The following is a 109398-nucleotide window of genomic DNA, read 5'->3' as shown; positions in this document are numbered from 1 at the left end:
TTAAAGCTGAAGTGCAACAAATGGCAATTTGGGTTTTCCATGGATTGCAGAATTGTAGAATTGGAAGGGACCCCTAGGCATTGGCGGAGGAAGAGGAGGGTGGGGGCAGCGTGATCCCGGTGGGGTGCCTGCACTGGGCGCCACACCCCTGCAGGCGGCGTACCCCACCCCTAGGACGCGTGCCAGCCCCACCCCCGCCTGCTCTCCGTCCCCCGGTGCCGGAACATGAAGCTCCGCCACTGCCCCAAGGGTCATCTAGTCCAACCCCCTGCAGTACAGGAATCTTTTGCCCAACGTAGAGCTTGAACCCACAACCCAGAGATTCAGAGTCTCATGCTCTACCAACTGAGCTATCTCCTATTGGGTGATAAAGAGCGGGTTTTCACAGGGAAAGCTGTGGAACAAAGAAAATAGGGCTCAGACATGAAGCTATAAAGTGCGGACTACTGTGCCTGGAATGTGCAGAGGAAAAGTCAGTGTGAATGAGCCTTGACTGGCAGGGGCTCTCTAGGCAGGGATCCCTCCCAGCCTTACCTGGGATTGAGCCTGGGACCTTCTGGATGCAAAGCAGGTGCTCTACCACTTAGCTATGGCCCTTCCCACAAACCTGCTGCTTCCCAGGAAGATTCCCACCCAGGCAAGTAATTAGAGGCAGGTAACCACCTGGAATGGCAGGCAACAATGCAGGCAGGAGGGGAAGGAGCATTAGGCTTGGTGCTTGCTAGTCTGAGGCTACCTACTCAACAACGGAAATAAATAGTACCAACTGTTCATCTTCACTTGCAAAGCTAGCAGTGTTGACCTGATTATGGGCTTTGGTGGCATTAGGGGAGCTTGTGTGTGTGTGCACTCATGCCCATGAAAATGTACACCATTAGTGTCTCTTCAACAAACAGTGTGCACATGAGTGATTGTGATCGAATCCATGCATTTAGTTGTATCGCCAGACATGACACGGGATGGACCATACAGTCAAATGGAGCATCAAACAATGCAACACGCTCCAAATTAAATTTAAATGCAAGGTACTAAAAGTTTAACAAATGGAGGAGGAGGGAATGCCTTAGACCTGGGCCAGGTCTGTATTCAAGGGAGCCCAGAGAAGCAGTGCAGATCGACTGCAACGGCAGCTGAGAGCTGGCGTATTAATTTTAAACTTATTTCTTGTGTGAATTTATAACCCACCCTTGATCAAAAGGTCCCAGGGCAGGGTGCATACAATTACTCACACTTCCTCAGAGCGACACAACAGCAGAGGCATTGTGGGAAATGGAATGACACCTAGACCCACCTTCCAGGTGCTGCTTAGAACACTAGGCAAGGTGAAGAACAGATAGAGAGGCTTGCGGCACTTCCAGACAGTTACTGTTTTGGGGGGTGAGATTCAATCACATGCCTAGTCAATTCAGGTAGTGAAATTGGAGTGGATTTAGTGCTCTTCTGCTCCAAAGAAACCTGCTTCCCCCACCCCACAAGACATTGAACTTTTCATTATAGGGAAAGTGCAATGGAAAGTGTGGGATAACAATAGCTTTGACCCAACATCATATAACCTCCCTGCAACCAGACCAAAATGAGGGCTTACTAACTAGCCAGCAGCATCTCGCTTCTCTGCAAACAAATCAGGGATGACTGCTCAATAAATAAGTCCTCTGGAAGCAACCACAGCACAGATCTCGGCAGCAGGCCCTGCCAGGGTGATGGGCGGTGGGCAGCCACTGCCCAAGCATGGCAGGTGCCAACTTCTGCCCTGTTGAAGATGCAACTTCCCTGCTTCCCACTTTCTGGCTTGTAACTGAGCACAAAACCACCTACAACAGAAGAAGAAGCCTTCTGGATGCATGCATCATACAGAAAAGAAGTTAGTACAGTGGTACCTCGGGTTACAGACGTTTCAGGTTACAGACTCCACTAACCCAGAAATAGTATGGACCTCCGGAACGAATTAAGTGCGTAACCAGAGGTACCACTGTATTTTAATATGAAAGTTGCCAAGTCCAGGCCCACAGAAGGCTCTTGTATCTCTTAAGCCTTTCACAGAAGGGGAAATTCTGCCAGACACAGCTTTGCCCATCTGATACAAAACATAGCCACACTCGACAACTTTGCAGTTATCAAAGATACAGAAGAAGATACAGAAGGTCAGGATGTGTAACAAACCTACCCTGGGAATGACCAGCTCACTCTGGGTGAAGAGGTGTGGCAAGAAAAAGGACCCCAGGTGACAGCACCAAAAGGATTAAGGGCCAGGTCAGGTGCCAAAGAAAGATGAGCAGAGCACTTTGGGAATTAGCCACCCACACAACCCAGAACAGAGAAAGGGTGGAGCTGTAAGGCAGCTTTGCAAAAGGAGAGCAGGTTCTTTCTAAGAGAGGCTCAAAGCAAGGGCAGCAAAGACCAGAGACAAACAGGCAGTGCTTATAACTAGCATGCCAGCATTTCCCAGCCTGCTCTGGGGTTGTTATTCATTCGTTCATTCAGTTTATGAATGTTTAATGTTAAAAAAAGGAATCCATAAGCATAAGCAGTCTACCACACTATAATGCGGGGCAGGGGCCTTATGGCAGTGTCAGTTCAACAACAAAATAAAAAAATTCCTTCCAGTAGCACCTTAAAGACCAACTAAGTTAGTTGGTCTTTAAGGTGCTACTGGAAGGAATTTTTTATTTTGTTTTGACTATGGCAGACCAACACAGCTACCTATCTGTAACAAGTTCAACAACAGTTCAATTACAGAGCATTACTTGGAGCCAACTTGCCGATCGAAAGGTCGGCGGTTCGAATCCCTGCGGCGGGGTGCGCTCCCGCTGCTTGGTCCCAGCGCCTGCCAACCTAGCAGTTCGAAAGCTCCTCTGGGTGCAAGTAGATAAATAGGGACCGCTTACCAGCGGGAAGGTAAACGGCGTTTCCGTGTGCGGCTCTGGCTCGCCAGAGCAGCGATGTCACGCTGGCCACGTGACCCGGAAGTGTCTCCGGACAGCGCTGGCCCCTGGCCTCTTAAGTGAGATGGGCGCACAACCCCAGAGTCTGTCAAGACTGGCCCGTACGGGCAGGGGTACCTTTACCTTTACCTTTTACTTGGAGCCAACTAGATACCTTTGCCAGTAGCATTTGTTTAATGTGCGCTCTCTCTCACACCCCCACCCCCACCCACACAGTGTGAGAGCTATTCACCCCTCTGGGTTTTATTCATTTCCTCCAAGCCCCAGAATCTAACAACTCTTGAGGACTGGTACCACACTGCTCTCATAGCTATAAAATTGCTTGTTTCCTGAATCCTCGTCCTCCCTTGCTTCATTGCTTCTACCCTGTTCTTCATTGGACTCCCAGTCTTCCTCCTGACATGCCGTCCTCCCCTTTCTCCTCCTTTACAGGGTTTTTCTTTTTTTTTTACTCCTAAGCATAAAAATGGCATGATATAGTCCAGAGCAGAGCAAATATTCTCCCAGGTGTAGCAAGAAATGACACCCCAAGTGATATGCTGGGTGGAAGGTATGGTTGCCCTTTGAGGTTGGAGGTGAGTGGGGGTTTACCAGTAAAAACAGGATGCTCAAAATGCATACAAAGGCACACACAGAAAGCCATTGTAACCTGGATTTAATTTGCACCAGAGAGGGTCTCAGATTTTGTGAACTGGACTCCACCTTCTAAACTTAAGCTACTTTCCAGCTACCTTCAGGCAGCTGCACACGGACCTGAAATCCCCCAAATTTGCGTTGCAGGCGCTGGGAGAACTTGCACCAGCGCCCATTTGACAATTGGCTGTGCATGTGAGGGGTTGTGATCAGGCCCACAAATGTGAGTGCACTGTTGGGGGAATTGGGGGAACTGTGCATGCAAATTCATGCATCAGACTTGTAAAGTGAATGGCAAAAAGCAATCGAAGAAAAACAAGGTGCTCAGCAGTTGGAACAAAGGAATTGGGGAGTAGCAGGCAGGGAAGCCTCCAAGAAAGACGCCATACACGTGGTGCCATTTGGTCAGAAGTGTATAAGGGATAAATTGGCACTCATAGAATTTTATCACAAACACTCGGGCTGAGCCTGAATGGGGAGGAAACGATTAAAAAATCAGAATGAAAGGAGGTGAGTCAGCCACGCAGTGGCCCTGGCCACTCTCAAGAGGGGCTCCTGAGACCACCTCTTTCTTGATGGGCTGCTTGTCACTGAGGGCCAACGCTGCCAGCAGAGCAAGACTTGCCCTCCCCTAGGGATCAGCGACGGTGCGGGGTGGATTCAATTCAGGTTATATTTTGAAATAAACTACCTACTTTGAAGGTCATATCTGAGACCAAAATAATGTTACTTCACCCAGCAATGTCCGCGTCTTGTGGGACATTGCCCACATGAAACGGATATCGACAACAAGCAAAATAGCTTCCCAATCAGATTATTAAAATTTGCTGTCTGCCAGGCAGATAGCGGCTGGCCTGGCCATTAAGGATAGAAACTTATTACCAAGTTCCAGGCGTCCGTCTGTTTATTGTCATTGCACAAGGGGCGGGGGGAAGCGCTTGCCTTTACAGTCACCGCCTAACCTCAAAGAAGAGAAAACAAGGCAACAAATAAGATTCAGAACTGCTGAACCAATCCCAAAGTCCCTGCTGGTGCCATGGTGAGACAGGAAGGGAGGAGATGGGTCTCATCATGGAGCCGGGTCTCAAGTTCAAGATCGTCCAGAGTTCACCCTTAAAAATAGGCCGTTTCTGGCAAACTGTTTACAGAGGATTTTGCAGAACATTCTGGTTGCATAGTTCTCAGCACATATTTCTAAATCTGCCCCAAAGAATCCCATGGCTCTTTGCCCTGTTGTCTTCATTAATGCAGTCACATCTGGAGTCATGTGATTTTGTTTGGTTGTTTCGTCCAGCTGGAATAGCAAACTGCTCCACAACAGGAGAAGGGCAGCCAAGCTCACACCGAATCAACTTTGCTCAACCCAACGGTTGTTTGTTTATTGGTGGCTTTTGGAAAACCACGCTTGATCCCTCCTGACGCTGCAGGAAATTTCAGGAAATATTCCACACTGATTTGCAACATCTATGCCAGGGATGGGGAAACAGTGGCCTTGCACGGGACTGATGGGAATTGTTGAATAGCACCAGCAGCACCACAACAAGTTCCCCACCTTTTCTTTAGACCAATTGTTTTCAAGTCTTCCATTCAACTTGCCTGATTCAGAGGCTTTCTGGATGGCTCTGTGCATTGCAAAGGATTCCACAGCATCTTGGTTCATACAAGGTCTTGGCTGTTGAGCCTATGAGGTACCCTTAGGTCGTGACCTTGCATAGCCTAAGGGTTTCTCATAGAAGAATCCCAGGATCCAGAGTTCCCTGGCAGGGAGACTACGCTAGCTAATTCTGGTTTTGTCCTCCTCCCTGCTGAATTCAACAAAAGCAACACAAGCAGTGTACACACCATATATTTAAAGTGCATGACTTTTCCCAAAGATTCCTGAAAACTGTAGTTTACCCCTCATGGGGCGACAATTCCCAGCACCTTTACCTAGCTACAGTTCCCATTATTCTTTCTCTCTCTCTGTGTGTGCTTTAAATACAAGATGTGCACATAGCTGGAGACTGATGAGGCTGACAGGCAGTGCTGACCCTAAGCTGATTGTGAGGAAGCAGCCAGGCAGGTGGAGGCTGGCTGAGAGCAAAGCTTTGTGGGACACTGCCCCATGTGCCCTAATGCGCCAGTCTCCACTGATGTGCATGTGCAAAGTCTGGGCATGGGTGTGTCTGATTCTGCAAACAGGGAGCAGTGAATTTATTGCTCCCTGATCTGCAGAATCTGCAGCCAGCAGCCTTTCAGAGAGCAGCACTTCAGGGCCGCAACACAGACGAATCCTTCCTTCCTTCCCCACAGGAAACTCTCTGTCTCTATATAAGCAAGTAGGTTCCAGTTGCTGATTTTGGCTGCTCTCCGGGGTCTCTGAGAAGCAGAAAAGCAGGCGAGGGCATGGGAAGGAAAACTGGGGCCACAGGTTTGTCTCCTCGCTGGGATTCATGCCGACAAGGAGCCACAGAGCCAGCCTTGTGGCCTTCGCTGCCGCGCGGAAGGGAGCAAGCCAGCCTGTTTGCTGCTCACGGGGAGCCTCTGTGGAGGCCCTGCAATGGCCGTCAGACCTCCCTCTCAGTCCCAGTTCTCCCTTGCTTTGCAGAATGCAGCTTCACACAAGGGGTAGCAGGAGAAGGGCATACGGGAAGCCCAGCAGGCAGGAAGGCCCAGCTGGCAGAAATTTTCCTTTCAGGATGCACAAAAGGCTTCAAACGCAAGAGACTTTCTTTGTTTGGGTTTGCTTTTTTAGCCAGCTAGATACTCCACCTTTGGCGTCAAGCCATTCAACAAGCCTAAACCCCCCCAAAAATCCTTTGTGTGTGCGTTTTGACTAGTACAGGAAGACTGAGACACAATAAAGAGTAGGGTTGCCAACTGACCCAAAGGCAGATTGTTCTTGTGCCCTTCATTGCAGCAAGAACTGCACCAGTCAGCTGGTGGGTCTTTCTCAGGGTGTCTAACCTTTGGCCCTTCATATGTTGCTGGTCTACAGTTCCCATCATCCCTGAGGCTGGTCCAACACCATATGCAGGGAGGCAGGTAGCCCCCGCTGCTGTAAAGTCAAGTTTGAGTTAGTGTTATTTTCACCCTTGCATAATAATAGATGCCAGGTGTTGAGACGGGGTGTGTGTGTGTCTTAAGACAGAGGTGGCTCACCTCTCTGGCCCTTCAGATGCTCTGTCACCAGTCCCAGCCTGCATGATCACTGCTCAGCGATGATGACAGCTGTAGTCTAGCAACATCTGGGATGGCCTCACTGCTGCTTTGCAGCCACCACCCTGCCAGGGCAGAGATAGAGGAGGGCTGTTCTCTCCCTTCCCATTAAGCATTTTGACCAGAGTGTGGATTTGCAACGTCAATGGAAAATTCATTTGACTTGATTAATTTCCAGGACAACGCATTGTAATAGTCTAACAACATACCCAGTGCTATTGTGCCAACTTCCCTGGGCCAAAGGTTTTGGCAGGTAGCTGTAGAGGAGTAAGAGCACAGGAATCCAGGCCCTGAGCCCATAAAAGCTGGCAGAAGAGGGGTGGGAGGGGTCATCTGAAGGGAAACATAGGTTGGGAGTGCCTGGCTGTCAAGCCCAGGCAGAAACTTCAGGAAGTAGAGAAAGATTAGCCGGAGTGGCGGTTGAGTATTGCACGAAAAAAGTCAGGTTAAGGGGGCACAGCAGTGAAGGGCTGTCACATAGATGGATGGAGCAAATTTGTTTTCTCTTGCTCCAGAGGGTAAGACCCAAACCAAAGGCTTCAAATTACAAGGCTTTAGACTAAACATTAGGAAGAACTTCCTGACAGTGTGGACGCTTCCAGGCTGTCACTGCTTTTGAGTGTGATTGAACTGCATACCAACAAGCTCAGGTTGTGCAATGGCAGTGGACTTTTTGCAGTGAAGAAACTGATAGGACAGTGCACTAGAAAGTATAGGATGACCCTTGCCTAACTTCCCTGAAAACAAATCAGGATGGATGCTCAAAAAGCAGGTTGTCGGGTTGCAAGTGGAACAGACGGCTTTGGAGTCTCCTGTCTTAGAGCTCCTAAAGCAGAAGCTGGATGGACACCTATCAGGGATGCTGTACTACTAAGCAGAATTAACTAGGCCGTGGTTGAGATCCCTTTCCTGTTCTATGATTCTATGGGCACCTCCCCAACTGTCAGTATTGTTACTGGCCACCCCAATCCCTGCCAACTTGCCAAGCCTTGCATGGGGTTCCAGGGCTCTTGGCCTTCAACCAGAGTCTGTGCTCCCTTGGAGAACTGAATGCACGGCGGTGCTGCCATGGCATAAAGAAATATGATTCATTCACATATTTACACCTGAGTTTAGATGGAGGAAGTCCAGCTCTTAAAGCATGGTCATCTCAAGAGGGGTTTGTTCCCAATAGCAGTGCAGTGCTGGAGTCCAAGGCATCTCTCCCAGCCTGCTTTCAGCCAGTCTGCCCAAGATGGATCCCTGTCTCTCCCCCCCCTTCCCAGTACACCTTGCTAAACACACTGCTTTCCTGTCATCTCTCTCACACACCCCATCCATGTCCCCCACACAGGGCACCAAGCTGAAGGGGCACAAATTAATATATATATATTTAAAAATAAACGATATTTATATGGGTACCTACTGAGAAGATCCCTAAAAACAACTGTACCAAAGGGAATCATTATGAAAATATTTTTTTGGGGGGTGTCAACTTTTGCCATATTACCAAAGTCCACCCCTGGTTGCACACACACAGTAATGTCAGGGGCTCAGGAGCAGAGGCACAGGGAAGAGAGGAGATGGAGAGCGAAGGGGAAGAATCCGAGGGGAGCATAGGAGAAGAGGACAGTGGACCGAGGGATTCCATGAGCCTCTCCAGCGAATCGGAAGATTCACAGAAGGGGGCGCCAGTGGCCAGGGGTAGGGGGTTCCCAAGGGGAACGCCCCAGGAGCAAGGGGGCAGCAGGGACTCCCAGAGCAGTAGTTGGAAATCAGGACCAGCTTCCCCACCAGAGCAGAGTGGGGGGGGGAAGAGTCCCAAGGATCGGGGCCAGTGCATTCCCCACCAGGGAGAGAAGATAAGGCAGGGCTGACCACACCTCCATCGGAGAGTCAGACAACGGAGGGGAGGTCAGATCCGGCCAGTATCCCGGAAGAGGAAAGCAGTGACAGAAGTAGTGTAACGGTCAGGAGGAAGGTCACTGGGTTGGCGCGAGAGGCAAGTTCAAATGTACAGGAGCGTGGGACAGCAGAGAATGAGGATTGGGAACCGGGTCCTAAAGCCCGCAGGAGGCAGGGGGAGGAGTTAAGCGACTCAGCGTCAGAAGAGTCCAGAAAGGGGGATGCCCCAGCGGGCAGGAGGACCCAGAGGAGGAGAAAGCAGCGGAAAAGGTGGAGCAGGGCTAGGATCTTAAACTGGTGTCAGAGGGGAGGAGATTCAGACGGGACTTCGCCGGTCTAGGGTTTAAGACGTAGAGCTGCGCACTGCGGCTTTGAAATGGAAACTGAACCTCAATAAAGACTTTTGTACATAACGACAGCCTCGCGTTGGTCCTCTGTGAGCTGGGACCTAGGGGCAGCTCTGACAGGTACCTACTGAGAAGATCCCTAAAAACAACTGTACCAAAGGGAATCATTATGAAAATATTTTTTTGGGGGTGTCAACTTTTGCCATATTACCAAAGTCCACCCCTGGTTGCACACACACAGTAATCTCCAGTATGGAGAAGTCCAAGGGTGTATCTGCTTGTTTCTCAGTAGCAGTCCACATTTTGTGGTGTACCTTCCAAAGAGGGATCCAGTAACAATGCTTGGCCCCCTTTATCCCCCCCCCCATTTTTTTTATTGATTTTCACATTTATCACATAGGGGAAAAAACAAGAAAAAAGAAAAACACTACAATACACAAAAACAACTTAGAAAAAACACACAAAAAAGATTTTTTACTTCCAAATCCTAATTTCATTTCATTGATAACCGACTTCCTCAAATCTCTTCTGAATTTCATTAAATCTCCTCTTTAGCAGTTCTCCAAATTCATATTTCTAATAATATTAACTTATTTCATTTACTAACTTCTTCTCCTTTATTAATATTTTAATTCTTAATGTTAATTAACAACGTATTCTTATTCTACCCCTAAGCCTAATTATTACTTCCAAGAAATTTCTGTTTATCTTATATTAGAATATTTAGCCAAATATTCTTTAAAATTCTGGCCCCCTTTAGAGGGACAATTAATTGTTCTAATCGTCAGACCTCCCACAGCCTCCTTCCTCTCTCTGCTACTGCCAGGCAAATGAAATCTGAACCTCCCTATGTCCATCCCTGTGTGTGTGTGTGTGTGTGTGTGTGTGTTACTTGTTCTCCAGGTACCTGGAAGAGTCCAAGTGCCCATTTAAATTAGATTGCCTCCCATCCATAGCTGCCAACGTTTCCCTTTTTTTTAAGGGAAATTCCCTTATTCCGAACAGGATTCCTTGCAATAAAAGGGAAAAGTTGACAGTTTTGCTCCCATCACTGGGCAAGGTTTTGCCAAGCCGATGGAGAGATGTTTCTGTGTGTAAGACAACAGCATGACTCACAGCAACACAGTAAGAGTTTCACCCCTGCTGGCTCAGCCCTACCTTCTAAGAGCCAGAATAAATAAGATAGGGCTTGCAAAGGAAGATGTCGAAAGGTTTTTTGCAATGGTGGGTTAGCGCCAAGGCCACCTCCGTGTGACCTCGCTGCCCAAGACAGGGCAGATCACTGTAATTGCAAGGTCGTTCTCAGTTATCCCAGGGTTGCCATCTTAAGCAAGAATGTACAGCCTTTCAAGCTGTATAAGTACCTTACATTTAAAGCACATGCCTTCTTGCAAAGAAAATGGAGAATTGTAGTTGTTGTAGGCTGTGAGCCAGTGTGGTGTAGTGGTTAAGAGCGGCAGTCTCGTAATCTGGGGAACCGAGTTCGCCTCTCCGCTCCTCCACATGCAGCTGCTGGGTGCCCTTGGGCCAGTCACACTTCTCTGAAGTCTCTCAGCCCCACTCACCTCACAGAGTGTTTGTTGTGGGGGAGGAAGGGAAAGGAGAATGTTAGCCGCTTTGAGACTCCTTAAGGGGAGTGAAAGGCGAGATATCAAATCCAAACTACTACTACTACTACTACTCCTCCTCTTCTTCTTCTTCTTCTTCTTCTTCTTCTTCTTCTTCTTCTTCTTCTTCTTCTTGTGACAACGGCTGCAAGAGTTCTAATAGCACAAGGGTGGAAGACTGAGGAAACCCCAACTAAAGAATCATGGCAAGAAAAATTGATGGACTATGCAGAACTGGCAAAATTGACATATAAGCTAAGGGACAAGGATAACTGTGACTTTAAAGATGAATGGGAACCCTTTATAAAATATTTGAAGACGTAACAAAGCGAACTGGACTCCTTGGCTGGCTTTGAATAAACATCCACAAACTTTTTTATTGATGATAATCAGCTAGTTTGAGGATCTATACAACTGTGTAACATGCAGAAAACAGCATTCTTAGAGAAATCAATGACTGGAACTGAAGGAAGCTGGGGGTGGGGGTGGGTGGGTTTTGTGTGAGAGGGTGGAGGGAGGGAGGAAAAATGGGGGGGGGGATAAGGATGATATGTTTCTGGATAATATGTGTTGTTTTAATTTTGAATAAAAAAAAGTTTAAAAAAGAAAATAAAAAGAAAATAGAGAATTGTAGTTCTGGGAATTATAGTTTCATGCAGGGAAAACTACAGTTCCCAGTATTGTTTTGCTTTAAATGTGTGGTGTGTACACAGCAGGTCAGTCCATTGATTCACCTAGTTCAGTTACTGTCTACATTCTCTCTTCAGATCACCACACTGTCACACTCCTCTTTCTCTTTCTCACACACCCCCCCCCCGCCAATCTAAGGAGGCTGAATGGGGCACTGCCCCACTAGCATCACTGTGCCTTCAACTAGCGCCCCCCACCTGCATTCTTTCTCAGGACCAGTCCAGGGGGTGCTTCTGCCAGCCTGCCATTAGCTCTGGAGCCACCTACTGTTGGCCTCCCTGCCTTCCACCCCAGCAGTCCCAACGGGCACCAAGGAGCATCCATTACATACACACAAACACACCAATTCCAAAAAGGTTTAAAAGAAGAAGAGACAAAGAAACCCTGCAGGCATTTCACTCATCTGCAAAGCCTCTGGTAGCCACTGTTGGAAACATCTTTGATCTGATCCAGCAGTTCTCTTGATATTAGGACCCTCTCCCTCTCTTGCCTCATTTTCACCCAGGGTGGGCTTTGCACACAACCAGAGGCACCATAACCTTTACAGCTATGTTTATGAAAGGTTTCGAAACCCCCGGCTGCAGTAAATAAAAGCTGCTGGAAACTCTTCCTCCTCTTTGGAAGTGGTTTTGACTAGTGGAGGTGGGGAGGGAGACAATGTCCAGCCTTTGAAAGGGTCTTAACGGAGAAAATCTGGTGCCGATTACTGCCCAGCAAGGATGACGGAAATACGTGTGACTCAGCTCTGCAGGGGGGTTGTGGGTGGGGGAGCTACCTCCAGCCCACTGGCTGCTCTGGTCCCAGGGGAAAGGAGTGGGTAGGGTGTGTGTAAAGCCAAGCTCTCCTAACTGGGGGCTGTGCACCTCCCTGCCCTTGGAAGCCCTAGGATCAGAGGGGGAAGATGCCTCTGAAAACCGACCAGTGGAGACGAACAGCAACCGAGAGAAACCGCCTTCCTGACCTCCTGATGAGGCTTCTCAGGAACATCTGCTTGGCCACTGTGAGACCAGAAGGGCCTTTGGTCTAATCAGGAGGGCCAGAGGAGCCAACTCCTAGGGGGTCAAGGTCCCTTTGGACCCGACAATAAAATATTTGAGGAGGCGGAGACTCCCCCAAAGTTGAAGGCCATTGCCATTCAAATGACGTGGGTGCACCTTGTTACGTCCCACCCCCATATTTTATTCTATTTGGCACCTCTGAGCTGGCTCTTCTTTCTTCCCTGAGAATGCAGACCACTGGTCTTGTAATGGGCTTACTGAGCATTCATCCTTTTCCTCTTTAGCTCTGGCTCATTTTTGTTTCTGCTCAGTGATGCATGCGCAGGAGATTAAGGATGAAGGAGAGGGGAAGGGTGTGGTTGGATTTCCTCCCCCCAGCTCCAAAATAATCTTGGGTCACCCTCCAGATTACTAGCAGAGAGAGGAGGTGCCCATACTGCACAAAGCCTTGCTGCTCTGATGGACATGAGTGGTGGAAGCAGCCAACAGCCAGGGACTCCCTGCACTGTAAGGCGGAATCCAATTGCTTGGGGTTCCAGTGAGTTGAAGTAAGGTAAGTTCCATGCCTGGAAGCCAGCCTGGACTTCACAAGGCACTTGGGACATTTATCAAGTGCAGGAGGTGGTGGTATACCAGATGCTGTCTCAATGACTATCTGTCTTCAGATGCCTTATGTGGGGAGGATGCACAATGAAAAGGGCACTGTGTTCTCCTGCTGTTTATAAAACCAAGCCTTGATCACACCCCCTGCTTCTTTGGCAGGAGGGAGGGAACTGGAATTGGCTAAAGCTACCAATCCAAGCGCAGGGAAGCAGGCACAGAGACGCAATTGTGCAAGCGAAGAAAGATAATTTTTATTTCAGAAATAGACGGAATAGAACCAAGGCTCAGTTCCTCTCCCCCTCCCCAGCCCTCCTGTCAAATAAGTGAACAAGTCAATTGCTTTTAGTCCAAACCAAAGAACTTGGGAAGCCAGAGAACTTGAATCTTGACAGATCCAGTTTTCTGTAGCCAGAAATGTGGGCAGCAATTAGATCTCAACAGGGGCCACTTTTCAGGGTTGCAGGGATCACAGGCCTAGGCTTCACTCACCCTTCCCAAATTATTTGTATTGTATTTATGAAAAGATATAGCCTACCCTCTAGAGATCTTACAAGGAGAATCAGTGACATAACTTATGAAATCTACAATTACATCTCTTTGCATCAGCAAGTCTCTGGGTTGTGTCAAATCCTGTGTGTGCAGACAGAATGTACTACCAGCCTTCAGTGGGGCTTTGCTCCCCTGAATGCTACAGAAGATTGAGGGGTCCTCCAGAGCAAATTCTGGGGGCACGTTGGTGTCCACCATTTTGAATCAAGATGACACTTCCTACTAGTTCTATATATTTGAGAGCAACATCCATGTCCTGATGGAGAAGAGACACCACTGGCAAAGTAATCTAGTGCTGAAGCATTATTTTAAAGATTAGTTTTATTTGGAGAAAAACAAAAAACCAAGAAGGGGGGAGGAGGGAAAATTTTACATAATAAAAGACATCTCCCAGTAAGTCCACACAGATTACAAATCATTTTCATAGAAGATATTTTGTACAAATTTTACATGTCTTCAGAATGTGTAAAATGCACCTCAATCCATTCATGAACCTGTCCTGATAGCGCAGAGAGAGATAAAGAGAGAGAAAAGGAGAGAGAGAGAGAAGGGAGGGTAGAAAATGCTTCTGGGGTATGCAAATTAGCACTTTACCTCAAATATAGCCCCTCCCCCCCAGCATTTCACACAGTCAAAGCAATATTGCATTTCAAATCAATTATCTGCACTCAGCAGGGTCTCCCCTCCCATTCCTTTATATCCTGCCCACAGGATGTGCCACTACTCTGTATATTTCAAAGGACTGGTTTAAATTGTAGCTAAAATTTACTGAAACAAGACACCAACCACGGCAGGCTTTACAACACGCCAAATCCTGTATTTGACTCAGCCAGAATTGCTTCAAGAGGAAAATCACACAGTTCTCCTCCCCAACTAGGTAAAAACTGGCAGCTCCCTGGTGAGCATGTGCACACCTCCCAAAAGCTAGCCAGATCCTCCTCTGCAGCCACCATGTAAACCAGGCTGCTGAGAGCTGGCTAGTAAAACCTTGTGCTGCTTCAGTTCCACTGTGTGGATTGAATTCCCACTTGCCCAACCCATTAATTAGTTCAAGGAAGAAGAATGAAAGGACCAAGACTACTGGAAGAAGAAATGGAAGAGATTGCTTGTCTCGGTGTCTGATGGTGCTGGGTGTTGGCGAAGGAAGCTTTAAAAAGAAATTTAGGGGACTAAAAATAAACCCTTTTTGTAAGGGCTGAAGGAAGTTTGCCAGTCATGTTGTGTACCTACTTGCCCAAAAGTGAGGAAGGAACTTGGAACAGTCACATGATGCTCAGTCAAACTTTCAATGACTCTTGCTACCTTTAAACAGTGCCCAAGTTTAAAACAGGTGCTATTTAAATTTGTGAGAGTGGTAGTGGTGGAACCTCCGTGATTAAAAAGGGGCAGAAGAGGAAGGGATAGGAAGGGGGGAATTCAAGAAAACTTTATAGTCTCCAGAAATTGCTCTTCCAACTAATGATTCCCATAAATCCAATGGCTCCTTCATATATATTGCAACCTCCTTCATGGAGGTTACCAAAAACTGATTCCATATGGTGGAGCACCTTGACATACAAAAAGTTACTTTCTGCATGGTTCATATGCAAGGCGCACTTTCCACATCAGCACTGCATGGTCCTGGTGACCACTAACACAGAGAGTCTTTGCACCATTTGACCAAACTATGTGGAAAGTGGCTTTCAACATAGAAGCCAACTGTCAGCAGCCTTTATTGTTGGGGACAGGCAAGGGTACAACCCCAGGATCAGCTCTGAGGCTTCTGAGAAGATTCCTTCGGTAGCAAAGGTTTGCTACTCAGCCTTAGTGTTGCCTGGGGCTTCCCCAAACCTGATGGATTTCAGAGGGGGACACCACCACCACCACCACCAGGGCGAGGGTCCTAACTTAAACCTCAGGGATTACTTGTGTAGAGATGCCAACTCTCTGCCTTGAAAAGCCATCTCATCTCTTCCCCTAGCCATCAAGGCAAGACTGCTCTCCTCCTTTTCCCAATGCACTAAAATGCTTTCAAGTTCGTTTGAAGCTTACACTGCAGAAGTCAACTAACCTGGCAAAAGGAGGAGACAGATCTTAGCTGTCCATGTCCCCACAGTACTCAACTAATACGCACCTGGCCTGCTCAAGTGCTAGCCTCTCTTTTAATGGGAAGGACCTGGGGCTCTGGACGTGATTGGAAGCTGCATGAAGTCACACTCAAGACACACACTGGGCCTATTCCTTTTTTTAAAAAGACACCTGCCATTTTCTCTCTTGCTATACTTTTTTTTGCAGGGATTTCTCCAGTTAGTTCAATACTTTAAAGGCTGCAGCAGCATGCAAGAGAAACTGTATCACTTTTTCATATATTTTTTTAAAGAAAGGTTTAAGAAAGGTCTCTCCAAGGAGATGTTGACTTGTAGGCTTTTATTTTTCTGTCTTGTCTGAATAAAGGTTTGGTTTTGCTTGCCGAATATTCCTGGGTGGCAACCGGTAAGGAGACGGCATGAGGGGCCGGAGAATTTAATCAGCGTACTCATCCCCCTCTGCTTCATCGTCACCATCCACTGACAAAGCAGCATACTTGCTAGCACAGCTAAATTTCTGCAAGAGAGTTAGGGAAGTGGGTGTTAAAACAGCATTCAAAACTGGACACTGAAAGCCATCCTGTGACAAGTTCTATACATAGGGCTGTGGGTATCAGGTGTTCCTGGGATGGTGTAACACAGACATTAGAGAAGGGTGGGATGGCAGCATCCTGGGCAGATAAAAGGCAGAATGCAGGGTGGGAAATCTTTTTGGCCCAGATCTTTATTTCCCCCACCTTGAGAGCCAGCATTTGCAGGTGGATGAGATTGCCCACCTGTCAAAGCTGGGCTGTCAGGGTGGGAGAACACAGTGACCAATCAGGAATGAAATCAGCCAATGCATGAAGAGTTCATTCCTGCTCTCTGCAGGGATCAGGTTGCAGAAGCAGCTGGACCAGCCAGGTGGGTGTGGGTTGAGGAAAACAGCCTGAATGGCTAAATTCAGCCCACAACATAGAGGTGTACCACCCTGGCATGGTGGATAAAAATGGCAGACTGGGGGACCTGAATTTGAAACCACACTGGGCAACCTTTGGGCTGATCACTGTTTCTCAAGGTTGCAATGAAGGAAAAAGGAAAAACAAGCTCCATGCTCCCCTTGTGAATTGGGCTTTGTGGCCAAGATTCTTTGCATGCACTTCCAGGGCAAATTTCTTGATCTGGTCTTTGTTCTGCCTGTGGCAACCTTTATTTTTTTATTATTAGTCCATCCTCTAATTAACAAACAAAAAACCAAGAATTCAATAACCAATGAGCACGGTTTGAGAATATAAACAAAACACAACTATCTGCTTTACAAGAGGACAAAATTGGGATTTTGGCACTTCTACTTCCAGCTGAGGATTCAGAAAACAGATGCTTGGCTTTCTGTGACATTCGTGCGCATCCTGTTCTATCAGCAGAATATCCTCTATCCTCTATCAATTGGTGAAGCCTATATTCCCTTCTCCCCACTTTTCAGAGCCAGTAATAGGAAGTAACTGTGGGTACCAGTGCTGTAAAAGCTTCTCAGCAAAAAGTCTGAATGTAGCACAAGGATATTTTAGTTACAGAATTATAATCAGTTAGTTGAATCCACAATTAACTGAGTAAAGTCCTAAGGGAATCCAGATACATTCTGGCACATTGAATGACAGAGAGCTGCTGCCTAATTACACCAGCATTTGACAATCACTGCTCAAAAATCAACAGATTCAGCACTTACGGGGGTAGGGTTCTCTTCGAATTTCTTTGGCTCAGATGCAGGTCTTGAGTCATGCTCACTACTCTCTTTCCTGAAAAAGAAAACTGCTACCACATTAATAAGGTGACCAAAGTACAAGGTTTACACACATAGAATAATGGCAGTGAGAGCCATTTGCTCCATACTCAACCCATCAGGTGCAACCCACGCTCCAGCCCTATGCAGATGAGTCTGGACAACCCAGAGCTCTGTGTGCCACAGACAGCAAACTGCAGTTGGGTGTTCCAGTCTCCAGCTGTTTTGTATCAGCTTATAGTGGGTCTCCAGCATACCCTTAGCTGCTCACTGCCTGCCCCCCGGCACAAGGTGTCCTTTCCAGAGTCAGAGCACGAGGATGTGAAGACAAGTATACCTATCTGAGTCTTGCCAATGGTCTCTGCTGCCTCCATCTCCAGGACCACACCCAGAATTTCCACTTCGGCCCTTTGGAACACTCTCCTTCCCTTCATCAGGTCGGTTTTCATCACCTAAAGTAAGTTGAGACAAATCTCCTGTTATTCCATCTTGAAATAATTTCAGCAATGAGATGTCAAGTTAGCCCACCCAGGTTACTAGTACCCTAACACTAGGGCTGTGTGATACATCAATAAATAATTTGAAAATGGTTTGAAGAGCTTATTGCGGTAACATTTTTGAGCCTGCCCTAGTGCCAGAGGAAGCCTGATAAGGTGCTGACCTGCCTGCTTGTGCTTTGCTTCCTTTGCAGACAGGCTGCCTCCCTCCTCCCTTCCTCCTGGTTGCTCCACCTGCCCACATCGTCACTCCACAGCCAAGCCTCTGTGAGGGGCGATCGCTGGGAAGGACCTGCCTGCCTGTGATTTTAAAACACTGTGTTGCATGCTCCTCTGCAGAGCCCTCCTTAATTCTCCCCTACCTCCTGCAGCCACCGCCAACCACAAGAGCAGGCGGCTGGCTGGCTAATGCAAATATCACAATCCCTGCAGAACCGTCTCTGCCTCAGCTCCGCTGTGCAAGACAGTCTCTGCTTCAGCTCTTCCCCTAATCCTGTAGCCACAGCCAATCGCAAGAGCAGGCAGCACTGAACAGCCTGCAAAGCAGCAAGCTCCTCAGATGCTATGCGGCTCTTGCTAAAAGTGTGTAATAAAAGGTGCCAGGCTGGTAGATGGCTTCTTGCACTGAGTTCCTTTCTCCCATTAACGGGGGTTATTTACTTCAGAGTGTGGGGGGGGGGGAATCATGCCCTGTTCCATTCCCCACCTCTGTGTGTGTGTGTGTCAAGGTGCATGCGATGATGCCTTCCCTTGCTTTTCTGAGACATGAGGTTCTAGCTCAAGAATTTAAAAAAAGCGCCTAGCCATGCCCTTAAAGCGAGCCCCAGCTCTTTTCTTCCTTCTCTGTCTGTGAGCTACATGTTGCCTGTCGTAGTAGCTCACAGACATGAGGCCTCTGCTGCCTTCCTTATGCTCTCCTATGGGAGAGGATGGCTGGCCCTCAGAGGCCCCTTCCAATTCTGTGATCATCCTACAGGTGATGCAAGTTTTCTGTGTGATGTGTCCTGCCAGGGAAGCTTAAAACTTCACTTTCCCGTATTCTCTGAAACAGCAAAGCCCGGGGGGGGGGGGGGGCTGCTTCGTGTGCATTTTCTCAGATGCCATGAGGTTCTCGGAGGTGGGGGTGGGTGGGGGCTATTGGGGGGCCCTTCTGTGGGAAACAGGGGGGGAAGATTTATCCGTGGCCTCCTTATGCTGAAATGGGAGATTGGGTAGTTGTTGTTTGGGGTGAGAGCGATGGGGAGGGTGTTGTTGGTAAGCAGTGCACGCAAATGTGTGTCTACTTACAAGCAAGCTCTACTGAATTCAATGGGGCTGCCTCCCAGGAAAGGAGGTTTAGCTGAACTCAATGAGGCTTACACATGCCTAGAATTCCACTGGGACATCTGAGTAAGGAATCAGATGATCTACCACTTCCATAAATCTTAAATATGCCCACAAAACTGCAGTAATATAGTCTCCAGAAATCTTAAATGGTTTCATTGAAGCATGCTATCAAGAAGTAAAATTTCATAACTGTTTTAACAATAAGTTAAAGGTAAGTAAAAAATTATCAGTTTCAGAGTAAGACCCTTAAGTATTAGGAATTGCCAGGACATTACCGCGCTTCTCCTCTGCATTAGCTCCAGCCTTATTTCAGACATTGTGATATATCAAAATATTGTGATGTTGAAAACCAGATCTTGCCCAGCCCTACCTAACACTAAGCAAGTTTCATTTCAATGAAATTTACTACTGCTTGCAACCAGCCTTAAGTACCAGCCTTAAGGTTTGTTTTCCACCCTCTTGCTCTTCATTTTTTCTTCTCCTAAAAATGTGGAAGATTGTGTGGATTTCCCTACTTTGTAATTGGGAAAGGTGAGTCCTCTTGACTTGGGTTGCCTCCCTGAATTTTAGGGTCATCATAGTTTTCTGTATTACTCCATTAAGTTGAACTTCCAAGTATACTGTGCCAATTTTCTTATCAACTTATCATCATCCTGACCACAGAACCTACCTTGCCTTCCGCAAGAAGGGAATAAATACACATTTACCTGCATGTAAGCCCCACTGAACACAGCGGGACTTACTTCCAAGTAAACACACCTAAGGACTGTATTACAAGTTTCTATTACATTGGGCAGGAGAAGTCAAGTGGGAAGATGCCGCTTGTCATTCGCCAGTCAAACCATCAACAACTGAACATGTGGCAGATTACTGAAACCAGGATCCAGACAGAGAATTTCCCCAGACTGAATTTAAGGTGTCTCCTCACTGGACTCTGCTGCCCTCTCCTGGCAAGCTAGAAAATAAACCTACGAACTACACCTGCAAGCAATAAGCCATGACACTGGGAACTTTCACAACTTCTTAGTGAACAGGGAGCAGAGATGTCTTTTTCTTGGAATAGCTATGAAGTAGATATTTTGAATTTTGAACCCCGCTCAGTATCTGCAATTATCTGCAATTGTTTTTTGGATATGGATTTTTTTTTTTTTTGGTATTGTGAAACTGTTTTGAGATGATTCCCGGGAAGAGATTAATAAATAAATGAATTTATTAAAAAATAAATGAAATAAAGCAGATAAATAATAATAAACGCAGCTGCCAGCCACAAGAGCCATTTCCTCAAAGCAGCGTACACCCAACATAGAGGAAGTAACAAAGAATGCATGTGTATTGCCAGGCACAATAGCTGCACACAACCAATCCTCAATCCGCAGGGCTCTCTCTCTTTGCCCCAAAGGGCCACAGGTAAGTTTCCGCACCCGAGCCTTACCTTTCCTTGGGGCGTTCTTGGAGGGCACTCCATCTTCTGAAGGCAGGGGTGGCATAGCCTGGCTGCCGCTGCAACAAAGAACAGAGGAAAGCAGCGTTGAAACACTGTACACTCCATGGAAGTTGCTACTGTAACTCCACATCACATTCAGGTGTGTTGAATTTTTCAACTTTCAAATTCCTAAAAATGAGGGGTGCCAAAAAGTTGTAACATGACTTGGGAATTCAAAAGGTATTTTGTTTAAATTAATATAATTTAGTTTTGCTTGGTAAGTAAAATGTGTGTGAAATTGCATAAAAGGTAAAGGTGAAGGTACCCCTGCCCGTACGGGCCAGTCTTGACAGACTCTGGGGTTGTGCGCCCATCTCACTTAAGAGGCCAGGGGCCAGCGCTGTCCGGAGACACTTCCGGGTCACGTGGCCAGCGTGACATCGCTGCTCTGGCGAGCCAGAGCCGCACACGGAAACGCCGTTTACCTTCCCGCTGGTAAGCGGTCCCTATTTATCTACTTGCACCCGGAGGTGCTTTCGAACTGCTAGGTTGGCAGGCGCTGGGACCGAGCAGCGGGAGCGCACCCCGCCGCAGGGATTCGAACCGCCGACCTTTCGATCGGCAAGCCCTAGGCGCTGAGGCTTTAACCCACAGCGCCAAATTGCATAGAAATCATTAAAAATGATTGCCAAGAAGTTGCAACTATATTATTTAGTAATTTTACTTATTTATTTAGCATTGCTGCATTTTAATGTTTCTTATCTATAGTGAAGCTAGCTTTTAAGCTGGGGTGGGGTGGGGGCGTCGTCTGGCTAGAGGACCAGATATTCATCTCCCTTAATCCTGACAGGTGAGTAGGGCCACCCGCTACCCAGCGTTACAGAACCACAGCTCTTTCAACCCCCAGCAACACAATATGAAAGAAAATAAATCCCCACTTCAAAATCATGAGTTCCGAATAAAACCTACCCTAGTGAACCAAAGCTTACTTTGGTTTCCATTGCACCCACCTTGCCCACAATCCCTAACATTTTGCTGTCACGTTTTATGCATTTTAAAACAACATAATTTGGGATTCTATTACGCCTTAGCGTCGTACCATGCAGCCTACATGCTTCCCATCCCTCCTGCAGATTAAGTCCTTGGCTGAAAAGGGCAGCCCTGCCAGAGGCCCTCACCTTGTAGGGGAATGCTGGTCTGAGTCGGAGCTCTGTGAGCGGGCCGGGTGAGAGTTGCTGCTGCGCTTCACCCAGGCATTTTCTTTTGGCGGAGGCGCTGGCATCACCTTCAGAGGAAGCTTCTCTTCCCTGGGAGTCTTGGAAGTGGGAGACAGACCTTCATCCTCTTTGCTGCTGCTTTCATTTTCCAATGATTTTTCACTCTCCCTCCTTCGTGAGGCTGGAAGCGCAGGATACAATACAACATGGGCTAAGAAGATATGCACACGCACCCTGGCTGTATGATGGAAAACACTTTTTTCCTGGACCATTCCCCATTGATTCTGGGCTAGTTGGCATGCTTTACCAATACAAACCACCAATAACACCCAGTGAGTTTACAGAGCAGAAGATCACAGAACAAGCCTAAACTGGGCCATGTGTACATCCACAATACAATCACAGACCTGTGAAAAGGATCTGGGCTGACAATTCCATTGTTTGATGAAGAGACTTTCTGGTTGGTTTGCATGTCAGTCATTTTGTCTTTCCTGGGGTAGAAGTGATCAATTGCTCATAGGAAGCAACAGAAACACCCAGGTTTCTAATGTAACTGATGGGGTGTGTGTGTGGATGTGCTATTGTCCAGTTAAAGGTTTATGCTCTGTCGTGTGTGAGTGCAAGTGGGCATGCATGAGGTGTGTGTGTGAGGCATGACAATCTTGCAATTTAGTCCAGTGTTACTATGTCCAGTCTATATGCAGGCTGGCATGGGTTCTGTGAAGCTGACTGTGGTTGAGGAATCTCTCTCTCTCTCTCTCTCTCTCTCTCTCACACTCACACACACACACACACACACACACCCACCCCACCCCTCCCACCAGCTGAAATCCTACTTGTTTTGCCTGCATGAGAAAGCAAGCAGGGAAGTGATTGATACTATTTCAACTATTTCTGATACTGATTCACTATTTTCTGATAGTGAAAAATGTTTCATGGGAATGAGTTAATCATCTTCCCCCAGTACCACTGCTATGATCGAGCTCACTCTCTCACCCACCCTCCCACCCACGAATGTGCTACCCTTACAAAAAAATGTTTAGTTTGGGCCTCAAGGTTTTAAACATGCAACTCCCCCAATGCTGTCAACACCGTTTGATGGCTGCTTTGGCTAGGAAAACAAACAATTGTTAAAATACATCTCAGTTTACAGCAGCAGAGCCCAATCTAGTCAACTTGGCCCATAGGCTCAGACCAAAGCCAGCATTTGTCAATTGTACATGAAAATAGAAGCACTGTGTTTTCCCTTAGCAAAGAGTTGAATGAAAATTCCCGCCAAATAGGAATCTGGGTAGTGAGCATCTAAGGTTCTTTTTTAAAAACAACAACAAACCAAAACCTAAAAAGATGGCTTCAACAAATCTCTCTGTGCAAAGTGTCGTGCTGCCTTCCAAATGGCATGATAATGATGAGCGTTACTCCCAACTGCAGAGGTGGGCAGGGATTGCTCTCAGTTGTGCAGTGATCCCGACCATCTCCAAAGCTGAGAGGGTGGTTGGGGATTGTTGGCAGCTGTGAAATCCAATGGTCCCCCTGCTGCTCACACTGCTGCCGGCAGGGTGAATGTATGCACAGCTGTGAGAGCATTCCAAGTGCTGCTGCACAGTGGAGCCCAAGCCTGCTTCCTTCCTCCCCCCCCCCCTCCACTGGCCCTTCCCTTGGGAAAATCTGAGGCCAGAGCAGGAGGCAGTGGATGCTGCCCCCGGAGACACAGTCAAGCAGCCGTGTCCAAGCTAGCCCACTCCCTGCCAGCCCCTTCCACCCAGTCATTGTAGACTCTGTTAGGAAGTCTATTGTATAAACTCTACCTACTGGTAACAGGCAATTTACATGACTAGCAACACCAACAAAAATGCAATCCAACTGCTTACCAACAACCAGAGGGACAAACATTTGTCCTAAGAGAGACGACTGTACAGTACTAACTTGTAAATACCATATTGGCCTGAATATAAGCCTCACTTTTCTCCAAATTTTAAGTGTGGCTTAAATTCGCGACCTTACAAAAATAGGCTTTTATGATAGCACTGCTGAAACAGACATATGGTAAAACGGAATGGGTGTGAGTGCCTGCGGAATTTGAAGGGAGTGGCTTATATTGGGGTACTGTCTCCTCCCCCCCCCCAAATTTTGCATGTGTGGCTTATATTCGGGCCAATATGGTACCACCACTGATCACTGATCACTGACCACTGACAGCTACTTAAGCTGCTAGCTTCCCTGCTGGTCGGCTATTTAGTGGATCTGTTGGTAGGTTATGGACAACTTCCATTACGAAGAACTAAGAAACCCCATATTCTCAAATCTATACACATAGGCTTGCCATGTGACTCAACTGAAGCTTCCCAACTGAAATATGTACTATAATCCAGGAAAGTTATGGGGCTTTCCAGAAATAGGACGGTGCACTTCAGGGCTAAGTGAATGATACCCCAAAGACAACTTACTTCTTCCTGTTGGGCCTGTCCCCACAGAAGGAGTTGTACTGCCAGTCTGTGAAGACTCACTCCCTGTCCGTGACCGCTCTTGGTTATCTTCGCTACGCCAGCTGGGGTGTCTAGAACATATACAGAGAAGCAAGGCTTACTAACTGTAAATGTGGGGCACTGGATAAAAAACAAGTAGGCACAACTCTACAATAAATAAATAAAAACAAGGTGGTTAAATCAAACTGAGACAACTGTGCCATTAGCACCTTTCAATCCATAGTACTGCTCAAGTCAGCCCTTTTGTGGAGACCAGGTAGGGTGGGTCTGCTAAGTTTGTCTGGGGTTTGAGTCTTCTTATGTTGAGCTTACTGATTCAGCCACTGGTCAGGGAGCAGCTGACGCTGCAGTACTGCAGAACTTAAGCAAATGTAGAGTTGATCAATGCCCAGATGAAAGACCACAAGAAGGTACCCTCCTCAAGTTTTCCGAGATGGAATACATCACAATTTCAGAGAGATATCCTTTCAGAGGAAGATTCCTAAAGGAACTCATTTTGGGGAGAAGAAAAGGGACTCTTTGGAGAAATAGAGCATTGGATCACACTGTCCACAGGGAAGTGTGATCCTGGAAGTGAAAAGGTTCTGGACAATGGGAATAGGAAGCAACCCTCAACATGATGCATTCCTATGTTCAGGTTTGAAACAAAGCTCAGAAGCAGTTAGAGATGTTTCTTAACTGCTCAAATTATATGTGTTAAACAAAACTTAAGGCCTTTTTTAATTTGCTAGGGGATTATATGTAATGTGATTTGGCCTTGCAGCCACCTGTCACTAGGCTAGTATGGCTGCTTGTCATGCGGCAGTGACACAGTTTGGGATACAGCAGCTCGGGCAAGCCTGGTGCTAGCCTAGCATTCATTCTCTGGGCTTACACAGATAGCTACCTCCAAAAAAGTGCTCTGTAATGCCATGAACCTACCTACCAAGGCCGCTAATGGAATGTCACCGTTGACCATCTTCAGCATGAAGCAACTCTAGGGGTGTTCTGCAGCATCAGAGGAGCTGCAGACATATCTATGGTACCTTTTGCACAGATCACCGGCTTGAGCCTGTGACCCACCAAGTGGTGTTTTGCAGATTAACTCAAGCAGTTTCTCTACTGGACTGTGTGCAGCTCATGCTCCTTCTCTGTCACTTACCGCTCCCGGGGCCGTCGCTCTAGCCTGGGCTTATCATCTTCCAGCTGGCGCTGCAGCTTCTCTTGCTCCTTCTGTAGCCTCTCTTCTACTTCACGCTCTCTTGCAGCTGTGTCCACAGGCTTGGCCCCCCCAAAGATGGAGGCTGCACGGCTAGACTGGGTAGCAGGAGCTACAGATGTATCTTCCTCCTTGGGTGCGCTCCGAGGCTTCAGGTTCAGTTTAGGCCTCTGAGTGGGACCTAAGAGAAAAAGAACAGGAGGTTGAAAAAAGCAGAACAGTTCAGAAAAAGCAAAAGGAAAAAAGCAAAGCCACTGGATTCAGGATTAGGCAAAAGCCAAGAAGCAGGAGAATTGTGAAAAATTCATATGGTTGTCTTATTTAGATAAGGAGGTGGGGATTAAAGGCTGAATGGTATGTGGCATTTAGGCCACATAAGGAGATCTTGGAAACAAGGAAGAGTCAGAAAAGGACCCATGCCCAACAGGGGACAATGAATCATTAGACAAACCTCCTACAAAAGGTGGGTCACCCAGTTCTCAGAAATGGCTAGGCTACATAATAAATCTTTCTTAACCGTGTCTGATGGATCTAGCAACATACCATATACACTGGGTAGGGCAAGAGGCAAACATCGCCATGGTCAAATTCAGGGTCAAATTCAGAATACCACAAGGAATAAGGGAGAACAGAATAATCTGCAGCAATACACAACAAACAATGACAGCAAAGCCAACAGTTCCTCATTTCTTTGCTTCTGAGCAAACACCGAGCATACCTCTATCATCCCGCCGGCTGTCATCCCTGCTATAGTCATCCCGCGAGCTGCTCCACCTATCCATTCGATCATCTCGCCTCTCGTAACGGTCCTCATAGCGGTCACCACCACCCCTATAATCATCGTCCCGACGGTATCCGCTGCCAAAGGCTCTTCTACCACTGCCTGACCTAGAGTCGAAACCTACAGGAAAAGGAAGTTCAGTGGTTTAATCTTGCACAACATGAAGACCATTATTTCTGAGGACAGCACCCCAGAGTGCTCACAGGTGAGTCAGAAAAGAGAGCAGACCTCAGAGTCTGTATGTACATTCACACACCCCTATACCCCTCCAACATGTGCAGCTATTAAAATGTTTCCCTGAGGTTACATATACAGAGGCACACAGTCCCTGATCGAGCAGTATCCAAACATGGCACACAATGTTAGATCAAGCCAGTTTCAGGAAGATTTCACGTACAGTTTCAAGGGTATGCTCTGAAGTCCTATTTGGCATCTGAAGAAAATACCTCCCCACTTCAGTTCAAAACATGGCCAAAAAATGCTTAATTAACACAACTGGAAAATGCTAACTAGTAGGGACTCAAGTCATGCACAATTGTACAAAAGCACCACTCCTAATTACAAGATCACTCAGCCTGGAAGGAAAACAGACCACAGCAGCAAAAGAAACCAGAGAAGAATGACTGGTTGGAAAGGAACCCAAAACTGTAACTTCGCCTCATTTACTACATCTCCACAACTAATATAATAGTTAAAAACTGCACAAATAATAAGAGTGCTGCAGGTATCAAGGTGTGTGCAAGATGCAAGAGGTATTTGTAGACCAAGCAGGGAGGACACTCAAAATGTCTTTCCACTAGAGCAATCACTGAATCTTGAAACACAAAAAATCTTTTTAAGCCTTTGAGAAAAATAACTGCAGGAGTGCTCTATATTCCATATCCCAACTTCCAAGTATTTTCACCTTCAAGAGAGAAAAGCCATTCAGACCACAATGACTATACATAAAATGGATTGTGTGCCTAAAATGTTGCATTGATAGCAGGGGAATGTGGGAGCTGTATTACCTAGCCAATGCTGCAATGTAAGCAAATGTTTATATTAAGTGATGCCTCCTGTAAGCATCTCAAACCCCAGACCCACAATGAAGTCTGTGACCCACATTACCTCCTCTATCGTAGTCTCTACGGTCATCGTAACGATCTCTGCCCCCAAACCGATCCATCTCTCTTCGGGGACCATCACGGTACCGATCCGAATCGTAACGATCACGGTCTCGATACCCTAAAGCAGGGGGGAAAGGCTATAGCATGTGCAAGATAGACACAGAGCAATGACTTTCAGAAAACGTTTGACACAGCTGGGGGAGATTCAGGGGGCAGGCTTTAGGCATCTTCCAGCACGTGACTACCATAGTGCTTGGTCACAGAACTATTTATTATTGAAACATTTTATTGCCGTGTACTGTAAAGAAGTATTTACATATATATTCCACTGCACCCAGAAGGTTCACAGTAGAAAATGAGATGAAAAAGCAGGTATTGAAGTACCCCTAGAAAATTATCACCACCATCATAAAAGTCTTTGTTCTAAGCAAGAGAACAGTAGAGGAAATGTGCTTTTCTCAAAAGGAGGCGGGCAATTCACAGGAAATCATAGAACTGTAGAGCTGGAAAGGAACCCAAGGGTCCTCTAGTCTAACCCCCTGAAATGCAGGAATCTCAACATACATGAACTATGTATCTTCTGAACTATAAGCGAACTGTTTATAAAGCTACCTCCTAGGTATACATGAGGTTAGGCAATAACGCAATTACATATAACTCAAGTTTTTTGCTTCAAAAAAATAGCAGTGAAAACACTGATTGCAATTTCACAGCTGCCATACTCTAATTCTCCAGACTGTTAGACAAGAAGATTTCAGGTGTATTTGTCTTCTGATTAAGGCATTCCTTTCTCAAAAAAGTAGCTTGTAGAATGCATGCTTTACAGTCATGAAGCATAAATGTCTGACATGCCTCCATGTCTTCAGCTCATGATATGAACCTGCTGAGTTCATCCCCATTTCAGACTGAAATGGGTCTTCCGCATTTCAGTCTGAAAGAGAACAAGGAAAACAGGGATTAGCCTTCAATGCACTTGTGCAGCTAGGACTCCATTTTACGGTCTCTGTTATGCTGTAAAAACATGAACAGAAATCATGCAACATTTGGAGCAACAAATCACTGCATTTTGAGTACCAAGCCAGCTTGGTTGACTGACACGAGACATGTACAGTGGTACCTTGGTTCCCAAACGCCAAAAAGCCCGAAGTAAATGTTCCGGTTTTCTTTTTAATAAATAATAATAATAATAATAATAATAATAATAATAATAATAATAATAATAATTTTATTAGTTTTCAATTTTAAAAAAGTCAAATATATAATCTGGTATCAATACCAGATTACCCCACACATTTCTCATTAACATTTAAAAATAATTTTAAAAAACACATTTTTACCCCGCCCCCCAAATCCCCAGACTTTCCTCCACCCCCTCTTCTGGGTCTTCAAATAAACCAAATCATGTTACATTCCAGATTCCTTTACCCAAATTTCCAACTACTAGACAATTAAACTTGTGGTATACAGCACAGATACTTTAAACATTAAAACCACTTTATACATTATACACCTATGCTTTCATGCTATTTCCCCTTTTAAAATTATCCTAACTGTTGCTTTTTGCAAGCATTTAATCAAGGCACAGGCAAACTCCGGCCCTCCAGATGTTTGAGACTACAATTCCCATCATCCCTAGCTAACAAGACCAGTAGTCAGGGATGATGGGAATTGTAGTCCCTAACATCTGGAGGGCCGGAGTTTGCCTATGCCTGATTTAATCCATGCCTGCTGATGTCCCAATTTATTTACAACTGCTGACCCCTAAATAAAAACCATTTTCCAGACTGTTACCCATTCTTTTTTTTCTTACTTTGGCATATTTAAATCTCCTCCGAAAGAGGCTTCCCATTAGGACAATTCCCCATTTCAGCCCTCCTTCCTTCCAAATTTCTCTCTGTCTCCACAGTTGTGATTTCACCCAAATTGCTCTAATTCCTGTCTGTACTCATATTCAAAGCTCCTCAAGAAGCTGCTACCAATTAAGGCCATTTCCAGTTTCAGCTCCTCCTGTCTTAACACTGGTGATTTTACCAATACCGTACTTCCTCAAATATTTTCTGTGTATGCTGCCCTTCATATTCCCGTCTTTCCTTCTGGATTTTCAGTTCTCTCTCTCCCCCCCCCCCTTACAAGTGTTCCCTCCTGTCGTTGCCAGAGCGTCTCCCCTGCATCTATTCTTCTTGTTTCCGTTTCTTCCGCCGTGTTCTTAAAGTGATCCAATCTGGTACTGATGGTCTCCGATATCTTAGCCATACTGTCCATAAATTCTCTTTTCCATTGGTACGAAAATTCCATAATTTCAGCATCTGAGCTCGTCTCTGGCTGCCCTGCCCCCTGTCCTTCCATTGTTTTCAGCACAGCCGGTTTTCTTTGGTGTTCCAGTTTTCAAACATTTTTCGGAAACCAAATGTCTGATGCGGCTGTCGGCTATTGTTTCCGGGGCGCCTGCACCAATCAGAAGCTGCGCCTTGGTTTTCAAACATTTCGGAAGTCAAACGGACTTCCAGAATGGATTAAGTTTGACGCTTTTGTTTTTGCTATTTATTTTGTGTTTTTGTTTTCGAGGCTTTTTTGGTTAATTTGTTTTTGTGACTGTGTGGAACCCAGTTCAGCTACTGACTGACTGACTGACTGATTGATTGATTGTGTGCCTGCAGAAATGGATAAAAGTCCCCCCAATCCAAACAATGACTATCATCAGTGCAGGTAAGAATTTTTTTTTTTTTAAAAAAATGTACAATACTGTCTTATTTATTTTATTGATTATTGCTTTCATTTTATGGATCAATGGTCTCGCTAAGATAGTAAAATTCATGTTAAATTGCTGTTTTAGGGGTTGTTTTTAAAAGTCTGGAACGGATTAATTCGTTATGCATTACGTTCTATGGGAAAGCGTGCCTTGGTTTTGGAACACTTTGGTTTTGAAACAGACTTCCAGAACGGATTGTGTTTGAGAAGCATGGTACCACTGTACAATGAAATAACTGCTAGAAATCTTCCGTTGTGTATTTGGCATCGATGGGAACATAGCGACAGGATACGACACAGGAAGCTGCTTACACTGTCAAACCACTGGTCCATCCAGCTCAGTATTGTCTGCCTGACTGGTGGTGGCTTTCCCAAGGCTTCCGACTCGGGACACAGCCAGCACTACCTAGAGATACAAGGGAGTGAACCTGGGACCTTCTGCGTGGAAAGCAGAGGCTTTGCCCTAGAGCCACAGCCCTTCCTCAGTGTGCGTAATTCCCTAGCTTTTTGTAGTAACTGGCTAGTATTCAATCTAGTATCATGTGTAGGGAGCACAGGGAGGAAAGCTACTCTTGTAAGAACAGAATACAGTGGTGCCCCGCAAGACGAGCGCCTCGGAAGACGAAAAACTCGCTAGACGAAGGAGTTTTTCATTTTCTTAGCCGCTTCGCAAGACACGTCTCCCTATGGGCTTGCTTCGCAAAACGAAGCTTGCCCCGCAAGCTCCGGGGATAGCAGGGAAGCGCAGCGCGTCTTCCCCACTGTCCCCGGACCTCTTTTGAAGCAAGGGGCGGCGGGGAGAAGATCGCTTCTCCCTGTTGCCAGCCCCGCAATCTCCGGGGACAGAGGGGAAGGCGCGCACCTTCCCCTCTGTCCCCGGACGGTCTCCATAGGAACGCATTGATTGATTTTCAATGCATTCCTATGGGAAACCATGCTTCGCAAGACGAAAAACTCGCAAGAAGAAAAAAGTTGCGGAACGAATTAATTTCGTCTTGCGAGGCACCACTGTATAAAGGAAGGGCTTCAGAAACTCAGGAGCATGCAGGAAAATTAGAAGAGGGCAAGGAAAATGGTAGTTAGCACAGCAGGCAACTGGTGATGAACTCACTGTCTCCAAAGCTATCCTCGCCCCTGCGGGGAGGGGGGTCATCAAAGCTATCCGTAGCAGGACGGGCCCTCCAGTCAGTTTCAAATCTCTCTGAATCCCGGTTGCGGTCACGATCTCTACCAAAAGAGCGATCATCCCTATCTGTAAAAGAAAGGAAAAGCAACCCAACAGTTAAATGGCACATCCAGTTTCATGGATTCAGACGTCTGCACAGAGGAAAGTAAAAGCACCTACACTTTGGAACTCCCTTCTTGGTATCAGGAAGGTGCCTTTGCTGTAGTCTTTCCAGCACCTCCTTAAAACATTTTTGCTTAGGCAAGCCTCTCCAGACACCAGACACGTGTTTTAATCTGTTTTTAGTTTATTGTTGATTTAAGTTTTAAAATGTTTAAAATACCTGTTTTTTAACTGTATTTTATGGGTAATTGTAATGAGATTTTTTTGTCAACCACTTTGAGGTTTTATTACAACCAAGTGGCATATAAATTTTGTTAAAGAAAAAAAAGATACACTAATAATTTCTCTGCCGGAGCAATAAACGTGACCTCTGGCAAGATCACAGTGTGTAGGTAAGAGGGAGCAGGATGCTGGTTCAATGCGCTCTGTGGAATCGTGTAGCTCACACCTCCTGTACTGTACTGGGCTGGAGAGGCACTTTTAAGGAAATGGAAACCCACAGTGCTAATTCTGAATTTACTAGGTACCTTTTGCAATTTGCACTGTTGAACCCAACAAGATCAAGTCAAAAGCAGGTAAAGCTCATAAGGCCTTTAGCTCTCCTCGTCAATTTCATCCGTTAACAGAAAAGACTTGCTAGTAAGTGGGGGAAACTTGGTAGTTTCACAGCTTTATTTTCCAGCCTTTGTGTATAAAATTTAACTGGTACAAGATGACCTTTTCACAAAGCCACAGCACTTACCTTTATCCTGAGCTTGATCAGCAATATCCACTCGTATTCTCCTGTTCCCTAGAGACTGAACATACAGTGGAACATTAGCATTTTAAAGCCCATTTTTTTAAGAAGATGTACAGCAAGTTCAAGGTTATATCTGACCAACGCATGTAGAATTGCTTTGTAAATGGATGCACCTATCACTTTAACACACGGAAAAAAGGATGCTAGCAGAATTGTTATTTATTAAACTGACTAAAAGTGATAGCATAAAAAAGAAACTTCTGAGACATTCATATTTTTAAAAGGTAAGATTAAAACACCCCACCCACTAAAAGAGGCCACAGATTACTAAAAGCCAAAGACCTGGCAGAAAAGAAATGTTTTTGCCTGGCATCCCCAGGTATGTAATGATGGAAGCAGGGATGCCTTCCTGGGGAGAGCATTCCACAAAAGGGTAGCAAATAAAAAACCAATGCCCACTGGACTCTTATCACTCAGGTTCCCTCAGTGCCAATGCACTGGGAATCAACATGGAAACAGGGTGCACCTAAGAATAACATTGTTCATGTGTTCTCTCTAATGTGAAGGATCATGGAGTTTTAAGATGCCTGATGGAGTTAAACTCAATCAAACCAAGGCCTGGATCTTTCACTCTGTCTTTCACACGACTAGAGAAGATTATGTTTATGGCCCACGAAAAGTCTCCAGTCTTGCAAATAGGTTGAGACAGGGTATCAAAAGCTTCTTCATCCAAGAGTGTATCTGGTGCTTCTGCTTGTGTACCAGACTTCTGCTTGTACAGTGCAACTTCCTCTTCCTCCCTCCCTCCCCATTGCACCCTCAATATCTGCAGCAACAAATATAACAGCTGTCACAAACACCCTTAACAGTTTACAGATTTACTTTCCTGTACCTATTATAGCTTTGTCCTTTGCAAAAAAAATTGTTGAGGCAGAAAAATGGTTTGGATACCTTCAGGTGATATTGTCTAGACTTCAGAGGCAGGATCACTTGCCAAGTATCTGAGATGGCCAGAATAATCTACTTAAAATAGCTAAGGCAGGAGAACAACCATCTGAAAATGCTTTTTGCTGCACGATAGTTAACACTTTTTATCTGGCTTGTCTGAGAAAACTGAGTCCAGTTTCTTGACCCAAGTTTCTTGAGACTTGAGCCATGCCAATCAGAACAGGACAGATTACTGCTGTACTTCAACAGACTGCCCTGAAGATACAAAATTGGGGGGGGGGGGGGAAACCCAACTTCTAAAACGTGGCTAATTTTATCTGATTTTGCTTCCATTCATTGCACTGTGATCTTTGCCATTTTACTATAGATTGTTTTCATGTCACTAGGAGGAAGATAGAAGGGGGGAAATTACTGAGCCCATTGTTGGAGACTGAGGTTAACAGGCACTGTCCCAGCTTCTAAAAATATGAAAGGTTACTATTCTAAAAGTGCCTAACTTGAACTGCTTGAATCAATGTGTTCAGAATCAATGTGGCTGCATTTGGCTTCATCCAACTTCTCAGAAGCCAATTGGAGATAATAAAAGGCAGTCCATTTCAGATGTACACAATGCATCTTCTGAAGCAGTCAATTTTTACCAAAATAAATATATAATAATACATGAGGTAGGGTAAGGTAAGGTAAAGGACCCATGGATAGTAGAGTCCAGTCAAAGGCTATGGGGTTGTGGCACTCATCTTGCTTCAGGCCAAGGGAGCCAGCATTTGTCCACAGACAGCTTTCTGGATCATGTGGCCAGCATGACTAAACAGCTTCTGGCACAACAGAACACCATGATGGAAGCCAGGGCGCATGGAAATGCCGTTTACCCTTCCCGCCACAGCGGTGCCTATTTATCTACTTGAACTGGTATGCTTTTGAACTGCTAGGTTGGCAGAAGCTGGGACAGAGCAACAGGAGCTCACCACTGTTGTGTGAATTCAAACCACCAACCTTTCAATCGGCAAGCCCAAGGGGCTCAGTGGTTTAGACCACAGGGCCAGCCGTGTCCCTAAGGTACCTCCCTATTAAGATACTTTATTTCCAGCACTGCTTCCAAATAAAGCATGAATTTATCCCCAAAACACGTTGGAATCCTCTGTGCATCCTGCAGAAATCCTGAGTAACTGGGATTTGCCTAAGATGAACAGGTTTCCTGCCCCCCCCTTTTAAATGATATTTATTAAAGTTTTAAATTTTGCACCTAAACAAAACAACAATACAAACACAAACAAAAACAAGTATAATTTCAATCTTTTTCTTGTGACTTACTTTCCCGACCTCCTCATACCTCCCCTTTCTGTATTCCAATTTCTATTTATCAAATCAGCAAATCCTTTCCCTTATTCTTGATTTAATTTTTAACCTTTCTTTTCTTTTTATTTAATCATTACCGCTGAAAACCACTTAACTTCTAAACCCATGTCATTCTAACATTCGTTAATTTTACAGTGTTTCCTAAGATAATCCTTGAATTTCTTCCAATCTTCCTCCACCGTCTCTTTCCCCTGGTCCCAGATTCTGCCAGTCATCTCTGCCAGTCCCATGTAGTCTATCATCTTCATCTGCCATTCTTCCAAGGTGGGTAGATCTTGTGTCTTCCAATGCTTTGCAATAAGTATTCTTGCTGCTGTTGTAGCATACATAAAAAATGTTCTGTCCTTCTTTAACACCCCTTGGCTGACCATACCCAGGAGAAAGGCCTCTGGTTTTTTCAGGAAGGTATATTTAAATACCTTTTTCATTTCATTATATATCATCTCCCAGAAAGCCTTAATCCTTGGGCACGTCCACCAAAGGTGAAAGAATGTACCTTCATTTTCTTTACATTTCCAACATTTATTGTCTGATAAGTGGTAGATCTTTGCAAGCTTGACTGGGGTCATGTACCACCTATAACTCATTTTCATAATATTCTCTCTCAAGGCATTACATGCCGTAAATTTCAAACCGGTGGTCCACAACCTTTCCCAGTCAGCAAACAATAATGTTGTGTCCGATATCTTGTGCCCACTCAGGTTTCCTGCCCTTAAACTTGCAGTCTGCAAACATTATTAGGAAAATAAAATTTCTAGCGAGTGCAACTGTAGAGCCTGTAAGAAACCTTACTCTGGCAATCCAGATCCTTGCCAACTCCTGCAAAGGGTTAATCCCCTAAAACAGTCTTTTAGCACAAATTATTGCATTTAATGATCAAACAACAGCAGAAGACTCTCGGATGGGGACCTCAGTGTCTGGGCTGAGCAATGCAGGTAGAGACGCTCCTTCAGGTATACTGAAGGGCTTTAAAGGTCAGCACCAACACTCTGAATTGTGCTTGGAAACACACTGGAAGCATACTTAATCATATGTGGATAGGTTTGCAAGCAGCAACATGGTTGGGCAGCCTGCATAATCTGCCTTCATCCTCTGGTTATTTTTAGAAACATACTGCCTTTTGTGCCCTGAGAGTTTCACATCAGCTGACAGAAATGCACCAGATCCTGTTACAGGTTATCTCTTTCAATGATTCTTTCCTCTCTAATCCAGACATAGATATACCTGCAAAGTGAAGTACTTTCTATGCATCATTACTTCAATCAAGTTTTCAAGAGTTTTGCTCCTTTTAATTTTCTCTCCACCCCAGAGGCTGGGCTACATCAAGCCAAGGGATATGACTACATTTCTTGGCAGATTTCAACTCACCTCTTCATTGAGGCTCAAAGCACGGAGCATAGAGTCCAGGTCTTCAAACTCAGCATATCCAAATCCTTTCAACCTCTCTGGATTACTAGGCTCCCGTGGTAAACGAACAGCACTTATCTGCAGTTGAGTGACAGGGGGAAATATTTTAAGTAACCATCTTCCTACAAAGAAGATGCAGTGGTTGTCTCCAGGTGCCATGCTCCACCCACTGCACTTATTTAAATACATTTTCATGCCACCCTTCACCCTTAGGGTGGCCTTTATAAAATACAAACTTGCATAACTCGCAAGCAATTGAAATCCAGGATAAATGCCCTTGGGCTTTATTCATTTGTTTGTTAAATGTGTATCCTACCTTTCCACTATATGGTGCTTGTATATACAGAAAAACACAAACAAACAATGTTATTTCATAAAACTTATATACTGCTGATAGTAAGAAACCCCCCTCAAAGCAGTTAGAAAAAAACCTTTAAAAAATTAGTAATAGCAATAAGGGCACTTGAAAAGAGAAAGGCAGGAGTGGACGCAGGTGATACATTTTCACTCCTTAAATCAGACCACATAATATACTCTGGTGTTTCACACCAACAGAACGATTATCCTAACTCTTTGATTCTACACACGCATCACTAACACCAATTATTCTTTCTGCTTCCCTTATAAGATGACATTGAAACACTGGAGGAACACACCTTTTACAGCACACTATTATGCATGCCTACTCAGGCTCCTCCCATCAAGTTAAATGGGCTTTAACCCCAGCTAAGTGTATACAGGGCTGCAGTCTTAACCATCCTGATTTCAATAAAGACTGTTTAAAAAGATGCTAACTTTATTCTAGGTCAGGAGTACTCAGAAGGTAGATTAGAACCAACCAGCAGATCACTTGAAGCTAATACATTTCTATTTACACTGCACATTCATTGCTATCAAAGCTACCAAATATATATTTAGACTAATGGCTACCAGGGAAGAATCTTCTTCAGTTTTTGACCACCACAGGACAGTTAGATCTTTCTTGGAGCTTGACTCAAGACAGGTGTAACAACAAAGAAGATCAATGATGCTTACCTTTATTATACAGGAAGTTCCTTCCAACATCAAATGCAGTTTCATCACACCTGTCTTGTTTCTTTTTAAGCCCCAAGCTATGTACAGCATTTCAAAACAAGAGGCTTGTCTGCTGGGAATTGTGATCTGTCCTTCCAGCATGCTAAATCGCTAGAGGTACAATTCCCAAACCATGAGACAAGAGAAACCCTCATGTGCTGTGTGAAATAGCAGTTCACATGAGTCCTGAGCACATCTCATTAAGAGCTGCCTGTTGCATCTCTTCGCAATTTACTGTTGTGGCCTTGCCTCCTTCCAATCTAATTCTGTTCAAGTGGGGGAGAGAGGAGAACCAGACTCTTGAAGCACAGTGTCACTACTACTCTGGCATCAGGACTGAAAAATAAACACACAAAGTCTAAGTTCCTTGAAGGTAGAGTGGTTCTTGCTGGTACATCCTCAGGTGCACAAATGATATCTATCTCCATATTTTTTTTAAAGGCGGCATTACAGGCATAAAAGGTAAAGGTACCCCTGACCATTAGGTCTAGTCGTGGACGACTCTGGGGTTGCGGTGCTCATCTCGCTCTATAGGCCGAGGGAGCCGCCGTTTGTCTGCAGACAGCTTCCAGGTCATGTGGCCAGCATGACTAAGCCGCTTCTGGGGAACCAGAGCAGCGCTCGGAAATACCGTTTACCTTCCTGCCGGAGCAGTACCTATTTATCTACTTGCACTTTGATGTGCTTTCAAACTGCTAGGTGGGCAGGAGCTGGGACCGAACAACGGGAGCTCACCCCATCACGGGGATTCAAACCGCTAACCTTCTGATCAGCAAGCCCTAGGCTCTGTGGTTTAGACAGGCATGCCTTTGCTTTATTGCACTTTGCAGATATTGCTCCTTACAAGAATGTGGGTGCAGCTACAGGAAGCCTGGCGACTTCCAAGTGAAGGAAACCCCCCCAGTACTGGCGCCACCCCCCCCTCTTCTAGCCATGGGAGTGGAGCAGGCTGGAGACAGATTTTTCTCCTCCTGCCCCTGCAACTGGGGTGGGGTGGCTTAATAGACTACAGTATTAACATAACTTTGATATGTACTGGGTTTCCCAAAATTGTGTGACTTGCTTTATTGCGGTGGCCTGGAACCGAATCCACTATATTTCTAATCTATGCCTGTACCTGCCAGATGTTTGGAAACAAGACCCCTGACTAATCACCCAATCAGCAAACTGCATGAAACACCACTAATTCTAAGGGGTAGCTGCCTGCTTTGGGCTAACCAGAAGTAGAAAACTACTCTTTACAATTGTGAGGTTTATGTAGCATAAAGCTATTTGAAAATAGTAGAGTTGGGTCTGTTGCTGCCTTCCAAACTGTAAGGTATTGAGAAGCTAGAAACAATATAAAAATCCAGATCATTCTTCTCACTTTATAAAGCGCTCTTCACTTCATCAAAGAGGCCTGGGATTTCTACCAGCTGCTAGGGAAACTCCTGTGGAGTTTCATACCAGAAACATCATCTTTAAAGACAAGGCATATGCGGAATTTCTCTTGACATTACCATTTTCACACAGCTTAAGATAATGTTGCTATCCTCTCAAGGTGACACAAAAAACATCTGGATTTTTATTGAATGCTTTCTGCTGGATTCCACGTGGCACTACCAGACCGTGAACCTTAAAGCTAACCATTAAATACTCACATTAAGCCCTCTGAAGAAGTCCTTGATGGACTCTTCTGATACATCATAGGGCAGGTTTCCCAGAAAGGCAGTATAGGGGGGTGACTTTGGGAGACGGCTTCTGTCAATATTGGGCTCCCGAGCTGCCCGAGGTGCAGTAGGCAGGATGGAACGGTCAATTGGAGGGGCTCGGTACACATCGTCATCGTTGCTATGCCAGGTGGTAGAAACTAGGAGGGAAAAGCGTTACACATTAGCAAACACACAGAGCATTTACAATGAACAGCAAAGAATGTTCAGCCTCCATTTGACTTGTGGGCAGCGAGGAAAGTATTGGAGACTTATAGGGACTGGTCACTATTAGACAAGAGCACCACCTCCACAAACCACCCCAAATGGGATTCTTTCTGCAAGCAAACAACAGCCTAATAAAAATGCCATGCTACTTCATAAGCAATTTCCCACATTCTAACTCATAGGAACACAAGGAGTTGGTTCCAAACCATCCACTCAAAGAGAATGTAGGGGAAATGGTTGTTGCTACGAGGGCAAAAAAGCAGCCAACTGTCCTAAAGAACAACTCCATATTAGCAGCACTTGCAATGACTGCTGACAAATGTTCACTTCAAGGTGTGTAGCTGAGGGCTGTGATGACTCTCCAACACCTTGGAGAGGTGATCACAAAGAGGTATTCTAAATGAACTAGTGCCTCCATGTGCAGGGAAAGATGCTGCAGCAACACTTCAGTCTTTTGCAACCTCAGGCTACATAATACAGGGCCCACCCTGAATGCCACTCTCTATGTGACTGAAGCCACGTGACAGTCCTGCATGCTCTTAAAGTTTCCATGGGCTGTATTTCTTAGGAAGATACACTGCTTAATGTCCCTGCATACACACCAAAAGCCCACCAAATTAGAAATGGGGAGGGGCTTGTGATAGCTTCAGAAGGACTCAGTACTGGGGAGGAATATGGTACCTTAGCTCTGAAACTGTATTAGCTTCATTAAGTGCTCCAAGCACCCCCAAAGCTAAGCATGACAGCAGAGATAAGACCCTACCCTTTGGACATAAATTTTGGCTTCTTACCATGGCTGGAGATTTCCATAGCTGTCCTAGTTGACACTTATTTTGTTTTCTCTAATAAAAAAAAACTACTTACCCAAAATTCATTATAAAAATGCAGCAGAGAACAAGAAGCTGCTAGTATTGGCCTTCCCCAATATAGAATCATAGAGTTGGAAGAGACCACAAGGGCCATCGAGTCCAACCCCCTGCCAAGCAGGAAACACCATCAGAGCACTCCTGACATATGGTTATCAAGCCTCTGCTTAAAGATGGTGCCCTTCAGATATAGGACTGCAACCCACCATCATCCTTGACTATTAACAATGCTGACTGGGACTGACTGCAGTCCAACAACAAATGTATGACACCAGTTTGGAGGAAAGAGATAATAGCTGAAAAGTCAAGATTAGAAGAAACTCCAGGATGTTTTCTCACTGACACCTAGAAACTGTTCAGCAGAAGCAAAGCAACCCCCCCCCCGAACCAAACACCATTATTATGTTTTATCTTACCATCTCCTTCCAGATCGTCTGTCTCATCTGCCCAGCTAACTGGTTTTGGAACAAAGGTGGGAGCACCACCGCCATCCTCTGCTAGAAAGTCTGTCAAAGTCAGGGTCTTCCCCTTCTTGTTCTTCTTCTTAGCTGTAAGAAGTAGGAAAAGTGATACAAAAGCCGCTTCAAAATGCTGGAAACTGCTGTCCTTTACCGTTCACTTGCATACAGAATGCCGATCAGTCTACTACTACTGATTTGAACACAAACAACCAAACCAACCGATCTCAAAAGACAGTAGGAACTGCCATTAAGACAGGAAGACATTGTGTTACAAACCCACTTTTCCACAGCAACACCCAATCACACATTTCAGCACAACCAAAACACACACTTGAATTCAAACAGATTCAATTTCAAAATCAGTAGAAAATAAAGTGTTGTACAGCTTCATTCCCCATCATTTTCCTGTTGTGACAGTGTTCTAAGTTATCCCACCCATAGATAGCAGTTTGTAATGAGTTCTTGGTAAGCCAAGAAAATATTGGTATTCTGCATTGTAAAAAATGAAAGTGTTTGCAGAGAGGCATTTCATTAGGAGAGAATTTCATAGGCAGGACACCACTGCTTCCTTTTTGGAGTTCAGAGGAGCAAAATTTAACAAAGGAAAGAAGCTAGCAGCATGGCCCAGAAATGGGATCAGGACAGAGAGAAGTCATCTTGGGTCCAGATGACCTGCTGAGCCAGAAGCTCACTCCCTACTCAGCTTAAGCCAAGTCACACAATGGCTTTACAAATGAGGTAAACATCAGGGAGAACTCTGTATACCCAACAAGCCTCCACGAACCCACAAACCAGAGAAGAGAACTGTTGGCCAGTGATAATACTCAGAGCTCTAATATAAGACTCCTCTTCATAGTTCTCTGTCAATTGTACTTAACTTGTGGGAGGTCTCTTATTCCACACTGGGGGAGCTTCTGCCTCCAGTAAAGCTCAAGAGAACCGCCCTAGTTACTGGGGATCCCCAATGATAAAGAATGCTGCATAACTTACAACAGAAAAACAGTCAACACCAAATGCTAAAATCCTAAACACAAAGAACACAACTGCCACTTTGTTCACCTTAATTGTTATATATTTTGATGGGACAGCAAAAATTACATTGTGGTTTTGCTTACAAGGGAATCTAGCGAAAGTCGTCTACTCAATACACAGAATGCTGGAATTAACATTCAAAGATGCCAACTGAGGGTTTAAAAAACAGTAGGAACCCTTAGAAGCTTGCTATCCAACCTACGCGGTTTAAATGGACCTTAAATGTAGCATTAAGCAAACCCTTCCTGTTAAAGGTAAAGAAGTGTAACACAAGAGTTTTACCATGTACTTTCATAGATGAATAAAAATCTCATTTCTCAGATTGGATGGCCACACCAATTTTTATATGCGGAAAAATCACCATGAGTCAACATCTATCACAGGATCACTATTTGTGTCAAATGTGCTCCACAGAAAATCCCAGTTTTGAAATGTCATGAAGACTAATAAAAACTAAAATTCTACAGAACGCCTTTGGGCTTTTACCATGTCAAAAAGGAATGCAAGAATTCAACCTATTTCTAGATCTTAGGTGGAAACCTTAAAGCCCTGGCAAAGGAACCAGTGCTTCCTAACAATGGTAGAAAACAGCCTACACACAGAGCAGATAACCTTCTATCCTAGAAGCACACAATTCTTTATTCTTGGAAGTCTGCCCTTTATCTTATGTGTCAGACAGACAGAATGGGAGGGTATTTGCTATGAGCTGTCAGAATTTGAAACAGAGAAGAATGCTACCCTAAATGCTTTTAAAAATTATTATTATTAGGGAAGAAAGTCTTGTTTTGAGCTTGATTATCCTATCTGAAACGCTGTTAAATATTACATACCAAAGTTGTTGGCCCATACAGTGTTGCTAGAAAGCACACTTGTAAGCAGAGGAACAGCCTCTAGAAGAAAGGAGGATCTGGAATAACTGATACTATTGAGGCCACAGAAATGTCTTTAGGGAACATCCTTTCCAATGTAAAACGGGCACACAGTGTTTCCCACTTCTCGGAAGAGTAATGCACTTTCTGTTCCTTAGAAACACAAACTCCCCCTTATAACAGGTGACTAACTGGGCCGTAGTAGGATTATGCTGTCCTTGGCTGGAGGATAAAACATACTGAGAGGGGGAAAGAGTAGGGAGCTAAAACTGGGGGAGAGGGAGGAACGGTGGGCAAAGTCAGTTTAATTCTTTATAAGCAAGGATTTGCAAGCTTTAGCTGGCCTTGGTGGCCATGCAACAACCTTTGCTTGCCAGAAGCCTTTCCTACCCACCCCAAAGGGGGGATTCTTGCCTGTGATCTTATGCTCCAAGTACACCTGGAGCTTAGTACTACTGCAACAGCAAGCCCCTACCTGCCTTTCCTAGGTAGGTGGTGATGGTGGAGACAAGGCTCTGCCATATGTTCTCTCTGACCTTGTACACTGCTTCTATTTGTCTCCCAGCACTAGAGAAGGGCAGGGACTCTATTCAGAATAAGGGTAGAATAAGGGTAGACCAGGTTGGCAAGTCCCCTACAGTTTGCAAAAAGAAGTATGGAAAAAGAAACAATCTGCTATGGAGCTGGGTGGGAAGTAAAGTGGGGAAAGACTGCATGGCCCACTCACATGATCTCTGCTCACATCTTCCTACCTCTCCTCCACTGCAGGAAAACTAGAGGGCAATGTCCCATTTATAAACTGCAGTCTTTTCATCAGCTATCAGTAACATTCACACCACAGTTATATACCAAAAAACATGATGTGTGCAACAGCCACAATATTTACTGAGAGGAGTCAAGTTTTGAACTCGGGTCTCTAATAAACAAGCCCAACATTTTGTTTATTACATGGAGCTGACCCACCAGCAAAAGCACTTCTCCAGAGACTGCACTTGTGTTTTGTGGATCATCTAACTTTAGGCCTTTTAAATTTTACTGTTATTGTCTATATACAGGCAGTTCTATATGGAGCTCTTGGGGGGGGGGGGGAGACCTTTAACAGTCCCAGCAAGAACGAATTGAGAAGCTCCAGCAGGCTGTATCGGACCATGCCCCAATAACATTCCCAGGCTGCTAGCAGGAGAGAGAGGGGTTGAATAACAGAAGACTGAAACAATCCTCCTAATATTTACACGCAGCTCTATTTTATCAGCTACTATTGCACCAATGTAAGCAAATTTTGCACAACTCTTGATTCATCAATTTTCGCTGTCCTTTCATTTACTTACATTTATATGCTGTCCAAAAACAAAGTTCTCTGGGTGGCTTACAATAATGAACATATTGTTAAAACTTATCAGCCATAAAAACAAAATAATACTGCATAATTTGAAGAAGAAAAAATTGGTAGGACATAACCTGGCATATGAATTTCCATGACTTATGATGTCTATCCTCGCCCATACTAATGCCAAGTGATGTTCTGAACAGCACTTACTACTCACATCTTGGCAACTTATCACTGACTGCTCTGCATTCCTTAAACCTTTGTCCTGGAGTAAAACAAGTGTGTGTACATAGCACTCATGAACTCCCCCGTCAGGAACAGTCTATCTTGGAAAGAATTATGGAGAATGAAAACAAGCAGCTTCAGCTCTGCATTTATGGTTATGTTAAAGCTGCAGCCATGATGACCAACAAGCTGGATATTTCCACTGCAATTACCAACAGTAATTGGTGAAGAAGCAACATTCAAGCATTATGATTCACTGCTGATAGGGTGATTCATTATATACCACATTCAATGCTGTTTCAAGAAGACTACAGATTCGACTAGGGCTGGATCCTGTCTCCTAAACCACAAGCAAACAGAGAATCCTACTCCCTGTGTGAAGGGCATGGGTATGGGAAATGGACCCAGTGCTATGGACTGGAAACACCTAATGCTTTTGAGCTACGGACACCCATTTAATTTACTTACTTTCTTCTGCAACCTGCATAGTAATTGGCCAATACTTGACCAAAGATAAACGGCATGGTTTTAAAATATTTGCTCCCTCCCCTCTCTTATTAAGAGTGCAAATCCTACAGTAAAGTTACAGGGTCATGTTTATCTGCCTCCACATTGTGATAATTTCAATTATGTCATCACATTGTGACTTCATGGCAAGGTTGTCAGAATATATGAAAAGTACCCTTCAAACATAGGCTGCTTTGCCTACTTACAGTGAGGGAATCACAGTCTCATCATCATTGTGCTTTGGAGAAGTATATTTTTTGAGCTTCCCAAACAGACTTTCCATTTCCCAGTGACTAGAAGAGACTGGTATTCCAATGAGATCAACATGCCTGTGAGTGGAAACCTCATTGTAAAGGGTCCCATTAGAAAGAGGGAAAGCTTCGTGCATCTCTGTGCATATGTGAGGCTCCTGTTTTAATCACAGTCATCAAGTACCACAAACGGCAGGGCTGGGAAAGACTTCACGAGAGCCTGGAAAGTTGCTAACCCTTCCAGTAAGTACTGGACAAGGAGATTATCCGTGTCCAGTATGACAGATTTGTACATCCTATATACTAAAACTGGACTCCAATTTAATACACAATATTTATACACAAATGCATTTAGTGTTCAAATACAGCACATCCTTACAACAATCTTGTAAAGCATGTTCCTATTTTTCCAAAAACTGGTGGGGTAGGGAGGGTCAAAATTAATCGCTTGATCATAGAAAGGCAATATTTGAAATAGGCCATCCTAGTTCATGAGGTAGCCTTGGTCACTTTTCTACACAAACACCACTGTACTGTCAACTGTGTAGCTTAGGAAACCACTTTGTAGCATGCAATAAAAACAGGACTTTCTGCATTGCTGTCCAAAGGCTCCAACATATAGCTCCTCCACACCACCTTTGGGATAGGAATATTCAAAAATACAACTGGTCCTTTCAGTTCACGGTCTTCATAAGAGTATCTTCTCCAGGCTCTTTTGAGACTGGAACCCCAAAGGGCAATGTAAAAGGAATTACATACAGGACCCCAACTTAATCTTGTTGCGGACTGCCGAAACCTGGAAGTACCGGAACGGGTTACTTCTGGGCTTTGGCAGTCGCGCGTGCGCAGAAGCACCGAATTGCAACCCGCGCGTGCGCAGATGCGCCACTGCGGGTTGTGGACATGCATCCCGCACAGATCACGTTCACAACCCGAGCGTCTACTGTACAACTCCCATCATCCCTAGCTAACAGGACCAGTGGTCAGGGATGATGGGAGTTGTAGTCCCAAAACATCTGGAGGGCCGTTTGCCTATGCCTGCTGTAAACTGTCATGATATCAGTACAATAATTTAAAAACATAAATTGAAGTGTAATAATTACCTTCTTACAAACATCAAAAGTTTACTGGGCATAAGATATGAAGCCTTTGTCCTAGACAAATGTCACTACCATCTGTATCAGCAGCTCACTTTGACTTTTGAACATCCAAAATACAACTAAGACATTTGCCCAGTTCATAATGTTTCAAACTGTGGTGTGGTTCCAGTTAATACTATCGGTTAACAATCCATGTTGCACATATTCTGGTTTAAGGTGACTCCTTGCTTTGCAACTCAGAGGACAGATGATGAGGCTGCAACCGTTTTAGTGTTGTATTTTTTTATTGGTATAACTATTTGAAATATAAAATTAGCAGCCTTAGATGCTCAGTCACTTACAAAACTGAATGCAATGAAAATGCCATTTAAAAAAACCAACAACCCACCAATTTCCTTAACAAAATATTACGAGTAAGCCCTTTTGGAGTGTTGAAGTTCAGGCTGGTAAGGACAAACACACACAGAGTACTAAACTATCAATCAGCTTAGGAATTATTTACAAATTTAGTTGGTTAGAAGCAGGCAGCCTACTAACTGCATTTTTAACAAACTAGATACCTTCACATGCAGCCATTTCCACTTTCTTTTGTCCCCCATGGCATGGCACTCTTAAAAGTGGCTATCTGTATCACTTTCTCAGTGACAACAAATGCAATGCTAACAAGCAAGAACTGGACTCAAAACCTGCAGGCTCAGTTTGCATCAAATGGCTGACAACTCAGAGAGAGCAAGCAGTACAGCAAAGTCACACTGCAAAGACACACAGTGTTGCTTGATCATATATCACCAACCCTGTCAAAGATCAAGAAAAATACTGAATAACCCCCACATGGCTGAAAACAGTTCTTCTTGCTGGTATAGGGTATCCATAACCCAACACCAGTCCCTGTCTATATTACAGGCCCCCCGTTTTGCCAAACAAGACCCCATTATGCCCATATTGTTCAAACCTGCAAGGCTGTTTTCGTGGCATCTCTTGTTCTAAAGAACTGGGTCAGAAATTAAGACCTAAAAGCTACTGTCAAGAATAGATACAATTCCTGTAACTTAGCTGAGGCAGCAGCCGCCGCCACAGAGAAACTGCTGTTGAAATACAATCTTCCTGTCCTATCATAACACAGCTTTATGGAACTGCTTATCAAGTTTATCATCTGAGGCACAAAATATATGCTCATAAGGATTCTTTGAGCAAGTCACCATCTCTCAGCCTAACCCAATTTGCAGGTTTGTTTAAAGGCTAACACAAGGATATATAATCAACCCTTATACAAAGGCCTGACAATAAATATAAACTTTTAAAAATCTAATGAATAAATGCACTATGCCAATGCAGTATGACAAAAGAATACCTACCTTTTTTTAAAAAAGAGGAAATGGGTTAGCTCTCTTTTCTATTAAGACTGCAAGTGAAGGAAGCTTGCCAAACTTACTAGATTGAATAATATACACTGCACTGACCTATGAAAAACAAATGCAACCAGGTTTCAAGCTCTGCTGTGTTTTCTTGCACAGCCCACTGTGTCTACGCAAGATGCAAAAGATTCACAGTTGTATAAACAGTAGTTTCCAAACTTTGGCAAGAAGGTAAATTATTTAAAGCCATCATTCCAGCTAAGACTTTAAAAAAAAATGTGTATGTGGTTCAACCCCTTTTAAGTCCCCTAGGTGCTAAAACCCCCAAACAGTTTTACAGTGGACTCAGACTTATGGAGAGAATAGAATTCAATGTCGTGCTCACACAAGCATTTTTGCTTGCCAGGCTGAACAATCTCCCCTCTTTTCCCATCGCATGCTGTTCTGAGAGTTCTCCCAACCCTCCAGCAGATTTGGGGCAAGCGGTGGGGGGGGGGGGAGCTCGTTACACTAGTGCTGGCTTTCACAAGTGCACCAGGTTTGCTGAATCCGGCCCACAGGAAAAAAACCCCTCAAGTATTTAAGATGTGCTTCTCAAAGCATTTGCAATGGTTTGTCCTACCATTAGGAGTCAAACAGCAGAATGCCTGATCTCTGCAAAGACCATCCATTATGACAGAGGTGTTTCATTTCTGGCAGCAAATGTCTCAAAGTAAACTATAGAATTCTAATGGAATTATGTCTGGTTAACTGCAATACTATAGTATCCAGCTAACAAGATACAGAAGGTGTGCCCTCCCATTTTTCACTTTAGTATTTTTAGTGCAGCTATTTGGTGCAGTCTGGTGCATTTCAAAGGCATATGGAAGTCAGCCACCATACTAAACCACTGGGAAAAAGTCATGCCTGGCAGAGATCGACCCACAACATCTAAACAGACACAAAGAACTTATAACCCAAGCAGACAGACACAAAGAACACTTACACAAGAAACATTCACACTTTGTTTTGTATGGAAGATGCTGCAGTGCTCCTCCCTAATTCTTAGGGATCCCTTGTGCTGTTATGCGAACCATATTCAGAGATTAAAAATATGCCACATTATCTTGGCAGGTCAGAAGAAAAGAATGAAATACTAAAATCCTCCTCACCTTGAGCAGTCCTCGAGCTTCCATTTTCAGCAGCGGAAACCACTCCAGGACCTAAGAAAGTGGAATGTTGGAATAAAGTAAACAAGGGATACTCTATGCCCCCCACCAAAGCCAAGCAACTGGGCTGCAAAAAGTGTAGTGTGGGAGGTAAGCTCAACATGTAATGAGAACCTAAACACCAAGGATGGGGAACTGTTGCCCTCTGGATGTTGTCTCCTAGGGAACTCTTGGGACAGGATACTGCGGAATGACTGATGCCCAGAGTCTGTATTACTGAGAGCTACTCTGTTTTTCAAATACCAGTCTGGGGGCAGAACAATCTAATATTCTCAATAATATTTTAAAAGTATGTATCAATTTGTGAACTTCAAAATTTAGAAATAAAATTATATATTTAAAAATCAGCTTCATTGTCATCTTGTAAGGACTTACTAAATGTAACTGAAAACAATCTTTTTTAATGTGCAGATGTAGGGAATATAGTACAGGTGAGAGATTTGCCTGCAGAACACAGTTCCATGGAACACAGCTATCCCTTAGATGGAAGAGTTGGACCTTATGAAAAGCAAACAGCAATCCTGTTACCTGGCAATGGAGGGAACAAAGAGGTGCCTTTCAGAGTCAAATAAATAACCTAACCAAAGCCCATCAACTTCATCCTGAGGTTGATCTTAGGCAGATGTATTTTCCATTATCCAAGACACAAATTGGAAGTGTTACACTAGAGCTTGGCAGACTATTGTGCTATCAACACACAGAAATAAAATTAACTCTCCAACAGGAAGGCACAAGCATCTTCTACACAGATGGCAATGTGCTATGTCCCCATCAAAATAGGGAAGTAGTGTGCAAAGAACAAGAGAAGCCTCATTTTATGTTAAAGCAGAAATGCATACAGAAAGCATGGTTAGTACCCTGTAGACCCAACTCTTCCTATGTTTCTTCCAGCAAAGACAAAGCTATGCAAGCAGCAGGAGTCAGGCCGCAACAGACCCAGCATTCCAGACATTTGATGGATAAATTTTATATTTGAGAAATAGCCTGCAACTCACAGAATACATGCAGGAGAATTAAATGGTAGACTGGGCTGCAACGCTCCAGACTGCAGGCAAGGAAAGCCATTTCTGAATCTTCCCCCCATGTAAGGAAGATACTAGCATATCAGTCGGTGTTTCTAGTCCAGCCTGATTTTGCACTGTGCTCATTTTCATGGGGGTGTTGTTTATAGAGGGGAATTTTATATGATCCCCTTTCCATTATGAAGGTCATTCTACCACCTCATCCTGCTGCACCTATAGACAAAGTCAATCTTTTCAAGACTGGTGGTGTGTGAAGGAAGGGAACTAGGAAACCAAGTGGCAAAATGACTGGCCCAAACCCACACAAAACGTACACAGCCCAATACACCAGGTGTTATAAGAGATATAACAAAGAACAGCCTGGACACTTCCCTAGTATCCTGCAATGGCGTAAATAGGAAGGCCATCTTGGAACAGAGCAAGAACATAGCCTCCAGAGAAGCCAGATTACAGAAAAGTAGGCGGCCAGAAGGCAACCATACTAGGCAAGTGAGATCGGGGGCCGTGAACGTGCATGGAAAACTACTCTCCCTCGTGGAGTGAGTGCAGCCCTTTGCACGTACACAGGAGTCTCAGCAACCGCTCCAGCAGCCCTCCGAGGTGGGCTGGTTTTCTCAGCCCCCTCCCCGTCTTACCAAGCAGGGCCGAGAGTGAGACGACAGTCCTTCCCCCACCCGCCCAGGCCATCCGGTGAGCTCGGGGTCCAGGAGGGCTTCCGGATTGACCTCTCGGCTTTGCTAATTCCTTCCCGGGGTGGGGGAGAGGGCAGGCAGGCAGGCGGCGGGTGCGTGGGGAAGGTGGGCCCCTGAATGCCACCCGCTGCCGGGGGCGGCGGCGAGGGAGGCGGGGCGGAGCGGAGCGGGCAAGGGCCGGCCGACGAGCTCCCCGCAGCCTCCCTCCGCCCGCCCGCCCCGCCCCGCCAGCCCGGGCGGCGGCGAGTCAGCCAAGCAGCACCCACGTGGGCGCCGCCCAGGTCCGCCCTGCCCCACCTCGCCCGCGCCTGCCGCGCGCCTGCGCACTGGGACGCGGCCCAAGAAGGTGCCATCTGCCGCCCCCCGCCCCCGCCCCCTCCCTGACGGAGCTCCGAGTGCCGCCCGCGCCCCCCCCCCACACACACCAAGAGGCCGGAGCGGGAGCCGCGCGAGGCCGCCTCGCTCGAAGCCGCGCGCCTGCTCAGGTCTTGGGGCGGCTGGAGGGCGAGAGCCGCCTTCTCGGGGGACGCGCTCCCGGCTCCCGCCGCCCCGCTCCCGGCTCTGGAGGGAGGCCGAGCCCGGCGCCGCCGCCCGGCCTGCCTGGACCCGGAGGCCCACGCGCCCCGCCACCGCCGCTCACCTGAGGCCGCCATGTTGGGAAGAGGGAGAGAAGGCGAAAGGGCCCGGATGCGGCCGTCACGTGATTATAGCGAGAGAGGCGCCTCCTCCTTCTTCCGAGGGGGGCGGGTCCGAAAAAAAGGGAAGCGGAGGGAGCGGGAAGCCGGCGGAGGGAGCGGGTTGGCGCCGCGGTTCTCGGTCGGGAGAAGCGGCGTGGTGGCGCGGTCGGGCGCAAGCGCGAGGGAAAGCGGAGGCGAGGCGGAAAGGTCGAGCCCCGCCGTCGGCGGCGGCGCCTTGAGTTGGGGGGCGGAGGGCGGCTGGGGTCGGGGCGGCCCGAGTTCGGCCAGTCTAAGAGTTGCTTTACATCCTGGCCCGGCGGGCCACACCTGCGGACCTTCCCTTCTACGCCTCCCGACCATGGCAGGGGTCGGACTCGACCCTCGGGGGCCTCGAGGATCCCCGCATCTAGTTTGCTTTACTTACTGAATTACTATTGTTGTTGTTGTTATTGTTAAATTTGTATCCCGCCTTTCACCGAAAGATCGCAGAGCAGCTCACAACATAAAAACAACAAAGTACATAATACCCCTCCCCTCCCGCAAACACATTTAAAAGGATATGCTTCGTTGGAGCTGGTGACCCCCCCGCAATTTCCACATTCAAGATGACGGAAGTAGCAGTGGCACCCTGCAAGGAGAAAACTAGCATGCGGGGGGGGGGGACTTTCTCGCTGATGATGTGCTGATTTTGTATTCAGTGCCAGTGGGAGGCTTTTAATTTGTTTTAAATGTTCTGTAAAGTTCTCTATTAAGTTTCAGGGCTCTTGCTGAAAACTCAAGTCTCCCCTGCCATATTTGGAAAAGTTATTTTTAAAAGTGGAGGAAATGTTGAATTTTATGTTGTTTTATGTAATCTGTGTTGTCCACTTCATATTTTGTGCCACATAAATTGCATAGAATCCTACGATTGTAGGGTTGAAAGGGACACCAACGGTCATCTAGTCCAAGCCCCTGCAGTGCAGGAACCACAACTATCTCAGTTCTTTCAGCTTTAATCAGCAGCATGAGAACTGCTAAATAGATTAGCTATGTGGTGGGGAAAAGATGGTCGTCCCTATGTTGCTAGTGATAAAAAAAAAACAGAGCAGCCTCCACAGACCTGGAGGGGAAGAGGAGCCTTCTCTCAAGCAGTGTACGGACTGGGGCCAATGAGAATTGTAGTACAGAATATCTGAAAGGCACTAGGTTGGAAAGGATTAATTTGAATGATCTTAAGGTTGGTGTCCAGAAGCAAGAGATAATACTCATGTATTATCAGGGTCCACCCAGATAAACAGTCAGCATGTCAGCCTCTTTCCCCCTGCAAGAGGCTACTGTGCTTCATCTCTGCCTCATCAAGATCCGCTCCAGCTCTCTGCCAGCAAAGTCTTAAGATCTGACAACCTTAGTGAGAGCGGATGGGAATCTGCGTTTTGTACCTGCGTATCTGTCTCTGCATGTGTGTGCAGCTACAGCCAATACAGTATCTCTCGGAACCCACAGGATAAGGGATGGGGAGCCTGTTCTCCTCCAGATGTTGTTGGACAACAACTCCCATCATCAGTGACTCTTGGCTGAGGATTATGGGAATTGGAGTCAACCTCTGGGGTGGCACAGGACTCCCATCCCGGTCCCAGTTATTTCACTTCTAGAAACCTAAAATCTCCCCCAAAAGCAGTAATGGGACAATGTTTTACAGGTGCTAGCTAGAAAAAAGCGAACCCTTCCTGGAAAATGTTGCATTATTTAATTTTTATGCCATCTTTCTACACAGTGGTATTCAAAGTGGTTAAAATACAATATAAAACACAACAGAAAAATGAAATACAACATAAAACAATCCTATAGAATATAACAAAACAGATAACAAAACAGATCAAGGATAAAACAATCCAATATTGACGTTATACTGGGGCTGGAGATACGCCACTGAACAGATGCTGAATTCAGTAAGTGGCTCAGCCTGGGAGAGGTGGGGGGAAACAGTCAGAAAATAAAAATATGCTGTGAAAAGGGCACATACACTCTGCTCTGTGCCTTTGGAAGCACTGCCATAGCCTACCAATCAGGAATTGTGTCAGCAATGACACCCACAGTTCTTGGAGTAGGGTTTATGTACTAACAACGTAACACTAGGCATAAAATTCATAACTAGCACTATCTTAATCACAAGCCAACAACTATAGAAGTCTGTTCAGCCTTCCAGAAAAGCCTCTAAATTGGAGCTGAGCATAATACAAGCCAATTGTCCCTAAATGGGTAGAGCAATCCTATACTCCACTTATGGGGCAGCCGGCAAGGTCTGATGGGAGTCTTCATTATTCTTAAGGAAATTCTTATACATGTGGAGGGGAGAAAAATCATAGTTTAATCAATGCATGAATGAAATGGGCATATGCATATCTGAAAGTGATACATCCATAGAAATCATTGCCTTCTGATGTGATTGTCTGCCCTTAGAGAAAAAAATTGGTACATGGGCTTAGAAAGCAGAGTTCAGGCAAATAGGCAGCTGACATTATTTCAGCAAATAATAACAGAAGAAACAAATACATCTGAAGGAGAAACATCAAAATTACATGAAATATAGATTAGGAGGTGGGCATAATAAATATGTATAAGATTCTGATCTTAAATGTGAACATTGATATGAATACATGAAATATCACATGAAGTATAAAAAACCTCTTAAAGGTGGAAATAATTCAATAAAATTTGTTTCCTGATGATATAACACAGCAGTTAAGTAAATGGAACTCAACCCCCTTTCTTCTGGAGAAGGTGTATAAAGGTGTATAGTAAGGTAAAGGACCCCTGAACAGTTAAGGCGACTATGGGGTCATGTTGCCAGCATGACTAAACTGCTTTTGGTGCAACGGAACATCATGATGGAAGCCAGAGTGCACAGAAACACTGTTTACCTTCCCGTTGTAGCAGTACCTATTTAGCTACTTACACTGGCATGCTTTCAAACTGCTAGGTTGGCAAGAGCTGAGACAGAGCAATGGGAGCTCACCCCGTCACACATATTCGAAGCGATAACCTTCTAACCGGCAAGTCCCAAAGGCTCAGTGGTTTTTGATGGACATATCCAACAGTAATTTTATTTTGGGAAGCAATTTTCAAGAAGTAGCAAAATATGATGCCAAATTAATACAAAAAACAAAACTAAGAACTTAAAAGTAAAGAGCTAATAGGGTTCATACCAAAATTCCTATAACTAAACAATTACCATAACTGGGTTTAAAAGGAGCTAACCTAAAAGATCACACAGAAAAGATCCTCTCACTTCTTATATACTCTACATATCACTATACTCTGCAGGAGACAGTTTACTGAAGATACCAATTGGGCTGTTTGTGTGGTGGTACCTATTCTTTGAAGACAGGTGCTGTCTCAATTGTCTTTTCAGTGCCTATCGAAGACCTTCCTTTTTCAACAAGCCTTTTAAGTGGAGAGTTTTTTCGCAATCTGTAACTGTATTGGATTTGAAGTTGATTTTTATATATGTCTCTGTTGTTAAACCACGTCGGGATTTTCATGAGAATAGATGCAATAAATTAATTAATAAAAGGACAATATAGAAACAACACCTTGGTCACATGGCACAAATTCATTTTGTGTTCAAACAGGAAAAGAAGGCAGGGGTCCATCATCTTACAACTCTAAAATACTTGAGGAATAAGCAGTGTAATACAAATTAGAGACACAAACCCAACCTGTTGAAGGCAGTTTTCTGGACCCAAATAAAGCTGTGAACTCTGTAGCTCTGTCTAGCATTGCATTTGAAAACCATGTATATAATAATGTGTTGAATACCTGGAAAGTAATACAGAAAATATTATGCATGTTTTTAATTTTATTGTGAGCATATTATTATCCATCTAACAAATTAGGAAACAGTAGCATTGAAAAATATCCTGTTTATGTTTGGCCTCCATTGTGTATTGTCTTATTTAGATATTATATTATATTTAATACTGTTTGTTGAATTATATTCCTAGGGAAACTCACTTTGTTTGTTTGTTTTCTGGACTTTCAATGGGTCCTACTCTGAGTAGGAGCAGGATTAGATACAGCCCTTATTCCTGAGTGGACAGCATTTCTAATTTGTTTTATTTATTTAAAGCGGATTGTGCTTTTACATGTCTGTGCTGCTGCTTTTAGATTGTTAGTGTTTTTATGAGATGGGGGGTGGGGCACTATGCTGGAAAATAATAAATAAATAGAGCACATACTTCATGATCCAGCTGCTGCACCCAGAGGCTGCTTATAGCTCTGCAATCTGAGGTCATCCTGTCACTTTGACATTGAAGCAGCGTAAAACAATAGGAACTCTCGGTGCTTCGGTCTCCAGACTATTGTGAAATGGTTCTTTACGGGTCAGGAAGATGTATTGGTCAAACAAACAGAGTGTTAGATTTGGTCATGCTCTGTCTACCCACTGAAGTTTAGAACTACAAATACCTGCAGTGGGTCTTGCAGCTGCTTGGAATTGCACTTCAGATTAATCCTGAGCTGTTCCACAGTTTGGGCATTTCCTACTGAGTCACTCCGGAACTGTCCACAATGCCAAGCATCAGGGGGTGACAGTGACAAAGCTGAAGCAAAGGAGAGGATTGCATTCTCTCTTCCAGAACGTTGCAACACAGGAGTACACAATAGCTGTCATGGTGGAGAAGCCACGATGGCAAAGAGATCCTCCTGCACAGGGCTGGCCCAAGACATTTTGACACCTCAGGTGGACCCCAAAATGGCACCAGGGAAAATCTACATTGAGATCTTCTGCCCCTGCAGATCCTGTCGTTTGAGGCAGTTGCCTCACTTTGCCCTATGGGTGGGTCGGCCCTGTTCCTGCTCCTGTGCCAAAGCTTCCTTCTCCCCACCCTAGGCAATTGTCTAGGGCAGAATATAGTGCTAGCACTGCTGAATCTAGCAGTACTTTTATCACTAAGAGGAGACACAGACAGGTCTCTTTTCCTAACTGGAGAAAGTGACTACAGAGAAGTCTGTGTGCTCACCTGGTTCTGAAATGGCCACTGCAGTGCTTGATCTTAATCTGACACGAGAGGGCAGCAACATGTTGCTGCTCCTGTCTGGTTGCCTTTGCCAGTTTTGCCCTGTTGGAATATATTTGCAGTTCTCGCTCCCATTTTTAAGAACTCCCATCTACATACACACTCTGTAGCTTCTGCAAATGTCAAGCATCTTTAGGAACATAGGAAGATGCCTTATACTAAGCTAGACCATTGGTCCATTAGCTCAGCAAAGTCTGTGACCCTCCAGGGTTTCAGATAGAGACCTTCCTGCAGACGCCAGGGGTTGAACCTGGGACCTTCTGCGTGCAAAGCACATACGCCACCACTGTGCCCTTCCCTGAGCAGAGGGGCGTGATCCTTATTCATCATATTGTTACACGCCAAGATTCCATGAGTCTTTATAGTATATGATTTACTTAAAAGGTAAAGGTACCCCTGACCATTTGGTCCAGTCACGGACGACTCGGGTTGCACACTCATCTCACTCTATAGGTCGAGGGAGCTGGTGTTTGTCCGCAGACAGCTTCTGGGTCATGCGGCCAGCATGACTAAGCCGCTTCTGGCGAACCAGAGCAGCGCACGAAAACACTGTTTACCTTCCCGCCAGAGTGGTACCTATTTATCTACTTGCACTTTGATGTGCTTTCAAACTGCTAGTTTGGCAGGAGTTGGGACCGAACAACGGGAGCTCACCCCATTGTGGGGATTCAAACCACCAACCTTCTGATCGGCAAGCCCTAGGCTCTGTGGCACCCATGTCCCTATATGATTTACTACCACATACTGTATATACAACCTGTGTCTGGGTGGAGAGGGCATTCAGATCCCAAGAGTGTCCTGTTTCTCCCATTGCTGCAGCCTTAGATTCCAAGAAAACCCAAATGTGTCTGATCCTCTCTGCAGCATAAAACAGACTGCCTGCCTCCTCCTCTGGGCCCCCCTCTCCAGCTTGCAAAAGTGACACTTTTTTCCTGCTTGCTTACCACATCAGCCACTTCCATTCTGTCCCTCATGAAATTAAATTCTGGCCTTTTCTCTCCACAAGCTCCCACCACAGGGTGGGGCTCTCCCATTTTCTGTGAGCCCAAAAAGTCTCTGTCAATGGCCTACTTAAAAGGTTAATGGTGGGTCAGCTTCGTTCTTCCATGACCCCCATCCATAAACTAAATGCAGGGGTTTCCATGTCTGGCCCAGTTTAGTCAAATCGTGATTAATTCTAACTTACTAAATCCAAGAATTATGGGTTCTCTGGCACCCAGATCCTATAACCATATAAATGCCCTCCATATGCAGAGGCATAGCAGTGTTCATTTGCAAGCTGTTCATGTGGTGCTATAGTGCTGTTAGGGCACCAGCACTATAGCAGAGCCTACAGATGACACCTGCCCCAGGTTTCCCTTAAAAAACAAACAAGCACGCTCTCTCCGGCACTTTCAGCAGTGCTGGCAACATCAGTGGAGTGTGTCTCCCTGGCGCCGCAGGTGGGCAGGCACAGAAGGCGACGTGAGCAAGATGCAGCAGGGCAGGCAAACGCCCTTCCGTTCAGTCCCATTGGGCTGATTGGTAGGGCGATGCTGCCGCCACTTCTCCTCCTCTCCCACCCCAGGTCAGGCTTGGCTCGGGAGCGAAGCTCCGGCAAGGCGGTGCTGGGTTGTTGCCAAGAAAGCTGCTTCTGCAGCTCCCTTGTTCTCCCGAGCCCAGCGGAAAGGCTGATGGGGTGGGGGTGGCAGCAGCGCTCTCCCCTTCCCTCTCGGCCAGCCCAAGGGCACACGGGCATCCCTTGGAAATTGTGTTCATTACAATCAGAATATTTGTGACAGTCACCTGGCTGAGCTGATTAGCATTAACTCTCTCCAAAAGTGAGGCTTATGCTGCTGTGAAGGTCAGCAAGAGTCATAGAATTGAGAGTTGGTTGCTCCTCTCCAGGTGATGTGGCAGAGATTAATTTCAGGAGGGTGTCGCTGGGCTAGCGGGTTGGGCTTACTAACCTGACCCGTTAGTGTCGCATCCCCTCCTAAAGCTACTGTTCAGGGAGGTACCAACTGTACTTTTTCCAGTGTGCCAAATGTAAGGAATACAAGACCCTGTGGCAACGCAGAACCAAACAATGTTGTTCTTTAAACAGAACACACAGGTGACAGAAAAAGTGCATGTCCATTGAAGTAGAATTGCAAATCTGTCTTCCTCCATGGGCCTTAATTTTCTGCCTTGTTAAATCTGTATTGCAGCCATTCATGTATGTGTCAGATAGCTCATAAGAAAGGCTTGGGCCCAAGGTATATGACACCACATGTTGTTGAATTCCATTCCCATCAGCTGCAGCCAGCATGGCAAGTGGCCAGGGATGACCATGGCACCCTTTGTGAGGCCAAAATTTGGCACTTCCAAATGGATCTTCTCAATTATGGATCTTCTCAGTTTTGCGCCTCCTTGGTTCAGAGCCCTGTGTGGGGCGAGTGCCTGCACCACCCTAAATCTGGCACTGGGTGATGGTAGTTGTAGTCCAACAACTTCTGAAGTGCCACAGGTTCCCCATCCCTGTTATGATAATGGTAGACCCTGTTATGATAATGGTAGACCCATCCTTTTAAATATTGACACAGATTTTCAGAGAAAAAGAAGCATGTGGGTGTGAGTTGTTGAAGCTTCCAGGGTCTACTACTTAGCTCCCCGAAGCCTCTGGGCTGGCCCCGGGGCTGCACAAAGCCAGAGTCTGGATGGGCCCCAAGTATGAGTGTTAAAGGGTTGTGTCATTATCCTCCAGGGTCATTCTAATCTCCAAATAGTGTCCAGAATGTGCACTGCTAAAGGTTCCTGGAGCCAGTGAAGAGCGGTGAAACTTTATCTAAGGGATATTAGTTATATCTCCATAAAGATTGCTTTGTTTAAGTCAGGGGTCTGCAACCCGCGGCTCCGGAGCCGCATGTGGCTCTTTTACACCTTTGCTGCGGCTCCAGGGCAGATACTAGCGAGGGGAGAAGGCGCATTGTGCGCCCCGACACTCCCCACTGTGGCGGGCACTGTACTGGCTGTGACGTCACATGGGGGCGGTGCGTGCATTAGTCACGCACCGTCCCGACGTCACCTTCCCGCCCGCTGTCAGATCGCGGCTCCGGAGATATATTTGTTTTAAATGTCGCAATGGTTTTGCGGCTCCCAGTTTTTTTTTCCTGCGGAAACGGGTCCAAGTGGCTCTTTTTGTCTTAAAGGTTGCAGACCCCTGGTTTAAGTAATCCTTTGGCCCTTGGCATGTGTATGCCTGGTAGCAGCCCCTTCTACAAAATTTATCCTCCCAAAAATGCAGAACTCAGAAGGAAGGCGTCAAGAGAGCCAGGTTAAATTATTTAGTGGGCTCCCAGGACAATAATCCCCCCCCCCCACACTCAGATGCAATGATCTTTGTGTCTTTTGTAGCATAGAGAAGCCATTAAGTCAAACAAATATTATTCTTCAGTGTAGGGTGGGCAATATTAGGTCTGATCCTCACTTCTGTTTGTCCCGTTACTTTCCCCCAGAAAAGCCGACCTTTATGCCTGAGTTGGAGCAAAGGTCAATTGCGTTTTCTCTGGATTAATGTTTGCTCCAATTTAGTGCTAAAAAGTTGGTTTTCCAGGAGAAAGCAGTGGAGCAAAGGCAAAACCTTTTAGACCCACACCTAGAAAGGATAGGGCAGGTGGAAGTGTGGGTGAGGCCCTAGTCTGTTACAGAACAAGATAAAACGATTAGAGTGCTATGGAACACATTTATTATGGTGAAAGCCAGTTGTGGGGAAGCTGTGGCCCTCTAGCAGTTGCCAAAGTCCAACTCCCATCATCCCTAACCACTGGCCATGCTGGTTGGGCTGATGAGAGTCCAACAGTATCTGGAGGGCCACAGGCTCCCCAGCCCTGGCCGGGGAGGGCGGGGTATAAATAATAATAATAATAATAATAATAATAATAATAATAATAATCATTATCATTATCATTATCATTATCATTATTATCAGCTTTCCTGAACTATATGAGGTTTTTTTGAGCTTTTTATCACTGAATCAGGACTGGACATGCAGCACCAGTGAGCTGCTGTAAGCATCAGTCACCTCTTGGAGGACAGAGGGAGAACATGTCACAAAATAGGTGACTTGTGGAGCCACACTGATAGTGCTAGCCATCTGTTGGGTCCCCAAGCAAGCACAGTTGCACAATGTGCTCCACTGCTGCAGGTTCAGATCTCTGGGTTGGGCTGTTTTTTGTAGTGAGATGAACTAGCAAGTTACCCAAAGACATCCAAGCGGTGGGAGTTAATCCATTTCTGCACACAGACTTCCTCTTATCTGTGTCTGGGTTGCAAACAGCCCCAGGCTTGTATTTAAAGATAAGGCAGCAACAAGGGGCTTTTGCTTATATATGCATTTTCCATGGCAATCTGAGTTACTAATCTTCTCTACTCAAGGCTATCTCCCAGGTGATTTCCTTTTGTTGTCACACACACATAGCTGTAGGGTGATCTCTGTTCTGTCCAACTGGCTTCAAGCTCCTCCCTCTCCCTTGGGGCACCCAATTCCCTATTTGGCAAGAGTCTGCCTGAGCCTTGCACATTTCGCAGTAATCGGACGCTCTGCCAACATACACATTTCTTCGGATAGTCCCTCCATTCCCGACAATAAAATTCAAAGTCCACCTTGTTTCAAAAACATTCCATACAGTGAACTCATGCAGGAAAAGCTGTTGCCCTTGATGCTGAGGAATACAAGGGTAATGTTAGAGGGGCTGACTAACAGCAATATTGTCCATTCCTAGCAAATGATTCAGCTCTATGCCTTGGGGCACTGATTGCCTATAGATTGTAGATTTCTGTAAGAATCCAATACCTGAGAACTTGTGAAGTACCATTTCTTCCAAGACTGAAGATGACACACCCAGGAGCCAGTGTTGGTATAGTGGTTTGCATGTTCACAGAATCACAGAACTGTAGAGTTGGAAGGGACCCTAAGGATCATCTAGTCCAACCCCCTGCAATGCAGGAATATGCAGCTGGTCCATACAGGGATCGAACCTGCAACCTTGGTGTTATCAGCACCATGGTCTAACCAACTGAGCTTGAAGGATTATCTGGGAAACCAGGGTTTGGAATGAGGTATGGCAGTCTGCAGCGTCTTTAATAAATATGGTTGATTTACATCTGATTTTTGATGGTGGAAGCACAGAACATTACACCCCGAGTGTCTCTTGTTGCTTCTCCCTGAACTTCAGCAAGCTTGGGTCCAGAGCAAAAGCCAGCCATGCTCCCCGTCTCTGCATGCAGCCTCTCCCAGGCAGCTCTGCACTTTCCTCCAAACGTCAGTTTTAAAAGGACACCTTTTTCCTGTGTGACATCACACCCCCTGTAACCTGGCCCCCCCTCCTCCCAGCTTCCATTATGGAACACGGAAAGCCTAAACCTGGCTTTTGTCTCTGCTCACCAGCCCCTCATGGGAGGAGGTACTGTTTGTGCCAATGGGCCATTACCTTCCTTTGTACTACATGGTGGTTCTTCTCCCCAAGCAGTTCCTTGCCAGGGAGCAGATTCAGCCTGCATTTTTACACTGCTAAGTGGTCTCTGGTGCCCAGGACTTCCCCCCAGCCCACAAATTCCTAACAGTACTTAAAGCACTTGGGACACAGGCCTGTGACATGAAAGAGTTTCTTAAAACATAGGTTTGGGAATAAGTTAAAATGGTGGTTGTCTGGAGTCTCAACACTTCACTTTGCAGTACTATATAGTGGTTGGTTTTTTATAAGGGATGAAGGACAGGCGAGCCAAGGTTCAGCGCAAGACTCAGGACTTGGGTTCCCGTCTCTCTTGCTATAGAAATCCCCTAGTAATGAACAGGGGTGGGTAACACTTCAGCTTCCTTGGGTGGGGCAGCCTCAAAGGTAATTCATGATAGGGGCTTGGCAGGCAAGTTGCGCAATCTTTTATGGCTGGATCCCTTTCCTGGAAATGGGCCCTCTCCCTGCAAACAAATATTTGCAAAGGAGTGTTTTGCTCCCAGTAAGTAAACCGATATTCCATTCATCAGAGGGCCTGACACTGCCTTCCTGGGCGTTCTGGCAACCAAGGGTCACTTAATGCGGCTGCTGTAGATTGCTTATTACAACACAAGCTTTTATGGGCTGCAGAAACTTATGGCGTGCATCCATGCATTGTCATGGTCATTCTTTAAACATTTAAACCAGATTTCCCCTTATTCTAGAAAATCCATTTGTGTTAAGATGCATTTTCTGTCTCACAAGTGGCAAAAAGCCCAACAGGCGTCAGAGTGAGCATCTTAGAACATGCCTCAGTATCCACTGCAAGGCACAGGGGTGTCCTGTTCCAAGGCACACCATGTGCAAAGCCACTGAATACGGAAACCACTTGCAGGAGGATTCCCAGGGTCAGGACCGAGGGAGGGAGGGGGCTCTGCAAAATAGACGAATAGGCATACAAACCACACCACTTCTTTTAATAACATTTCTTTATTGAATTCCGTTAAGACCCCCCCCAGTCCCTCCCCGGAACCCTCCAAGCTCTGGAACAAAAGGTGCGCAACGTTAGCTGCACCGGGTGGCAATCCTTGCGACACAGCAGGTGGGATCAACGCTTCATCACTTTGCTTTCGCTCGTCTCCGACACCACTTTGCCATCGATGATCTTGGTGGTGTGGATCTTCTGAGTAGTTTGCATGGTGCTTTCCAGTAATGCATCTTTCAGGCTGAAGAGAGACAGAAGACACAGACAATGAACATGAGACACTGCTGCCAGTTCCTTGTTACCTCCTGGGGAAATCCAGTCATCTTAAGCCAATTTAAGGTGGTTTAAGCAGCCCAACCTGAAGCCTCATGGGCCTAGGGGTCGCAAGGCCAGGACCAAGTGACAATCCATTTCGGCAAGTGTACTTGGGAGTCTAGAATTTGTCCATCATGAAAGGATGTCCTAGAACTTAAGAATAGTTAAACTAAATCTCCTCTGGCATTAGTGAGCATCACACCTTCTATCCTAATTCAGTCAAGACACACACTTTAAAAGAACATTAAGAGCCTTGCTGAAGCAGACCCAAGGCTTATCAAGTCCAGCATCCTCTCTCATCCTCATTGGCCAACCAGGTACCTACAGGAGGCCCAAAAGCAAGACAGAGTACAATAGCCCTCTCCTGCCATTGTTCCCCCATGCCTGGCAGCTGGAGGCATCGAGAGGTGTGTGTTTCTGATCCCGAAGGTAGCATATAGCCATTGTGACTAGAAGCAGTTTCCCCTCCAAAATGGGAAATGATGTTCCAGAGCTTACAGAGAAAGAGCAGGGAAAGGGCCACATACACCAGAGCTATGGTGATCTATAGAACATCTGTGTCTAGCTTGGGAGAGCCCAGATGACCAGTCCTGTGTTTTTGCCCCAGAAAGATGAAAGAATGAAAAGCTCACTTGAACTCATCTCCGCCCTCCAGCAGGGCTCTGTAGGTATTGATCTCAGCCTCCAGCTTGTCTTTGATGTTCAGCAGAGCCTGATATTCCTCTGCCTGGCGCTGGACATCGCTCCGCATCTGTGCCAGTTCGGCCTCGGTCCGCAGCAATAGCCCATTGAGGTGCTCCATCTGCATGCCGTAGCGGCTCTCCACTTCAAGGAGGTTTCCTTCCAGGTTGGCTTTCTGTAGAGAGAATAAAAAAGGGGACAGGATTGGGGATCAGGGTCATTGCTTGCTAAGCCAACAACACTTTGATTGTTCTAAGGTGGTATTTCCATCCCATACACTCCATATATTGCCTCCATTTCAGGAACAGGCTGCACCTTTGCTTTACGAAATAATTCCATGCAGAGTGCCTCTCTCTCAATACAGAACTTAAAACACTAACAAGGCACCACAAACAAGCAAGCGCTACATTACTATATTACTATGCTCAGGAACGGGGGCCCCTTTCAGCCCAAAGGCCATATTCCTTTCTGGGCAACCTTCCAAGGTGGTTACATCTGGGGGTTTGGCCAGACACTCACCCCCACCGCCACCCAGGCAAGGAACAGCTATTATCACACATTCCAGCCTGGTAAATATCACTAGAGGAGGGCAAGGTGAGGGGGCTTGGTCTGGGCAGATTCCCAAGAGCCAGGCAGAGAGGTCCAAAGGGCCACATAGCTCCCTGGACTGAGGCTCCCTACCCCTGCAATATTTGGAATGATAGGTGAAGATCATACCAGGTTGCGTAGAGACTCCAGCTCAATTTCCAGTGTTTGGACGTTGCGGCGCAACTCAGTGACAGTAGCACGGCCGGTCTCAATCTCCTTGGTATTCTGGGTGATCATGACGGTGCTCTCAGTGATCTAATGGAAAGGTGGGAAGAAATATTATTCTTCATGAGGACAGTCAGGGTTATAGTTCTGGGGACAGTAACCTCTCTCTTATTGTAAAAACCCTGAAATGCTATGGGGGCATGTCAGGATCAAGCTGCAAAAGTTATTCTGCTCACCTGCTGGCTCCAGTACTTGTCCAAATCCTCAAGGTTCTTCTGAGCCAAGGTGTCATACTGTGCCCGGATTTCAGCCATTATCTTGCCCAGATCCTGTGACTTGGGAGCATCTACTTCTACTGTCAGTCCTGAGTTGGCGATCTGGGACTGTAGCGCATTGACTTCCTAGCAAGGGAAGAGGAGGCATAAAATGAGCACAGACTCTGAAGCTGCTGTGCGTCCCAAATGTGCAAAGCCTTGATTCCATTCATGACAGGCCCCAGTCAGTATCTCCCATCAAACTATTGCTCCTGCCACCTCCATCTTGTCTCTGCCCAGTGACCACAGTAGAGGCTTACATCTTGGTGGTTCTTCTTCAGGAAGATCAGTTCTTCTTTGAGGGCCTCAATGTCACCTTCCAGCTGAAGGCGGCTCATATTGGTATCATCAATGACTTTGCGGAGGCCATTAATGTCACTCTCCACAGACTGACGAATGGCCAGCTCAGCCTCAAACCTGGGTGACAGGGAAGAAGGAATGAGGTCTTCACAATAATCAGTTTGCAAACAGATGTGCACACTGGTGATGGGGGGATTAATTCAGAGTGTAAGAAGCAGGGGTGTGCACATGCCGTGAATGATCCTAGGTAAATGCACAAAAAGTGCAGGTGAATGAAGAATTCGGCTTCTTGATTTTTATTTTGAAGTTTCTAGCCCTTATTGACTCTAAACATACGCTTGAAAACATGTAATGCCTGCTGACAGTTTAGAGGCCAAAGAGGTTGCTGGGTAAGATCTCCACTGGTTAAGGGTGGATCTTTGGTGCTTTATACTGCTCCTTGTCCCTCTTCTGGGATTAGCAAAACCAGAATAAATTCATGCATGCAAAATGCTAAATAAAATAGTGAACAAATTTTGCAGAATTGAGAGAAATTGTGCAAATTTGTTGAATGTGCATAACATATGCAGGTTGGGGGATTAATCTATTCTTGGCACAAAATTTACAGATATTTTTTTTTAAGCACTCTGGAATACTTGTGGGTCACGAGTGGGGCCTTCCAGATATTGCTGGATTACAGTGCCCATCGAGAACATTGGTTATGCTTTTGGGGGCTGGCGGGGTGGGAGTCCAACAACAGTTCTCCCACCCACTCAGTGGCTGGTTCCTTTAAACCCTGACTTTACAGGATTACCCAAAGTCTTCTCAGCCCAGTGAATGAGTTTATGCCTTCCTTTGTCTGGACAGATGCATGGCTAGCCATTGAAACCCCAGTGTCATCCAACGACTGTATGGATTTAGGCCTTCCCCACTTAAATGCCCTCCACTCTGTTTTTTGGCAGCTATGGACGGCTAAGAGGGAACGCATAGAAAGGGCCTAGCAGGTGACCCCCATCTGCCTGATATTGCTCGCCACTCAAATGGCCTCATTCCACTGGAGACAGAAATTACCAATGGAACCAGGACTCACTGAGATTGAATGCAAGGTGCTCTGGAAGCAACATCACGTAGGCAGGGATGGAGGAGACCCACTGGCCTTTGTGTTCCTCCCTTTCTGATATCTGTAGGCTTTATACATGCCTACCGCCCCATGGAAAAAGAACAGTTAGAGGCTGCTGCTTTTGCTCTAACTACGGATACCATCATCATTAATTAAATTAATATACTGCCCTTCATCCAAAGATCACAGGGCAGTTTACAACATAAAAATATGAAATGACACACATATAGAGATAGTGATACTTTACACCCCAAGGCAGTCTTTCTCAGCCTTGGATCCCCAGATGTGGGACCACAATTCACCTTATCCCTGACCATCGACCTTATTGAATTTGGATGATGAAAATTGTAGACCAACATCTGGGGAAAGGTGTTGGGAAAGATGGCTCTAAGGTCCCAAAATGATAAAATCATAGAATCAGAGTTGGAAGGGAACACGGGGGTCATCTAGTCCAACTCCCTGCAATGCAGCAATATTTTGCCCAATGTGGGACTTGAACCCATAACCCTGAGTCTCATGTTCTACAGAGATGGGCCTCTGGAGGGATCCCAGGACCAAACAGGACCAACAAGAAGAAAATCCACTCACTTTACACGGAAGTCATCAGCAGCCAACCTGGCATTGTCAATCTGCAGAACAATGCGAGCGTTATCCACTGTCTGGTCAAAGATCTGAGGACAGAGAGGAAGCACAAAACTTAGTAATTAATGCAGTGTGTGAAAGACATATACCAGCCTTTAAAAGAGTTGTCAACTGTCCAGAAAAAAGGGCACAGCCAGTCATTGCTCCTCCAACAGCAGCTTGAGCCGAATAAACTTTCAAGTTTCATCATCAAGGCAAACATCACCTGCTAAGATCTGCAAACTGGGGTGCTGTTCAAAGGAAGAGGAGCAGGGGCTGAAATAAAAGTTGGCAACCCTCATCCTTAAGCCAACTGATCTTGGAGTAAGTTGGTGTCACTCAAAAATTATTTTCCCAGCCTTATGCCAAGGACTGCCAACTTCCTCTTTGTTTCTGGTCTAGTGAAGGCTAATGCAACCTCAATCTACTGATTTCCTGCCAGCCTACACAGATCCTATTGTTTGCTTAAGCCAACACAGGTGCAATTCACCTTCCCAGTTCCCAAGGCAACAAGAGGAGGAGCGATTCTTAAAGGGACACCTCTCAAGTTAAGAAAGTGGGTGAGACAACTACCTTCTTTCCTTTGCAAGTAGAAGCACAAGGACAAAATGGTTTCCTTGCCTTCCCAACATGATGCATCCTAGCCCACCTGTAATCTCGGATGTTGATGGATCCCCAAAGCATATTCTACTTCACTGCAGTTCTGTGACTGATTCTTTAAATTCAGTGACTCTTGGCCTTTCCCTCTCTGCCTCTCATGTGAAAATGGCCCTGCTTCTTCTCTGTAGGAAATCCTGCTTGTTTAAAGAAGCCCTTTGTTCTTAGCAGGAACAGGTAACAGGGAAGGTTGTGAGGATAAGCTTTCTGGCCATTGGCTGTGCTCCAGGCAACCATACCTTAAAGTGTAAACTATGAGGGACTTAAATGTGCTCTGGTTTCACCACCATCCTGTCAGCAGCTGCCTGGAGGACATGTAAGGCTGCAAGTGTCCCATGGTGGCCCTCACAAATGCAAATGCTGCCCATGCCTGGCATAGAAGCCTGGTTTTGATTTTGTTTTTTAAGGAAACTTTCTCTCTCCTTGTGTTTTGGGGAAGGGGCATTGCTTCTGGAAATGCATCCCTCCCCCTTGAGCTTTCCCAGGAGACCTTCCCTGTACCTCTTTCATCTTCTGCACCTGCACCTGCGGCCTCTAACCCAGCCCTTTTCCCTTTTGTCCCATTCACCTGCTCTCACCAGGTGCTAAAGTCGTTTCCACTGTTATCCTTTTGTGTGCACACTTTGTTTGCTGATTGACTATACATGACTCACGAGAACAAACATATTTTTTTATAATTAATCTACCCTCAGTCATTCTTCCCAGCACACAATTGTCCTTTGAACCCAACTGCTATAGCCTCTGGGTGTTGGTTTCCCGCCTCACAAGGTTCCAGTTTCCCAGAAGTCACAGGGCATGGAGGAAATTGAAAGGTTCAGAAGCCTTTTCACCCACTGCTATGTGTGCATGTTAGGATGAAGCTTTGCATGTGGATTTTGCACGTTCATGCAGCGGTGGGGACCAGAACAAGATCTGTACATTTCAGTGCTCCCCTTATCTATAAACTGCTTATTCAAAGGATCCGCAAGTGCTAGACAACACAGCACAAACAGGTGCTGCCACACTGAAAGTGCCACTCCCCACAGACTTGGAGTGTATATCCTATGCGTGGGACTTGCCGGAGGGCACGCTTTGCACATTGAAGAGGCAAGGCAGGCATATGGGGCGGGTGGGCAAGTAAACTGCTCCCAAGCTGTAGTTTAAAATGGGAATTTCAGATGGTGTATTGCCTGCATGACAAACTATACCTACTAAGGCTGTGTAGACACCATGCATTTAAAGCTCCCCCCCAAAAATCCTGGGAATTGTAGCTTAAGGGGGCTGGGAATTGTAACTCTGTGAAGGATTCCCTGGGGGAAACAACATGCTTTAACTATATGGGGCACAGGCAATTTCTTCTTCTAACTGGTGTTTTAAAAGGCACAGGAGCTCTGTCCTCTATTGCATTTGGCCACCCCTGTAAAAGGCACAGAAACCGACTGAGGTGGCTTCTTGTCCGTGTCACATTCAAGTCCTCATTTTTGGAGTGGAGCCTCAGCTCTCAGTTTTAACTAGAACCAGGGCAGTTTTAACTAGAGCCTTAGACCCTAAACCTGTTTCGTGTTTGAAAAATGTGTATCGACCTTGGTAGCTTAGTCAGTCAAGCATGAGACTCTTGATTTCAGGGTTGTGGGTTCCAGCCCCATGTTGGGAAAAAGATTCCTTCATTGCAGGGGTTGGACTAGATGACCCTCATGGTCCCTTCCAACACTACAATTCTATGATTCGATGCCTTTTCTCACAGTGGCATGTTTTAACATGAGATATTAATTACTTGTTCACTTTGTACAGCACTGTCTCCTCCGGATGCTGTTGCTGGACTCCCAGCCAGCCAGCATGGCCAACGGCAAGTGATGATGGGATCTGTATTCTGGCAACAGCTGGAGGGTCACAAGTTCCCCTCCCCTGGTATTTTTTATTGAGCCATCTTCTTTGGCAGCATAGTACTTCCTTGTTATGACCTATGACTAAATATAAATTGTTTGACTTGTATGGGGGGGGAGGAGGTTAGTGTGTCTTTTCCTCCTGAGTAAGCCAGACTGACGCTTACTATTGGTTACCTGTTTCTTTCCTCCCTCCTTAATAAGCTTTTTGTGCCTTTACAGATGCACAACCGCCTGGATTTCTGCAGATTTTTCCTGTCCCTCTGTTCTTGCTTCTCCATGTTAGAAGAAAAGCTTCAGTTACTTTCTATGTAGTACACAACTGATCTCAGTGCAAGGGAGTATAGGCAGAGGAAAAGAAGTGGATAACTCTAGCCCCACAGACAGAAAGACAATGGGGTTTACAGGAATGAATTGGGGGGGGGAGAGTGAATCCCGCACACCCAACCTTCTTGGAAAGGACGTGCTGCAGCTGCCTGCAATTGCCAGCGTGGCAATGATTAGCCCATAGTCTGGTTCATGATTGACCTGTGTGTGCACATGCAGCTACTGAACCAGGAATCTCTCTTGGTCGTGAAACTCTTAGGAAGGAACAAGAGCTAGGTTTATGATAGGAGCAAGTGGAGTGGTTTTCTGCCTCTTTGTATGGGTTCTCTGCTACCTTCCCCGGACCTCCTGCTTCCACATGGGTCCTGTGCAGAAATTCAAAACGTGAAGCTGCATTATTGGAAACACTTCACCTGTTGAACTGTCAGGAAGCAGTTAAACAGAATACAAGAGCAGCAAATCTAGACTCGTAACAGGATACCACTGGGAACAGAGTGCTTTCCTGATGTAGACGTGTGTTCTCCTATCCAAGGATTAATTTCAAAAATTAAAATCACTGGAACTCACACTTCCATGGTACCACACTCTTAAGCTATTGAGATCTTAAATCCTATCCAAAGACCTACACGTATTGACTGAGTATACTTGGGGGCGAGAAGGGCAATCCTCACATGCCCCAAAGCACCCTTTCTGCTATTATGACAACCTGGTTTCAAGGGCTGCTGAGCTCCGGTTCATATCAAGACTGATACATACAATAGTTTTCCTATACATTCCATACAATAATATCCTCAAATTTTTTTTAAAGAAAAAACCCAAAATGGTTAACTGTTTGCACCTAGCATACCTGGTATATGAACAAGAAGGTGGGGCTTGGGATACAGAGAGGTTTCAAGGGAAGCTACCAGCTGAATTAGCAGAAAATAAATACTTTGGTGGATGAATAGCACTGCTGACCTCATGAACGGAAGCAAATTAGTGATTATCATTTCAGACTTGCTGAACCCAGAGCAAAACTATCGGCTAAGTTCCAGGCATTCTCTCTTCTCCACCATCAATTTGTGCCAATGTGGTTTTTTTTGCAGTTTGGGTTGCCAACTTTTCAAATAGTTTCTGTAGCTATGCCTTTAACAGTGGCTTGATATGCACAAATTAGCAGCGGGTATGGTTTCTCTCTATGGTTTGCTCTCTCTCGGTATATTCAAACCACTGTTAAAAACTAAGTTTCAGGGATGGTTTGAAAATCTGGCAACACAGTTTGTGGTTAACACTAGGTGGCCTCTTAGTGGCTGTCTAAAGAAAACACCGTAAGCTAGTGGGAGGGAGCTGAAGCCGAAAGCTAATGGCCTCTGGCCACATCAGACAAAGCGGGGCTTCTATATTCCATGGAGCAAAGATCCATTACTGTACTGGCCGGAAAGATGCATGTGCAAAGGGCAAATTCTAATGGGGATCAAACATGTCACTTCTGGAGAGGCACTGACTTCGTCTCCTTGACCTTCTCTGAACCTGACACCGACTGGGTTTAAACCCTACATTCTTTTCAAGGTTGGAGCTCAGCTCTGGAACATATAAAGTTATGTTATGTACGGAGAAGAAAGTGCATCGGGGCATGTGCAAGGTGCCTCCCACCCCCGGAAGAGTTCCGGCTACTTTTAACTACTCCTTGATTGTTGTTTTCTACTGAGCTACTAAGCTTGCATCTTTTAGTTTTGCAAACCTCCTCGCCGTAAACTTGGCTCACGGGCTGTGGCCTTGGCGGGGATGAAGGGCGCGAGGGGTTCTCAGCCTGCATGTGCGCTCGGAGCCCCGGCCTCTCCGGTACCGGAGGCAGGCTGCTCTCGGCGCCCCCCCCCGCCCCGCCCCGCTCACCTGATTCTTCAGGTCCTCGATGATCTCGAAGTAGCGGCTCCAGTCGCGGGTGCTGGGCCCTTTCTTCTCCAGGTGCTCTCGGATCTGGATCTCCAGCCGGCGGTTCTCGGCCTCCAGGCTGCGCACCTTCTCCAGGTAGCTGGCCAGGCGGTCGTTCAGGTCCTGCATGGTCTCCTTCTCGTTGTGGACCACGCCGGAGCCCGAGAGGGAGAGCGAGAAGCCGCTGCCTCCATAGCCGCTGCCTCCATAGCCGCCCCCGACGTAGCTGGAGCCGAGGCTGGACGACCGCGAGACGGAGATCCTCGAGCCCGAGCCGCCGGCCCCGGCATAGACGCTGGCCGCGCTGGCCACCGGCCCGAATCGCACCGAGCCCCCGACGGGCCGGTACGAGCTGGAGTAGACGCTGGACTTGGAGTAACTCATGGCGGCGGGGCGGCGGGGCAAGAGGAGGCCGACTGCGCTGCGGGCTGCAAGGGGCGAACGGCGGCGCCCGCCTCCCGTCGCGCTTTATAGTGCCGGCGGCCGCGAGGGCGGGCCTGGCCGGCGCCCACACGCCCCACCTCCGCCCGGCGCTGCGCGGAAGGGGCGGCCGGGAACCGACGCCCCCAATTCGCTTTCAAGAAGGAGCGACGGCGCTTCCACTCCGGTTTTCGCAGGAAGGAACCGAGGTGTGTCCGCGCCTTCGAAAGGCTTCGGCCATCGCATCCAAGGGCTGCTTGCTGCAAGCCGAATACGCTGGGCCAGGTGTTAAGAAGCGTCCCTTACTCCTCCGCCTCCTTACTCCCTCTCCAAAACTTACCAACCCCGAAATTTGGGACACCCTCCAAACCTTTCGTAGGGCGAACCCCGCGTTTTGTAGGACCACCCACTGAATAATTGATACATCAAACCGGGGGTCGTAGTATCAATTACTCAGGGTTTTTTTTTGGGGGGGGGAGGATCTACCACGGGTGCCAACCTGAATAAAATATTGGAGGGGGGCACATCACATGACACGCTGCACGCACACAGTTTGAATGGTAATGCCCATCAACTTTGGGGGCCAGTGCCCCCTCAGATGTTTTATTGGGGGACTGAAGACCCCTCAGTCCCAGAAGTTGGCTCCAACCGACAGAGTGCAGGGTTTTCACTACAAAACCATACAAAACTTTGGCACAAGTTTGGAGTGAATGGGACAATGTTGGGTTTCTGGGGGATACCTATGACCCCCAGTCTGTGTGTCAATTACCCATATGGGGGCCCCTACAAAACATGGGATTTGCCCTACAAAAGGTTTGAAGGGGGTCCCAAAGTTCAAGGTTCATAGTTAATGGAGCTGCATTTATTTGGTGGTCCGAATGTGTCTCCTCAGATTCAGCGCCTGGTTTAGCCTTGCTTACCGGGGAGTAAGCCTCATTAAATGCAGTAGGACATGCTTCTGAGTAGACCTGGTTAGGTATCTGCAGCTAAGGAGTAAACCCTACCCGAATCCAGAGTGGAGTCCCTAAGGCGGTTGGAAGGCGCCTTGTTCACCTCTTTCCAGCAACTCCTTCTGCCAAGCTGGTGCCAAACATCTCGCTCTGCTTTCCTTGGGGCCACATCAGGGTAAGCAGGGAAGAAAAGAAGGATGGAAGGAACATAGGATCATACAATGGGAAGGGACCCTGAGGGTCATCTAGTCCAAAAGCTCCTTTATAGCTTATTAGACCATTGGTCTATCTAGCTTAGTACTATCTGCACTGACTGGCAGCAGCTCTCCAGGGTTTCACGCCCAGCCCCACCTGGAGACGCTGGGGCTTGAACCAAGGGCCTTCTGCTCTACCGCTGATCCATGACCCTTAAAGAGAGGAATTGCTGTTTGGAAGGATCTGTGGTGATACACTGTGGTAACATTTCACAATCCTGTAAAAGCCTTTGCTGTGGGTGAGGGTGGGGCTAGGCCTGGCTGCTTCCTCCAGCGTTATCAGAGCCCCACGAGGCAGCATGGATTTCATAACCCTAAAGCTACGTTGGACTTTGTAAGGGCGTTTCTGCCCAGAAACACCCTGTGCTCTCCTGTGTTGGTTTCTTTAGCATTAAACCACCAGACCTGCCACCTGGTGTCCTCCCAAAGGCTTTCTCACTGAGTGGTCTTCAGCTGTTTGTTCTACAACAGTGATCCATGCAATGGTCACCTCCAGGCTTGACTACTGTAATTCGCTCTACGCGGGGCTGCCCTTGAAGCTGTCCCAGAAACTACAGCGGGTGCAGAATGCTGCAGCGAGGCTCCTCACGGGGTCTCTGCCATGGAAGCATATTCACCCAGTGCTCCCGGTGCAGTACAGGGTCAGATTTAAGGTGCTGGTTTTGACCTTTAAAGCCCTTCATGGCCTAGGACCCTTGTACCTACGGGAGCACCTCTCCCGGTATGCCCCACAGAGAGCCTCAAGGTCCATAAATACCTAGTGGTCCCGGGCCCTAAGGAAGTTAGATTAGCTTCAACCAGAGCCAGGGCCTTTTCAACTCTGGCTCCGGCCTGGTGGACCGCTCTGCCTCATGAGACCAGGGCCCTGCAGGATCTGATTTCTTTTCACAGGGCCTTTAAGACAGAGTTGTTCTGCCTGGCCTTTGGCTTGGAGCCAATTTGATTCCCTCCCCCTCTTTCTTTTTTCTTTTCCTTGAGGCTACATTTTAATATTTTAATGTTTCAATATTTTAATTGTTGTATTTTAATCTTGTTTTTAAATTGCATTCATTCAACTTGTTTTTATTATTGCTTGTTAGCAGCCCTGTGCCCGGCCTTGGCTGGGGAGGGCGGGGTATAAATAAAAAATATTATTATTATCGTTATTATTACAACTCCCATCATCCCCAACCATTGACCATGCTGGCTGTGATGGAAGGTAGTTGCTGTCCAGAACCTATGGAGGGCACCAGGTTGGAGGAGGCCGTTGTAGATTCTTCATCAGCAGACCTGACTTGGTGGTGAAGCAAGATTTTTCCCCTCTTGTTAGTACAGCAAATTCAGTTGTGAAGGCTGAGGTCACACATCTTCAAGCCTCCTCCAAATCTCTCCATAGAGTTTATGTAACTCAAAACAGTTACAGTGGTACCTCCGGTTGCAGACAGGATCTGTTCCGGAGCTCCAGTCGGATCCTGAGATTTTTGCAACCAGAGGTGCTTGTCCTGCACATGTGCACGGTGCGGTAGAGCACTTCTGTGCATGCGTGCACGACAAAACCCAGAAAAATACTTCCAGGTTTGCCGCATGCGTATCCTGAAGGATACATAACCAGAGGTGCTCGTAAGTAGAGGTACCACTGTATTTTCCATTTTGATTCAACTCTCATCTCCAGATTCACTGGATCACTCTCAGATGCATCTCCCAGTACCTAATTTTGAGGACAAATCCTGCATTCTATACTGCAGCTCAGTTAATACAGAAAAAGAATGTGAACTAATTCCTTTGAGCACACGCAGAGTGCTTTTCCCAAGGAGGGCTTCAGGCTTTTGTGGACTTGTGATACTACTGTATGTAGACCTCCTCAAGCCCGCATTCACTCTGCCCACCCATAGTGGGACTTTCACCTGGGCATCTCGAAAAAGGAGGACCAAAGAAGGTACAGATTGATGAAACTTTTTTAGGAACAATTACTATAATTAAGTAAAATTATCGTTGGGAAGACTGTGGCTAGATGATGTGTAGGCCGTTTCCGAGCACAATTCAAAGTGTTGGTGCTGACCTTTAAAGCCCTAAACAGCCTCAGCCCAGTATTCCTGAAGGAGCGTCTCCACCCCCATCATTCAGCCTGGACACTGAGGTCCAGCTCCGAGGGTCTTCTGGTGGTTCCCTCACTGCAAGAAGTGAAATTACAGGGAACCAGGCAGAGGGCCTTCTCGGTGGTGGCGCCCGCCCTGTGGAATGCCCTCCCAGCAGATGTCAAGGAAATAAACAACTATCTGATGTTTAGAAGACACTTTAATTATATTTTTAATCTTTTGTTGGAAGCCACCCAGAGTGGCTGGGGAAACCCAGCTAGATGGATGGGGTTTTTTTTATTTATTTATTTATTTATTTATTTATTTATTTATTTATTTATTTATTTTAGGCCTGCTCAGGCTTCTCTCCAGGTGCAATGCTAGCTGTTGATGGGCAAGTGCAAATGCCACACATCTGATCTTTCCCTTGATCTTTACAGGTTTCTTTATTTTTGAACCGGTCTTGGATCAGATTGCCCTTCAAACACTGCCCTTCAAACACTGCATATGTAAAGCATTATTCCCATTTATTGCATTTTCAATACTGCCCTTTCTCCAGAAGGAGCCCAAGGCCGCCTAAGCTCATGGTAGGGCTACCAGGGCAGAGGGAGAGGAGGAGATGGGCGGGGCAGCAGGGGGTACTCCAGGCAGCGTACTTGGGGCTGATGCGAGTTGTAATCTGAAGCAACTGGAGAATGCTGGGCTGGCAAAGCTAAGAACAAAGACACGAGAGGAGCCTGCTGGATCAGGCCAGTGGCCCCTCCAGGCCAGCATCCTGCTCTCACCCTGGCCAACCAGATGCCAGTGGGACACCTACAAGCAGGATCCAAGCACCAGAGCCCTCTCCCCTCCTGTGGTTTCCAGTGACTGGTACTCAGAAGAATTGCTGCCTCCAGCTGTGGGGGCAGAGCAGAACCATCGTGGCTGGGAGCCATGAATTTGTCTAGTCTTCTTTTAAAGCCCTCTGAGTTGGTGGCCCTCACTGCCTCCTGTGGGAGGGAGTTCCATAGTTTAACGATATGCGTGTGGAGAAGCACTATCCCTTAGCACTGCCTATGATTAGGAGATGCCAGTAGGTTTTTTTTAAAAAATAATGTGTACAGTTGTTGGCAGCTAGCCAAATGCTTCTGGGAAGCCTGTGAGCGCAGTAGGAGAGCATCTCGCTGCCCCATCATTGTCCCCATCACCTGATGTTCAAAGGTGTGCTGCCTCTGAAGGTGGGGATTCCATCCAGCAGTCAAGGGGCCCGTCCAGAAGACAGATTTATTGTGCATTCTTCCCCACTTGCTTGTACAAAGTTTACGTGGAGGTTAGATTATATCTGGCCTTTGTCGAGCATTTCTTCCGGTCCGTTTGTTGGGAGACTGTGTTGGGAGTCCCTTTTTCCAAGAAAGTGCACTTGTCATGCTAGTGTGGCAGAGCACTTTAATCCACTTTAATTGCACTAATTAAATTTCCCGGTATGTGCTTGAATCCCTTCTGCAAAATGCTGATAATCTGGAGGTGCCCATAGCCAGATATCTTCATACATGGGCAGCCACTGGGGCAAGCACTGTCCCAGAAAGAGGTGACAGCTGAGTGCCATTTTGATGGTAGTTTGCCATTTTCTCCCTACCCCCCCCTTTAAACTCCCTGACTCTTTTTGCCTTGTGGAACTTTCTCATTGGCTCTTCCATTGTGGCATGTCAGCCTATGAGAACCTGAATGGGGAGTTTCTCTGACTGGAAACTTCAGCTGCCCACTGTTTATTGATTCCAGTGAGGACTGAATGTACAGATTGAGAGAGGCCTTATAATTGCTCCTGAATTTATGGCACTGCACAAAGCCATAACACATCACAACTAGGGATCTTAAATGGGCCATTGACAACATACCTGTCTTTGTTAAGCCAGTGAATTGTCTTAATTTTTTGCTACGTACCCAGTTCAGTATTTTCTTGTGTAACAAACCTATTTTCATGCTTTTGGCTATGAAATGCTCTTGTTACCTACCAGAACCATTACATATCCTCAGCATTGCACAGGATTATATTGTCTGTGCCCTCTAGGTTTTTTTTGTGTGTGTTTTGCTTCTAGTTCTTAATGCATGTCAACCTGTTGGTGCACCTACCGTAATGCTCTGGATAGGAATTCTTTTCGCCATGGACTATTTTTAACTGTCCCTTCTACACCTGTGCATTAACAAACAGCTTCACCTGCAGGCAATAGAATGTATCTCCATGTTGCAAAAAGCTTCAGCTGCCAATTACTGTAGCTCAGGCTGTTCTTAAAGGCACAGGAGCAGGGTGGTCCATTTTTTTTCCTGGTCAGTTGGCAACCGTATTTGAGAAAAGACTCCAATCATATGCTTCTTTAAAATGGCCTGCTGTCAGGTCCCATTCATATAAATGTAATTCCTCCCCCACATCCTACTCTTGGCAATTGGGATGTGGGTGGAGAGATGGAAAGAATCTGTGGGCCTGATTTGCCCCAAGGACCGCTGTTGCTGATTCCTTATCAAATAGGAAAAAAATGTTATTATTTGGGTATTGTAAGAAAAGAAGGTTCTGTGCAACCAGCGGAAGGGAGGGATTGAAGGTGCCAAGGGAATTTAAATTATTTAAAGCTTTGAATATTTATTTAAGTAAAATTAAAATAAGGAAAGACCCTTACCTAAGCTCTTGGAGGAGAGCAGATGACTCGGTGGCTTGACTCTGTTTAAGCAGCATCATATGCGCAAGTCTCTTTTTCGAATGGTATCAGTATTAACGGAGAGGCCAGAAGCAATGTTGGTTTGCAGTCCCTCAATAAAGAACTACTTTACTACTATGCATTGGTCACTACTACCCATTGGCAACCTGAGTCTCTCGAGATGTCCTTGGACTCCAGCTCCCCAAAGCCCAAGCCGGCATGTGGTCCAGGATCATGGGAACTGTAGTCTGATAACATCAGCGCCACAAGTTCTCTATCCCTGGGACAAGACAAGTTTAACTATTAGTCGGTCTTAATAGCTGACCCAGATGTTAGGCCAATGATGACTATGGGTGACCAATAGGAGGATGGTTGATCCTGCCTCTTGGCTTCAACACTTGCCGGCCATTTTTGTTGTGCAATCGGAAGAGAAATTGGGAAGGAAGATTCTCCCAAGGTCTGCCAAATGGGCAGCTAGGCATAAGTGGGCAGGACATTGTGAGAGGTATGTGAGAGGTATGTGAGAGGTACAGTGGTACCTTGGGTTACAGACGCTTCAGGATGAGAACAGAAATTATGCGGGGGGCCACTAGGGGCGCATTGGAAGATGGCCGACAATACCATTTCTCCAACCCACACGGGGTAATTAAGAGTCTGTTATGGGAGTAGGCAGCCTCCCTTGTTGCCCCAAGGAAATGGGGTACACTGCCCTTGTCTGCTGTGCCCATAAATCACCCCCTAATTCGAAAGAAGGGGGTGAGGGCCCTAGGCAGAATGCCCCCGTGTGGATCTCGGCTCTCTGATCGCGCACTAGCTGCAGCAATTTGGAATAATTAATTACAAAAGAAGCAAATGCACATATTTCAAGTGAAGAAGGGGAGTGAAGTCTGCTAATTTAAGTGACCTCTGCGAAAGAAGACAACGGGCTGGAGAAACAGGAATATTTTACGATGAAGATACACCAAAGGCTGGGTATGTTGACAACGGGACTGAATGGGGGGGGGAACCTTTTTTACTTTCCTTCTATGTGATTTACAAGAACCCCTCCTCATTAGAATCGTCGGTTGAACTGACCCAAGCAGGATGATTAAGGTCTGTGTGGAGATAAACTTTAACCAAAAGTATGCTTTATGGAGATCGAGAAGCAATAAGAGCTTTTGGAATGGCACAGCAATTAATTCGGAGTCGCCATCTTGCCAAAGGATTTATAGCCGGGAGGAGAAACGGACCTGTTTTCAGACTGCATTCCTGGTGAATCTCCTCAGAGGTTTTGAGAAAGGAGGCAGATTGGTGAAGATTAATGACGCTAAGACTGTTTTGATGTATGGAAGTGATGTTATATGGAAAACGTCTGGATATGGCTGCTGGACAAAAAATAATAATATCCATGCAGGATTACAAACTGTTCTAACCAGCTTGCGGAGACTATCAGAGGTCACAAAGAGAAAGGAAAAATATGTGAAAATAACAACAAGAGATGTGGAAAAATAATAAGAAAGGACTGGATAGTACTGTGAACATCATAAGGTTAGATTTGGGGACATTAAAACAGCAGTAAGAAGTAAGAAGTTGATTGGATCCCCTTCGGAACTTGAAATATGGGTACCCCCAACAAAAATTTAAAATTCGGCTGTGTAATTTGGAATTTATGTAATTTGGTTTGATTTGATGTGATTGGTCGGTTAATAAAAAATTATTCTTAAAAAAAGAGAACAGAAATTGTGCTCCGGTTGCCATGGCAGCAGTGGGAGGCCCCATTAGCTGAAGTGGTAAGTAAAGGTAAAGGTACCCCTGCCCGTACGGGCCAGTCTTGACAGACTCTGGGGTTGTGCGCCCATCTCACTCAAGAGGCCAGGGGCCAGCGCTGTCCGGAGACACTTCCGGGTCACGTGGCCAGCGTGACATCGCTGCTCTGGCCAGAGCCAGAGCCAGAGCCGCACACGGAAACGCCGTTTACCTTCCCGCTGGTAAGCGGTCCCTATTTATCTACTTGCACCCGGAGGTGCTTTCGAACTGCTAGGTTGGCAGGCGCTGGGACCGAAGTGGTACCTCTGGTTAAAAACAGTTTCAGGTTAAGAATGGACCTCCAGAATGAATTAAGTTCTTAACCCGAGGTACCATTGTATATTTTTTATCAGCCAACTTGTTAAGTGTAGGTGACTAGTAATTTTACAAACCTTTATCATGTCTACTCAGAACTACTAGTTGCAACCTTGCAAGTCTTGCTTCGTGAGGAAAATGTTCCACATGCTATCTCACCTCTCTGATCTCCCCCCTCTGGAAGTCAGCAAGAAAGTGGTTGAGCACAAACCTTGAAGATGGGGAAACACGAAGCCCTGTCCTTATTCTGAGAAGGTTAATGTTCTTGTAAACCATTGTGAGATTTACTTGACATACAGATAAGGCCTGAGAGTTTTAAACAATGTAGAAAATTCATTAGTCAAAGATTGAGATGGGAGATGGGGATCCACTTACACCTGATCCCTAGTGGAAATGTATCCTCTTCTGATAACATTGTAGTGAATAGTTGAAGAGGATTCCCCAAACAATAGATAACTCTACTGGTATCTTTTAATCTGGGGAACCCCATACCGTCATTAAATAAAGGCCATAGCCATAAAATTGGTTAACAGCAGGGAAGTTAACTGATTGTGTCAGATGTTGGCAATGAGGACCCCTGTATCTGGCTTCTCAAGGCTCCCTCCCCCCCCCAAGTGGTGGCACGTGGATCAGTTGTCACGGAGAATGGGCCAATCTGTCCATTCCAGTTCTCTGTCTTTCTCATTTCCCCCCATTATTAAATTCAATTCTCCAAAAATCCTCATGATTTTTCATCAGCATTTTAGTGCAGATTCCTCCTAATAACCATGTAGTCATACGCAGCTTTGTCCAACAGATACATTTTTGCTAGCAGTTCCCCCTAATAGAATACTTTTTTGTATGTTATTTTCATGAATATATTTGTGTTTTTAGGCATGTTTCCCCACCTCATATGTATGCATTTTGTACATAGCATTTGGTTTGAGAACTACATCGTAAAATTTGGAGAAGTGTGAATTTCAAAAGATACCTGTTTCACTTCGTGAAGTGCAATTTAGATGGTTGCTCATTAAAATGTAAACAAAATCCCTAGTCCTGCCAAAGTATATGTGGAGCAGTCATCACCTTCACCAACTTGCCTGTTTAGCTGAATCTACCTTTGTGAAAAGGAGACCTGTTGAGCAATGCTGTGGCCAATACTTAACTTTTCTCAAGAACTGTGCCCCACAGCTCAGGGACAGAGCACACCTTTTTACATCCTTGGCTTAATCTCTGGCATCTTCAGACAAAAGATCTAAGACTTCAGGGCTGGAGAGAACATGGGCCTGAGTCAGTATCAGGCAGGTACAACTTCTCTCAAAGCTCCTAGCAAGAGGTACATTTTTGGATGTTTCTAGTATTTACAGGGGCCTGAAGCCAAACACAAAGCCCTGCCCCCTCCCAATCCATGAATAAAATCTGACTGGGACAGCAGTAAAATCTTCCTTCCACCATACCTGAGGGTATCTGGCAAGCTTGAGGGACAGAGGGCAGGCCATGGGGCAGACACAGCTCTGCCCTCCAACACCTCACAGTTGCTCCTTGCCCACCAGGCTCTACTGCATGCAGCAGCCGCCATACATTTAAAGCGCATGACTTTCCCTCAAGAATCCTGGGAACAGTAGTTTGTTAAGGGTGCTGGGAACTGAAGTTCTGTGAGAAGGAGTAAACTACAGTTCCCAGGATTCTTTGGGGAAAGCCAAGCCTGTTAAATGTTCAGTGTGTATGTTGGATCTGCATAATGTAGGCCAACCCTGTGTTAAACTTCATGTGTATCAAAATGGTGATATATAACATCATTGGGTGGAACCAGAGCCAATAGTGGGTCTTTTTCTTGCGTTCTCCCACTTTTTTTCTGTCTCCCCTCTTGCCTCCCTATGTTGCTGGGGGATGGACAGATCATTCTTCTAAGAAATCTCATCTGACTGCTCGCAGGGGGCTTCTTCCGCCTGCTAGCCTTCCATATGTTTTGACTCCCCCCCAGGTTCTCCCTTTCTTTCCCCTGTGCCTTTGGCCTCTCCCTCTGGCTCCCTCCACCCCCTTGAAAATAAGTTTGAGGGCCACATGAAATTAAGCTAAGGGCCACACACAGACTCTGAGTTGCAGGTTCCCCTGAGGTATCACTAATGCCTTTGCAGTTTTGCTGTCAGGTGTCAGTGAGAGAGTGAGTCCCAAGTATCTTTCTCTAGAGCAGGGATGGAGATCTGTGGCCCTCTAGAAGTTGTTGGGCTCCAACTCCTATCAGCCCCAGAGAGCGTGGCCAATGGTCAGGGGCAATGGGCGTTGGGGTCCAGCGGCACCTGCGGGGCCATAGATGTTCCCCATCCCTGCTGTCGAGGGAGCCTTGCTCACTTGGCGCATCTTTTTCTTGACTTCTGTGGGCTGCCACACCCCACCTGCGGAATGTAGCTGTTTGAAGGAAGGAAGCGCTCCAAGCAGTGTGGTCCCACCCTCTGTCCTGCCCTGAGGAGCAACATGCTGATAAGCAGGAGGCTGTGCTGTGCGCACGTACAATCCTGCTGGTCCTCCAGTTCAGCAGGAAGCCCACACCTTTTGTCTGCCATGGGGCCCACCGCATTCCTGGTTTATCACAAAGGCATCAGATGGAGAGACATGGCCCTACACCAAGACACCCACATCTCTCCCCTCCCCCCGCCCACCCACACGGTGCTCTGTTCACCTTTTGTAGGGACAACACTGCCAATTGTCACTGGAGTACAAAAGGTCACAGGCCAATACACCCAGGTCCTTGCATGCAGGGGTGAGCCACTCAGGTCTCATCTTCAGGGATCATTGTGGGTGCACGGAGAGGTCGCTTTACAAGGCACTTCTGGGCTAATTGCAAACTCCAGCCCATTCCTGCTCCAGGGGTTGGTTACCTCCTTAGCTGTCTCTTTGATCTCTTCTGTGGAGGAGGTATTAGGGCCATCAGTTCAAAATGACAGGCAGAAGCATCACCTCCAGCTTTTGCAGCAGTATTTATTTACCATGTCCTCCCTCAAACAGCAAACCTTCAGGCCCTATGCTGAGCCTTCAAACAGGGAAACTCCCAGGCAAAGTAGGGTTTTTTCTTGCATAATCGAGGGACTCCCGAGGTATGTGTGGAATATGGACTTTTAATTAAAAGAAAAGGAAGAAAAAATGAAACCAAATTAGCTCATTGGCCTCTAGGAGCCATGGGCAGTTGAATGTCAGATTAGCAGGGAAGGCAACCAGGGGAGCAATATCTTTTGGAGTGAATACTGTGGATCCCCATCATATGCTCAGCCTGTATATATGTGTAAATCAGGAGTGAGGCATCTGTGGTCCTTCAGGTCTTGGTGGACTCCAGCTCCCATTAGCCTTGGCCAGCTTGGCCAATGGTTAGGGATGATGGGAGATGAAGTCCAGCAACGTCTGAAGGGTGACAAGTTCCCCACCCCTGGTATATATAAACCTTTTAATATAAGGTTTATATACACCAGAGGTGGAGAACACCCTGGGCTCTTTTGGGAGGAAGGGTGGAGTATAAATTTAATTAACATATTACCCAAATGCCATAAGTCACCAGTGATCGCATTCAAAGGGAACCAACCCAGGATATGCATTGGAACTCCTGAGGTCCCGTTAGATATTAGCTTCCTTGTAACCGTATCATTATCTTCATCTTCTTAACACAAAGTGGGCAGGCATTAGATATCTCAGTTTGGGTGCGAAAATGTCTTGGGCTGGGGTGAGGATGTGCTACTCAGGAGAAGGACAGGAACTGGCAGCAAAACCATTGTTGTAATGTGGAGGCTGGTGTTTTATGTATTGATCTGATTGTTCCCATTTTTATTGGTTGTAAGTTTTTTGTAAGTTTTTTGACTGGGTTGTAAGTCACTCAGAGATTGCCCTGTGATAGGCAACTGACTGACGATATTGTGGTTTCACAATTTTTTTATTCTTTTTGAGTATTTATTGCTGTCATCTGCACTGAGCTCACTTGACAATGATAATAAGCAAGCAAGCAAACAAACAAAACCCCCTCGGATTTGCTAAGCCCTCTCCAAGGTGACCTGGCTGGGGTAGAACTGGTTTTCTTCTTTGGGATGCAAGAACTGAGACACATGAAGCAATAAGGAAGAAAAGTTAACACCTGAGTGTGTGCAGAATGCTTTCCCCTCACCATCAAGTCATCAAAGACGTTTTCATACATTTATTTACTTATTTTCATTTATTATTGCATTTGAATCCCACCTTTCCTCTAAGGAGTTCAAGGTGGTGTACATTAAGGTTACCAGACGTCCCTGTTCCCCGGGGACAGTCCCCGGATTTACAAACCAGTTCCCATACAAAATCCATTGAAGTTGAAAAATGTCCCCGGATTCATTGGAAAAAATCTGGTAACCTCAGTGTACATGCTTCTCCTCCTCCTCATCTTCTCCTCACAACAACCTTGCAAGGTAGTTTAGGCTGAGGCACAGCCCCAGTCTTCCCTGGCTGGAGTCGATGGATTTTTTTGTCCAACATCATTTGGAGGGCCAATAGTGAACTACCCCTTCCTTGCCTCCACATTTTAGACCTTTTGCCTCTCCCTTTAGAGACTGAGCACAGCACGGCTCTATATTGCATAAGGTGCTCCACCATGAGAACCAACACAGGAAGCAGAAGCTGATAAGCTTATCAGTTATGACATACTAGATGGGAGAACTCACCTTGAGGGTGTGCCCCATAGAAAGGGACTAGAGCTGAAACGAGGGTTTGTGAATGGGGCCTTAATTTTGTGTGCGCCTGTGTGTGGACTTGCACTCCAGTCGGAGTGGGTGGCTGGGGGGGGGGAGGAGTGGGGAGTGGTTGTCAGAGTTGGCAAACGGAGCAAGCAGGGGTAACAACCCCTAGTAACGCACAAAAATAAAGCCCAACCAATCAAGAAAACAGAGCAAGAATAATAATCACAACAGCATCAAAACATACAAAATTGTCCAGCGCTAGAGAAGAACAAAATGAGAAAAATTTAAGGGCAGCATCCAATACCACTAAAAAGCACAGTACAGAGGAGTGGTCTTTACCTTCTGCCTGGAAACTCTGCTACAGGAGGAAAGTAGAGCCAAAGCAATCTGGGTCCCATCACTGAGGAGGCCTCTGCACACGTCCTTGCACCCTGCACTTCACACGACAAGTGCGAAAAGTCTCCTGAAGATCTCAGAAGTTCATACGGGAGAGAGTGGAAACAAATCAGGGGGATTAAAATCACAAAAATGTTTGGGAAGGGCCGAGGCTCAGGAGCAGAGAATCTGCTTTGTGTGTAGAAGGTTCCAGGTTCAGTTGCTGGGTTGGGCTGGGAGAGTGACCCCCGCCTGAAACCTAGGAGAGCCCTTGCAGACAATTCTGAGCTAGGGGGACCAGCTTCCTATGTTCCTGTAAGTTTAACATACCAGGCCAGCTTCCATGGGCCAGACTCCTCTTTGCCTGATGCATGAAGTGGTTGTCCTAATGGACAGTAGGGCTGGTTCTAAGTTAACCCCCTCCCAATGTTCCCCTTATATTATTGGCCCTCTCCAATGTTGGTGTCCTTACCTGGTGGTGATGGAGGAATCAGTAGGGGCAGTGCTGTGATTTGTGCCAGCTTGCTGCAAGCCGCCCAGCCATTTTAAATTTCCCACAATGCATCTGAGGTAGCCTCTCTCCAAGGCGTGTGGGGACTTTGAATGGCAGGGGCTGCAGATGTCAGCGGCAGGTTCTTCTGGGACACTGGGGCTTCCACCAGCAGCTCCCTGAGAATACTGCTTGTTGATGCAGGTCCTGGCGAGTGTACATATACATATATATCTCCTGAGTACAGAGATTAGAAGGGGAGTGGAAAATGTGTGCATTTCTAAGCCAAGTAAAGCCAAAAGGTCGAGCAATACAAGTCATAGCAATAGGTGTGTCACACTACTGTGCAGAGCATTCCATGCTAGTGGCCTCTGAAGATGAATAGGCAAGCAAGATCAATATTGTAAATACATACCTAAAAAGGGAAAGGGACAATGACTTTCCATTGGGAGCTTGCCACTCCCAGGATTTGTTGAGCCCCAAAACCAGAATATATGATTTGCTGGCAAGTTCCAACGTGACACTTTTTTGAGGTGTAGTGTGGGTTAAAGTACGACAAGGTTAAGACCTTGGCTTCTCTCCCCCACTCCCAATTTCTGAGTGCTACCATTACATATGGTAGGCTATAAGTTCTCCATGTCCTAAAATAGGTGTTTGTTCAGATTTTTAAAAGAAATGGGTCCCCAAATCCATATTTGGATTAAAGGCGGTTTCTGGGCCTGAAATGGTTTGAGGATGTAGAGCAGGGTTTCCCAACCTTGGGTCTCCAGCTGTTTTTGGGCTACAACTCCCATCACCCTTAGCTAGCAGGACCAGTGGTCAAGGAATTGTAGTCCCAAAACATGGGAAACTCTGATTTAGAGGGCCACAGGCTCCTCACTTCAGCTGTATGGGAACCTTGCCTGGTATCAGGCTCTTTGCCCTCAGTAGTAACCCGCACTGCCTTCTGCAGCTAGGATAATATCCTGCTGCCGCATTCCTCTCTTCATTGTGAGATGGTCTACTTTGCTCTCCCCTGCTGGATTTTGCAGTCTCATCACAGATCTTCTCCACCACTTCCCTCACCACACCCATCACGGCCAGCTCCACTCCTTTCTGTTTATACTGCAAATATTTGCAATCTCTCTCTCCCTGGTCAGCTCCTTTGTGCAACCGGACAAATTTGTTTCTTGATCTTCTCATCCCTTGAGCGTTTAAAAATGCATGTTAAGCTGTTCTTCTTTTGGATAGCCCTACAGGTTTCGGAGAGGTCAAAGAGTTGCTCAGAATAATGCATAGTATTCTGGGGTGCGTCCACAAGCAATGTAAAGAATAAGGCTTGACCTGTTGTTTCTGGACAGCACAAATAATGGAAAGTGCCCAGAACTGTATTGTTTTGTTATATTTGTTCTCTTCTTAAAAGGCCACGAGAATTGCCTTGCCGTTTATCCAGCAGCTCTTTTCCAACAACAGCCCAGCCAGGTGCCCTTGGGAAGCTCACAATCAGGGCCTCGTGGCCCCTCTCCAGGTATTGTTTTTTTGCCCCCAGCAGCTGGCATTTAGAGGCATTCTGTGTGTGGTACATGATGGGTCATTGTAGTTTTCAGTGGGATAAGCTTCCGTCTCCCCAAGCCTAATTGCTCCATGGGAAGATGGCAGAATCTTCCTGGATACTGCAGCTGGGAAGTCAGTCTGGATGTGTGTGTATTGTGAGTGAATGAATAAATGGGAATGGATGTGGATAAATGGATGTTTATATGCCTGTGTGTGGTTGTGTATGAATGGGGGGGGGGGCTGGCCACTTTGCTTTGGCCCTGCTTCCTATTGTCATGTGGCCTCTAGCAGGTTAGCCATGAGGGAATGCAGCTCTCTCTCTCTCTCTCTCTCTCTCTCTCTCTCTCTCTCAAATCTGCCACCAATCCATCTTGCAGTAATGAGTTCCCCAAATTAACCATGTGTTACAGGAGGAAGTACTTTTTTTGGTCTGTCCTGAATCTATTGCCTATGGTCTTCATTGGGCTATATTATTATGAGAGAAGCAGAAAATGGTCTTCTCTCTATACTGTACAGTCATACCTTGGAAGTCGAACACCTTGCAAGTTGAATGTTTTGGCTCCCGAACACTTCTGCAGCTTCCAATTGGCTGCAGGAGCTTCCTGCAACCAATCGGAAGCCACGCCTTGGTTTCTGAACATTTTGGAAGTCAAACGGACTTCTGGAGCAGATTCTGTTCGACTTCTGAGGCATGACTGTAATTTTATAAACTTCTAGCATACCCCTCCCCCACCATGTTTGTATTCAAATGATACTCATAATCATTCCCCAAATGGCAACTTACCATGTTGTATATTAGGGATGCAATCATATACAGTTTCCTGGGAGTAAATCCCATTGAACTCAATGGACTTATTTATGAGTAGACTTGCATAGCATTGTGCAGTAAATCACTTAGCAAAATGGCAGCATTGTCCCAAGTGGTGAGGAGCGTTTGCCCTAGTTGCTTGCTTCTGAAGATTTCTGCCAGAGTGTGTTTATATGGTGAAATTGCTCTGCTTACATGGCAATGTATCACTGACCACGCACATTCCTCAACAGTGCTGAAGTCTGCTCTTAGTTCTTTGTTTGCACAGAAGCCTGAAACACAGCACCATCAGATAAATTCAAAAAGAACTAAAGTGTATATGCCCTTGAACCTATTTTATACGTCAAAACAAGCATTAGGCTATTTCATATCATATATCTGTATGACTGCAGGGCTGTCCTCTTCAGGATTCAAAAATATTTTCTCTACACTTGGTAATTTGTCATTTGAGTTCAGCAGGGATGACCAGTTATTCACCATTTTCTGGTTAATCGTCACATCTGTCTTGGTGTTAAACTCTTTCCTACATTACACATCAGCCTTCACAAAGTTTCTCCCTCTCATTCAGTGGCAGCCCACCAGTCTTGAGTGCTGGATGAGTGAACCTGTATGGTACAAACTTCTTCAAGTATTGGTCCATCACATTTATGCTTTACATTTTGAGGTCAATACATTTACAATACAGTTACATTTTGTCTTAGAGACAAAAACAAGGCACAGTTCCCTTAATTTCTCCCCAGACACCCCCCCCCCATTTATTTGGGTCAAGGCAGTTGGTGGAAGGGAGCTGTTTGCTTGTGTTTTAATTATGGGACGGCTATATAAATGAAGTGAGTAAATAAATAACCCCACCAACCACATTATTTCCCTGTTCATCGAAACCTCCCTCCCAGAATCTGCTGCTAGCCTGGCAAATACCTGTATGGTGCCATACTTTTTAAAATCTGCTGTGCGTATAATATCAGCTTCAGAGGGGCAATTTTGATCAGGGAGCCAGTGTGAGGGCATGGGTTGTTTTGTTTGTTTCATTTCATGGATTTAGGGTGGCCTTGTAAGCAAGTCAACTGATATCATTGAGTCTACTCTTAACTTAGGTGGACACCACCCTTCTATTCCACCCTTCATCAAGTTCTGGGGTGAAATGCTCCCTTCCCCAGTGCTCTGATACTGAGCCCCTGCAACCCACACACTGCTTTAACTAGAGGCCAGGAAGGGAGCTCTGATCATGGACCTCCAGACTTGCATCAGTTTTAGCCCTCAGGTGTGCATGAAATAGCTTTCACTCAGACATCCCTCCCCGGAGAAGATCTCTGGCAGATGCCTCTGGGGTTAATTCTCTACATTTCCTTCCTCGTAGTTTTGCACAACCAGTGACTGTGGTTCTCCCTGATTTATGGTCTGAGTGGAAGCTGGGACTTCTCACTCTCATTCCTGGGTGAAGTCATGAAGCATTCTAGAGAGAAAGATTTATCAGTTCAGCAACCAGCCCCCAAATTCTACAAACCCTTAGATGGGAATGGCAGAATCTCACCTCAGTGAATACTGTCAAGAGGCAGCATCTGGCCATAGCAGTGGGGGTGCAGGGTGAAGCCTCCCTCCCAACGTGGGTGGTTTTGCTGCAGTGGCTGAGGCGGTTGCAAGGTTGGGCCATTGGGCTTTTGCTAGTGGGATCATGGCCAGTCTGGCACTCCCTCTGGGCTCACTGCCATCCCTCCCCATCCCAACAGGCAGCAGCAGATTATTTATACAATTTACTCAAAACATTGATAGGTAAAGGTAAAGGTACCCCTGTCCGTACGGGCCAGTCGTGTCCGACTCTAGGGTTGTGCACCCATCTCACTTAAGAGGCCGGGGGCCAGCGCTGTCCGGAGACACTTCCGGGTCACGTGGCTAGCGTGACGAAGCTGCTCTGGCGAGCCAGCACCAGCGCAGCACACAGAAACGCCGTTTACCTTCCCGCTATAAAGCGGTACCTATTTATCTACTTGCACATGACATGCTTTCGAACTGCTAGGTGGGCAGGAGCTGGGACCGAAAGACGGGAGCTCACCCTGCCACGGGGATTCGAACCACCGACCATGTGATCAGCAAGCCCTATGCACTGAGGTTTAACCCACAGCGCCACCCGCGTCCCAAACATTAATACCCTGGCTTTAAAGACCCAAGAACGACTCCCACTGGATCAAACCAGAGGCCCATCTAGTCCAGCATCCTGAACCCACAGGGACCAAACAGGATGCCTCTGAGAAGACCACAAGCAGCACCTGAGAGCAAAAGCACTTTCCACGTTCCCTGAGCAACTGGTGAGGTCACTCCCACGCCACCTGTTTGAAGCACATGACTTACAACCCTGGGAACTGCGGTTTACCCCTCACAGAGCTTCAATTCCCAGCACCCTTAACAAACTACATTTCTCATGATTCTTTGCGGGAAGCCATGTGCTTTGCATGTAGGATGTGGATGTGGGCCCACTGTTAGCCAACAATCCTTCTCCTCCATGAATCTGTCTCATCGTATTTTAAAGCTGTCCAGTCTTTGCTGCACGGCGGCTTACAGCATCAGTTAAATATAGATCTATATGATAGAATAATGGTAACAAATAATAAAAGAACAATATCTGCCATAACTTCATCCAAGCTGCTGCCCTTTTCTGATAGGAGCGCACAGAGCAAGAGCTTGCAGAGGAAGGAGTTGGTGGTTGCAGCACCACGGAGAGCTCCAAAGGTCAGAAGCAAACCAATCCCTTCTGAGTCCCTGCCTTCAGTTTACCTCTCCTAGGCTGTGCCCTGGGGAGCCAGCCCTCTGTGCACTTGTCAAGAAAGGGCATTTATCCTGCATTCCAGGGCCTCCTGGCTGGTGCGTTCTCTGCCTAGGTGGACTAATTGTGGGAGGCACACAGTTCCTCTGGTCCAGGGGAAGGCACCCACCAGGACCCTGGTTCCGACTCTATGAGTCCTGGTGTTGTAGGAGGTGGTTCAAAGGGCTCCTCATCTTCCAGTTTCAGTACTCTCCTGATGCAATTTGCTCATTTGCTTAGAAGCAATTGTACTTCTGCAAATTTGCACTGTTCTCTGCTTTGACTGCCCTATTTAACTCAAAGTAGGCTGCTGTCCGTGTTCCCCCACCCTCTTTCTCTCTGTATTTTTGTTGGAAGCCACTCAGAGTGGCTGGAGCAACCTAGGAGGACTGGGGAAAAGATTGGCCACCCTGTCTAGAGTCTCTGATTTATTTTTTTTAGTTTTCCATCTGGTGTACAGAACCAGAGAGATTGTAGAACCTGAACTTTCTTTGATCTTTGTCGCAATGGGTGGGGCAGAATCTCTCTCTCCGATCTATCCTCCTTTGTTTGCACATTCCTGTCTCTTTGTTGCCTCAGCCTCAGATTGCAGCAGGCTGCCAAATAAAACAAAACAATAATAACAATTATATTTAGAAAGTCTTTCCCAAACTAGAAAACCAAAAAACTTGAATGTGATCAATCCAGAATGCCCTGCTGGCTGACGAGGGGAAGGGAGACTCTGGGCTCTTTAGCCTTTCTCTTTTGTGTGTGATTTGAATGTTTCAGCTTCTGGTTTTGAATGTGGCTTTTTTAGGAGTTCAGAGAGTCTTTATGTACCCACAGATGGTGCTAATACATTGCTAGCAGATGCATCACCCTTATTCCAAAGCTTTCATAGTGAAATACAAGTTTCCTTTTCTTTTTCTTGTTTGCAAGTTACCGTATACTTTGCTTCCCCTACCATGTTTTCTCCAAGGAGCAGGTAGTTTGCCTGTCTTCCATTTTATCCCAACAACAACCCTGTGAAGTAGGTTAGGCTGAGATATAATGACTTGCCCAAGGTCAGCACAGGAAGCTTCACAGCTGAACGAAGATTGAATGATAGTCTCAGTTCTAGTCTCTCAATCCACTCTAATGTGTCTCCTGATCTACCTGATTTGGGCTTCATTGAAAGGGGAGCAAATGGCTACTATTTAAATTTCATATTAGTGTATTTTTACTGCTACAGAGGGGCACATGTTGGATTTTTTGTCCAAGGTGCCAAAATAATTTAACTGGCCCTCGGGGGAGGACACAATTTGTTGCTTTACCTCAAGCTCTGATCACTCTGTGGCCACATTTCACACCATACATTTAAAGGACTATGATACCTCTTTGAACAGTCATGGCTCACGGCTTCCCCCAAAGAATTCTGGGAGCTGTAGTTTGAATTTCTCGGGGGAGCCATGAGTGTTCCAAGTGGTATCACAGTGCTGTAAATGTACCGTATTAAGTGAACACTCTACTTGCCAGTGAATCCAGGCTCTCTACCCAGCATTGCCTCTTTCCCATCTGGTCACCGTGTATGTTGTAGTCAACCATTTGTGGTTGTCAGATGCTGCCCAGAAGGACGTGATGGAGATGCCAGACCTACCAGTATATGGCAGAGAGTGTCACATTTAGTCCATTGACAGCACTGTGCCATATGGTGGACTAGGCCACTAGGCCAAGTGTTGGGAGGGTGGTGGAAAACTGAAGGGGGGATCCATAAATCACAGGCGGCCCATCCCAGCTTGTTAAGAGGAATGTTTCCATTCTTCATGTCACCCATAAAGTTTATCTCTACACTCTCCAGGTCACTGGAATTTATTTAGAGGAAGGGTGATAAGTCTTAGAGAATTTTTTTTCTTTAAAAAATTGCCTGAACTCAGCATTGTTCCCCTAGGTGTGGCTGGAATGCATGGAGGGGGGTAGCCAGGGGCTGTTTCGAGAGAGAAAATGTGCTCTGCTGAAATGCGATGCTTGGCTCAAAGACTAGTTTTTGCTGGTTGGTGTGGAGAGGAAACAGGATCCCATTCCCCAGCTCTTCTAGCCTACAAGGTTCCTCTCTGGGACCTGTGTGAGCAGGATGAGAAACAGATGCAGGTGATGCAGCACGTAGCTTTGGCTCAAACCATTTAAGGCTTTAAATCAGAGATGGGGATCCTGTTGTTGTAAGATGCTGTTGGACTCCAGCTCCCACCATCCCTGACAATACCTGAGACTGATGGGAACTGGAGTCCAGCAAAATCTGGAAGGTCACAGGTTTGCCATCCATTCTTTAACTTTTAAAACCAGCACTTTAAACTGGGCTGGAAATCATCGTGGCTTGTGCAGCAAAGGCATTAACAGAACTGCCCACCTCACCTCCATCATCGCGGCCACATTCTGCACCAAATGAAGTTTCTGAACTGTCTTTAAAGGTAGTTCCAGGTTGGGTGAATTACAGTAGCCAAGCCTGAATGAACATTCTACGGACTAAAGATCTGCAAGACAATCAGCCAACACACACACACACACACACACACACACACACACACACACACACAGAATTGGAGCGGGGGGGGGTAGTAAGAAGGCAATAACCAACATGACTGCAAAATGTTGGTGACATGTCCACCCCCCAACCCTGTCCTTGCACATAGAAAACAAAACTATGTTAGGTAGAAGGCTAAAGCAGACCAGTGTAAGAACCAAATCGTGGACTAGATGAGCCTTTGGTTTCCCCTTCTTCTGTTCTTATATGCACTAACACAATCTTATGCATGCCGGCTCAGAAGTAAGTCCCATTGCATGTAATAGGGCTTATTCTAGGTAAGTGTATATAAATTGCAGCCAAAGCTGAGTTCCCACGCAGAATTGTTGTTGTTGTTTTTTAAAAAAAACACTGGGATTTTTTATTCTGCTGGGCTTATGACTGCCTTTTTGGGTGTTTCATGGACTAAAGACAGTATATCAAATCAATAAATCAACTTACTCAACAAAATATGGAGTGATTGGTCTTGCTTTCTGGAATGTATGTTCTAATGAAAATGTCTCTTTGTTGAGTCTTGACTTTTGAGATATATAAAATAAATACATTGTTGTACTCAGTTATAGACCTGGCATGGAATTTTCTGCAATCCAAGAAACTTTCTTCCCAAGTGTGCATTGGGATTGCAGCCATATAAACACAAAAATAAGTCTCAGTAAATAGCCAGGATAATTTTCTATCCTTACCTGCTGCTTCCCCTGGATCTCCCACTCTAAGGGATGCCAGCAGAGGCAGGGGAGTGGACAGAGGCTCCATAGGGTGAGTGCTGCAGAACAGCAATAAAATATGGATGGAGAAACAGGCCAAGTAGGCACCTGGGAAGTCAGAATCTGTCTTCAGTCCCATATGCACCCACAACAATGAACATGCACCATGGATTATGCTGAATGCTGTAGGGCAGTTTGCTAGTGTGGTGTGCACGTGCAAGAATTCAGTAATTTGCAAAAACTCTGCTAATTTAATGCACCTTCTAAGCATCAACACTAAAAAGTATAGAACAAGGATGTGGTCCTCTAGATGTTGCTGGGTTCCAGCTCCCATCAGCCCTGCCTCAGCCAGGGGAGAACTGCAGACCAGAGAAGCGGGTATAAGTTGCAATTTCAGCTGAATTTGGGGGGACCACTTGAAGCATCTGTTGTGTTGAGCTATTTCAATTGCTTTTGTTTGATTTGCAAACAGCTGAAAGTCTGTAAATTTTGATAATAGACCCGATTTGCAGTGGGGGTTGAATAATATTGATTGCAACTGTATATATATGTTGTGTGTGTGTGCGCGCGTGTGTGCGTGTGCTCTTATTTGATTTTGGTTTCCATTTCTTGTCACTTTGCTGTTTGCCATCCTGGGTTCCTTTGGGAGGAAGGGTGAGATACAAATTCAACAAACAGACATGTACACTTACCTGGGAATACGTCCCACTGAACTCAATGAGACTTAACTTCTGCGCATAGGCTTGCACATTAATGGTCCTGCTGCTCTATAGCATCTCTATGCCAACCAGGCATTTTGCAAAGACATTTGTTTTTCATTTGTATAAATAAATGCTTACGCTACCACAGTGTCATGTCACACTCAAATGAAGTCAAATAACCTTCTGGGTGAGTGCAGAATAAAAACTCAAGTTTTTAAGACAATATTGACAATACCGGAATAATCAACATCAAAACGCCCTGCTGAAGGACTGACATTTTGGAACTATTTGCAACAGTTCTTTATCCTAACTGCACAGTGTCCATGCTGATGGATTAGACAGTGAACCCGTTAAAAGGCCTGCCTGGCTATGGGCATGAATGAAAGGGTGTTGCCTTGGCTGGGATGCATGCTTACTGGGCGAGGCAGGTAAGTAAACCGTCTTTTGCCAAGCTGAAAGTTGATCTGTCAACACGGCACGTTCCAGTATTTTGCATTTGCTTTTGCTTAAGCAAATGAATGAGCTACCTATGAGAAGCCAATAAACCATATATTACTCATGAAATGACATTATTCAGTGTCTCAGGAATAGGGATTGCCACTGAGGTACTTTGCATTTTTTATGTTGGTTCCATCAGCTGGAGATATATTAAAAATTAACAAGTCACTGGGTCTGGGTACATACCCCCACGTCTAGCACCAGCCCTTGGTCAGAATGGGCACTAGCCAAGGGCCCAGCTCAACCTGCCACTCCCTTGCTCATTGCCAGCTCCTTCCTCTCAGAGCCTGGCATTCTGGGTGAGGTGGCTGAGGTCCAAGTTACATGAAAGACCATATTCCCTCATACGAGTATGATTCTATCTAGAGTCTGAGATGCTCCGGAGAGGCCCTTCTCTTGGTCCTACCACCTCTCAGTCATGCTTGGTAGGAATGCAGGAGAGGGCCTTCTCAGTGGCTGCCCCCAGACTTTGGAACTTCCTCCCTAGAGAAGCTAGACTGGCTCCTTCTTTGTCTTGCTGCCAGCAGCTAATGACTTTCTTGGTAACTGATTGCTTTTCATGAAAGGTCTGGTGCCATGCTGTTTCACATTGGGATGTGTCAGGGAACTGCCATCAGCTCAGAGGTGAGAGGTGGAAGGGCAGTTGGGTTACAGGGAGCCTCCAAAGATTGTGAGAAGCAGCACGTCCTCTGTGGAGGAGGGAAGCCACGCCTCTAGTGGGGAAGGGGCGCAGGGCTCGGAAGATGCAAGGGAGAGACAGAGCACCGTGCATGAGCAAAGCGGGGGAGGAGGCAGGTCCCCCTTTGGCCATGCCCTCTCTGTGCAGTCGGTTTACATGCAGAGAGGGGAGGCGTAGGATGGGGGTCAAGAGACTACTCTGCTGGCGAAAGTTTAAGGACCGCCCACTCTCAGATTCTGCTAGCGACTGAGCAAGACATGGAATTGGGACGCTCTGCACTGTGAATGTTTTTACACTGATAATAAAGCCTTTGAAAAGACCAGTGGGAGTCTTGCCTGTTCGCTCTCGAGCAACCACGCCAGCAGGCATTACAGTATGGTTTTAATAGATTTTATACAGTGGTACCTCAAATTACAGACACTTCAGGTTACATATGCTTCAGGTTACAGACTCCGCTAACCCAGAAATAGTACCTCGGGTTAAGAACTTTGCTTCAGGATGAGAACAGAAATCGCGTGGCGGTGGCAGCGGGAGCCCCATTAGCTAAAGTGGTGCTTCAGGTTAAGAACAGTTTCAGGTTAAGAACAGAGCTTCAGAACGAATTAAGTTCTTAACCCGAGGTACCACTGTATATGTATATGTATACAGTTTTAATTCTAGCAGTTTTATAATGATTGCTTTTTCCTATGTTTTTAGCGGTTCTTATTTTTATCTGTAAACTGGCTTTAGTTCTGTCAGAGGGAAAAGGTGGATATTAATAATTCCCTGTGCCACTACGACAGTTTAGTGTGCTGGCTGGAAAGACTTTAGAAAGGTATGAACATATACCGTACATTCTAATTAAAAAGTCCTCCTCGGCTCTGCAGAAAACCATGGTGCCAGCCCAGGAGCTCTCCTGGCCACCTTAACACCTGACTTCTAAAAGCCTTCTGCCTTGGCCCTTTCTCAGAGCCCAGGTGCTGAGGGAAGAGGCAGAAATGTCACCATGGGAGGAGGAGGAGGAGGAGGAGGAGGAGGATTGGTGGTGCTTCCACCACAGATATGACAGTTGTTGGCTGGAGGGTTAGTGGAGGGACCCCATTGGCTGGACCATGCATGGGCCTCATGTGGTCTGGTGCTGGGCCTGAGGTGGCAGCCTGTGGCAGCAGGTGCTAGGAGCCAGCAGCGGCCACCCCTAATTCCTCTCGAGCCACCCCAGGCATTACCCTCTGTTCCCACATAACCTGTCCTGAGCCCCCTAGCGTGCCCCGATGCCTCCCTTCATGTGTGGCGGAGGACACCATTCCATCCCCAGTGCAGAGGGCTTCTCTACAGGAAACCAGAGAGAGAGGAGGGCTTGTGTTCTTCGTTGCCTCAGGCTAGTTCTGAAACAAATGCTGTTCTCATTTGTAGTCCTTTGCCACGTATTCACGGGGTAGAGGGCGGGCTCACCTTCCTTTGGTGGTGGAGGTGACGGGCGGCGACAGCAGGACTCATTCTGACGGCTGCTCTGGGTGGCGGCTCTTTCATTTCCCCAGAATTTATTTGATTTGATTATCTGCCTCTGCTGGTTGAGGCAATATGCTAGTTACTGGGAATTGCCAGTGGGGAAACCCCCCCTCTCCTTCTCCCTTCTTTTTTTTAAAAAAAAGTATATTTATTTATTTTTCCAAAAACAAAAGAAACATCAAAACAACACAGAACAACAAAAACAATCACCAAAAAACACCGAATAAAAAAGAAAATAAAAAGAAAATTAAAAACAAAAACTCCAGTTTTTAAGCTCACTTTTACAAAACTTTCTTTCTTGACCTCCTCACACCTCCCGTTTTTGTGTTCCTCTTTGTCCAATCAAATGCAGCAAATCCTTACCCTCCTTCAAGGCTCATTTCTAATTATTATAATCACTTCTATTATGTCTCCAATCTTTCCTCCTTATAATTAAACACCTCTAACATATTGTTTACTTTTGACATAATATATCCTTATTTTTTCACCCCTTTTCTATTACATTTTTTACATATTTTTTTAACACTGTACCACTGATGCCATATTATTTCATATCCAACATCATTTTAGCATTCATACACTTTACAGTGTTTCTGCAGATAGTTCTTGAACTTCTTCCAATCCTCTTCAACCGCTTCTTCTCCCAGGTCTCGGATTCTGCCAGTCATTTCTGCCAATTCCATGTAGTCTATTACTTGCATCTGCCATTCTTCCAAGGTGGGCAAATCTTGTGTCTTCCTCCTTCTCCCTTCTTTCCCAGTGGTGTTCTGGTGGAACTATGTTAAACTAGGACCTGGGATGTCAGGGTTTGAACCCCCCCCCCTCGGCCATGAAGCTCACTGAGTGCCCAGGAGCCAGTTGCTCTCTCTCAGCCTCACCTTCCTCACAAGGTTCTTGTGAGGATGACATGGGGAGGAGGAGAATTTTCTACACCACCTTGAGCTCCTTGGAAGAAAATTGGGTATATAAATGTAGGCAGTAAGTAAGTAACCCAAAGGCCTGCTGCTACCCAGCTGAGGGGAACTGCAAGTGGGGAGTGCACTGGAGCACTTGCATCCTGCTTGTGGTCTCCCCACAGGCATCTGGGTGGCCTCTGGGAAAATAAGGTGCTGGGCTGGGCTGGGCTGTTGGCCTGATCCTGCAGGGCTCTCCTTATGTTCTTACCTATATCCCACTTTTCAAGGCACAAGCAGTATAGCAAGGCAATACAGATACAGTTTGCAAAAACAAGAAGAAATCAGTAAAAATAATCAGTAAAAATAAGGGCAAATGCATGATCTTGCTTTGCACCTTCTTTGCCTGGATGGAATGAGTCCTTGAACTCTGATCATGTCTTTGGCTTGCCAGGATGGAGGACAGAGGTGTGTGTGTGTGTGTGTGTGTGTGTGTGTGTGTGTGTGTGTGTAGAAACTAGCCTAGTGTCCAAAAGTAAATTTTACATTCATTCTGCAGCCTGCTTTTCCCTCTAATCCTACCCACCACTGGTATGAGGCCCCTAACAGATTACCTAGAAGAGAATGTGGCCCTAGGGATGGAAATGATGTCCTCCTCCTGCATTAGAGGCCAAAAGATTAACTGGATAATTCCATTTTATTTTTAGTTGCAAAGAATATTGGAGCATATATGGGGAACACTCCTCCAATCCCGCAATGCACACCTATTCTGAAGGGCTGCTTGGAGTAAATGTTGCGTAAGAGATCTTTGTTAGAGACAAGGACGGGAGCAATGATCCTCATGACTGCAGGACAAATCAGATGTGACAGTGCTGGTGTTTTCCTCAAGGGACGTTTTTATACAGAGGGAAAGACCCTATTGGGGGCCTTCACTGCTGCTACACTTAAGTCAGTGATAACGATTAGGAGTTGTCAGCTGATTAAAACAATTTTAGTGGGCTCACCTTCTTTATAATGGCAGGGGGTTGGACTCGATGGCCCTTGTGGTCTCTTCCAACTCTATGATTCTATGATTCTATGATAATTAGGGCTGAAACCCTTTCCTCACCAGTTTTCAGGCCCATTTGTGTGTGGTGAAATGGGATGGGGGCAGCGGCAGTGATGGTGTCACTGAGTTTCAGAGTAGCTCAAAATCCAGGGCTGTGGAGGCAAAACACACCCACTGTCTCTGGATCTCCTTCTGGTGGCTGCCATTTTCCCCCATCTCAAAAACTTCTGTGACCAATGCTGATCAAAATTTGACCCCCCAGCTGATATTTCCTTCCTATCAATTTATCAGCAAAAGCTTTCTGCTCCTTTCTGTGACTATCTAGTGCAGAACCACTTACTGACAATATAAGCAAACATATGGAAATAATTGGATTTGCATAATTGATTTGCATAATGTCAGCACACAGCAGGACCCATCCTTCCTTGGTGCAGAACTTGGAGTATGTTGGCCAAAGTCTGGAGGTGAGCTGCTACAGCCTGGCTCATTGCACTGTATCACCAGAAGACACTCCGAAACAGTGGTGTGGGCTGTGCATGCTGCCCTCAGATGTGGTGGGTGCTGTGTTGAAGTAAAATTCTGGTTTCTGTGTGTGGAACAGAGGAAGGCATCACTTTTTCCTCCGACAGGCTCAAGCAGTAAAATGCCTTGGACCAGCCCTGCTTTCATGATACCCTAAAATCAAGAGCCAGAGGCAGCTACTCCACTCTCCCTAATGACAGGACTGGCTCAGAGCCATTGTTGGACAAGTTTGGAGAAAGGAAGAATTAATAAAGCAAAGAGGGTTAGCCATGGTGGTTTCTAGCATGGAGGCCATTGGGCTCTGTCTATTTCCCAGGGACATCCTTAAGAGTATGATAGGGTTTGATTCTGGAATCAAGTCAAAAGTCCCTCTCCAGTAGTCACTGAATATTCTTGAAAATCAAATCAGTTGATTTTACTAAAGAAGACCAATACAAATCAGGCGAGGCGGGGTTCACCTATCACTGCTTACAGGAACATAGGAAGAAGCTACCTTGCAGCTTTGAAGACAGCTGGTCCATCTAGGTCAGTCCTGTCCACAGTGTAGACTCCACACACTGACTGACAGTGGCTCTCCAGTGCTTCAGGCAGGGGACACTCCCAGTCCCACCAGGAGATGCCAGGGATGGAAGCTGGGGCCTTTGGTAATGCAAAGTGGATGCTCTACCCACTGAACTTGTGGCCTTCCCAAAAATGGAGCTGGTGAGGAACACCTCCTTACAGAGGCCCATTAGAAACCGTGAGCCTAACGCAAACATGGGGGTATTTTGAGAGAAGTCCTTGTCAGTATATCCAACTTCACAACAGTATAACGAAGCCCCCAAAGAAATAGGGGTATGTATTCAGCAGCCAGCCCTTCCCAAGTTCCCATCACCTCTCTCACAATGCAGAACATTCCTCTGTCCGCCCTGCCTCACTCCTAACTGCCAAGAGAGCAGTTTGTCTGACTATGCCAAGAATAACAGGCACTGTCTTTATCCCTCCTAATAGCTGCTGTGTAAATATTGCTTCTCCTCATATCTTAATGTCTTCAGACTAAGCACTGTTAAATTTGACAAGCTTTATGAAATCTTGGAAAAACAACTGGAGGAAAATCCCAGAGCGATGGTCAACCAGGATAGTCTAATCTACAGAGCTATAAGGGATACTATAGCTGATAGCAAGTTGCAAGTCCATAGAAGCGTCTCTGTATCTTCTGGGTCAGAATGCTGTGGACATGATTTTAGGCTGAGAGCTTCTTGAACAGAAGCTGCTGTGTTGGAGTCTTTAGTGCACCTTCATTTAAAAAACCTCAAAAGAAAGCTCATCTGCCAACAGGGCTGTTCTGCTGCAGGAGGTCACTCACCAGGCTCATGTGAGGGGCAGGGGCTGGGAGGCAGCTTCTGAAATGTTGATGTGTGTGCCTGTCTGCTTGAGGCAAGCTGGTCAGTTTTTTAAACTCTTGAATTTTATTCAAGTAATTTATATACCACTGTATATTTCAAAGAAAATTTCAAAATGGTTTACAACATCCTAAAAAAGACCACGAATAAAAGCCTTTAAAATTAAAAAACCCACATTCTGGAACACCACAATTAGACAAGATCAATTTAAACTGAAACAACTGGCATATGAGGAGCATAAAACTACTAGCAGATCCAAATTACAAGAGACTTTCAGCCCCACCCACCAAATATACAAGCATGCATTTTTAGGTAGCGGCAGGGCTCTCAGCTGCTCAGTTTTAGTTTACTGGGTGTGTTGTTTCAGCACTTTAGCCACACAACCACACCAAAGTCCAAACGTGGCAGTGTGGCAACATTCAGATTGCTGCACCAGCAAGATGGTCTTGCATGGCACTGGCCCAACTGCCCTACCAGGAGGGAAGAGGCCTTAGGAGAGTTAGCAGCACCCCCAGACCCTTCCTGTTCATGCCCCGCTTCTATGGAAGGCTTTTCTCATCATTGGCCAGAGCAGGACGCCTCCACTGTGAAGTTTCACCACCAAGTTTGATCCCGGGTGGCTACACAGGCTGGTTAATTAGGCAGTGAACTACCAGGGTGATGTGGCTATACGTCTGCACACCATGTTCTGTCGGTAGGAGGGATTCAAGCAGGGCCTGCCCAAGACATTTTGTGACCTGAGGGGAAGGACAAGATGGCATCCTCCCCCTGGGCACATACAGAAGCCAATTGGATTGGCACTCACAGCCTGGTTCATTCACTGCACTTCAACACCTGCAGCCTGAGGCAGCTGCCTCGGTCTGCCTCATTGCAGGACTGGCCCTGATTCAAGTTCCTTGGGTTTGCTTGGCCTGCCAAAGCTCCTCATTCCTAGAAGGGCAAATTGCCCCTCTGTTGCAAATATCTCTCTGTTTATATTCTTCTTCAGGGAACGGAATCGGGACAGTGCAGTCTCTGCAGCTGGCTTGCCCTGCCTTTCTCTTGCCCTTCATTGTGTGTTGTGGCTATCATAGTTGAACAGCAATTCCGAAATGCTCCTGCATTACCCCACCCAATATGGTAGAATGAATGAATGAGACATGTTTTCCTTTTGTGCAAAGTGGAGAATGTCTCTAAAGCTTTGCATACACCACCAATTTAAAGCACATTTAAAATATTCCCCCAAAGAATCATTGGAAATTTAGATTACTCTGATATAGCTACAATTTCCAGCACCCTAAAAACACCGCAAGTCCCAGGATTCTTGGGGGGGGGAGGGGAGGAATGTCCTTTAAATGTTTGGTGTGTATGCAGTCAATTTAAGCAAGAATGGGGAACCTGTGGGTCTTTAGATGTTGTCAGACTCCAACTCCCACCATCCCTCATCACTGGCCATACTGGCATCCTGAGCACATCCAGCCCGAGGAGGACAAATGGCCGGTTTCATCCTTAATTGACAAAGGAAAGCGCTTACAGTAACTCCTAAGGTGCACTGAACACACACACATGCAGTTGGCAAGTAAGTAGCTGGCATCTTCTCGCCAGGCTTGCACTCTGAACTGGACTGTTGAAGCAACAGCGCGACCACGTTGCCCCCACCCAAAATTAAGTGCCCTTGTCTAAACCTGCGACTTCTCCTCCACAGAAGGTGCTGTTGTGCCTGCCTCCTCAAGACCCCCCTGGTCCTTGGAAACAGCAGGAAAGAGGATGGCAGAGATTTTATGGAACCGCCCCTGGATCAGCCTCAGCCCCCTGCCTCTGCCACCCACTCCTCAGAGCCCTGCCAGACCCTGACAACTGGCCAGCGCTGAAAGGAGTTGGAATCCAACAAATATATGGAGGACCACAAGTTGCCCCTCCAGCCTTAGACACTGCTCGGACCTTTAATTTATGGGAGATAATGGGGATTGCTGTTCTATCAACTTGGAATACATATCACACCTTCTTGCTAGCATGGGGGACAGGATCTGTTTTTGTCTTGAGAGTGGACACAAAAAAGCAGCAGGGTGAATTTGGGCTCCAGTGTGTTGAGGTTGCTTTGAGGCAGTACGGCTGCCTGCCCATGTGCTTGCCTCTCCACTCCCATAATTCCTGCTCAAACTGGTAGATTTGTAAATAAACAGAAATCAAATTCACCCTGCTGGTGGGAAATGCACCAGAACTCTAATGCAGCCTAACAGCCTTGCCTGCTGTTTGCTAAACACAAGTTAGACCACACCTTAATCCACATCTAGTAGCAGAAAACCAGGTGTGGCTGCCCTCTTCTCGTTCTTCCTACCTTCTCTTCTGCCTGGTGAATAGTTATCTGCACAGAAGGACAGAATTCTCACTCCAGGGAAGCTGGAGCTGCTTCATAAGCTTTGGCTGAGAAGTGGAGAATACATTCCACAAATAAGCTGAGTTCCTTGTTTCAACCATTTGCCACCAAGTGTACGCTCAGAGTAGAGCTGCAGACAGACCTGCCTGACAAGTGTGCAGCTGTGTACACAAATGGCAGTTTCAGGTGGAGTTGATGCATCCCAGGTGGGCATGTTTTTTCATCCACAGCTGCTGCCCTCATCCAAGTGGCAGATTGTACTTTCCCTCCAGTTAATTTTCTCAGTCCAAGGATAATCTGATAAAAGAAAAAGATCCAACATGCACCTCAAAGGTCCATCTCCCCTTCCTTGCACTTCATAGCATCTGCCCTGGCATTCTCCACAGCTGCTCATTAGCGTTATCACCATTGCCTGCTGAGCAATGCTATTTGGCAAAACACAGGCCTAGGGGAGCTGCTTTTATCCAGCTGGTGCCAGGCTCCTGTTTGGTTTGGTTGAAAAGCAGCCCCACGCCTCCTCTGCACTCCATCTCTCTTAACAAAGAGATGAGGAAACTGATGGACTTTAAGTGCAAGCAGTTCAAAGCAGGCTGATCAAAGCAGCATTCCTTTTGAAAACATAGAAATAAATCTTAGCTGAAGCTGGAAATTCCCTCTCCATTAATCCAAGGCTGGTTCAAGTTTGTGAAGGGAGCATTTCCCCCCCCCACCTGCTAGTACAGAATTAATTTGGGGTGTGGAGAAAGTGGGGAGTAGATTTGTTTAATGGGGCACAGAAGCTTCTTGGTCCCAATCTGATGCAGGATTGTGATGTTATTTGTAAATTGAGTTCTTTTTCTTTTTAATGGCTGCTCATGTGAATTACATTTTCCATGCTTGTGGAGCTATGTTGCTGCCATTGGTGTGGACTGAACGTAGCAGGATGTGTCCATCAAAAAAGTGCATTACCTCCAATAGTGTGGGAAGTCCACTGCAATTCCACTTGCAGTTTCACAGCAGGAGAAGTTCTAGGAGCTGCCTGTTTGGAAGCATTCCTAGCTCCTACATCAAGGAGATGTACAACTCAACACAGCTCACCTAAGAAGGCTGTTGGTGCTCTACAAAATAGTCAATGGGATGAATGAAGTTGGTTTAGTTCTGTACATGACACTACATAAAACTATGGCTTAGCATGAATGAGTAAACGTGCAGGTTCACGGAGTGAAGATTGCAGCCACAGTGCCCCTATTCTGCTCCTGCTGCTGCTATCCTCCCCAGGGATAAGCCATGGTTTGGCTTAGCATGTACATCCCAACCTGGGCCCATGCAAATCATGAGCTTTAAGAAAGGTTTGCGCTTGGTTTACTGCTCATGATTTGTCTGGAGGAGACAAACCATAAGCCTTGGTTCAGCTATAGTTATGTATACTTGACTTGCAAAGGAACCATGGTTTGCCCTCTTAACCGGAGTCTGTGCCAGTGCATGATTAATTATTAACATTTAGAAGAGAGGGGAGAATTGCTCTAGAATGGGAGGATGGGGTGTGCATCCATAGGCTGGCTCCATGATTTATAGGGAATAGAGATGTGGGATAGATTCGTTCATTTGCATTTATTGTGAACCTGTCTAGTTTGCACTTCTGGAACCAGCCTGCAAATTGAAATGGAGCTAATCTTTGAAATTTCCACTTCTCCAAATTTTGTGATGGTTATGATTAATTACATTTATTAACTGCCCTTCACCAGCAGGTTGCAAGGCAGGTTACGACAATTTAAAATTCAGAATTAAAAGGAGTTAAAAACAAATTACAGTCACAGGAATAGGGTGGGTCCTGAAAACACACAGTGTTAAAAGCCAGTGTAATTGCAGTTTCCCAACAAAAAATGGTTACAAAAAAGTTTATAGGGACACAAAAATGTGTATATTAGTTAAAATAACATACAAATTTGCATCATATTATGACAGTGTTTGTGCTCAGTGTAGCATATGAACAAATTTGCTGAAATGGACATATCCGTCCATCTATTCCAGTGAACCAGAATGACAACTACGTCAGGCCAAAATGTCATCATGACCAAACTGGCCCTCAGTTTCACCTTGAAAGCATGCCTCAGTCAGATCAGGGTGCAGGCTTAATCCTGCTTTCTTTTCTTCAGATGTAATCTGGATTAGCAAATCAAGATTCACTCAATGCAACCCAAATGTTATTGCAGATGAGCACTGGCTCCTTCCCGGCTGGGACAACCCTGGTCTGATTAGGTGCTCATTTATGAGCGAAGGCTGCACAGTCCTGCTTCCTTTTATTGGCCTGTCAAGCCTAAACTGCTGGGACCCATCAACTGGATGAAACCCAAACATCAGATAAACCTCAGTGAATCTCTTCTGGGTCTGCTTCTGCTTCAGTGAGACATTTGCAAAGTCAAACAAGTATGTCCCCAAACAAGAAGAAAGGCAGGTTGAGAGTGAGTAAAGCCAGAAATGACTGGCAGAATCCGAGACCTGGGAGAGAAAGTAGTGGAAGAGGACTGGAAGAAGTTCAAGAACTATCTGCAGAAATACTGCAAAGTTTATGAATGCTAAAATGATGCTGGATATGAAAATAATATGGCACTAGTGATACAGTGTTAAAAAAGTACGCAAAAATGTAATAGAAAAAGGGTGAAAGAATAAGGATATATTATGTCAAAAGTAAACAATGTTAAAGGTGTTTAACCATAAGGAGGAAAGATCGGAGACATAATAGAAGTGATTACAATAATTAGAAATGAGTTTTGAAGGAGGGTAAGGATTTGCTGTATCTGATTGGAAAAAGAGGAACACAAAAAAGGGAGGCGTGAGGAAGTCAAGAAAGAAAGTTTTGTAAACGTGTTTAAAAATTGGAGTTTTTATTTTTAATTTTTTCTTCTTCTTTTTTGGTGTGTTTTTGATGTTTTGCATTGTTTTGATGTTCTTTCTGTTTTTGGAAAAATAAATAAATATATTAAAAAAAAAAAAGAGTGAGTAAAGCCACCCTAGAATGAATTTATTGGACCTTTGTTTTTATTGCCAGGATGTGTCTGAAGTGTTTTGAATGTTTGAGTGACATCCCATCTTGTATGTTTCATAGAGAGGAAAGCCCTGTGCAGATAATTAGATCTATTTTATTTTATTTACTTAAGAAAATGATAGTGATCTTTGGTCTTAACAAGCTCCCAGCCCTGGCAAAAAAGTGGTTTATATAAAACCTCAATGTAGTAAATCTTGTAGTAAATCACCTGTAAATCTTGCAGGAGCTGCTGCTTAGGAGGCCTGGAGACAATGGGGATTGTTTAGGAATTTCTCCCAGGTTCAGTTTTTTTTGCTCTATTGTTATAAAATTTTGTACCTTTATTGTTGAACCCTATTGTGAATTATGTGAGGATTGCTTAATTTTATTGCTTACTTATTCAGATGTTTTTGTTCATTGCTTACGACTACTTAAACTTGGTTCTGTTTTGTAATCATGTAGATCTTTCCACGTTGTGAGCTGCCTTGAGCAGTTTAACTATGGAAAAGTGGCATACAAATAAACAAGGATGGTGGTGATGATTACATTGACAAAACCAAACTCCATCAAGTAACAAGAACTAAACCTTAAACAAATGGAGCAGAGTTCAAGACAATGACAAGAATCCACCAATGATGTAAGACTGGGAAAATGAGAAACAGAGTGAGCCACACAGATCCTTCACAGCAAGCAATCTGGCTGGTGCATTTTGCAGCAGCTGCAGTCAGTGGCGTAGGAAGGGGAGGGGTGTGGTTGGTGTGGGCCACCCCGGGTGTCATCACTGAGGGGGGTGACCGCGGGGCCTGACCTTCAGCGCACCTGAGCCACATGTCTCTCATGGGGAGTGACGAGGTGGCTCGGGTACCTGCAGGCTCCACACTGCCCGAATAGGCAACGTGGGGATTGCGGACTCCGTGGAGGTTCTGCGCAGCGTGCTCTGCCCCGGCTTGCCCCACCCCTGGGTGCAGCGCATTTGCTAGCTATGCCACTGGCTGCAGTTTCAAGACACTTGCCAAGGGCAGCCCCATGTCAAGCCCATCACAGTAATCAAATTGGAAATTGACCAAGGCATGTATCACTATGACCAGATCTGCCATTTTAGGAAGGAGCACAGGCTGATGCACCAGTCAAACTTTTGATCTCTGTGCATTGATGGGGTTTTAGGCACACATGCAGGTTTATGTACATGCAAGTTATATGTACACAAACTCACTCTGCATGATCCTTACTGTGCACACTCCTCTTGTTGATTATCTCCCAAAATATCTGTGCAGGGAGTCAGTGCATATTGAACAAATTTAATGGAAACTTGAAATTGAGAATATAGGCACACCCCCTCAAGAATCTACTGTTGCTGCCTGGCCAGATCCAGCCTATGAGATTAAGCAATTGCCAAAATTTGGCCTCTTCTTTCTCCAGATTCTGGCATATCCAAATAATTATGGAACATTGGAGCGGGACTCCATTGGGGCAGTCTTAGACACATTTATGATCCATATCTCATGGAGTTTTTTGGTAAAAGGTTTTGAACATTTGTTATTGCCACTGACTTTATTAGCAGCTAGGTTCTAAAAGTTTTGCATTTTCCCTGCACTCATATAGCAGGTATCAGGGAGGCCCTAAGCTTGTATTCCGTGGCCATACTTCTTTCCAGCTTAGTGTGAATCAATTAAACATAGCTGCCAAAGGGCATCTGAGCAAGTGGAGATCAGTAAAAGGTGTCATACAGGGTTCTAACACAAGAGAAAGTGTAGGGTGTCTTCAGAATGTTGCAGCTACTTGATAGTAGGTTTTTGAGTCATCCCAAGAAAGGGGGCTTCTTACTTGGGCTTTGAAAAGTTCTCTGTTCGCAGGGAGATGGCTTTGCAGGTGGTTATCTGGAGGCAATTTCCATGTTGACATGCCCACTGAAGAATCTTTACATGTCTGCCATGGAGCTTATGTCCATTGCTGGATTTGGGGTGGGAAGAGATGCATATCCGAAGGTAGGGATGGGAAGACATCACGTTTCTTTGATCTACTTGGTTCCCAACCCCCCCCAGAATCTACCCACCACTATGTAGAACCAAATGGTGGAAATGTTCCAGAAGGCCTGTAAACGCCATCTTGGTAGTCAATTTAACCCCAAGACTAATTGGTAGTTGCTGCAAGAATGAGCTCACATATCTTTATGCCCTTGCTTTGATATATGCTAATTGGCTTGCTTTGATGTGGTGCATATCTGTGGGCTTGGGATGCTTGGTTATTGGCATAGGGAGGGGAGCTATCCATTAGCAGGTGGACTGATGAGAGGCTCTGGCCAAACTGATTTGGCTGTTTTTTGCATAAGTAATGCCTAAACGCGGGTTTAGACGTGGGTTTAGATGTGGGTGGCGCTGGGACGCGGGTGGCGCTGTGGGTAAAACCTCAGCGCCTAGGACTTGCCGGTCGCATGGTCAGCGGTTCGAATCCCTGCGGCGGGGTGCGCTCCCGTCGTTCGGTCCCAGCGCCTGACAACCTAGCAGTTCGAAAGCACCCCCGGGTGCAAGTAGATAAATAGGGACCGCTTACCAGCGGGAAGGTAAACGGCGTTCCGTGTACTGCGCTGGCTCGCCAGATGCAGCTTGTCATGCTGGCCACGTGACCCGGAAGTGTCTGCGGACAGCGCTGGCTCCCGCCCTATAGAGTGAGATGAGCGCACAACCCTAGAGTCTGTCAAGACTGGCCCGTATGGGCAGGGGTACCTTTACCTTTACCTTTTTTATTTTTATTTTTAAAAGATTTTTATTAAAATTTTAAAGGTTACATAAGTAATAAAAAAAACCAGCAAAAAACCCAATTAAACCAAAAAAGAAAGCAATACATAAAAACAAGTCACATCAAAGAAAAAAGATAAAACTGGAAAACAAACAAAAAACAAGAAAAAAAGATGCATAGAATCAAGAAAAAAGAAGAACAATTCAAACCTTCACATGACTTTCCTTCTTTAACTTATTTCCTTGACCTCCTTACACCTCCCCCCTTTTATTCTGGTTCAGTTAGATATTTCAGCAAATCCTTCATCTTTGTTTTTATCCTAATAATTTATCTTAATATACTGTAATTTAACATTCTCTTCTTTCACCAATTAATCATCCATTTTTACTTTATTTAATCTTGTTTCTCATTAAAACTAATATATTGAACTTAATCTCTTAAGACATTTCCCCTAGGGTCATAAAAATTTCATTCCACGATTTGTCCATTTCTCATTATTATTATTTTTTAAAAAATCTCCTTATATACACTTTAAATTCCCAATTTCTTTCCTCCGTCTCCCCTCCCCGGTTCCGGCCCCTGCTGTCAGTTCCATCAACCTTCCAGCGTCCATCAACCTGGAGATCTGATATCCGAGGCTCTTAACTCTTCTTCATTTCCCTTCTGCCAATCTACTTGATAATCTTTAGTGCTAAAAAGCAGATCTCGGGGGAGCTCCAACCCAACGATGCTTATATTCCTTCTTGACAAGTCTGCCAGGTTTCCATAATTAAAGCTAGGGCCCATAAAGTATTCCAAACCTTGTTACACAATTCTTCCAAGTCCAAAGGCCCCCGAAGCTCCAGTCTCCTCCTGGCTCAAATTCATATTCCAAAAGTCATTTGATCCCTGCATAAAGGGATCTCTCCACTTTCCCTTTTCCAGATCAGGCCAGGCACCCATCTTCAAAAACTGGCTTCACCTAATTACAGTCATATAAGGCCTCAAGTTGTAATCCTCCATTTGCCTCTTTAGGGTT

General features: G+C 45.9%; 2 protein-coding genes and 2 long non-coding RNA genes across 5 annotated transcripts; 1 reads left to right on the top strand and 3 right to left on the bottom strand.

Annotated features, from left to right (window-relative positions):
* Positions 1–13754: 13754 nt before the first annotated feature.
* EIF4B (eukaryotic translation initiation factor 4B) lies at positions 13755–50430 on the bottom strand. Of its 2 annotated transcripts, XM_079965136.1 has the most exons (16): positions 50342–50430; positions 47931–47981; positions 40069–40200; positions 38511–38719; positions 35758–35874; positions 32089–32143; positions 31170–31310; positions 27312–27428; positions 26142–26324; positions 25367–25604; positions 24187–24296; positions 21701–21920; positions 20532–20599; positions 17614–17728; positions 17223–17292; positions 13755–16034 (listed from the first exon to the last, which is right to left on the bottom strand). In XM_079965136.1, the coding sequence occupies exons 1-16, from the start codon at positions 50352–50354 to the stop codon at positions 15954–15956; spliced, it is 1920 nt and encodes a 639-aa protein (XP_079821262.1). In that variant the 5' UTR covers positions 50355–50430; the 3' UTR covers positions 13755–15953. The 2 variants fall into 2 exon arrangements, with proteins under 2 accessions (XP_079821262.1, XP_079821263.1); XM_079965137.1 differs by lacking the exons at positions 47931–47981; positions 50342–50430 and adding an exon at positions 44035–44175.
* LOC307209768 lies at positions 28968–31294 on the top strand. Its single transcript, XR_013835765.1, has 2 exons — positions 28968–30651; positions 31077–31294. It is a non-coding gene; the product is annotated as an uncharacterized lncRNA (long non-coding RNA).
* Positions 50431–61859: 11429 nt separating the features above from the next.
* On the bottom strand, positions 61860–71119 carry KRT18 (keratin 18). Its single transcript, XM_079964295.1, has 7 exons — positions 70675–71119; positions 65924–66006; positions 64197–64353; positions 63859–64023; positions 63587–63712; positions 62821–63044; positions 61860–62114 (listed from the first exon to the last, which is right to left on the bottom strand). The coding sequence occupies exons 1-7, from the start codon at positions 71095–71097 to the stop codon at positions 61997–61999; spliced, it is 1296 nt and encodes a 431-aa protein (XP_079820421.1). The 5' UTR covers positions 71098–71119; the 3' UTR covers positions 61860–61996.
* A 10979-nt stretch (positions 71120–82098) lies between these two features.
* LOC307211431 lies at positions 82099–85015 on the bottom strand. Its single transcript, XR_013836449.1, has 3 exons — positions 84678–85015; positions 84170–84293; positions 82099–82252 (listed from the first exon to the last, which is right to left on the bottom strand). It is a non-coding gene; the product is annotated as an uncharacterized lncRNA (long non-coding RNA).
* Positions 85016–109398: the final 24383 nt, after the last annotated feature.

The sequence above is a fragment of the Podarcis cretensis genome, assembly GCF_951804945.1.
Source record: "Podarcis cretensis genome assembly, chromosome: 2".
Taxonomy (NCBI): domain Eukaryota; kingdom Metazoa; phylum Chordata; class Lepidosauria; order Squamata; family Lacertidae; genus Podarcis; species Podarcis cretensis.
Note: the sequence above shows the minus strand (reverse complement) of the source record. Positions and strands in the feature narration are given on the sequence as shown.

Coding starts and splice junctions, on each gene's coding strand:
- EIF4B (XM_079965136.1), bottom strand. Junction 24,297..25,366: donor GAGCGACGGCCCCGGGAGCG/GTAAGTGACAGA, acceptor TATATGTTCTAG/ACACCCCAGCTGGCGTAGCG. Junction 20,600..21,700: donor GACCAGCATTCCCCTACAAG/GTGAGGGCCTCT, acceptor TCTTTGTTGCAG/CGGCAGCCAGGCTATGCCAC.
- KRT18 (XM_079964295.1), bottom strand. CDS start 71,097: ATGAGTTACTCCAAGTCCAGCGTCTACTCCAGCTCGTACCGGCCCGTC. Junction 63,713..63,858: donor ACAAGTACTGGAGCCAGCAG/GTGAGCAGAATA, acceptor CCTTTCCATTAG/ATCACTGAGAGCACCGTCAT. Junction 62,115..62,820: donor GAGGGCGGAGATGAGTTCAA/GTGAGCTTTTCA, acceptor GTCTCTCTTCAG/CCTGAAAGATGCATTACTGG.